The sequence below is a fragment of the Homarus americanus genome, unplaced genomic scaffold (assembly GCF_018991925.1).
Source record: "Homarus americanus isolate GMGI-L3 unplaced genomic scaffold, GMGI_Hamer_2.0 scaffold39675, whole genome shotgun sequence".
NCBI lineage: Eukaryota > Metazoa > Arthropoda > Malacostraca > Decapoda > Nephropidae > Homarus > Homarus americanus.
In genome coordinates this window covers 19521254-19640630 of record NW_024736071.1, presented here as the reverse complement: position 1 = coordinate 19640630, position 119377 = coordinate 19521254, and the positions used below count along the sequence as shown (strand labels likewise).

The 119377-nt window shown below is 40.6% G+C and overlaps 5 protein-coding genes across 9 annotated transcripts; 1 reads left to right on the top strand and 4 right to left on the bottom strand.

Annotated features, from left to right (window-relative positions):
* Positions 1-2108: 2108 nt before the first annotated feature.
* Positions 2109-39572, bottom strand: LOC121871887 (ubiquitin carboxyl-terminal hydrolase 8-like). Of its 4 annotated transcripts, XR_006089976.1 has the most exons (24): positions 39430-39572; positions 36806-36909; positions 35163-35271; positions 33632-33753; positions 33253-33404; positions 28652-28820; positions 27969-28128; positions 26769-26916; positions 24718-25175; positions 24254-24400; positions 23164-23307; positions 22613-22776; positions 22288-22349; positions 21614-21720; positions 21240-21380; positions 17206-17321; positions 15599-15713; positions 14813-14917; positions 13539-13778; positions 11639-11769; positions 11023-11118; positions 9794-10014; positions 6853-6972; positions 2109-3234 (listed from the first exon to the last, which is right to left on the bottom strand). XR_006089976.1 is itself a non-coding variant. In XM_042374479.1 (23 exons), exons 2-22 carry the CDS (start codon positions 36898-36900, stop codon positions 9795-9797), a joined length of 3201 nt encoding a protein of 1066 aa, XP_042230413.1. In that variant the 5' UTR covers positions 36901-36909; positions 39430-39572; the 3' UTR covers positions 2109-6972; position 9794. The 4 variants fall into 4 exon arrangements, 3 of the variants coding, with proteins under 3 accessions (XP_042230413.1, XP_042230414.1, XP_042230415.1); XM_042374479.1 differs by having other exon boundaries at positions 2109-6972; XM_042374480.1 differs by lacking the exon at positions 6853-6972.
* Positions 39573-42265: 2693 nt separating this feature from the next.
* LOC121871886 (iduronate 2-sulfatase-like) lies at positions 42266-50369 on the bottom strand. Of its 2 annotated transcripts, XM_042374477.1 has the most exons (9): positions 50106-50369; positions 49678-49712; positions 49345-49505; positions 48091-48268; positions 47704-47846; positions 46135-46318; positions 45110-45272; positions 44108-44226; positions 42266-43330 (listed from the first exon to the last, which is right to left on the bottom strand). In XM_042374477.1, exons 1-9 carry the CDS (start codon positions 50156-50158, stop codon positions 42417-42419), a joined length of 1950 nt encoding a protein of 649 aa, XP_042230411.1. In that variant the 5' UTR covers positions 50159-50369; the 3' UTR covers positions 42266-42416. The 2 variants fall into 2 exon arrangements, with proteins under 2 accessions (XP_042230411.1, XP_042230412.1); XM_042374478.1 differs by lacking the exon at positions 49678-49712 and having other exon boundaries at positions 50106-50368.
* Positions 50370-64886: 14517 nt separating this feature from the next.
* Positions 64887-65321, bottom strand: LOC121871732. Its single transcript, XM_042374144.1, has 2 exons — positions 65172-65321; positions 64887-65108 (listed from the first exon to the last, which is right to left on the bottom strand). Exons 1-2 carry the CDS (start codon positions 65319-65321, stop codon positions 64887-64889), a joined length of 372 nt encoding a protein of 123 aa, XP_042230078.1.
* A 9652-nt stretch (positions 65322-74973) lies between these two features.
* On the top strand, positions 74974-75915 carry LOC121871731. Its single transcript, XM_042374143.1, has one exon. The coding sequence runs from the start codon at positions 74974-74976 to the stop codon at positions 75913-75915; it is 942 nt and encodes a 313-aa protein (XP_042230077.1).
* Positions 75916-96838: 20923 nt separating this feature from the next.
* On the bottom strand, positions 96839-110839 carry LOC121871730. The gene is made up of 3 exons (XM_042374142.1): positions 110696-110839; positions 106225-106335; positions 96839-96982 (listed from the first exon to the last, which is right to left on the bottom strand). The coding sequence occupies exons 1-3, from the start codon at positions 110837-110839 to the stop codon at positions 96839-96841; spliced, it is 399 nt and encodes a 132-aa protein (XP_042230076.1).
* Positions 110840-119377: the final 8538 nt, after the last annotated feature.

Here is a 119377-nt window from a genome sequence, read left to right as displayed (position 1 = left end):
ATGGAATCAGTTGCATCTACAGTTTATTAAAATAAAATTATAGTATACTTCATTACAGGTCATAGTAACAAAGCCCTCATAAATTACAATGATAAAGTGCTTTTCATTATTTGCTGCAAATCACTTACAATGGCATGATACAATTTCATTATTCTTCATACAGAAATCCAGAGATAACGACAAGTCACCCTTAAAGATAATGCTCCCTACATATTGAATGTACCCCAAGTAGATTTATGGTACAGTACTTTAAGTAGATACAAATCACAACAGGGTACTTTACAGGAAAAATTAAACACTTGTCCATTCAATCTCACAGTTCTTGTTTTCTGCCACACCCTAAAAATGTATATACATACAGTAAAACCTCTATATTAACAGACTATATAGAGAAGAAAGACCTGGTAGATGTGAAATTTCCACCTAATGAGCCATATTGTCCATCATACTGAGGGTCCGTTATGTGCACCGCTCCCACCTAACGGATTATATGGGGAGATAAGTCAACATGTTATATGGGGATTTCACTGTACTGTAGGTCCCACAAATGTACTTTTCTACAACCTCCTGTTTACTTATTGTTACACCTGACTATACTGGTGTACCACTTGATGATCTGCCACACCTTATACAGGGAGTCCCCCGCCTTTTTTTTTACGGGGAATAGCCCACCCAGGCACAGGTCATCGACCCACAACGGGGCTTAGGGGGCGAAAAAAATAAGAGTAAAAAGAAATTAAAAATAGAAAAGAAAATGATTATATTAATTTACACCACGAAGATGTCGGAAAACCAGCTTTTTGAAGTGAGACAGATTGTACGAGTATGGAAACACATAAGAAGGCAGAGCATTCCACAGTTTGGCTGTGTGAGGAAAGAATGATGTACTATAACAGGTTATTCTAGTGCAGTGGTTCCCAAACTTTTTAACATGATGCCTCCTTTTGCTTTTTGCGAAGTCCTCACCCCCCCCCCCTTATATTTTTGTATTTAAAATCTACATAGATTTTATTTTTTATTATAATTATATTTTAGTATTGTTGAGGATCAGATAACTCCTTGCATAGTGACATGTACAAGACGCGTAAGGAGAGAGAGATGAAATGATAGAAAACAGATACGGGTGACTGCTATACTTTGGTTTTGCATGGATGTGTGGAAGATTCTACGCCCTTAACTCATGAGACATAAAGGCAAGCATGAACTTAGCATGCTTCCCAGATCGGCGCTGTAAGCAAATTTTGGCAGATGGCTTCACGCCTCCGCTGTATCCACCTCACGCCCCCCAGTTTGGAAACCACTGTTCTAGTGTGACCGACATCCACAGAGAAACGGGGGACACTGCAGGCAAGACGAGTGTTACGAACCCACGGCCTTGCCAGCGGTACACAGAATGCCAAATCTACCGAACATTGTCCGTTTAAGTGCCTGTAAAAGAGAAAGAGTGAAGCAACATTGCAGCGAAGAGAAAGAGGGAAGAAGGATTATCAACTAAAGGAGGAGAGTTAATAAGACAAAATGCCTTTGATTCTACCCTATCTAACAGTTGGACAGAAGAAGAGCCACCCCAGATATGAGAACAGTACTCCAAGTTAGGACGAATGAATCCCTTATATACTCGAAGCAACTGCTCAGGGGTGAAGTAGCTACAGCATCAGTACAGCATTCCCAGCTTTCGGGAGGCACGTTCTTAAGTCGGATTTGTACGTAAGTAGGAACACATGCTATGTGCATACCGTACTTACAGAACAATGTTTAAAATCCCACTATATCATAGCCTAAGTCCTTATATACATCTTAAATCAATTTAAGACAAAAGAAGAAATAGAATGACAAAATACAGTAAATGAAAGTAAAAATAAGTTATCAGGTAAATAAAATACTGTAAATTTCAAGTTAACCCCGTTCGTATTGGCGGGCATTCTTAAGTCGGACGTCTGTAAGTGGGGGACCCCTGTATGGTAGCTAAAACAAATATCTGTGCAAACTCTGTGGGAAACAATATGAGATCGCGGACGATAAATTTTGGTATATGAGGGCTGTCACTAGTCACACATAAAATTTCAGAGCATATCAACCCCCACCTGCAAGATAGTTGGTTTAGCTACTGTACATATTGAGATTATATTTTTTTTGTCTATCTTCCATTATATCCCAACCCCTATCACTTTATATTCTAAATATAAAGGCACATCCAAATTTACTCACTCTTCATTATGACTATATTCATATCTCCCTGCTGAAAGCTGAACAGCACAGTTCTAAATTAAACTTTATGATGCCATGACATGAGTAGCTATTCCCCCCAAATATCAGAAATAAAAATGAATAAAAAAAAACGGTATTTGCTTGCTAAATTATACTACAGGTATCTACACATAATTACACCAATGTGCATGAATGTGACAACTGTTCCAATTATGCAAAGTAATTATCCCAAAATAGATGAATTTTCCCACAATACAGTAAACCCTTCATATAATGGACTTCGATCTAATGCTCTAACCTTTTACATATACAGTACTGTACAATAATCCATTAAAGAAAGTTTCATATATGACTGACTAGCCCGTCTCATATGGTCCATTAGAAGGAAGTTTCATATATTACACAGGTTCCACTGTGCTGTACTTGCTGCTTTAAGATGTCATCACATGCAGAACTGAAGCTGAAATGTGTTTCTATTAAATTGCACTTACACAAAATAAGGAAAAAATATTGTCTAAGTAAACATATGATACTCAATGATAATACTGAATACCTGTATATAAATGGATGGTGACAAACACACATAAACAGACAACATAATATCATATAGTCCTCTAATTTGAAAGCATATCAGTAAGTAAAATAATTAAGAAAATGTTTCAAAAGTTGCTTGTCTTAACTATCTGCTGTGTGGAAATGGCCAATGACAAACATGTCTTTGCTCTACATGTATCCTCGATAATCACGGGACCCCAAAATCGCTGATCTGGTTTATCATAGTATTCTCAATTGTGACCATGTGTACGCTTATCACTGATTGATCTGGGTTATCACGGAATTGTCATGGGACAGCCGCGGATCTCGAAAGCCAGCAGTAGCAGTGACTGGCAAGAGATGGCAGCACGGCTTGTGGTGCCAGCATTTGTTTCCCCGCTCTGTTTTGGTTGGTGTTTGAAGACAGTTTCCAGCTCCGTACTTGTTTTTGGTGCAATATTTGTAACTTTTACTTACCCTCCACCCTGGTACCTGTGAACAAGAAGAGTGTTAATGTTCCTGATCTGACCAAGCAACGAAGATGTGTGTATTCTCTGGTTGAATGTTCCCGACAAGGATAAGCATGTGCTTGGCAACACACACACACAGTGTGTGTTACCACTTCCTTCCTCCCCACCTTTCTAATCACCTGCATCTTTCTCACTCCATAATTTAAAATTTATGTAACAATGTGGAAGGAATATGACGTTGTTCATTTATACTTGCACTCAATTTTGTGGGTAGACATCAGCTGTTCAGTTGTGTCTGGCAGGGCTGCAGCCAGTGTTAATAAACAAACCGATTGATGTATCATCTCACCATTTACCACAACCTCTCCCTCCACCACCAGCTCTGTGATCACCACCTAAATCATAATCTCAGTGATGGATTTGCTTTACCTTGAGCAAATCAACACAAAATCTACTGCCTCCCACCCACTTCTCACCTTCCTCCCTCCTTCCTACCCACTGCTTCTCACAAACACTCTGCCTTTCACTCATTCTACTATGACTGTCATTTATGATACAATATTGTACAGTACTGTACATAGTTTATTTGTTATTCATTAATTAGTAAAGATATGTTACTAGTATTATATCCTTTAGTGTACCTACACATTTTGGGGGGTATATTTTGGTCAGTTTGGGGATGCGTCTTTGGGGTTGTGGGGCAAAACTAATTTTTCCCTAATGTTAGGCGTTTCAATATGTACGGTTTTGCGTAACACGGTAGTTTTGTGGAACCTAATCCCCGCAATTATCCAGGATACATGTAATATATTGTAGGTTGACAGGGCCTGAAATAATCAAAGAAATTGCAATGAATTACAAACTCTGCTTCAAAATTACTGCTCCAAATTGTAAACATCAACTACTACATGAGGAACACAAAACTGAAGTAGAAGAAGTACCACTATGCCCAAAAACAATACCTATGATGTCTTTCACCAGTATACAGTAAACCTGCATTTAACCATACTACTTGAATCACTGCCATATCTTCACTGGTTCCAAATTTATGGAAATTTCAAGGTTAACAAACTTTAAATGCATTTTTCTCGTTTTTCATTTACGGCGATTGTCCTACTTTGGTTCTGTACTCCTCATATGGGAACAGCATCACTGAAGTTTGTAATTAGTATTTATCTGCATGTAAAAAAAGTTAACATATATATTGAAGCTAAAAAGCTGTGTCTCTTTATAGTATTTACAGGTGAAAACAAGTAATTTAATTTGCAATACAACTCCTCAGAGAGCAATGTTCAGAATTCTCGCTCGTTTTGTCATATTGTATGACTCTTAGAGCATTCAATAACTTTTTGTGGTGAGTGTACAGTACTTCGGAGAAATTGTGGCGATCAGTGTATAAAGCAGTGGTGCAGTCTTGAATCCTAACCTGCTTTTCCTTCCTTGAACCAAAACCTTCTCAATGGCAAATGATGTGGCAGCTTTATAAAGGATGAGACACTCCCAATTTTTAATGAATATCATAAACCTTTGTAATAACTTTAATCTCATAAGCTTTGAAGAGTAATTGTTCAGTATTTCAAATATATCTTTACTGAACTTTTAAATACTGTATACACGGTATAAAAATAATTAAAATTTTTCAATGCTTATGAACTACTCATGTTGATAATCAAATATGGAGGTGACTAGACAAACACTGGGATGATTTCAAACTGTACCACTACAGAGCCTTAAACATACTGTAAGTACCAAAGTAGTGCCACTATCACGGCTGATTTAGTACTGCACTGCTTGTTTTCCAGGAAGTGATTTTAAATCTAGATAGATAGGTGTGATACCTTGATCCATAATACACTGTAACCTACAGAGTAGCACAACTTGCCTTCCACTATATTTCATAACAAACTGCCTTTCTAAATAACTAAAACTTTGAAAATGAATTGAGTAAATTATTAGTAAATTTTAGATACAGGTTTGGACCCCGTTAATCAGGGACCCGATAGTCTGGCAGCTTTGATGGTTCGAGACGCAAAAGTGAATACTTAATCTTTTTGGGAAAAATGGATATGTTCCACAGCTATTAAGTCAACAGTAATGCTATAAAAGTTGTGGTAAAAATCATCACAATTATCACAACCTGTACTCAAATGTACTAAGTTAATTACTAAAATTTTTGTTTAGTACAAACTATGGGAAGTTTATATGTACTACAATTATTCACTATTTCATTATTTTTCAACACGGATTTAACCTTCTCTTTCCTCTTTTCCATTTTGAGGGAACTGAGAATAATATTCTAATGGGCAGAATCAAAACAACACAGAGTGCACAGAGAAAATGTGAAGAAATTGGCATGCAATTTCAGACATCTCTGCCACAATAGCATCCCCCCCCCCCCAAAAAAAATAGAAGAAGTTATTTTGGTGAATTTCTAAAGTGATTAATGTGTTCCATGTCATCAGCCCAATTACCCAAGTTGTTTGAATGATGTTATTAGTGTCATTGGCCTGTCAGCGTGATAATAAAAATAAATCACAATTGTTTTATATGAACCGGTCTCAATCCTAAATACACAATTGATCAATAGGGTATGTACTATAGCTGACACAAAAACAACTCCTCGTAACTAAAGAAGGTTGTATAACAAGGGTGGAAACCTTAAGATTGATTAAGAAGGGAAGTACAATACAGTTTACAGTCTGGCAGTCTGGTATATTAAATATGTGATCGATTCATTTCACTGTGCGGTATAGTAGTCTTGTGTACAGTCCACATAGCTAGTAACAACAAATGTTTATGAATATATTAAGGCCACTGTAATACTACCATACGGTGTACTTTAGATAAAAGAAATATATAATTAACAGGAAAGCAAACTTTTCACTCACTCTAACAGGTGTTTGTCCCTTTTCTGTACTGTACCTTGAATGTACACAGAATCAAAAAACTATCTGTGTACATTTTGCATGAAACAATCTGACTCCACAGAAGATGGATATTATATTGCAAAATGCCAAACAGCGACATTTCCTGTTTTATCCATTGTAAGTATTGTAAGGTATCCTCCTACTTACGATGGGGATAACGTTCCTGAAAACCCATCCCAGGTCGAAATATCGTAAATTGGGATCATTATAACATGGGGTTGAATGGAATACGTTTTCAGCCAGTCTAACACCCACATGAATCACTGAAAATAAAATTCCTACATTAATACTATACCTACAACACAAACAACACTCACCAAATCATTAAGAACAAGCCTAGTCATCATCACGTGTCCCCTTGAAGGTGGAATGGAGACATCACTCAGACTCCAACACAGCTTCACAATATCAAGCTTCACCCCCCAGAGACACGGTTTTTCTGGGTGCCTTGCCCTCCCCAAACATTTTCAAAGTTACACTGCTCACTTCACAGTCACAAAAACAGAGCGAATGATGACAGCAAAAACAATGATACCGACCGACACTGTTCATATCATGTTCACAACAACATAGACAAAGCACTTTACAGTCACAAAAAACATAGCAAAAATTACTTCACAGTCACTGAAACAGAGTACAGTACAATACAATATGAACACTAGTGATGTCCTCTCACTGTAAGGGGGGAAAAAAGAAAAAAGACTGATACTGACCGTTAATCATTGAGCTACACGATCACACCTATGTGTGATCACCATAGAACAAAAGTTGGGACTTTAGTGCACCGAGTGGTCGTGTGGTGGTGGGCGGGTGGACTCCAGCTGACAAGTGCACTGAGAAAAGTATTACATATTCAGCGTTGGTCAGACGATGACCATCGTTTATGAAATTTTTTTTTTATAAAAAAATAGGAAGTGGTCTTAATACATCACCATCGTTAGGGTGAAATATTGTAGATAAGGAGATTAAATTGGGGGATACATGTATTGATCATTAAAGAAATCATTGGACCACAGATATTTTTTGGATCGTGTGTACAGTACAAGCTTATTCCGTACCAGAAGGGAAACAAGTAACCTGAAAAATTAAAGTATATACTACTATATTCGATTGATAAACCATTTATTAATATTAAGACCAAGGCCTATATCACTGAAAAATTATCAAGTGCAAGTTTCCTGGGTATATCATGTCTAATACTCTTCATCGATCATTATCCTTCTGTTTTGAAAGGTAAACAGTCAATCACATAATGATCATAAATATTTAGCATGAAGCAGATTCAACCATCCTCAACAACTACATCACTCTTAATTACTTACAAAAGAAATCTTGAAAAATTATTAATTTAAATTATACTATTTCAGATAAGATAAGAATTATGAGAGCAAAATATTTATGGAGAATAAGAGGAAACATAATGACTACTATTGCACTTTTTCTTTCACTTATCAACTTATACCTAATAAGCTTTTCATCATTTACCTTTTTCAGATAATTTATATATTTGCTGTCTGTCTATTTACAACAACTCACACAACAAATTTTTTTTGAGAACGTGAGTGACAAAGTTTCTTGATATAAGGCCCTAGACAACAAACATCTACATGCATCTCAAATTAAACATGCATTGACCATATAATCAAAGTAACGATCAACTATAAAGAGCCATTCTCCAAATACTAACTGGTTTTGTGACAAACTGCATCTTGTATATAAATCATCACATAATGTTTGTTCAAATGCCACATGATTTTATATATACAGTATTAATGATTACATAATATGTTTCAAGCTACCATTTCATAATACCCGGTACAGTATACACTGTTCACCGGTACAGTATATGTATAAATCCACTCTTCAATTGTTTATTTAAACAGTTATCATTAAGAAGACATTGTATACAGTAAGCTCACACAGTTAAATAACTTTTACTTACAACAAATCAAAGTTAATCGCTTCATCAATTTAGAGAAAATTTGACATTAAATGACTCTGTCAAAGGTAAACACATCAACTGCACCTGATAGACCAGCTTCTCATTCTGGGTAAGTCAGAGAGAATGAATACCACCAAGTGAGCTGTGTACAAAAGGCAGTCTTCACGTCTTATACAGTAAGTCATCATTAAGCGAGGACTTACTGTATTACATGACAATAAATAAGGAGAAATTGGAAATGAGGCAACTGGTTGAGTGATTGTACAAGTGGAGGTGAATCTACTTGTCCCCAGTGACTTTGTGGAGTAAGTTATATGGTGATTGTAGAAGAATAATGATACACTGAAAGCGGTAATAACACTGCAAGTATAAGAGAATAATGAAGTAAGTTAGTGAAATATTGGCAGTAAAAAAAAATATATTTTGTAGCATATTTTAATTATTACTTAAGAAAAAATTATGGTCCTGGTAAAACCGTTTTGATAACTTTGGATTTTCATTCTTAAATTTAATTTTTGTAAATTGAGGACTGTCTGTACTGTAAATGATTGGTTCTTGCTCATGAGTATGGGATTAACCCCTTCACTACAGGGACAAAGCACTTAATATTTCAATTAGTTAATGCCAGATGATTTTATTTGGCACAGAGATGACCCCATACATAAGGGGTTAATTAGTCTTTTATCAGGTCAATGTAGAGAAACTGTGATGAAATTCATGTGGGATCTGTATCCTTAGTGACTCCCAAGGATAGTAAGTGTAGCTACTGGTACCACTTTAAACTTGTGGTACTGTTACACAACTGAAACTGGTTAAGAACCTTGTTTAACTGTGTGAGCAACTGTTTACACCACATGAAACACACAAATTCAAACTACAACTGTCATTTTTCTATGCAAAGTAAAATATATGAAGAAAAAACAACAACTAATAAACATGACAATAAAGCCTTAAAGAGGTGTGAAAATGTTGTATATAATGTATCCAAAAATAGTTATAATTTTAAAGCAAGGAATGTGAGTGATACATGGAAGCACACATCAACATGTTTTCCAACATTTACAAAATTCAATTTGAAAAATATATAAAAATATTATCTTGACGAATGTAGAAACAGTACCATCATTACTAATGTGCATTACCTCTCTAAGATTTTGTTCCTCTCATCTAAGAAATTCCAGATTTACTATACCAGTACAGGGTATATATATTTTGGATGTCTACAGATAACCACAAGGAAAGATGAATTACTCAAAATATTTTGGCAAATATAGTCTACATATATATATATATATATATATATATATATATATATATATATATATATATATATATATATATATATATATATATATATATATATATATATATATATATATATATGTGAAGAAACAACCATTCAGGTGGTCAGTTGATTCCTCCTTGTCAACCTGAGTGCCTCATATATACATACCCAGTGTGTAGTTGTTATGACTGAAGGGTTAATGTTAATTTATACAGTGATTATACATATGGAGGTAAAGGTACAAACAAATATTAACATTTACATGATTGTTTACTCATTATGAAGAAAATAAACAAAACTTCTAAAGTTATTAACTCAAGAGATTTTGTCAGATACTGTATATACAAATTGCTTTTAACATTAAAAACTTAATATCTAATAATATACTCTATATGTACAGGAGATAAACCTTGATGTGAACAAGTACCTCACATGAAGTTGTTGACCTTAACATTCACATTTGTTGCTTCATAAAACAACAAATATGCAGCTGAAGACTTAACGTTGCCTGGTGACAGTTCATAAACCTCGTGATCATCAAACTTATTCCACACTTTGTTGAGAGATGACTTGCAGAAGGCAGTATAGTGACCTCCATCCATGGTGCCATAATGGTTGGATACACCATAGAGCTCAAAGTTTGTATACCTGAAAAACACAATTTTGGAAACAAAATGTTATACTGTACATGCATATTGGCAAATAAAAGGGAGGGAGAAAATGATCGGAAGGAAACAGGGAGAGTGGGAAGGGATACCTTATTCTCTCAGATGAACCTGCTGCACAAACTGTTACAAATGTTTATAGGTTCCTTACTACTGCAAGTATATCAACAGCTTTGTGTTCCTGGATATAGGGATGTTAATGGAATCCTCCTGCTTCCTCAACCACTGACCTCCCAACACTGGTGTTCACTTTACAGTCCCCCAATCATATGGAACTGTAATACCAGAAACATATTTTTGCCAAATTTATGTTTTTTGAAAAAGCAATGCATTAATTGGGGCAAGAAAGCCACAATACACCTACTGAGGCACCAAGCCTACATTTTTCAATTAAAATGGATTTACATTACAGTATATGTTACCTGTATGTTCACTACTCATCCCTAAACTGGTATCACAGCCACTTGCACACTGTGGTTTGCTGGGTGAAGAAGCTTAAATTTTTAAATTAGATTCTGGATACAAAAAAATGTTTTTCATATTTTTTTTTTTTTTTTTTTAGGAAAATACATAATCAATATTAAACCTGAAAAAAGTGTCACTTTGTACCTTTCTGTGGAGTTGTCCTTCAATGGCCTGGTTCACAATAATGATATCATGGCTGACTTTCAAATATTATAACAGTAAAACCTCATCAACTACAATTAATTGGAGCAAAAGGCAGTCCGAGAAGGGCAGTGTCTGACCAAGGCCAAGAATCTATGGGCAATAGTCTGAGATGGAAGGGAAAGTCTGCGTGAAGTACCTCGAGAGATTTCAATACAGAGAACAATGCATAGATACAATTTAACTGGCCAATTTTTTTAGAAAATTACTGAAATATTCACCAGCTGATTACATAGACACAGCGTCCATATCATGTGTTCTGACTCAAGTTATTCTCAAGTTATTAGGGACAATCGACTATACATATTATCGTATACATACATACCGGTTGTTAATGCCACAATGTTTTGTTAGATCCAAATTATCCAGGGGAAAGTCAACAAAGTTCTGCTTTTTCTTCATCAAAACATCATGCTCAAACCTGGAAAAATGTAAAGATCTTATCAGCAGCATAAACATGGATCTATCCCTCCAGTAAGTTTCACTGACAAGAAACAGACTTTCCTCTTAACATACCAATTCCTATCTTATCATGTGTAATGACTACACAATGTGATACAGCTGCATTATTACAGTAACTGTTCAAAATTCCCTCCCTCTGCCCCAATTCAGGCCTTAACACATTGTGTAGAGTGTGTGCATAAAATTACACACAAATCTAAGTGCTGTAGCTAGGAAACTATGCCGATTCCAACATTTTGTCATATAGACGTTGTCTTTGAATTGTCCTAGTAATAAACCCTGCAATTTACTGCATGTATTTGAGAATCACACTGTATACATGTTATACAGTACATAAATTTACAACAAACTGCATACAGTATATGGGTTCATATATGGACTGAGAAGCCACTGGAATGGCAGCCACCAGTCCTCTTTCTGCTTCTCCCACCCACTATCAGAGGGGTGGGTTGGAGATGAAGAGATTACCTAAGGCTTACCTATTGAGATGCAGAATTAATAATGGCGGCAATTTCCATATGTCGAGCTTTCGTATACAGTTTCTTAATTTCTTGCATTTGGAGCACTTGTATTCAATATTTGATTCTTTGTAGTAATGGTGAAGCAAATCCTGCCAAAAAAAGAATATTTTAATGAACTTCTTAATAGGTTTCATACACACATGAAGGACTAAGAAGGCAAGGAAAGGGCCTCAACTCTAAGTACACTTATCCCCCCCATATTCGCAAGGGTTATATTCTTGAAAACCGTTGCCAATCATGAATTTGAAAATACTGAATTGAATACCTTATGTAAAAAAATAGAGTATGGTACCATGGCTACTAAGATTATAAGTTTTGTCATAATATTTGGGCTTAGAAATGATAAATGTTTAAGAGATGGTGTTGATGTTTATATGGATTGTTTTTGTAATGCAAATTAATAAATTTTAAAAAACTAATTGTTTTCATGAATAAATCAAGTCTGAGTATATGTAAATAAACACATAACTTAAATCACTCAGGATACTATAGTCTACCTAAGTAAAAAAAAAATTTTTTTAATATGGAGCAAAGGAATACAACTTACAATACTCTAATGTGGCTTAGAAATAAAGAAAATATCATATAAAACTATAAAATAACAAAATGAAGAGCATAGGTGTGTGGGTGTGGAGAGGTGAACGTATGTGGCCGACTCACCCGCATCTCTCCCTCCAAAGTGACATCACAGCATACACACATACTCTCACACACGTCTCAGTCAGCTGGTTGATTGCTTGGCTGGACTGTGTGGTGTTACCCAGATAATGATTTGATTGTGGAAGGAGCTATTTTTGTGCATAAAATATGTGCTACTGTATTTTATGGTATGTTATGTATCAATTATATTGTTTATCATTGCAATTTTTGTTAACAAGGTGGATATAGCCCTACTGGTGGCAGACATGTGAATTAATGACTTTAGTTGCATTCGGATTATTGGACTAAATTAGAATTTTTACTTAACAAGACCAAAGGGGACAAAGTTCAGATAGTTGGAATTTGGATAAGAGGAATTGTACTGTAGATTAAATAAAATCTATGATATTGGACTTACCATAAAAGTGGAGACGTTCTGCAATCAGTGGCCTGATATGAATGGGGGAGGTTGTTGGGTGTTACCCGGTCAGTACCGTGGAAACCAAATTAACCAGGGGGTGCTGAATATGAATTCTGGTGCCCTAGATACTCTGTAGTGCAATGTACAGCACCTTATACCCAAAATCTTGGGGTGCTCCAGCACCTTCTCTTCCCATGTCCATGTACAGGGGGGTCCCTGACTTATGAATGTCCACCAATATGAGCAGGGTTAAACTTGAAATTTACAATATTTTATTTACCTGATGACTTATTTTTTATGTTTATTTATTGTATTTTGTAATTCTATTTCTTCTTTTGTCTTAAATTAAGCGATTTTAGATGTATATAAGGACTTAGGCTATAATATAGTGGGATTTCAAACAGTGTTCTGACTTACATACAAATCCGACTTTTAATGTCCTCAGGAATGAAACCGGTTCGTAACCCGGTGACCCCCCTGTACTGGGTGGAGTGATGGGGGAGGACGGTGCGGCACATATAAGAGAACTGACTAACCACGGAGTGTGTCTGGGAGATGTGCATCTGCTAATGATTAGTCAAAAAAATTCTAACAGCCTCGCGAATAGGTTGAATTTTGATCGCAAATCTTGAATAAAGGGTCACTAAAAATAATTTGTGAATAAGTGAGCTCACAAATATGGAGTTTGCAAATACAGGGGATAAGTATACTTGCAAGTAATCAGATACTGTGATTAAATGAACCTGTAACAAGTAGCAGTGATTTGAGTTCAACTACTTACAATATAAATCAACTTACCCTCAGTGTACATCTGTTTGATGAAGGGAAAGACAGCGAGAGTATACAAAATGGTTCAAAGGTGAGTGAGCGGTGGCTACAGGTGCCACACACTATACTGGAGCGATGCAGCCCATGAAACAGAGTAGATACAATGGACTGTTCTCGCCGTTTCAGTTCTTCCATAACTTTTTCTGCAGCAACATAGTCAGGAAGGTCATCATGGTTCTGTTCTTTCATAGATGGTTTTTTACCTATAACCTGAAAATAAAAACAAATTATAATATGCTTCTGTAGCAAGGAGAAAAAATTTTCTTCAGGGTATATACATTATACAGTATCTACAGTGCCCAGAAAATTAGCAAGGTGCACAGAATGGTATATTCCAGTAGTCTTTATGGGGTGATACCACAGATCATGGTTGTTAATAATCCACAAGACTGTAAATACAAAACAGAAGAGACCCCATGACTTGTATAATGTATTACACTGGGTTTAAACAATATACGGAGTCACTTTTGTTATGTACAGTCCATGCCACTTATAAACCACACAGACTGGCGGCCTCTACATTCCTAACTGGCACCTTTACTGGGTACACGTTAACATGGGTAAATAACTTAAAAAATATATTTTCTTGTTGTTTCTAAAATTTATCCTTATTAACGTTGACTTTACACCTTGGCTGACCACCGATTAATTGGCTGGTTTGTATGTTTCAGGAGGTGGGGGAGGGATGGACCTAGTAAAGGTGCCAATTACACCTATAAGTGGTATGTATTATGCAAACTGTAGCACCAAGTTTAACATATAGTGATGTATATAGTACAGATGGTCCCTATTTCTGAAGACTTGGCTTACAAAAATTCAAAGTTAAGCAGTAGGAGAAGGATTTGGTCGACTAGTTTCTTTAGAAATCATCTTTAAACATGTGTACAATATGTACAGTACACTACAGGTACTCCTCGACTTACGACAACCCGGACATACGACGGCCATGGTCGTATAAAATATTTTTCAAATAACGTAATTTTTAGTACCGACGTTAGTGATCGCGCTGTGTACTGACAACATTTTTGTAATTCCCTTTAAAATGGCTGGCAAGCATAAAAGTGAGAGTTCTCGTGGTGCTGAGAAGAAAAAGAGACACCCATTTTAGAATTTCTATGTCTTATTTTCGCCTTTTCGACTTATGACCTGGCCATCGGGACGGAACCCCGTCGTAAGTCGAGGAGAGACTGTATATGCCTTTTTAGAAAATCAATATTCATACATAAAATTTGAAAGTAAATCACCTTGTTTATATCTTCATGTACCCAGTCCATTAACTTGATCAGGAACTCATGAGAATCGTGTTGATCATAACCCTGAAATGGTTTATGACAGCGACCCACTGCAGTCTGAAACACAAAACACAAAGGCCATATAGTATTATGATTCTGGGAAGAAAAGCTCCATTCATTAAAACACACACACATGCTTTCTCTGACTCTCCACATCACTGGACTTATCATGAATGCTTTTAAAAAACTTAGCTTTCTCTTCTATATGTTCCAACCTTTACTCCTTTTAATTTCTTATCTTTTATTAAAGTCCTGTGTGTCCTCCAGTTGAATAGTGCTTCCTAATTTGATAACATCCCATACAAACTTATGTCAGCAACACAATGCGCATGTCCATCATTCAGTCTTCTCCCTTTATTCTACTATCATTTTATTCTCCCTCTCCTTACTTTATACACATCTCAATTTCCCTCCTTATTCTACCGAGGCATCAAACACTCATTCCTTGCTCATCACCTAATTCTTTAGTCAAATCAATCTCCCTCTTCTTACTCTTCTGTTGTAACAATGGACTGATTATGATCCCACCATTGAACCATAGTGCTTTTGATCTAGCTACTGCAAATACCAATACTTGTACATGTCACCATTACCCTATCTAATGCCACACACACACACACACACGTGTGTGTGTGTGTGTGTGTGTGTGTGTGTGTGTGTGAGCACCCCTTCACATTTCTTATTCCTAGCTACTTCGTTCCACTGTATTCTACTCTGAAATTTTAAAAGAGAACAAACCTTAAGGTCCCACATGGCAATAGACCGGTACTGTCCACACCACAGGGCCCTGATCACTGCCCCTACTTCCTCTGCTATTTCCCCACGACATTTGCTTTGTGGGTTAATGTCATCACTGTAAATAAATTAAAGAAATATGAGAATATCTACCTAAGGAAAAACGCAGAAATAATTTCTTTTAGATGTCAAACCCATAACCACTAAATGTGACCACTAAGAAAACTGTACATACTGTACAGGTAAATATGCTTATTATCAACATCTGAGGGCTGTTTATAAGTTTATTATCAAAATCTGAGTTGTTTATGTAAGTTCACATAAAGTTTTAAAGAGAAAAAGTGAAAAAACCAAGAGATGTAACAATATTGGTGGTTAAGAATGAGTGTCACAGACCAGGTACTGGATTCAGTAATAATTCCCCCACTCTAGCAACTCTACAATTCCCAGCGACGTGAATGGGATCTGGGTAACTTTTCACTGGTTCTTATAGTAATACCTGTACAAGTTTTCAAAGTCAAACCCAAAGTGGCACCAGATGCCTGTTCACAAAATGGAGGAGGTGGAATGAAGATCTTAAGTGTTGTCTGTCACACTCCTCTATGTGGAGTTTGTTTTGTGGACAAAGAGAGACATATACACACAAACTTATACTGTGCCTCATTGTCTGTGCGTGTGTTGTCTTCCTGAGTTTGATGCCAATTTCTTGAACTCAGAAAAATGGTTTATAATAAAAACCTGAACATCCCCAGCAAGGTGGCCTTGTGGCCTGACCGCCATAGTATTAAACACTCCTTTCCATCAACTCAACAGATGACAGTCAGGTTGTAAGTAAGTTCAGAGACTAATTTCCGTGACTCAGTTTCACCGTGGGAGTGATAACTTTTGTCCTCAACTGTGCAGAGGAATTGTTAAAAAAAAAAAAAAAAATGTGTATACCAGTATGTCAAGTGCAGGGTTTAGTTGTCAAGTGTTATTTATTTTCTTTTATTTACAGAAAACTTTGTTTGGAGTCCAAACAATAATTTCTAAAACTGTCAGATTTTTTTCTCCCATTCTACAGTTAGTAAATTTAGCATATACAGTAAACCCTTACAATACCGGACCAATTCTTGCAAACTGTCCAATATTGGGAGGATTCTGTTAAAGAGAAGTGTGTTAATAGGAGGGTTCACGGTATCCATTACTTTATTAAGAAGCCCATTATTGAGGGGGTTTACTTTGCAGTATCTCAACAAAGTATATGCCATGGTGGGTCCAATGACTTCCAAAATTCTACATGCAACTCGTAATGTCCCTGAGGGTTGGTATGCGTGGCTCCGTGGCATACTGATCTTACTACATTTGGTAACCGAACATCACATTAATTACGCTGAAATAAATACATTGTATTGCTTATGTTAAACTATATACCTGAGTAAATGTATGTCCCAATTTCTATCATCTGTGGTCTCATAATGCTTAACACAGTGTGGACAGATACTTTTCTGAGATACTGTACCTATAATATATGAACCAGTAGAACGGGGATATGATAAGCTGTACAATATTATGATCTGAAAATGAAAAAGTAAAATGAGTGTAGGAATAGCTTAAAAAATTGGACTGACCTGTAGGTGCCTTCAATGAAGTATTTGACGAGTGGTGTGGTATTGTTCAGACACTGTATGATGGAGTTCATATAACATGTGTTTCCCAAATTTTTTAATCCAGTTTTTGCGAGGGGCTGGGTGAGAAAAAAAGAGAGATTTATCATGAAACAATTTTGACAACATTATCTGACCAACCTTTTTATTCTTTTGTATTGGTAACCTTTTTTTCACCCCTTTAAGATATTTCCAGTGTAATATATGTATACAGTACATACACATCTTTCAATTCAACTAAACACATCTTACACAAGTTCTCCTTTTAAGCAACTCCTTTTACTCATCATCCAGACTTTCAGTTCTCTCTTAGAATAACACTGAAATCCAGCATAAAAAAAATGAGAGTCAAGTCTTTTGCCCCCGAAAAATACAGTACAGTACTGTCTACATTACTTCAGAGAAAGACCATTGAACACCTAAGCCCTGAATTTCCATTATGAATCAACATGGTATTAACCTTACAGTATATCAACTATAAATATTTCTATTCATCTGACAAGCCAGATGAATAATCATATATATTCAGTCCAATAAACTATGGACTGAACCTAGACGAGGACGATTGATTGATTGTGGTAATTATATCCCTAGCGACGCAACAGCTTATGACCTTAGGTCATATGCAGCTGAATTAAATTAGAAGGTAAAAACAAATAATGCAAGGTAAAAAACATAATTAATAAATAGCACAGAACTTTCATAAAACCATTTTAATGTTAATAAATAAAACTCAAAACTCTACCCTACCCCCTCCCCCCAGCACCAAAGAGACACGGTGAGACCCGTCTCCTCCCCGGCACTCATAGAGGTGCTTACGACGAAGATCTCTAAGACTGAGGCACAATGATGTGTGACTTAGCTGTGTAATATGAGATGTATGTGTCTTCCCCATATTAAGAGAGTTATAAGTTACATGAGGACAAAAAGTCGTAAGAAGGAAAGTAGTTTCATTACACAATCTCCCAAGTCTCCTCCATATTTTTTCTTATCCTTTTACAACACAAACCTACACATTATCAACATATACACACACACATGCACTTGGCTAGCCCCTCACCTTGTTCATGTATATTGTTTTATTTTTTTCCCCTTCTATTCTCTACATATTTAGACTATGGAAGATTTTATATCCAACCCCATCTGCTCCATGCAGCATTCAGGTTATGTATCCATGTATTATTTTAATCTTTTCCCCTTTAGTGTGAGGTCCATGAAAGGGAAGACAAAATAACAAAGAAAGGAGGGAAAAATAGGAAGGGAGAGTGATGAAAGACAATTGTAGACAGAAACAGTAAAGAATTATGATGACAAGTAGTGAGAGAGAGAACACAGACAATATTCAGTTGAACAATTCTGCCTGGAAGTGATGCACACCAACAACAGGATATGAAGCCTGGTGGAATTCTCATGAATCCATACAACTGGAGACAGATTAAATTAAGAGGTTTACTGGAACATTGAAGGCTGCCAGTTTAATCATACGAGATAATTTTAAAACAGAGCTATGGAGTTACAGAATGATATTAATACTGTAATGCACTACTATACCATATTGTGAAAGTAACGAGTTATTTAAAGAATACACCCATCAGCTCCATAGATGTCATGAATGTAACAATTTTGACACATGCAAATCATCCATCCATACTAAATTATGTGGAAATCAATTGATAACTGGTGAATGAGCCAATTTACACACACACATAAATTCACACACTGCCGAGACAAACAGTTGCAATAAAATGTCAAGATGAGCCTGCACAGCAGAGGCCTTGTAGGTACACTCACTTCAGCAGTTTGAGTGGTCTGTTGAACAGGTTGACCACAGTACAGTCCAGTACATGATCGTCCCCAAGTCATGACCAAGCACTTAAAGCTTGAGTCACTAACTTTTCTCCACAATCCACTTTAATAATTTATTAATAAGATTAACTAATATGATAGTAAGAATCTCAAATTTCAAGGGAGTTTCAGTGAATAGTATATTCTTTTTATTTTCTTAACACAGAGCACTTTATAATTTCACAGCACTTGGCATAATTCATAACACCAGCTTAACAATCTCTTCCTCACAACATAATCACCAATACCAGAGGTTTTGTTTTTCTAATAGAGTATGTGTATACTTCAGGCACACTCACATATATCAGCAACAATTATAATTAAGATAGTTTGTCTAACATTACAGGAAGAGGACTTTAGTAAGGAAGAGAGGGAGTCAATGTTGATCACTCTGCCTCTAGGCTAACACTACTGGAAGGTGTCCATCACTGGTGGACTCACGGCCAACCAACGCTGACTCGGAGGATTATCCCCTAGTTCCTATATTTACACAACTCCTGGGTGAAGCCTGAGTTTACTCATGTGACCAACTGGCCTCTCAACTTGATACTACAGTATACCATTCTGCAATAATAATGGGAAAATAGACACATTTTGCTCTGTGTCTTTAAACTTAAGTAATTTATGAATTGTCCCAAATTTAACAAATGGCAACAATGTAGGAGAGAAAGGTGGGACGATACATCAAGAAAAATATAGAGGAATAGAGAGGGCAGCCTGGGGCCTCTTCTGTCATGGTCACTATCTCAGGGGGAGCTTTTTGGGAGTGAGGTGCCACAGATAGAATGAAAACAAAAGAAAAAAAATTAAACTACAGTCATGGAAAATGATGAATAACAATATGATGTTATGGAAGAATATTTTTGACACGATATTTCAATTTATGCTTCTATACACTATTATGATGTCACTTACATGTTACAAATCAATAAATAACAATACAATCAAATCACAGGTACAGTATTCAGAAAGGGACCATTGGCACATTGTAAGATCAAGCACAGCAATAGTGAGGTCAAGTTAAAGGATATAATGTAGAGAGAGAGAGAGAGAGAGAGAGAGAGAAAGACAGAAGAGAGGAGAGAGAGAGGGATGAAACTTATGATTATTTGATGACTTATATGAGAGAAAATGTACAGCAATGAAATTATTTACTGTACAGTATATACAGAATATCAAGAACTTCCCCAGGTAACATTGACTAGACCAAGACTCCCTTGAAGAGCTTCTGGGGACCAAGGTTAAGTAATACAAGGTCAACATCTTTGTAAGGTTTCCACAAATTCCCGATTTCATTGGTAGACATGTCGACATTTATATTTACTGGAACTTATATTATATTTTGCCCTCACTTTTCTTTGCTGACCTACTAATTAAAAAAAAAAAAAAAAAAAAAAAAAAAAAAACACACACACACATACTACCTCACTAGTCAGGAATCGAACCCTGGACCTCCGACCACATAGTTGGCACGGTCATTCCCCAATTGAGGTTCACAGTGTTTAACAAGCAAGATGAACAGGCTTTGTGTGGTCCTTGTGGCGCAGTGGTAGCAATCCCTGTTCACACGCAGAGGTCCAGGGTTCGATTCCCGACTAGTGAGGTATTGCTTGTATATGGAAGTCTGCAAGCTATATGGACTGATATATATATATATCACCCCCCCCCAGAATATTTGTTGATATTAAGAAATATTCTGAAGTCAATAGTAATTACGTTTTACTATACAAAAATGCCTGAGTATATTTCTGCATTTAAGAAATTTTCTGATAAAACAGTGGGGGTCTGGACTCCCCACCCCAAGGATCTGCCCCTGCAAAATATTCATACCATTATTTTATAAGGTTATCTCCGTTGGTTTACAGTAAAACCTTGACTTAGCGGACTAATGGGGTATAAGTAATGTCCATTAATGCCGGAAGCCTAATGTAATCTTATGTCATGGTAAGATCTTATTTAAACCCAGTACCGTACAACCTACTAAGATCTCAGAAGTTTCAGTGCCAGGTTATTTGATATCAGAGAAGAATAAAAACTCTAACTACTGAGATATAAGAATCCCAACCCAATTAATCATCACATTTTGGCAACTATAACCAATGGAACTGCTACAAAAACAATCAGATATTGAAAATGGCCGGAGCTCAACTTACCACACTTCCATATTTAGGTTCAAAGTTCCTCTGACGAGCAGCATTGATATTCCGTCTCTGTGGGGCCACTAAAGGTTTAAGACCTCGATCAAAGTTGGGCATCACACTCCCGAAACCGGTCTTGTCGTCATCATCTTCCAGCTGAAAATAACAAAGAAAAGATATTGTCAGATCCAAGACAATCTACATGTAAGTAGTAAGTAGTTTACAACTTCACTAATTCATCTTACATATATACATACATACTGTACATATACTGTACTAACATGGTCACAATGTAATTGTTAATCTAGTACAGTACAGTACACACAATTACTATGCATGTGAAAAACTTGGTCACAGAGGAAAAAAATAAGTGATGATGATGATCTTACCTGAGATAGATTGAAAGCAGAATGTGACCGCTTGAGATTGGAGCCACCCCGGACTGGCGATGACCTCGGAGAGCCACGTAACTTGGCTGTGTAAGTCTCACCCGTGCCTGAAGCATATTATTTCAATTAGGTTCATTATACTATAGCACTATGGTCTAACAGTATAAAGCCATTATACTGTACAGTATATCAAAGGAGAGAGTTTCTGAAAGTTTTTCAGAATTTATTTCATCTTCGGAATTTGCTCCTAGCCCGGATAAAATAGGAGAGATTTTCCAGATTTTTCTCAGAAAATGTGCCTGATTTTTAACCTTGGAAACTCGTTCATAGACCCAGAACTGTGAGAATTTGTCCAGAAAAATTCCAAGCCAATTTCAATTCTGGGTAAAATATTAGAGAGTTCCAGCTAATGGAGATATTACTATTCATTTACTGCCCATTTACCCCACACATTCCCCAAAAGCATAGTGTATGTCATGAATCATTTGTCTACGAGTATAGTACTAAACTGTATTCTAGCATTCTTTACATGCATTTATCCTACTTCTTTGAGCATTAAGTAAGATAAATTGACATAATCAGAGAGACAGATTAAGATAAAATGATAAAAGTAAGGCAATATAAAGCTTGCCCTTTTACTTTATGAGACTGGGATTAAGATTTATCATACTCACCCTTTGCTTTATGAGACCGGGACTCTCCATCAATCCGTGATCTGCGCTCCTCAAGCTTCCGCCTGTAATATCATTATTGACACATTTCATAACATAATTGTCTGTGATTGATCGATGAGGTGGAAGGGAAACACAGGAAAAAGTTAAAGAAACTGAGCTCTTTCGTGTGTTTCCCTTCCATCAAATCATAATTATCTGTAATGGGTTCTGATTTAGATGACTTCATGTGTACCAGTTACAAAGCATAATTGCAGTACTGTACATGGAGTTAAAAAAATGCTCTTGAGTGTTTCAGTTATTTAACAAAGATGCTTTACATTCTCACCTTTCTATTTCAGCTTCTCTTGCTTTCTGTTCATTTATTATTTTTTCTTTCTCTGCCTGCTCTTTCAGTTTCATCTCCTTTTCTTTTCTCTCCTTACGCATGCGTTCTACTTGTTCTTGCAAAGCTTTCCTTTTCCCTTCTTGTTTCCGTAGACTTTCTTGTTCCTGAGAAAACATATGATTGCAAACAAAGTTCCTTCTATATCACATCTTCATGTGTGCTTTATAATACTTTATCAGTCCTCAACAAATCTTGATATGGGTCATTTTTCATGAAATTCAAAATCTTTATTAAAAATAAGGGGGAGTGGGAGGGGGCAATATTTTTCTTACAGTAACATTTACAATATATTCAGATTGGTTAAGGATTTTGTAAATTATCTGAACTTTACAACAAAACACCTGTGTCAACATTTAACTGTTGTTTTGCATATTGTGAAATTATTATTTACATTGATACAGTTAAAAAAAATAGTGAGACAATAAAATACTGTATCCATATGGAAAATATTGGATTGGAATAAACTAACTGAACATTTGTAAATATCTCACTTCTTTCTGGAGTTGAGTGTCAGCATCATGGTCTGGCTGTGGCACAGAACTCAGGTTCAGGTTGCTAATCTGACCTGACAATACTTGGTTAACCATCCTCCACAGCTCCTCATTCTGCTTGTGGATCTTGTTGTACCGATCTTCCTGTTTTGTAAAAGAACATGGTGTTAGAGGTGCAGCATAAACAAGCTGTAATAGTTAGTTATAAACTTTATATTAGCATGACATAAACTGTACTATACACTGCTGACTCCTTATTATTATATGTGCTCACAGGATTGTTCCTAAGTGACCTCCATTTTGGGCTGACGAGTTAGGTGGAAATATTCCTTCTCAAAACCCTAAACCATATTTATATAAAAAAATAAAAATAATTAAGTATTAAGTACAGTACATGTAAACAAAAGAACACTTTAAGGTCAATAACAACTGGTAGAAAGAGAAAGTTGCATCAGTGAGCCCGCAAGCATGTACTACAGTACAGCATACTATATACAGTATATTGAAAGGTGAAACAACAAATCAATGCAACATAATAAGCTAGGTTACAGTACTGTACAGTACCATTTGACCCAAATTGTGGACAAAGTGTTTGAGATATTACATGGGGAGTCAGCAAGAATATGGAACAAGATAACCTTAAGAAGTACGGAAAATACTCTCCCTACAGTAATACTTAACCCTTTGAGGATGATGGTTTAACCCTTTAAGGATGGTGATTTAACCCTTTGAGGATGATGATTTAACCCTCCAGGACTCAAAGGGTAAAAAAAATACTGATCAATGCCAGATGAAGGGAAGTTGGCCATTAGGAAGAGTAATAGCCCACTGTATTAGAAACATGGGGATGTTGCAAAAGAGAAAAATAAATAGACAAAGTATTAATGAGAAAACATTATCATGACCAAGACCAAAAAACATGGAGAATTGATGCTCAACTCTTGATGCCAAGAAGCGTAAGGAAAATATATTGAAAGGGTATTAAAAAAAAAAATTGCAAGAGATACAAAACACCAACCAATTTACTTTGTCTTGGTTAAGTGAAAGATTCCATGCTACACTTGTGCTGAAGCCTATATACAGTACTTACCATCTCTGAACTCTTTGCTTGTAACTTGTCTATTTCCTCCTGCAATCTGTCTTCTGTCTTTCGTAACTGAATTCGACTTTGCTCGTCACGTGCCGATTCCCGCTGTGTTGTCATGGCTTCCATTTCTTCAATTTTCTTAAGAGTATCCTAAAGAGGAGAAATATAATGAGTCGCCTAATTCAATCACACATAATAAATGTCAACCCCTTACTTGGTGTATGTATGTTCCTAGGCAACACTTTTTCCCTTTACCCACAAGCCACAAAAAAATTAGTTATATACCTAACATAATTTTAACTAGCAAAATCTTTCTTTATCTCTACCGTAGCCTTATATCAACCTTGACAAACCACATAAAAAACACATGAAAAGTCCAATCTTTACATCACCCTGACAGTAAAAAAATCACATCACTGCAACACTGTTACATACAATAATGACCCAAAGGACTTGAAGTCATTTACCTCTTCAACTTTCATGGACTCCTCCAAAAGCTCCTGTTCCTCTTCCATTTCCACTTTCTTTGTTGCTAGATTTGCTAACAGTTCTCTGGGCTTCAATGATCTGTTGGGTACTGATGGCATGTTGTCCACTTTGGCTGTTGGTTTAATTTTCTGTAGGTCGAGAAGTTTGTTGGAGTCCTTAGTCTCCCAAGTGTTGAGCTTAGAGTCCACTGGTACTTTAATTGGACTCCCTTCTGGTGTCACCGTGTTGTTGTAAACTCTCGAACTATCCAAAATGTTGTTGTTATTATTCTTGTTATCCATAAGTTCCTCTACAACTGTTGGTTTCAATGTCCGGTTGACAGTCGGTACGACAGATGGAATCGTCCGAGTGTCTGCCTGGCTAATCTGTGGCTTTTGAGAAGTTGGGGACGGAGTCATCAGGAAGGCTTCGTCCAAATCAGGATATTCAAAATTAACTGAACGGAAGGAGAAAGAAAACAATTATGTCCTTAAAGCATCACTTATTGTATGACAAATTTGCTTAGTGTGACTGTGTGGTAGTGAGTTAATATCAGCTGTTGAGGAGCGCTTGGCAACATCAGAGCATGTTTCCATTCCTATTCCACTCCATCTCTGTAATTACCCACACCTTTCTGCATTCTCACTCCAATTTTTAAAATGTTATGGAACGTAATGTTGAAGGGATACAACTTTGCTCATTTATACTTATACTTATCACAATCTCCCTAAAAATATTTTTTGTTTCGTGTTTATTCAAGACATCTTCAGGTCATTAGACCCACTAATCCCCCACCCAAGAAAGGGTGATCTGACATTCCATCAGAAGGTCAGTAATATGAGACCACTAATCCCCCACCCTACCTCCACCTGACAATGTATCAGGTCAGGTCACTTACATGAGAACCACTAATCCTCCACAGCTCCATGGGAGTGAAAAATACCAGTCTTTGCCCATATCATATAGATTTATAAATTTTAAATATATATATATTTAACCAAACTTTTAGATAAAATATTCTAGATTATTATAGTAAATAAATGGAGTTTAACTTAATTAGAACTACATTTACGGACTCTGGTAGTTTAGACTCAAGGAAAACTCCCCAGCACCAGAAAACGTTCTGGGGAAGTGGGCTAGTGTCTGTCTGGCAAGATGTCTAGTTTAGACACCCGGAAACTTTTCCTAGTAACCGGAAAAAATTCTGGGGATAAGAAATTTTTCCGGATTTGAGAAAGTCATCTGGCTAGCTGGAAATCTCTCATCCCCGAAAACACTTTGCACCATTTGTTCCGGCTAACGGGGAAATCACTGTATGTATTTATAATCCCATAAAAGAGCAAACTTATATACATTGCCATGATAAATATTTTAGCTATCAAAATTTCTTTAACCACAAATCATTTGCATACACATGACACGTTTGCATGTATTGCACACACGCAGTTACACTCTCATCTATACCTAGATCTTTCATTTGTAAAAAAAAAAATACACATAGTAATATGTATAGACATTGTATATATAGCAGAGGTGTCATTGAGCCTCTCAGACTTACCCACTTCATTGCACACTGTAGGGAGGAGGAGGGCAGGAAACCCAGGCATACCCTCCCTTCTCGACCATTAAAAGGGATTCCATTAGTTATTATCCCATCTTTGACTGACTAAACAGAGATGTAAATTGCTACCATAATTGTAATTATCCAAGCTCAGTGACTCTTCGACTGATGACAACATCAATACAGTACCTACAGGTGTAACATTTTCTTTTAGAATTGAGAGATGTACAGTAGGTAAGGTTGGAAGGGCAGCTGCTCCTGTTACTATATTCAGTGTAGATAATGTTCCACTTTCTATGAGATATAAGATAGTACAGTATAGTGAAATGAGAAGAATTAGGGCATTTGTACATACTATAAGATATCAGCATTGCATTGGTGACAAGAAATGATGCAATGAGCAAGACAACCGGATGCAAATAGGTGTCATAAAAAAAGAAGAAGAATTTATCGGCATTTAAACCAAAAAGAAAACTCCAGACAACTCACGTGACACTGGCTCTTGGGGTTTCATAGTTGCAGAGGTACGACGCTCTGCTCTGGGATTAGTTGTGTGCATGGGATACATGAGCCGCCACATGTCATACCCTCCTTGTAGCACCCATGGACGGCTCTTGTACTGCTTTCCTGGGTCCCACTAACATGTGAGAGTTGAAATTTTACACAAATTAATTAACTGCAGCATCTTTTTTTCTTGGATGATGGAACCAGTACAGTAATGACTAAAATTGTTAGCATTATAATTCTTAGTTATTAATATGGATACAAGTTTTATAATGATTACAGTACAGTATCGTATATCCATTTTAAGGGGAGCGTCTGGTTGAGGTACAAAGGGCCTTAAATATTGGCTGAATGCTTTGACATTCCTGTCACTAATTACGGACAACATGTAGGTCAATTCTAGTTCCCAAACTCCCTTCTCTGCCCCCTTCATTTTTGGCCCTTTTCACCCCTTCCTAAATTTTCAAGGTGATTCTCCTTCGTTATTATTTGCTCCACTGTCTTGTAATTTATATCACATGCCATTTTCTTCAATGGCATGTGATTTTCAAAAAATTTGTAGACCTAAGCCAAAGCGAAAAATAAACTTATCATCCTATCGTACTGAAGGGCGCCATGGATTCTCTAAACGATATAAATTTCAAGACAGTGGAGCAAATAATAATGAAGGAGAAGCACCTTGAAAATTAAGAAAGGGGTGAAAAGGGCCAAAAATGAAGGGGGCAGAGAAGGGAGTTTGGGGACTAGAATTGACCTACATGTTGTCCGTAATTAGTGACAAGAATATCAAAGCATTCGCCAATATTTAAGGCCCCTTGTATCTCAACCAGACGCTCCCCTAAATGACAATGTTAAGAAATAAATCGACTATAATGGACTACAGCAATAGTACTATGAATGGGATACTGTATAAAATGAAACTTTATGGTATTGGTAACTAACTCTTATACAGTACTTCATAACTAAGAAGTGAGCATCCAATCTGGTTTCCTTCAATGCTACCACAACAAAATACAGTACATGGTGCTTGGTGCACAATGAGCTAGTTATTGTTCCATCAAGACCCCATCGTGGTTAATCAGTCTCACATAAGAGTTGTTACTGGCTAAATAGAGGGTATTTTTCCTTTTCTTTTCACAAAACATCACAGAAGAGTCTCAGTACCCCATTAGGTGCAATTCTTACCTTCACCATAGCATCAATAAGTGTCTCGAGTGGTAATGGCAGTGGCGGCTTTTCCGTTTCCCAGTCGACGAGAATTAGATAGTCTACAGTGTGCCGCTGTGTTACCCAAAGACTGCATGCTGACTCTTCTAGTTCACTTCCAATTCTTCCTGCTGTTAAACTGTAGGAAATAAAAGCAATAAAAGAACTATCCAAGTAAAATAGTATTTACATTTTATACAATGTGAAATTTCCCTTTATAAAGAGGAACTATACACACTTCCTGCTATATATACTGTACCTGTGTGTATAAATATAAATAAATAAATATTATATATATATATATATATATATATATATATATATATATATATATATATATATATATATATATATATATATATATATATATATATATATATATATATATATATATATATATATATATATATAATTTTTTTTGCAGAACAACCTTGGTGGACATGAAATCTTATTGGGGGTAGATAACCTACACCCCTTAATTGTGTTATGTATCAAATTTTGTCCTTGAGGTGAGGAAAAATTGAGGGAGATTGGCACTCTTTAGGGAACAGCCACTTAAAGTCAAGGTCTCCTGTTTAGTTATGTTCCTCGACAAACTTCTTTAGAATTGGTAATCCTGTTAGGATACTGTACAAGGTCAAGCAATAGTTTCCTACACTAACCCTGGATTTAGTATTTCTTCTGGTACATTAATAATATTTGGTAAGACCATCTGTGATTCTGAGAAGTCTTCCTTAGATCTTGCATCCAATATCATATATGTGGAGCACCTTTCCTTCATCAGGGAGTAAAGTTTCTCACATGATATACATCCACCATCTTCCGTCAAACCTAGAAATAGAAAATACAATCTTTAATTTTAAATTTGCTAATACAGTATACGTACCTATTTTATCCATTAAATTTACAGAGTTTAGGAGAAAATTTACAAGCATTTGTGAATTAATTTGGAAGTGTGTTCTTGGAGAAGTGATAGTGAATTGCAAACAAAGTGTAATGACAACATGTAGAGACTGGAGTAATAACGTTAACCTAAATGAAAAAAAAAAGAGGACGTGGATAGTTTCAGAAGCCTGAGAATGGATGTGTTAGCATATGAAATAATGAATTGAACCACAGACTGACAGAAGGAAGAATATAAGAGGTGGATGGGGAAATGTATGAAAAGACTTGTAACAAAGGAGTCAAAGATGGGTAAGTGCTGAGCCAACTTCAATACAGTATATGGGAGTGAAGCATGAACTTTGTATGTAAGAGGAAAAAGTGAAATAAAAGAAACCAAATTACATGACAGAAAGCAACATGTGGGGTTAAGTGAATAAGAAATACAGAAATTTGGAGATGTGGAAGAGAAAGAGGTGTTCAGCAGAGCAGATCAGAGTATCATCATCAATGGTATATGGTCATTCTCCACGTCTGCGAAGGTCAGTTACAATTACAGTACTGTACAGTTGCGGAAGAATATTCTGCCCCACATCGCTTTGGCCAGTAGAGACATCCGGCAACTCTCTGAGTGGTGAACAGGGCACATATCAAACCCATATGAATGAACCAGTCTCAAACCCTAGTGTGGGCGGCATTTGGATGAAACCAGTTGCTCAAAAATATTTTGTTTGTTATCCATCACTATTTTAATCAACTAACATTATCATAACTATATGTTTGTCACATAATGAATGCTTGCCTTCATATAACATTAGAAAGGCTAATAAAAACAGCATAAATTGACTGAAAATATAATACAGTAGATAATTTTACAGCTCTGTTATTATCACACCTCATACAGGTGCCCCGTGACGGTCACCTGCACCAATAATATTGGCCTGCACTACAGTAAATATGGAACAGATGCTGGAAGAAACCAGAATCAGTTACACATATTATAAAAAATATGTTTACCCAAGAACATATTATCAGTAATGCCAGTGGATGTAGCATTCACCCATGCTAGCGTATGCGCATAATAGACAGACAGCGGTGTCATGCTTAGGCTGGTTGACATGCCATGATGTTATCATCAGTCCTAAGAAATATCAGCAAACTGATCTGCGACTTATGGTCACTATCATTAATCCCATTGAGAAGTTATTGTTACGTAAGCCTAACATGCTCCCGTGACTGTTATCTGTGTTACCTAGCAGCTGTAGTAATTCATTACTGTATTTTTTTTAGGATTTCTTGAGCCTCACGTTACATTAAACAACTATGACTAGTAATATGGGTCAGGAAATAGTGTCCTCTGTATGGCATATGGATCCTGTAGGGCTGAGGTTCTCAAACTTTTTTTTCAACCAAGGACCCCTTATATACCATGACACATACAAATATTGTCAATAATCAAAGAATAAATCAGAGTCTAAAGCATTTGTTCATTTCAATCCAAATCCAAAATATCCTGCGAATTGGAATGGCCAAATCTCTCACAAACGTTAAATGCACTATTTCTCAAAAACTTTTCGCAGACCCCAGTTTGAGAATCACTGCTGCAGGGAGCCGGTGTTCAAAACACTTTATTTGAATAGCACTGATTCTCACACCAAGAGGATGTGAAGCGTAATTGTGGCTGTGGTCCCGTGGTTGCCTCAGTCTGTCCAGAACCGAGCCTTGAATGGATCGTCGGGAGGCCAAGGTTCCTCTATGAGGAAGAATCGTTGGTATGAGAAACGGTGGCTTTTCCAACACGGATATAGCAAGAGAACTTGGAATTGACTGGAAAACCGTTTATCGGTGGCTGAAAAGGTGGGATGAAGAGGAAAATCTGGTAGATCGGCATAGATCAGGCGCCCCTAGAAAGACAACTCCATCTCAAGATCAAATGATACATCAAGCTGCAGATCATAACCCATTTAAGAATGCAGTTGTCATACAACAAGACATTCAACATAATGTGACACCAAGGACTGTACGAAAGAGGCTCGATGAGGAAGGAATACTTCACCGAACACCAGCAACAAAGGAACAGCTAACGGAGAGACACCGTCAAAATGAGCTAAGATTTGCCCTGGAGCACGAGAATGAAGGACTTGACTTTTTGGGACGTGTCTTAAATAATACAGTTAATACATCTGTGGATATAATTTTAATGGATTATTACATGCTCCACATATGAATAAATATAATGCATGTTGTTATTCCCAAATCAGGTACAAGTATGACTGAGAAAATATCTTTGAGTGGCGAGAAGCGGTCAGGTCACGACCAACATGTGGGGCTGGGTATACCTCTACCGTGTTGGAAAGCTGACAGAAATAGAAGGCAGGTTTACAGTAGGGAAGTACATAGACATCTTGGAGGCTGTAATGCTGCCATCTGTTAGAACATATGCTCTTCCCTATCTAGAGAAAGTTCTCTTCATGCACGACAACTATCCAATACACACAGCCAGGGTAGTAACTTGCTGGTTTCAAGATCAAAGAAATATGGATCTTTTCGTCTGGCCACGTAAATCTTGCGATCTGAACCCAATTGAAAATTTTTGGGTGAACATCGACAATGTGTGGGAGCCAGAGCAAGAGAGAACCTCTCGCCAGTTACTACAACATGAGTAAAGAGAATGGGTGGTGCTCCGAAGGAAACCTGAACTTATTTACAGGCATGTGGCGTGAGTTCCTGAACGACTGCAAGAGGTAATTGCCAGCACTGGAGGATGGGCGGGTCACTAGTATGGTTATTTTGGTAAATTGGGTTGTATTCAATATATATGACTATTTTGGATGGGTTAGGTGACCCAAATAGGTGGGTTGTATTAAAATTGTTGTATAAATTCATTTATGCATGATACAATTGGTTTTTGTTGGACAGGTTAAATATACGAGACAAGAATTTGAGTTTTTTATTATAACCTTCACTTATTTAGTCCCTTGAAATAATAATTAACATCAAAGCACAAATTGTATAAATTAACACCACTTGGGTAAATAAACAACGTAAGAGTCGTTATCAGGTTCTCCACAAACTTATCACACCATATAATATTATAAACAACAGCAATGACGACGTTTTCTCTAATTAAAAAAATATGAGACCTCACGAATAATATTTTTATGAATCAGAGGTGAAATTAAGGCATTAATTATATAAATATTTGATGCAACTGGTTTCATCCTAACGCTGCCCACACTAGAGTTTGAGACTGGTTCATTCATATGGAATTGAAACGTACCATGTTTACTACTCAGAGAGAGTTGCCGGATGTCTCCACTGGCCAAAGCCATGTGGGGCAGAATATTCTTCCACAACTGTACCTGATGGCATCTGTTAGGTAAAACCAGAATGGGATGTTACTCAGAGCACCACCATTATCCTAGGGCACCAGCCCAGAAAACGCAGTAGAGACCAGGGGATAGGACCAGCTTCAATGATATGAAAATATTGAGAAAATATGAAAAGAAAGATTGGTGGTGGGTATTATTGAGAGGTGGACTGCAGTAAGGTAAGGGTAATACCATGAGCAAGATGAGAGGTCAGGGGCAGATCCAGGGGGTCCAGACCCCATCCCTCTTCATCAGAAAATTCCAATACTGTTTCTTTAATGCAGTATTGTACTTACCTAGTCATTTTTGTATAGTAAAAAGCAATTACTATTGACCTAATATCTCTTAATAACAAGAGCACATGGCCTCAAAATGACCATGATATCGGTCAGTTTAAAAAAAAAAAAAATATCCCCGAGGAGGAGACCTACAGTCCCCCCCAAAAACCCCAGCTGGGTGGGCTCACTTTGCTTGCTATGTTTCCTCACGCACAACTTGTTGGACCCCCCACCCCCCTTTGATATTCCTGAATCTGCCCATGGAGGATGAGGTAAAGGACACACTGAAGGTGTAGGGATTGACACCCATGAAGAAGTAATGAGTGTGTGAATGAACCTGAAAGCATAATCACCAACACTGACTTATCACACTCTCACACTCATTAACTGCTTAAATGCAGGTAATTTCTAACTTGTTTAAAGTTATAAAATAACTTCCTGTTTTTCTCATTAACAGTGCTTTATCTTGAATTATATCAACAACAGTTTAGCAAGACCTAAAGTCATATCACAAAATTTGTAAATCAATGTTTCTGTGATTTTCATCTCTTGACATTACACTAACTGCAGATACATTTACCTGGTAGTACATTTTTATTTTTTCATTCCTTAAGGTTCTTTTCTGATGTGGAACAAGATGACCAGAATGAAAATAAATGAAGTATTGTAGTACAGTTAAAACTATACACAATAGATTGTTTGTGTTAAGGCATGAACTTTGTAGCACCATACCATTGGTTACTGCTGGGGTGATGGTGGTTGTCTTGGCTCTTGCTGCAGCTTTCTTTGCCTGTTTTTCTCTTTCAGCTTGTTCAAGTTTCTCTAATGCTCTTTTATCTTGCTCTAACTTCTCTGCCTTTATTGCATCACTTGTAAATCCATATCTACAACAAATTGTTAAAAAAAGAGAGGGTGAATACTATGCCCTTATTTTTAAACAATAAACTTACAATATACTGTAAAAGGTTTATAAAAAAGTGACTAAATCTTGCTCAGCCTTTCTCATTTTCTCCAATTTAATGGTAAAATATAACAAATAGGAGAGGAATAAGAGAAAACTAATATACTGTACTGTACTAGATTCTTTAATGTAAAGCAATATGAATCAAACCTGCGATCAAGACTCTTTTGTAATTCTTCTGCTCTGTTAATAACCTTGGCAGTCATCTTAGGATCCAGAAGGGCATCATAGTACTTTTTATTCTTCTTATAATCAGCATGTTTCTGTATTGTCTGAAAAAGTAATACACTAAATTAGGTTCACATATATATATATACTGAAGAGGACTGCAAATTCAAATATAGAATGCTCATTTTTTTTGCTCTGTGTGCTACTGTGGGATTTCAGTGTTATGGTATACAGGTATGTGATATTATATATACAGTATTCTTCAAATATACACAGTACAATATATACAATGTCAACCTCAGACATACAGGTATCCCTCACTATCCAAATGAGTTAGGTTCCTTGAAAACCATTTGGTTATTGAATTTTTGGATAACGAATAACATAATAAAGTATGGTACACTGTACTGTAATGGGAAAAATAGGGTTCAGTTCCTGAACAACAAAAGCCCAATATTATTCATATGTTCGCCGCAAACATAGAGAAGCTCGGGAAGCAGCCATCCCCGTTTATGGGAAAGGGTCACGGAAAAGGGACGTGATCGCTACACGTACCATCATCGGGTATGACTTTGCTTGGGAGATTGGTATCCCCGCCTCCCCTGAGCACCCTTGTCCACTACCTCCTAAGAGGTTCCCACACAAAACGCTACTGTGACGCCCGCTGGACCACCACTCCACGACCCCCTGACGGAGACACGATGATCCTCCCCATACTGGCCAGATATTATGTAAATAATATTGATGATGTGTTGAAGGAAAATCCTTCCTTCCTTAGGTTTTAGTAAGCACCTTTATAATATTTATATATACTTGTGACACTTGCCAGATGCTTCTGGTTTTATTGTACAGGGGTACCTAGTGACAACACAGGGATCCCGGTTCCTATATCAAGAAATAAAATATTGAAATTGAATTGAATTATTATTCATAAACAAATTAATTGGTTCCCAACCAATGAAACCCCCAATTTTTTTTTACATTTTTGCAACAACACTTACTGTGTTTTGGTTTATTTTTGTGATTTACACAATTATTGAATCATTAATTAAGGTGTTGTAGCTAAAAAAAAAATAATAAAAAAAAATAAAAAAATTACATCCTGTACAGTAGGGGTAGCAGAGGAAACACTATTATGCTTGGATGCCATTGCGTACAGATTCATGAAAGGACAGTACAAATACGTACAGACGGATAAAGAACGATCACAACACTTCACTTCTACCGAACACTAAGCAAATGGAATGTACGATTTGAAGAATTTTTGATCCGGCCATTTTATGCATAAGCAAATATTGCTTTCGGATAGTAAGAAAGAGGTACAGTATATGAATAGAATTTTTGTTCAACAATGGATACCTGTATTATCCCACTATATATATACAGGTACAGATAAAGTAGAAAAGAAACTCTTGCAGTACCACCTAAAACAATCTTTACATCTACCAATATATTACTGAAGAATAGAAGGCTTGCATACACTTGTTGACATATAAATGAATATGATACTAACCAGCACAATAGAGAAGTATCTCATATAAAGGATGTAGGCTTTCTCTTCATCTTTAATTTTATCTACAGACTGTGCTTCCTTAAGAACTCTTTGGGCAGTATTCACTAATCTGAAAATAATAAAATACAATGAAAGCTGAGGAGTTACATAAAAAAAACACACACACGGTGACTGTTCCTGACAGAACTTTTCCCTTAAGTCGGATTTGTACATAAGTCAGAACACATGCTATGTGCATACTGTACTTACAGAACAATGTTTAAAATCCCATTATATCCTAGCCTAAGTCCTTATATACATCTAAAAATCACTTAATTTCAGACAAAGGAAGAAATAGAATGACAAAATACAGTAAATGAAAGTAAAAAATAAGTCATCAGGTATATAAAATACAGTACCGTACTGTAAATTTCAAGTTCGTATCAGCGTTCGTTCGTAAATCAGACGTTCTTAAGTCAGGGACCCCCTGTAGCTTTCTTCTTACTTATTACTCATTGATTTCATTGTATGTCATATGTATAAAAAAGTGCAATAAAAAATAATACTGTACTGCACTAGTTATGATGTCTCATTACAGTGATGATAACCTACAGACTACTGTACTGTACTGTACTCCATTGAAGGTTGAGAATAATATGGCATTGTCCCCTTTTCTTGTGCAGTTTTATTACCAAATTGTAAAATATATTCCATGTATTTTAATAGGAACCGTCTAGTTATCGTATTGGAAACATTTACATTTCATTATGCAATAAGATGTTTAGTGGGCCTCCATTTTTTTTTAAAGCAAATATTTTTTAAACACTTACCGGTACAGTCATAAAAAAAAAAGTGATTGAAGCAATGTACATTTTGAGGTCCACAATAGTTTAATCAAGAATTAAAACCAATATTAATAAAATTTTAAATCTGATTTAATAAAATTACTGTACAGTAGACCCTTGCCATTCGCGAGGGATAGGTTCCAAGAAATGGTGCGAAGTGGCAAAACCGCGAAATGCAACTTATACTACCTCAGTGCACTACTGTATACCTATACCAAACACCTGACCAGCCGTGGCAGCACTCATCCCCTCTTTTAACTTATCTAATAATAAAACTTTCTTTGTCAGGGTCATCATTGACTTCTGCCTTTAACATTTCACTCCACTAGCATCATTAGCACTGACACTAGGCAGCCTATTAGGGGCCACTTCACACAGAAACACTAAAGTCTTGAGAATACAACACGAGATGCTGCATGGGGTGACTCGTTGTGCTGCGGGAAAAGGCTTACAAGCTAGCCACCATCTGCTTACCGCAAATCATAGAAATTGCGAATGGCAAGGGTCTACTGTACTTGTAATAGCTTATGTTTTGAATAGTGTGCAAGGCATCACTCATTTGTACCCATGTTGTGTTTACAATTGGTCAGGATGGCACCAAAACCACCTGTTGAGATTGCTGTTCCTCTACAATAAAGGAGATACTGTTTTTGGTGGCTGATTTCCCCACATTTATTGAGGTCCAAGATACAACAGTGCTGGTAGATGAAAATTATGACAGACACTTGTAAAAATGGTAATTTCTATTTAAGAGTAGTAGCTAGTTATGGTGAGCAAGATGATTCCTGTACAAGATAAATAGGTAACTTAGCTACTCACAACTTGGGTGAAGCTCTGGGAATTTCATGGACTTGATTGTTAAGTTCCTTGAGGGACTTTGCTAAGTAGAGACGATGAAGTCCTGATTCTCCCATTTCGTTTCACTGGAAAGCAAAATTGAACTTGAGTTTTCTGTTAGATTTATTACTAAGTTTATTCAGTGTGTGCTCTTGCTACTGGTTCAATACTAGTAAGAAAACAACACAAAAAAGCAGTTATATCTATTAACCTAAAAACACCTATCATTTTTGAGATAGCCCTCCACTACCAAAAGAGTAATTTCCAACAAAAATCAATATCAAAATCGAATAAAACACATCAAAGGCCATCGGAAAAACATATTGCTCAACTCAAAAACCAACCCAACCTGACCTGACCTAACCTAACCTAAAATGAATACCTTGACACTGGAAGTAATAGGAGTGACCCTGAGAATGCTAGTAACATAAACAATGGACTTAAATTTTTATTTATGAAGTGGGTATTTTGCCGTGACCGGCTAAGTTCCTACTAACGCTATTCTACTGTAAGTGCACTCTGATTGTCTAAGTACTTTCTGTTTAATATGACAGGGGGGACCGCCCCCCGACTAGGAAGTTAGGTAAGGTTAGGTATGTTTCTTTGGTTGGTTAGGTCAGGTTCTATTTGGTTCTAGTAAATATGGCCACTTTTATAATGATAAGAACATGTGGAAAAAAATTAATAAAATTGAACAAATCCTTCTGGTTAGGTATGCTTATAGCTACACAATGATCAATTTATTGCAAAATAAATGCCAAATGCCGCCAGTCACAGTCAAATATAATTCTTGCGTTGTTCGCCGGTAATGGACGATTAGCCGACCAGAGCACACTCACAGTAAAATAGCATTAGTAGGAAATTAGCCGGTCACAGCAAAATATCCACTGCCAAAATTGGGTATCATTTTACTTTCGGACATAGCATGCCCCAAAGTTATAAACTACTGAAACATTTAGATCTCCCTATTCTGAGCATTTTGAAACCCATTTATTAGTTGGAAATGCATAGGATAGGTTAAGTTAGGTTTGACGACTCGTTTTCGTGTTTTCCCCCACCCAAAACCCCAATTTTCTAGGCTCTCCCCCTTTATCGATGGGGGAGGAAGAGGGGGGAGGAGGAGGGGGGGGGGGACAAATACGAGCAATTTCCGCCCAAAATGAAGGTCATTCGTTTAAAACACACCAAAATACACTCAAAAAACATATTGGTCAACCCCAAGGGACTCATGTCCTAAAATAAAAATTTACCCAAAATTTTAAGGTAAACAAAGTAAGGGCACCCCATATCTCGCTTACTATTCAATTACAACAAGTAAAAGTAGGGTTCACAAGATAGTTCTCCACGTCCAGGGTGCATACAGTGACATCCGTAGATCCCTCTTCTAGACTATTACTAATATTTTTTCTTCCTCTCTCTTTTTCATCAAACAAGACTGATTGGTATGTAGATATGTTTCAATCAGTAACAATCATCATAAATTTGGCTAATATGAAGGACTTCACAGCCGCTTTCCCCCATCTCAGTAACGGGTCCGACTAATTACCCAAATGTAGCCGCAATGAAGTCAAATAATGGTCCTACATGAATAAATCGGACTGCCAATCACTTCTTGACTAGTATTTGGTGTCACAAAGTAAAAAAAAATTGGAAAACGTAATTTAATCTGAGTTAATAGATCGAGTGCATGTACCTAACCTAACCTAACACAACTCAGATTAAATTAAGTTCACCAATTTTTTGTGACTTTATGACAACCAGATTTACGCTTGTAGGACCATCATTTGACTTCATTGCGACTACATTTGGGTAATTACTCGCTCCCTCAGTACATGCACGCGATCTATTAACTCAAATTAAAGTAAGTTTTCCAATTTTTTGTGACTTTGTGACACCAAATACAAGTCAAGAAGTGATTGGCAGTCCGATTTATTCATGTAGGACCATTATTTGACTTCATTGCGGCTACATTTGGGTAATTAGTCAGACCGTCAGTAACAGTAAGTTCGCCCAAGGCAGGTGTTAAGTTAAGTTGTCAGGTTAGGTTAAGTTAGGATAGGTTTGGTTATGTTAAGTTATGGTAACTTAACTTGAACTTCTAAATAAACACTTTTAACACATTTACGATAACTACGAGTGACCACTAGAAAACACAGTGAAATTGAGGCATTTTTAAATTCGCTTTCCATGAAAAATCAGCGGCTGTGAAGCCATAAATAATTCCCATATATTTTACTACAGAATATAAATGAAACCCATGAATATCCCATCGATGTTTCCTAAACCAATGACCAATAAGCAAGTTACAATTTAGAGTAAAGACTTACACTAACCTCAAGGTCTTGGGTTGAGAGGGAATGGCTGTTACCTATAAACCCACACCTACAGTATTTACACCACTATACATAAGATGGACCAAACACCAATTGAACAAACAGACTGGACTAATAAAAGTTAACAAGATATACATACAGTATATATACGAGTATGCAGAGAAGCCCCAAAAGCTCACAGGTCATCTTACCTAAATTAACATATGTCTTATTATGGTCATATACTCAAAAATATATTCCAACAACCAGTTTTTATGACCAATCTGCTCTTACTTTGACGGTGTTGTTGTCCCTTGTCCAGCAGTAGGTCATAAGATGTAACAAATAGGATTATGTACTGTGTTAGTGAGTCACGTCAGAGGCAGGAAATACAACGCTTGGACACCTTCCTTCACCTCCTCATTCTCTAACAGAAAACGATGATTTTTTTAATTTTCTGGCTTAACTCTTATATTTTTAAATATTCACTGGTATTAATATTAACTGTGATATTTTATGTATTATTCAAGTCGCGTCTTTAATTTTAAAATGGAGCAACTCGTAATTACTGTACAGCCTTTTGGGGAGACAGACTGAATATTTTGATAGGAGAGAGTGATAAATTATAGATTAGAACAAGGCTCGTTATCTATGCTCTTTTTTTATAGTTAATAATTAATTAGTACAGACCAGGAGACTATTTTCTCAAGAAGGGGACGGAGAGATGGCCCATTAAGGACTTGATAATTACCGTTTTGTATATGTACTGTGCCTTACAACTTCCATCATACACATTATTCCCATATAAAAATTTATTTTCCTAAAAATAATAAGTAAAATATTGTCGCCAACAGATGTTCACATTGATCGTTTCTACTAAATGTTCAGCACTGTAAAGCTACAAGATAACACCTGGAAAAGGTCTTGTAATGGAATCTGACCTAATATGGAGCAGTAGAGGGAAGCCATATATTGGTTGGAAAGAAAACCTGAGGAATTTTGTCACATTTTGTTAGGAGGAATTAAACTTGTGTGTACGCTTTCTTAAGGCGACGCAGTAGAGTACTAGTAGTTATGTAAAAGAAAAAAACATACATTGACACATTCTAATTTTCCATAAACATTAGTACTGTACAATATTATCTAAGTCTTCGAAATAAGAAAATCGAATGTTTGAGTCATTGCCCAAAAAGATGTTCGATTATTTGTTGAATTTGAAGTAGCCTTTGTGTTTCTGTGCTCTGACAGGCTAGAGAATAAGAAAAGTTAGTTCATACAAGTGAGCAAACCAACCCACTCATGTATAGATATGGGGCTCATATGGTTATCAGCGGCCAGTTCATATGTACACTCACGCGCCATAGTTTCGATGCACCCTCTACCCCTACTCCTGCTACTTGGGATAGAAAACAATCAAAACACCTAGTTTACAAACATTATACTGTAATGCCAAATTATGCTTTGGCATTACAGTGTAATCCAGGGACATGGGCAGACTCTTGCCCAGAAGGGCCCAATGTCCATGAACACATTTCTGTTTGAAGATTTTCTGCTGAATATAAAGAAAAGGGGTACTCATGGGCCTCTCCTTGGTTTACATATGGGCCCCATTACAGTCATACATAAGGACCCTGCAAAAGAAATTGCTGGGCCCCATATAAATCTGCCCAGATGGGACCCAAACAGTTCTTGGGTGCAAACATCTGTGGGTCCCATATTGAGTACAATATGGGGACCATCTGGGCCCCTTTTCGGAATGTTGTTTCGGAAAGTATTCATATCGTATCGTCCAAAGGAGGGTTACCAGACTGGTGGCTTCACTTGAACACCTCAGGTACCCAGAGAGATTAGAACGACCTGAAGTTGCCTAGCTTATACTATTGGCGAGCAAGGGGTGATTACAGACAATACTGTAGTAATACTGATGACAATGCATGTGTGTTTGATCGAGGTGTCATGTTGTTAATATATCTACAACTTTATACTGTACATTACAAAAATAAGGTGATAAACAAGTACTGTACATGCATATTATATTTCTATTATAATTTTCATCTAAATATTCTCCCTGCAGGTGTTCTAATCTATATATTGATACCCAGACAGGATGACACTACTCCACCTCACTTTTGAAGAGCATTATGTGGGATGGAATACCTACATATTTGAATAATCTCCTTTTATGTCCTGGTGATCTACTTACCTGATTTATCTTCTCACAATAATCCAAGAACTTCATTTTTTTTTGTATACACACAGACCCAGGTACAGTTCACATTTGGTTTTGGTTAATGATGCTTCTTCGTCACATTGAGATATGTGATATGCCTACTTACTATATGCACAACCTAGATGCATCCTTTTGCATTTCATAACCTTGACTCTTTAACAACTCTTGAAGTCAATAGAGATCATTCTCTAATGCTTGTCCAATTTCTTTATACTATGAACAGGTTCCAAAAACTGTATTGTGCCAACATTGAACCCAATATGACCCCTTAATTCAGCCAGCTGAAATTTTTAGTTTTTGCCTCAATTCAACTTCCCTAAAAATCTTTTGATTATATTTCACATTTTGTGTTTCTAGTTTAGGTGTGTGTCCTAGAAATTAGTGACAGTGACTGTTTTTTGTCAAATTATTAGATCAGCTTGTGACATTTCTAAGTTAAAAGATCGTCCTCTGTGCTGGATGCTCCCAGTGCCATAGTGTTCATTTAGAAAATTTCTATACATTCTATAGGACACACAGGGTCTTGCTACATTGCATTTCAGCTAAAAATGGAGTATTGTACCAGGGACCTGGAACCCTCAGTTTCTGAAAGCCCAGCTGATGGTTGAACAAAAGGCAAGTAAAACAAGCAGTAGTAAGTTGAGTGTACAGTACCGTACACTTGCCCCATGCTATATCATAAAAAAAAAAAATAGGGAGGGAGGGGGGGGCAGGCAAACCAATTAGTCACTAATATGACCAAATTTCAGATTCTTAGTGCACAAGGTGCCCAAGATATAACCTGGAAAAGCAAGAAAACAAGCGAATGAGGCAACCAATGGGTACCCCGCTAACGTGCTTCATACTGCACCTGGAGATAGAATATGGGGGAGGGAACCATGTATAAGAACTACCAAGTCAAATATTAATACAAATTTATTCTTTTATTAGAAGTTGAATAGAAAACTCTTATTCACAGTGTTCTTTCCAAAAGGAACATGATAAATAGTAGTATTGTAGTATACAGTATTATACAATATGAAATATGAAAGTAAAAATAGAAACAATCTTCTTAATGTACTAGATGAGAAGCAAACTGTAGACCTTTCCTAATTTTTTTCTGTAACTGCTGCTTTATAAATCTATATGCCTTTTTTCTACAGATATTGTGATCCTCCTGATCATCCACAAAATGATCATACAGCTCTTCAGCAACAACATGACTCCAGTCTGGCTTAAATGTAATATTATTGAAATTTAGCCAGGCAGTGTATCGGTATCTATTTGTCCTCATAGAATATCCCATAATTGTTGTGTCACGCATAGGAGGTTGGTCACTGTCAGGGTGAAGGGTGGGTTCAGGTCCTGGTCGAGGATACTGACTAAATACTGCCTTTTTTACCTGTATGTCATATGGGATATGAGAGGTGATCCTGTTAGTTCTGGATGTTTTCTGTTTCTTTAATAGTCTTTTTAGGTCATTGCCCTCAGATGCGATGGACACATCATCATCCCATAGTAAATTCAATATAGGAGCTAAGCTAGATCCTTGTGTGCAAACTCTAACATCCTTAGATTCCTCTGGGCAGGATGAGAGAGCTGGCAATCCCGCTAAATCAACCAATGTAGGAAATAAATCCACTAGTTCAACCAGTCCTTCATAGGAATTGAATGTTTTATTTGCATGAATTCTTGTCCAGCTATTTCTCTTTGGTTTTACCTCTAATTTTCTCTTTTTATTGGGTTTAGTTTTATATATGTTATTTTTTACAGTATCTTCAAGTGATATTTTATTTTGCAGAGATGATGACCAATTTTTCTTAAAAGAGTATTTTTTAAATGTGTAAAAATTTCTTAAAATATCATTATAACCTTGAAATACATTATCTTTTTGAGAACTCCATTTGGTTACTATGAATGGTACTCTTGTTGCAACTTCAAAATTACTAAACTTTGACCACTCCTGATGTTCACCAAGTGACCACCCTGAAAAAATATTTTGTTTAGATTAGTGAAAAAATAATAAATTAGGTTTTCTTAGCAGGCAACAACATTAAGGTAAAGAAAGTGTTACTAAGAAAAATGGGAATATCATTACTGTACTTACCATTAAGAAGGAAAAAAGAGGAGTGATACTAAGTGACTCAAACTCAACCCTTGTTTCCATAAACTCTCTCCAACTTGTGTGTCTTTAAAACCAAATACAAGAAGTGTAGTATGTACTGTATCCTAAGAAAGAGGGGTAACTTACCTTACTCTTCATTTGGATTCCCTATCACATTAGTCTTCTTGCCTATGATATGGTAGATACCCTGACACAGGAGATCTGCAGTCTTCTTATATCAAAGATGTATCAAATCTCTCCCATAAATGCATCAATAACAGGTGGAATACTGCTAACTTTAGTGAAATTAAAGCATGCATTCAGGAAGAAGGCCGAAGCTTTGAATATGTACTGTAAAATCCATATCAGATTGTATATGATTGTAAATAAATTGTACTGGCAATAATGGATATTTCATTTATATTCTGTAGATTTTATCACATTCCAACTCAAACTGTCATATGTTATAACTCCAAAACTATGGGGTATTGACACTATGGTCATGAAGTCGTTTATCCTTATATATATCTCAGGAACACACCGAAAGAATTACGAAACGTATTTCCTAAGCATCCTACATATAAAGGGTGTTAGTGTGGGTGGGCATATTCTAGGTAAAATTCCCAAAGTATGAATATTTAACAAAACAGCATACTAACCATGGTCTCCAATAAGAGCAATAAGAGTGTCAGGAAACAGACTAGTTACAGTTGAGAGAAGATCTCCAATCAGAGCATCAGTGTACGTTATAGCAGCATAATATCCTTGCCGAATATATCTGAAAGGAAGATATAATTAAAAAATAATAATAAATAAATACTGATTGCTTCATTTTCGTCACAATACTTTACATCCATTCAGAAGAATCTAAACTCACAGAATCCTTAATGACAATAACAAACAATTTATTTAAAGAAAAAAAAAATATATACAGCGGTATCTTCTAGTAAAGGAATTGAAAAGCCTGTAAATATTTTAAGATAAGCAGTGCACAGACTGTCTAACCATTATTTGGTTGAAGTTGAGAATACAGTAATAGGTAAAGGAAGGTTCATGGTAAAAGAGACTTAGCAGTGAGGTAGATGGACATCCATGAGCCACTTTTCTATGACTAATTCTCTTGTTCATGAACATCAACTAAATTTTACACATTAAAATGGACACAATCACTCCTCATAAATTTTGTCACACCTGGAGAAACACATATTATGTGCTTGTCTGTCACTAATGACAACAAAGGTTTATACTGTAGTTGTTAACTTGATTTTGGTGCTGTATGGTTCATCTGAAACTACTTTCCATGCCCTTGTTTCATTATAGTATCCTCAATTTTAAATCTGTTCACGAATCAATTTATTTCATAGTTCAGTTGGCAAAAGGTTCACCTCACAAGCTTTAGTCATAGGTTTAATTCCCACCCCTATTGGGTGCACTCGTTGATGGTAGAACCCGTCAGTAAACTAACATCCTGCCAAGGGTGTGGGGTAACCCATTATCTATTGAATGATAAGAATCAAAGTACCTGTTCAGCCACATTACAAATTGGCTGGAAAATAAGTTTGTACTGTATGTAATAAAGATATCTTCTACTCCCTTTGCTATATCTGTAGTGTACTAACTCTTGTTCCCAACTGTATTTCATTTGGAAGTTTAATATTAACCTTGCATAATAGTCTGGAAGAGGTCCATATGGGAAAGAGACATTTAGTGCAGCAATATCTTCACGATATCTGAGGTCATTCCAAGGATTCCAAGCAACGCTGGGTAGACCGTGTGGATATCGACTGTTAGGGGCAAGTGGAATACTCCCAATTGGGTATGCATCTGGAAAAAAAAAGTGATTTCAAATTTCTTTCATCTATTTAAGAGAATTCATTAGTTTACAGAATATGTAAACTCACTTTTGTCTCAAAATGAAATAATGTAATGAAATAATGTGACGAGGATACATCTGGCATCATCTAGATATTTGAGGGTGTGACAGTTGACAAAACTGAAACCTGGTAGGAATGTTCTCCTACATAAAATATATAATGCACTTACATGAGCTGACAATGGCCATCTGTTATGGTTTGACAAAAGTGAAACAAAATACAAACTTCTCTTAATATTTGGTATCCTTATTCTACATAGATGACATTTCTCTTCAACTAAAAAAGTTACTTACTACTGTATATACATAAACAAATTTATCCTACACGACTGTGCTATTAATACATGATGAGCTTAAAGTTCTGTTATTTCAATAACATCTCATGCTAAAATATTTCCATTTACTCTGATCATATTTTACAAATTTCACGTAAATGGTTACCAGTAACTCACAACTAACACTCATATCTATTAAGTTTTATTTAGCTCCAAACCACTGTGATAAAGTACAACTCCAAACTCAACACTATATCCAAAGGTCTATAAAGTTTCATTTAAGATGTGGAACATTTGATATTGCACAATTTTAAAATGATCTCGGTTACCCCACGATTTATAACTCTTTCCCAACCATTTTAGGGGAGAGGGTAAGAGGTAATGCAAGATAAAGACTGTCAAGGTAGCCTCTCTCTTACAACAAACACAGGACTGTACAGTAACTACTCGTCTGGTCAGTGTGAGGTGGCAGGTGACGAGAACAAAAGTTACTACATTTTACGATTAAATATTAAAGTGAGACATTATTACAATTCACCTAAAAACTGCCAAGGGAATTTAAGAGGAATGTGAGGCTTATGGTAACCAACAGCCAAGAAGAAAGGTTGTTTTGAACCCTTGTCTGGTCTGGCCTTCTCTTGTGCTGCCCATCTTTTAAGCCACACAGTTGCAAATTCTGTAGTTTCTATATCTGGTAAGCTTCCACCAGGTTGTTTTTCTACCTGAAATACAAAAAAATTATAGTATCCAGTAGTGCATGCATCTTTGAACATCACATTATAGCAAAGCCAAGGCTCTATATATATATATATATATATATATATATATATATATATATATATATATATATATATATATATATATATATATATATATATATATATATATATATATATATATATATATATATATATATATATATATATATATATATATATATATATATATATATATATATATATATATATACTAGTATATATATATATATATATATATATATATATATATATATATATATATATATATATATATATATATATATATATACAGTATATATATATACAAATAAATAAGTAAATAAATAAACAATTTTTTTTCCATTAGTACTGTAAATCAAAACAGGATAATTTTTTTTCTCGTAACTTTGAATTTTCATTAACTGGATCTTTGTAAATTGGGGGCTGTCTGTACAGGACTGTAATGTACTGTATATGGACCAAATAAATCAAGTGATTAATGAAAACTGGTTTTAAAGATGAAGTGATCTCCATATGACTATCAATCAATCAGAGTACCATCCTCATATCTGAGGATTGGTGACCACATTCCTCCACTCTTAACATTCTCAGCTGTTTTTACCAATGCTCCAAGGTTTTGTATCTCTCTGAGGACCCAGTTTCTAATTTCATGCATCCATCCCAGTCTCTGAACTTTCTTTGGCACTCCTACCCTTGAATTTGCACATTAATATTTCTGTTATCTTCTCCTCCCTAATTATATGACCAAAGTATCTAATTTTTCTTTTTCTGTACATTTCAAGTACAGACACTCCTGGGGTTACAGAACACTCTGTTTACAAAAATTCAAGGTTACAAAACACATCCCATAAGTCCCATTATAAAATTTTTGGGGTTGCCGAAGAGTTTCTCTTATTAAGGAAGGTAACTAGTACGGCGTAACAACACTACTTGTGGAGGATTATGCATAAAGTGGCTGAGTGGATCTCCTTGTGAGACACCATCTGTGATTCAGTACACATTTACCCTATGGAAGGGTCATTTTCTGTCTAAAGAAAATTCGGCTTACAGATAGGGTTCAGGAACGGAACCTTTCCATAAACCGAGGAGTGTCTGTATTTCTCTTGGAAATTTTGATAATCTTAGTAGTATTTCTTCATTCGTTTTCCTGTCAGTCTAGCTTATTTTTAGCATATGCCTCTAACACCAACCTCTTTCTGGTGTCTGGTGGAAGTGCCCACGCTTCTGATCCTTGCCAGATAAAGTCTTTCGGCAGCCTTTTTCTCAAATTGAAGTTAAAGTCCATTTTCATTATGTCTTTTAGATTATTAAATGCTAAACAGTATCAAATGCAGCAGAAAATGCCATACCTGTACAGGACAGTAGATGTTGGTGTGCAGTTGACCATCAGATCCCATACATACAGGATCCTGCTTGTGGGCTTGAGTGGGTGGATGGTACGCTGCTTCCGACCAACTGTAAGGTTGATCATCACTATGGTTACTCACTATACCTGAAAATAAATAGTTGTTTAAATCTTTATCTGCCTCATCTTACTAGCAAACCCAATGGCACCCATAAAGGGTAACTTACTAAAGGTTAAATTATGATATCTTTAACCCCAAAAATATATATATACAGTTCAGTGTATGTGTTTTTTCTCTTTGATATCAGACATCTAGTTAGGAAATAGTGTTGGTAAGTAACGGTGAAGCAATCACATAATATATAATGATAATATTAAGAAAAACACACACCAGGGTGAAAAATCTTCCCAGCAGACACTGTGTGGTAGCCATGTTCCTTAAAGTACTGAGGAAGAGTTGTAAAATTGCCAGCATGCTCCCTCCAGTAGAAGTGGACGTCATACAATCTGGTGGTGTCTGGGCGTCTTGAAGTTAAAAAAGATGTACGACTTGGGCCACACAGCGCTTGCTAGAAGTGAGAAAATATGAATGAAACTTATAACAACTTGCTAAACTTCTTATGATCCTACACTGCGCCATACCACTGGTTTATTCCCATTCAGTCTACAGTACAGTACAGTTAAATGGTAAAATAAAACTTTTCAACCATACTGTACAGTAGCAGGAGAAAATTTTACCTCCCAATAAAAGTCCAAGAAGACTTTACATCTGTTGTTAAAAAAAATATAGGTATGTACTAGTTACAAATACAGGGGGTCCTCAATATAAGTAGTTAATAGGGACCAGAAAAAAGCCACTGGTAATGAAACCACATATAAAGGGAATTAATTTCCATAAGAATTAATAGGAATAGGGTCTAACCGGGACCATCACCTTGTAAGTGACACTGACAAAGTTTAATTTGGTATCTTTTATCAGTAATATATATACCTTAGAAACATTTGTTAAACATTTGATTACACATTATTTTATGAAATTATTTAATTTTACAACTTATTTAGGTATTTAAAGTCGTTTGGGGTTGGTGTGTTGATGTGGGGCATGCTACCTAACCATGCACTCACACTCATTTCAGTGAAAGTGGTTCATATAGACATGCTCACCACTTTTCTTATGACTTATAGCTTCTAATTTCATATTCATCCCATAGCTACTACACTTCCTTTTAGCCACTACACCACCTTGCTTCAGTTTGGAACTGATAGCTACAAAATTAGTCCACCAATGTCACCAAAGACTCAACAAAGTTGATAATTAAAGTTCTTGGAGCACTTCAAAAAAATGCCTGTGGGCACAGGCAACTGGCACTGAGCATGCATAGCGTGGGTGAGAAGGATGACCTTAAGAGAATGGGAGGTGGGTGGGAATTCCAATCATTCAAACACTTGTGCTCCCAAAGATTGACGGATTTCAGCCATAGAATCCTCTTAACTGTGGGGACTTTTTATGTGGAGGTCCGCAATTATTTGACCACTTAAGTGCAAAAACACTTATAATGAAAACACTTATAACGAGGACCCCCTGCACTATTATCAAATTTATGTGTTATACGTATAGGTAGCGTATGTACTATGTCAGACTTACTTGAGCAAAGGCACGTGTCAAGATTGTTCCATGAAGTGCAAGAGAATCGATGTTTGGTGTGAGGGCCAGGGAGTCCCCATAACACCCTAAGGCTGGCCTTAAATCATCTACAACAATCAGGAGAACATTTGGGTGACCAAAACCACCGAAGACACTGTTCACTGAAAAATTAGAGCAAAAGTATTTAAAAAGTTTAATAGTTATTGTTCAATCCATCAGAAAACATACAGTAGTATCAACTTCAATTTCGTATAGTGGCAACAAACGAAAATAATAAGTGTAAGTCCACAAAGTACAGTTTTACTACAATTCACCTTAGGGTACAGTACCTACCCATCAATGTTGTGGAATTGTTGAAGATGTTGCCACTGGTCAACCATGTAAGGGTTGGGAAGGTTAGATTAATTTGGGGGCGAAAATTTATACAATTACAAAAAAACTGAATTCCCAAATTGTGCAGTTCTGAAAATGCACAAACCATACCACATTCCCCTGGCTATGATATTGTAGGTTTGTAATATCATCAAGGACTACGTTAACAGTTTTCATTGTAACACTGTTATCAAAAAGCCTCACAATAATACAGAAAACTGGGTAGGTAACGTAAATACTTTTTCACTTATGAAACGGTGTAATCAAGAGCAGTACTGGGCTTCAAAATAGCCCTTGACAAAATTATCAAGAACAATGAAGGGATCTTACACAGGCCACTTCCCTAGGCATGTAGTAAATAAAGTAAATTGCCTTACTGTAATTCATACCTACGAATAAAACTATGGCCAGAACTAGTTGTCTCATCCTGAAGACGTCCCATCTCCCAAAATTGGTCATAACTTGAGCTACGACGTCTTTTTTTTCGCTGACTCAATACGCAAAACAATATTGGCCCATGGGCACGTCCATGAGTGATGCCGTATGGTCACACATTACCCGGGATGCTAGAAGTAAGCTTTGGTGCTCACCCCCTGGTGGAGGCAGACGACTGACACACTACAGTCAACATAACACGGCCTGTAACGTCACTACACAAGCACCCCGAGCACTTACTCAGTTTTTAGGTGTTTATCACAAATTAAAAACAGAATTAATATAAATTTCCATTGCTTTCCGAAAGATAAAGAACCGAGGGTAAATTTTCTGAATAACACCCAACTCACGCATAACAATACTAATGGCTCTACCACTTACCTTGTGCAATTCTAAGCAACCTTTCTTCTATAAACATCCGTCGGAAATTACTCGTTGTCGAAATATGTATTTTTTAAAGTAACTGAGCAAAAATGTCTGCCGACAACGCCAAATCCACTGTTCTCTACGATAAATAAGGTCTATATTATACGTTGAGCACTTTGGAGGAGACTTTGGCAAAACACAGTGCTTACGGAGAAAATCTAAAGCCCTGTCGTTATTCTCATAGAACTGAGAAATGACAGCAAGGCTCAGCAAAATAGTTCTAGTCGCAGGGTGCACACAGAGACATGGCTGGCCAAAGACTGACTTTTCAAAATCAAACCTCAGCTTACCAGGCAGACAGACACGCTTGCTTCGATACCCCGGTTTCATACTCTCATTGGTTTCATAGTCGGATGGGAAACTGGATCTTTACTTTTTACTTTTATCCTCTTCACCAAAAGATCGGCTTGTTAGCCGCTTGGGCGATCGGTCACGTCTCTGTTACACACTGTTGGCATGTACTGGGCATGCACCAGCTCCTGAATGTACCTGAACCCGCTCCAGTGTTGGTCAAGTCTTGTCTTGAAAGAGCTCACACTCGGTGCAGTCACAAACACAACACTTTCTGGTAGATTGTAGATTGTCCCAAGAGTTCACAACTCTCACTCCGAAAAAGTTTGTCCTCACAGTTTTCTGGACTTTCTGTCAATTTGGAACAACTACCTGCAACACGTTAGTGTTCGTAAACCTAAATGTTGTCATGTTACCTTAGAGTGCATTAGGCAGAGTTAGGGATTAGGCAGAGTTAGGGATTAGGCAGGGTTAAGGTTTAGGCAGGGTTAGGGATTGGGAAGGGTTAGGGATTAGGAAGGGTTAAGGATTAAGAAGAGTAAGAGATTAGGTTGGGTTAGGGATAAAGAAGGGTTGGGGATTAGGCTGGGTTAGGGATTAGGCAGTGTTAGGGATTGGGCTGGATTAGGGATTAGGAAGGGTTGGGGATTAAGCTGGGTTAACGATTTAGGCTGGGCGGGATTGGTGCAGATTTGATCTCCCCCCCCCCCACACACACACACATGTTAGGGCAGGTTTTAGTACAGGTATTAGGGAAGGTATTATTACAGATGTTAGGACAGGTGTTAAGGCAAGTGTTTGTACAGGTGTTAGGGAAGGCAGGTGTTAGTACAGGTGTCAGGACAGGTGTTAAAGTAAGTGTTTGTACAGGTGTTAAGGCAGGTGTTAGTACAGTAGGGCTCACTGCAGAGGTCCAATCTTACAATAGGTATTATATATACAGGTAATTTCGACAGTGACACAAATAGTGAACTACACGAAGCCAGACGCTGTTTTTTTTTGCAAATTTTTCAGTAATTTTAGTAAGGAATCTGTAACTGATAATAATTCATGTAATAGTATATAAGTTTTAAGTATTTATCCATGAAGTAAGTAAAAATTATGTGATTTTTAATTGTTTAAGGAATACAGTAGATATTTATTTTATTTGTAGTGTTTAAGTAATATAGTGGTACCCCTATTTACGCGGTCAATTGAACCCACAGGGTACCGCGTAAAGTGAACAACAGAACATATGGGATTAATTCCAATAGAGACTGGCCCGACCCCCAAACTCCACTTTTTGACGACACAAAACTATGTTGTAGTAAAAATATTATCTTAACTTTATGATGGTATGCTACCCAGGTAATTTCGACAATGACAAATAGTAGACTACACGAAGCCGAAGACAGCTGTTTTTTTTTTTTTGCAAATTTTTCAGTAATTTTATTAAGAATTATATATATATATATATATATATATATATATATATATATATATATATATATATATATATATATATATATATAATATATACAGTGTAGTCTGCATTTACGCGGCCAATTGAACCCGTGGAGGCCCGCGTAAAACAAGAAACACATAAATGAAATAACAGAACATATGGGATTAATTGAAATAGAGACTGGGCCGACCCCCAAACTCCACTTTTTGCCGACACAATACGTAGGTTGTAGTAAAAATAGTATCTTAACTTTATGATGGCATGTACACACATAATATATAAGAGAAATATCAATAAGAGAATAATATACTGTACCAGGTAAAAGAAAAATCAAGGTTTAACAGTTATGCTAGGTTAGAAAAAATCAAGGCTTAACACTTACATTAGGTTAAGTTAGGTTAGAAAAATCAAGGTTTAACACTTACGTTAGGTTAGGTTTAACACTTTCGTTAGTAGAAGAGATGGGTCGGCATACGTTGATGGGGGCTGGTTCCGAGGCAGAGGGCAGATTACTGGCCCTCAGGTGAATCACCATCACTATCGACCACATTTGTCAGGGCCTCCCTGACAAATCCCTCAAAGTCAACATCACTGTCACTATCACTGGCTTAGGCTGGCTGTGGTGTGTTGCGGGCAAAGAAGTCCGTGATGTTACGCTGACGGCTAGTGTTGATGTGTTCGTGATACATCTTGATGTACAGCTCCATAGTCTGCAAAAGCTGGTTATTGAAGACTTCATAGCGGTGATAATCAGGGTCGTTGGAAAGTAGAGCTTGAATTTCTATGCAAACTCGATGGCATCCTTTACATTACCCTGTGTTAACTTATGTCCTTCTCGGGCTACCGCACCACCTGCATCTTCACTGACGTCATCTTCTTCCAACATCTCGTCAGCAGTCACCTCAGGATCCCTGATCACCTCCATAATGTATTTGTTGGTGGTCTCGGAGAAGCCTGCAGCTGTAACACTCTGTGCAGCTTCTCTTGCAAGGTCCACTGCAACAGACTAAATCTCACCAGTCACAGGTTGACTGCCCTCCTACCTGAGATACCTTGCAACACATGCCGCCACGCGTGACGAATCGTTGCCACAGACAGCTGCCCCCATGCCTCCACCAAGAAATCAATATCTTTCTTGACGTTTTGACATTGAATTTCTTCCAAAACTGTTTGACGCGAACTTCTTGCTCCGCCAACTCTTCTTCCTCGTCCTCGTCGTTCTCGCTATCAGTGTCACCCAGGTTACGCAACTCATCCTTGGTGTTGGTACAGTCGTTCAGGAGCTTAAACTTCTTTGCAGAGAATGCAGCCTTAACGTTTCATATCAATCCATGAGCTGGATAAACGATGTAGTGTTGGGAGGAAGTAAGACCACTTTTACGTTGGGGTGACGATCCAACAGTAGGGGCGAGTGTCCTGGTGCGTTGTCAAGGAGCAACAAAATGTTGAATGAAACATTTTGTTGCTCGCAGAATTTCTTGACGTCGGGAACGAAAGTCGTCAAACCAGGAGAGGGACAGAGCAGTGAACATCCACGCCTTACGTGCGGTTAGCCAGTGGACATTTAGCTTGGTCATGTCCATGTTCTTGTAAGTGTGCGGCTTGCGGGCTGTGTGGATCACCGATAACTTGAGCTTACAGGTACCGGTGGCAGTGGTGGTAAACAAAATGGTGATGTGCTCCTTCTGCAATTTCCGGCCCCGACACTTGCTGGCAGACTTGACAACGAATGTCTTGGTAGGTAGCTTTTTCCAAAACAGACCGGATTCATCCATGTTGAACACCTGGTCGTCGGTGTACTGCCCTTCCTCCATAACGTCACGTAAGAATGGAGGAAAATCACTCGCCGCAACACGGTCAGCACTTGCTCCTTCACCAACAATGTTAATGTTGGTGATCTTTTTCCTCTTCTTAAACCCTTGCAGCCACCCAGAGGAAGCAGTGAAGGGTTTTGGCTCTACAATTCCCATCTTATGTGCCACTGCTACGTACAGTTCACGTGTGTACTCCTGAACTGATTGCATGTCCACCGCCATGTTCCGTCTTGCCTGACGAATCAAGTAGCTCACCAGCCGTGACTTGTGACATCAGCCTTTGAAAGGTAGCAGGGGCATTGCAAAGCCCGAAAGGCATAATATTAAATTTATAGGTTGTAGCGTACTGTAATGTGGCCAGTAGACAATTCTCTTTAGATGTCTATTTTCTCTTTGTATGGCCACACAAACGTACGTACATGTAGATATCTCACACTCAGGAATGAGGTAGAATAGAAACTCACGATGTGTTGGGGATTTAGAATATAGTTAAAAGTCTACCCAGATCCCAACAGGAAAAAACAAAAAAAACAAAGACAATCGGACTATAAAAGGGTAGACAAAGGATGCGAGTTTTCGTTGTGTATAATAAAGTACCATAAATCCCTTAACAAAATATTCAGCTTATAAATTACCCTTAACCAAACTTAACCTAAACATTAACAGTATATACATAATAATACAACATAAACCATTTTGAAGCAAGTGGACGTGGGGGAGGCAATACAAGATACAAGTACTTAAGTGAGGAGCTGAGATGGCTGACGAGTAAGGCTGAGTATTGTAGAAGACGGTAGGTAGTCACTGTCCGTAGGTTTAGAGGATAGATGATCCTGTGGTCACTTCCCAGAGCCAAGTCCTCTCTCCTCGAATTGGAGCTGACAAAGAAGACTTTGAGGAGGTGACGCAACAACCAGGATATGGAGAAAGGAAACCCCGGAGTGTTAACTAAGACGAGTCATACTCGTGTCTCGTCCCTAGATGGCGTTGCTCGTGGTGCTGGGTAGGTAGATCAGGACAATAGATGGCGTGGTTCGTAGTGCTGGGTGGAGGGGTTCGTAACACACCCCCCCTCCAAAGACCTCCGTAGCGCGGGCGCGAAGGAGGTGATCACCTAGTGCGTCTGGAGAGTAGCTGCTGCATTTCCACTGGAGCTCGGGATAAGGAGTCTGCAATCAGGTTGTCCACCCCTTTATGTGCCGGACTTGTAGATTATAGGGCTGGGTAAGGAGGCCCAGCGGAGGATTCGCTGGTTGGAGGTCTTGTTGGTTTGGATGAACGTGAGTGGGTTATGAACAGTGAAGACTAGAAAGTTTGTTTTGTGGGCAAGACCTGGGTAACATTCAAACTACTGTTGCCAACACAGAGCCAGTTCTCTGTAATTAGGAGTAGTTGGTCTGATGTTTTTTCAACATGAGGAGTAATATATGCCACAGGGTGAAGAACATCAGTGGTTAGATGGGTTGTAGGAGCTGGCCCCCCCTCCGACACCACCTGGCGTCATTTGCTGGGCGGCGAGGTGTAGTCAGGAGGTGGACTACAGGCTTGGAGGCAATAGAGGGCTTTGGTGATTGGAAAGACTGGTCGCACCTCTGGTTCCAGATGTAAGGGACCGCAGAACTGGTAAGGTCTGTGAGGGGTCCGGCCACGCTGGAGAAGTTACTGCAGAACCGACGGTAGTAGCCGCACATCCCAGGAAGCGCACGAGTTCCTTCCTCGTCCTTGGAGTGGGGAAGGACAAGATGGCTCTAACGTTTGCGTCCTTGGGTCTCACCATACCATGCCCAACGATATGTCCCAGGTAAGTCACTGATGCCCGGCCAAAAGCAGATTTAGCCAGGTTATGAAATTGAATCCGGTCTCTTGCAGTCGTGCAAGCATTATCCTCCCAAACGCACCAGATGTTCGTCGCTGTCCGACACCACCACCAGGTCATCCAGGTAGGCGAACGTCCCACCTGGAGTCTGGATGGTGGTTACATTCGGCCCTCTGGAATGTGGCGGAGCATAGAAAAGCCAGCGCCATAACCAAATATTAGAAAAAGACCAAATGGGTTTATAAATGCCGAGATTATTTTGCCCTATCCGTGAGTCCCACTTGGTAATATCCTTTCAATAGGTCCACGGTATGATAAATTTGGCACAGCCTATGCTGTCTATTATCTTCAATCAAAAGGTAAAGGGTAGGAGTCTGAGACAGTGACCTGGTTCACTTTACGATAATCGGTACAGAAACGAAGAGTGCCATCGGGTTTTGGAATGAGAAGGCAAGGTGAAGCCCAGGGGGAAGTACTAGGCTCAGCTAAGTTATGTTTTAACAAAAAATCTACCTCCTTTTTCATAATCTCTCTTTTTTGTGGATTTAGTCGATATGCTGATTGCCTAATGGGTTGTACATCATCTGAGATTAGCTTAATATCATGTTTAAGTATATTGCAAAACCCTGGGAGGTCTGACGTGACTTTAGGAAATGTTGATAATAACTTAGTGAGATCTTTTGCTTGAGATGGATTCAAAACAGAAAAACACTCATCCAAGTTGTTGAGTATGTGACTGTTAGTAGGGTTTTCTTTAGGTAGAGGGAAGTCTAAATTCTCCAATAGGTCCATGTCATCTGTCTCCGGCTCCAGCCCTGACAAAACCGTATGCAATACAGGTTGGCTTATATCCTCTGGGATGTCTTCCTCTGACTGCCTGGAATGGTAAAGTTTCATGAGATTAATGTGAACAAGTTGTGAATCTTTTCTGCGATCAGGAGTATGGACTATATAATTGAGAGGAGATAGTTTATTAGCATTGATTTGAAAGTTTTGATGGAACCGTTCCAAGCAACCTTGGGACGGTGGGTGGTAAGCCGAAGATGTACAATGGTCCACACTGAGGTCTTTCATCACCTGTTTGAACAAAGATGGATCAGATTGTTGGGCTGTAATGAGCTCATCCTTACTTATGGTCTTATTGTACAGATCTTCTGTGGGTAGGAAGATATTAGAGGTGGTTTTAGACGAAGAGGGCCCATTTCGCACACTCTGTGACCGGGTGACAGCACAAGATGGGAAAAGATGAGGAATAGTTTCTTTAAGGTCAGTGGTGGAGTTGACAGGTAAAAAGGGAGAGTCGACTCTCTTTTATGTTAGAAACCACTAGATCTCCCTACCAAGTTGTGCAATAATAAATGAATGCCGCACACACAGGCATTGGGTCTTTCCTTATATTGTTGCACTTCCCAGTAATCAAGGGACATTGGAGGTGCACTTTAGCTAAAGGATAGGAAAAATGGGATGAAGATCTGAAATTAGAACACTCTCATTTGTAAATGCGGTAGATATATCAGGAATGACGTTAAATAGGAGGATAGATTGTGCTGCGCCCGTATCACGTAGTATACGAACAGGGAAAGAACGAGACCCCTCTATGATTGAAATTTTGCCCTCATAGGTGAATGAAGAGAAGAGATCCTAATGGGGCCCTTCCACATTGGTGGTTGCTATTGGTTTGAATTTGGGATCCAGGGAACTACTTTTAGCAGTTCGACACTTTGGGTGTTTACAAGTCTGGATCGTATGGCCTGGTTTTTACAGTAAGAACAATAAAACTTGGTTGCATCAGGGAGGGGTAGGTGTGGAACCTTTCGACCTACCACTCACGTCCCCAAAGTTATCATCAGAGGAGGACCTAACATGCCGGAAAGTACCACGTTCCCTACGGCACAGTGACTCCACCAGCAAGGCTGACGCATCAGCCAGCTCAGCCGCACGTCCTAAATTAACCTCTCCACGCTCCTCCACATGCTTCAAGATGTGAAATGGTATCTTGCTCTTCCACTCCTCCAGGACTACCAAGTTTAACAAATCCTGAGGTGGCCATTAAGAAAACCTAGATAAATTAATTAATGGTCAAAAGATAAGATAAGTGGATTACCCTAGAAAATATCACGGCAGTGGATAACCAGAAAGTCCCAGAAACTACCCACGTTATACCTAGGGAAATTACACTTATGAATATTGTTCTTCTGATAAGATCCTTAAATAAGGATAAGAGACTTGAAAGAGGAAGGGCGTATTACGGCATTAATATAAAGATCCGGATTAACAACCCTTAGATACTTGAAACAGGAAGGGCGTATTACGGCATTAATATAAAGATCCGGATTAACAACCCTTAGATACTTGAAACAGGAAGGGTGTATTACGGCATTAATATAAAGATCCGGATTAACAACCCTTGAGTAAACAGGAAGGCATATGCCACGACAATATAAGGATCCGATTAACCCCGAGTAACAGGAAGGGTGTATTACGGCATTAATATTAAGATTCCGATTAACAACCTCAGATACTTGAAAGAGGAAGGGCGATATGGCATTTATTTAAGGATCCGGATTAACAACCCTGAGTAAACAGGAACTTCCAGCGTATTACGCATTAATATAAAGATCCGGATTAACAACCCTAGGATACTTGAAACAGGAAGGGCGATATGGCATTTATATAAGGATCCGATGAACAACCTCAGATACTTGAACAGGAAGGGCGTATTACGGCATTAATATTAAGATCCGGATTAACAGAGACTTGAAAGAGGAAGGGCGTATTACGGTATTAATATAAAGATCCGGATTAACAACCCTTGGATACTTGAAACAGGAAGGGTGTATTATGGCATTTATATAAAGATCCGGATTAACAACCCTTGAGTAAACAGGAGGGGCGTATTACGGCATTAATATAAAGATCCGGATTAACAACCCTTAGATACTTAAAACAGGAAGGGCGTATTACTGCATTTATATAAAGATCCGGATTAACAACCCTTGAGTAAACAGGAAGGGCGTATTACGGCATTAATATAAAGATCCGGATTAACAACCCTTAGATACTTGAAACAGGAAGGGCGTATTACGGCATTTATATAAAGATCCAGATTAACAACCCTTAGATACTTGAAACAGGAAGGGCGTATTACGGCATTTATATAAAGATCCGGATTAACAACCCTTGAGTAAACAGGAAGGGCGTATTACGGCATTAATATTAAGATCCGGATTAACAACCGAGTTACTTGATTATTGACCCCGAATGAGATTATGAGAAGAACAATAATTGAGGCTTTATAATTATGGGGTCCTGGTAGAGTGGGGCATCCCAAGATATCACTTCACCCTAAACTAGTGACTATGGAACAGCCTACTCTAGAGTGAGGGTACGGCATTAAACAGATCCGGATTCTTCCCTACACTCGATAAGACTTACTACACGACTGCCACGTGTAATAACAAGTAAGCCTTATGACACTTGGAACCTAATATCCTACGTCTGTCACTCTTACTGTACGATAATACCAATATATGCACACACATATGAAGGAAACTTTAAACCACCGTAAAGCAATTGTGAACAGAAGTGACTGGGAGGAATAATTAACAAGGAGTAGAAAGGGGGGAAGGAATATGGCACTTAATGTTGTGTCCTGTCAAGGTCGCCATTTGTTACGAGTTGGGGATTTAGAATATAGTTAAAAGTCTACCCAGATCCCAACAGGAAACAAAAAAACAAAAACAAAGACAATCGGACTATAAAAGGGTAGACAAAGGATGAGAGTTATTGTTGTGTATAATAAAGTACCATAAATTCCTTAACAAAATATTCAGCTTTCTATAATTTACCCTTAACCATACTTAACCTAAACATTAACAGTATATACATATTTATACAACATACAATAATTTTGAAGCAAGGTGGAGGCGGGGAGGCAATATAAGATTACAAATACTTAAGTGCGGAGCTGAGATGGCTGACGAGTAAGGTTGAGTATTGTAGAAGACGGTAGGTAGTCACTGTGCCGTAGGTTTCCAGGATAGGTGATCCTGTGGTCACTTCCAAGAGTGAACTCCACTCTCATCGAACTGGAGCTGACGAAGAAGACTTGAGGAGGTGACGCAACAACCAGGATATGGAGAAGGGAAACCCCGGAGTGGTAACTAAGAGTAGTCATAATCGGGTTACGTCCCTAGATGGCGTTGCTCGTGGTGCTGGGTAGGTAGATCAGGACAATAGATGGTGTGGTTCGTAGTGCTGGGTAGGTAGATCATGACAATTGGTGGCGTGGTTCGTAACAATATACTACACAACCAGGCCAATTGGCCGTGACTTGTGACATCAGCCTTTGAAAGGTAGCAGGGGCATTGCAAAGCCCGAAAGGCATAACATTAAATTTATAGGTTGTAGCGTACTGTAATGTGGCCAGTAGACAATTCTCTTTAGATGTCTATTTTCTCTTTGTATGGCCACACAAATGTACGTACATGTAGATATCTCACACTCAGGAATGAGGTAGAATAGAAACTCACGATGTGTTTTCTGTATATATATTGTTGTACAGAGCAGTGCTAAGGAGTTACTAGGTGAGGAGTAGCTTGCTCAGAGTTCCTGTAGGGCGAGGAGCTCTCTGAGGAAGCTGGGTGGTGAGGTGCTGGAGAGAGATCTTGCTGGTCCTGTAGGTCAGAGTAGAATGGTCTCCCTGGCCAGCCATGGCCGTATTTATACAATTTACGAGGATCAAGATTTGGGGTGGGCGTTGCAAGAGGGCCAATCACAGAGGAGGAGGCCAGGCACACCCGGCACTCTGGTCCTAGCGTTGCTACGTGTGCGTCCGCACTGGAGACTAGGTCTACCGGCACCGCTGGCTGTAAGCTGATTGGCTGGTAGGCGCGCGGGAGCTCAGTCGTCCCTTGTAGGGGATGGAGTCCACTACAATACTCCCCTTCCCCTCCGGGCGCGGCGGGAGGCTGGAGGTTGACAGGGTTGTGTCCCACAAGGGACACATAACGGGCAGGTATACGTACCACTCACCACTACGGGTGACGACTCCGTCTAGTGACACAAAACCTGTGGGAGAATCAGGGGGAGGAGGATTTTGGATTAGAGGAGGTTGTACAGGCAATGGTTGTTGTGGTCCTGTCACAGCAGGGGCAACGTCACTGGCTGGGTAGATTGGGTCATGGGCAGGGGCCATGGCAGCAACAGGGTCCACGACAACAGCAGGGTGCAGGACAGGAGGAGTGAGTACCTGAGGGTGGAAAGGGGGTGCCCAGAAATGTTGTGGGCAGGGTCTGGCTGGGTTGACTGGGTCAGGAGGCGGGGTCACATCAGGAGGAGGGTCCATGACAGCAACAGGGTCGATGACGGCAGCAGGGTCCACGTCAGGAGGAGGGTACATAACAGCATTGGGGTCCACGTCGGTAGCAGGGTCCACGTCAGGAGGAGGGTCCACAACAGGAGCAATAGGAACCTGAGGGTGGAAATAGGGTGCCCAGAAATGTCGTGGGCGGGGTCTGGCTGGGTCAGGAGGATGGTCCATGACAGCAACAGGGTCCACGACGGCAGCAGGGTCCATGACAGCAGCAGGGTCCACGTCAGGAGGAGGGTCCACGACAGGAGCAGTAGGTACCTGAGGGTGGAAATAGGGTGCCTAGAAATGTTGTGGGTGGAGTATTGCTGCAGGTGGTAACTGCGGGTAGACTGGTGCAGGTGTAGTTCGCGCAGGTGGTAACTGTGGGTAGACTGGTGCAGGTGTAGTTCGCGCAGGTGGTAACTGCGGGTAGACTGGTGCAGGTGTAGTTCATGGGGGGTGCTGCTGGGCTGGGGACCCAACGGGTAAGGTGGCCGGTTTGACTCGGTCTATGCTGACGGTGTCATGTCTGCCATTCAGGATAATCATCAGGAACTTCGCTGAACGGGGAACAACCTGGAAGGGTCCATCGTAGGGGCGTTGTAGAGGGTTGTGGTGAGCATCATGCATCATGCCTGAAGAAAACATACTCGGCAGTGAGTAGTGCAGGAGAGATGTGTTGAGGGCGCCGAGGAGGCTGGCGTGGAGAAGTGGCTCTGAATGCAGAAACTGCTTGTCGCAGTTTTTGGAGTAAGTCGTGATGAACGGCAGGAGTGGGTTGGCGGAGGTCAGGAGGGAGTGAGAAATCTCCGGGTAGGCGAAGGGGCTCGCCTAGTGTGATATCTGCTGGGCTACAGTCCATGTCCTCCTTGTGTGATGCACGGATGCCGAGGAGCACTAAAGGCAACGCATCCTCCCAGCTGTAAGGGTCGTGCTGTGCCTTGAGTGCGTTCTTGAGCTGCCGGTGAAACCGCTCTACCATGCCGTTGGATTGAGGGTAGTATGCGGTAGTGCGTTGTCTAGAAGTACCGAGGAACTGTAGGAGGTCCTGCCAGAGTTGTGACTCAAACTGGGCTCCTCGGTCAGTGATGACGGTTGCAGGGGGGCCGAAACGGGAAACCCAACCGGACATGAAGGCGCGGACGGCAGACTCTGCTGTAGCATTGGGCATGGGAATAGCTTCTGTCCACCTGGTGAAACGGTCGATGCAGGTGAAGATGTAGGTGCTACCGTAGGATGATGGAAGCGGTCCCACGATGTCGAGGTGTACTACTTGGAAACGTCCTGTGGGAATAGGGAAGGTTTCTAAGGGGGCCCGTATGTGACGATGTATTTTGGAGGACTGGCAGGCCACGCACTGGGCAGCCCATTACTTAGTATCAGACTTGATGCCGGGCCAGACGACACGTTGCGTGAGGAGGCGCTGGGAGGCCTGCACACCTGGGTGGCTGAGACCATGGATGCGGTCAAAAACAGCGCGGCGGTGGACGTGAGGCACGAATGGTCTAGGCTGCCCACAGGATACGTCGCACCACAATTTTATGTTCGTGCCAGGAACAGGGAGTTCTTGGAGTGTGAGGCCTGAGGGGGATGTCTTGTATGCTGCCAGGTCTTCATCGTTCTCTTGAGCCGCGGCGAGCTGCCCATAATCAATGGGTGGAGATGAGGGAAGAATGTTGGATATACAATGAGAGAGGGCGTCGGCGATCTTGTTGTGGCTGCCTTTAATGTGTTGGACATCGCTGGAGAACTCCGAGATGTAAGCCAAGTGGCGCAGGACACGAGGTGTATGTGACTGGGAAGCTGAAGCAAAGGCGTGGACGAGGGGCTTGTGATCAGTGAAGACGGTGAACTGACGGGCCTCAAGGAAGTGCTGGAAATGTTTGACAGCCAGGTATATGGCCAGGAGTTCTCGATCAAAGGCGCTGTACTTGAGGTGTGGTGGTTGAAGCTGTTGTGAGAAGAAGGCAATGGGCATGAGAATTCCGTTGATCTCCTGCTATAAGACAGTGCCCACTGCAGTAGAAGAAGCGTCTGTTGTGAGAGTGGTCCGGGCGTTAGGTGCGGGGTGGGCCAGGAGGGTGAGGCGTGTGATGTGCTGTTTCATAGTGGTGAATGCCGTAACAGCCTCTTGAGTCCACACGAGAGGCTTGTGAGACTTCTTTGGGAGTCCCTTGAGAAGGTCGTAGAGGGGGACTAGGACGGTGGCAGCTTTGTCAATGAAGCGGTGGTAGTAGTTGACTAAACCCAGGAATTCTCGGAGTTTCTTCGCCGTTTCAGGTTTGGGGAACTCCCTAATCGCAGTTATCTTCTGTGGTAGGGGTTGTATGCCACTGGGCGAGACTCTGTGACCAAGGAAATCGATGGCGGAGGCTCCAAAGACGCACTTAGCAGGATGAACTTTCATGTTGTTGTTCTGCAGGCGTTGGAGAAGGAGTTGTAGGTGGTGGTGGTGCTCAGCAGGCGTCGAAGATGCGACGAGGATATCGTCAATGTAGACGGTGACAAAATTGAGGTCGCGAAGCATATGGTCCATGTACCTCTGGAAAGTCTGTGCTGCATTGCGTAGGCCAAAACTCTTGAAAGTATACTCGAAGAGTCCGAACGGAGTGGTGATGGCTGTCTTCTGGGTATCCGCAGGTGCTACTGGGATCTGGTGGAAGGCACGCTCCAAGTCGATCTTCGAGAAGATAGTCTTGCCATGAAGTTTGTGGTGGAAGTCCTGGACATGCGGAATAGGGTACCTGTCAGGTTTGGTGACGAGGTTCAGGGCTCTGTAGTCGCCACACACCCTCCACTCGCCGGGTGTTTGGTTAGGAACCATGTGAAGAGGCGATGCCCAGGGACTCTTTGAAGGTCGAATGATGCCGTCTTGCAGTAGTTTATTGAATTCTGCTTTGGCAGTGTTCAGGAGCTCAGGGCGCAGGCGGCGAGGGCGTGAGAAGACTGGTGGTCCTTCGGTTTCGATGTGGTGGAAAATTCCCGACGTAGGTGGTGGGGGTAGAGAAACTCGGGGTGAGAAAAGCTCCTTGAATTCGTCGAGCAGGGAGGAGAACTCGTTGGAAGGCGCGAGACAGGTGATAGTGTCGGTGTGTTTGGCACGAGAACCCTGGATCTTGCGTGCTGTAGGCTCATGGATGAGGCATAGATGGCTTGGGTCGACGCCGAGCTTGTGGAAGGTAAGGAAGTCGAAGCCAAGAATGGGTTGAGACACGTCTGCGATCACGAATAACCAACGCATAGTCTTGGGCAGACCGAGGTCTAAGGCGAGGGTGCGTACACAGTAGGAGGCGATGGGGGTACCGTTGGCAGCGAACAGGTCATAAGAGGGTTGCTTTGACGTGTATTGTAGTGAGGGAGGAATAATGCTGACCGATGAACCTGTGTCGACGAGGAATTTCGTGCCGGAGGTGCGGTCGGTGATGTGCAGTAGTGAGACGCCTAAAGGAACAGGGGCTGAGTCGTCTACCAATCCTCGTTGTTGCCGTTTCCCGGGTAGGTGCAGTGGGGCTCACAGTGTTGAGCATTGGCGCCGAAACGTCTGTGATACCAGCATAGGGTAGATCCGTTGTACTGGGGGCTGGCGGCGGTTTACGGGGCAGGAAATGCGCGTCGGGGATTGTAGGGCGTGGTGCGTGAGCCAGGAACAGGCCCAGTAGCAGGCGTGGGATTGTAGGGCGCAGTGCATGAGCCAGGAGCAGGCCCAGCAGCAGGCATGGGATTGTAGGGCGTGGTGCGTGAGTCAGGAACAGGCCCAGCAGCAGGCCTGGAGAAGGAGAACTGTTCAATGGTGTCCATCCTGCGGTTCAAAGTCTGCAACAGGTCCTTTATGTCTTGTGAGGTATTGCTCGGCTGATGGTTGATGACCCGGCTTACAAGTTCTGGGGTAAGTACTGGTGTGGTCGTTGGGTTGTTCGCAGCAGCGAGACCTGCAGTAGCGCAATCACTGAATATCCTGTCTGCCGAGGGTGCGTAGAGTTCTGGTGTCGCAGAGTAATCTACTGCAGACTGGGTGACGCGCACCATTGTGGGGAGCTTCTGTGCATGAAGTTGGCGCAGGATAGAGTCGGGGAGTCTGTCTGTGTGACGGGAGTTCAGCCGACACATCTCCTCCCAGAGACGTCCTGGGGTTGAGTTTCCGAGGGAGATAGAGGATAGGTCTTGCAGGAGATTGGGGCTGGTCTGTTGATAACGCGTCCTCAAGGCATCCCGCAGGTTAGCGAATTTGTTGACAACTGGAGGGTTGGCAATGGTCTGTGAGACCTGCGTGGCGACTTCCGTGGGCAAGGCACAGAGCAGGGCGCCGTACTTTTGCTCGTCAGTTGCTTGTGAGCCGACGAGGGCTGCTTCCACAAGTTCCACATGAACTAACCAGTCCTCGACGTTGTGGTTGAAAGGTGGTAGATAGATCGGTCCGTCCATTCTTGCGGAAGTGAGTCAAACCTGTTAGGGAAGGATGAGGGATGGGAGCTTGTTCCGATCCCCTTCCGTGTTCACAATCTCCAGGGAGGGAGGTGAACAGTTGCAGGGGGGACTTCGGGACGAATACACTTTTTAGGGTGCAGGTCCTTAGGCCAGAACTAAAAAAACAAAAGAAAAATAGGAGAGTAGGCAAAAAGAGCTCAAACCACGTTTGGAATCTGGCCAACATAAAAAAAAATTCTCATGGTTCTGGATCAAAACAGTCTGATTCTAGTGTAATTGTATGTGCTGAACTCAATTATGACATTCGTATAGCTGTATCAGGCTCAGTTTTCCAGAACCAGCATATCTATATATTTAGTGTACCATGCTATTCATACAGTAATTTATATGCTCATTGGCTCCACTTATGCAATTATTTTTTCCAGATTTGTGCTTTTTTGTTTGTTTCAGTTTGCTGATTCATGATATTGCATATCTACACCTGCATGATTTGTAATTACTCTGAAATTAACAAAACATGGAACGTCGCAAGTGTGTGAACGGTGCTGACAGTTTTTGCTACATATGTGGTGCCTTCACTCCTGGTAGCCTCAAGAAACCAATCACAAAAGCTGTTCGACTGAACTACAAAAGTTACTTTAAATGTCATTTGGGTGACCAAGACAAGAAATGGGCACCTCATGTAGCCTGTAAGTCTTGTGTTAACCACCTGAGCGAGTGGATGTGTGGTAAACGAAGTTCAGGAATGCCGTTTGCTGTACCAATGATATGGCGTGAACCTAAAGACCACAGTAGTGACTGCTACTTCTGTCTCACAAATATTAAGGGAATAAAAATCAAGACACGAGGCAAGGTACAGTACCCCAATATTGCTTCTGCAATCCGACCAGTACCGCACAATGCTGAACTTCCAGTCCCAAATCCACCGACTGAATAAGAATTGAGTGATTCCGATTCTATGTCTACCTCAATGGAAAACGACTTCCAGGATGACTCTGAAAATACCAGGCCTAAACTATTTACTCAAGAAGCGCTTCATGATCTCATCAGGGACCTAAACTTGTCAAAAGAAAAGGCTGAAGTTTTGGGATCAGACTAAAGCAGCGTAACCTGCTAGAAGATGGAGTGCATATCACTACAGCGCGTTACCGACATAGACAGCTGTCTGCATTTTTCAAGATGGCAATCAACCTTTGTTATTGCGAGGACGCAGTATCTCTCATGCAACAACTCTGCAAGTCTGAAACATACAAGACAGAGGATTGGAGGCTGTTTATAGACTCAGGAAAAGACTCTCTGAAAGCTGTTCTTTTACACAATGGCAATCGGCTTCCATCTGTCCCAATAGCACATGCAACAAAAATGACTGAGAGCTATGAAACAATGAAAATTCTGTTGGCCGCTATAGAGTATGAGAAACACCAGTGGAAGATATGTGGCGATCTCAAAGTCATCAGTTTACTACTGGGCCTTCAGAGTGGCTACACAAAGCACATGTGCTTTTTGTGCTTGTGGAACAGCAGAGCTGATGCACAGCACTATGTGAGAAAGGATTGGCCGACAAGACCAAGAGATGCGCCTGGAAGGTTTAACTGTGCTCACAATCCGCTTGTAGATCCAGAAAAGATATTTTTGCCTCCACTGCATCTAAAGCTCGGTTTGGCTAAAAATTTCATCAAAGCTATGGATCAATTCGGTGCTGGGACTCTATACTTATCTCAGAAACTAGGTGGTGTGGTTTCCGAAGCCAAGTTGAAAGCAGGTGTCTTGAATGGACCACAAATTCGTATACTAGTTAATGATAGCGAATTCACCAAAACATTGAACCCACTGGAGAAAAAAGCATGGGAATCATTTGTCAATGTGTCAAAGAATTTTCTTGGAAACTATAGTGCTGACAACTACAAAGAAATCGTAACAACCATGCTTCAGAATTATCATGCATTGGGAGCAAGGATGTCCTTGAAATTGCATTTTTTCCACTCTCATATTGAATTTTTCCCAGGTAACCTTGGAGACGTTAGTGATGAACACGGCGAAAGATTTCATCAAGATATCGCCATAATGGAGAGCAGATATCAGGGACAATTGAGTCCTAACATGATGGGCGACTATTGCTGGACACTGCAACGAGAAGAGAGCAAGCTGTACAAGAGAAAGAGTAAAGTTCAGAAGCACTTTTAGAACTTCATATTTTGTCATTATAAAGGATTTGAACTTATGTTTTTTGGTACAATTTTTTATGAGCTTATCTGTGATAGGTTTAAAATTGTATCTTGCATGACGCGATAATGTTACTATATTTACTATTTTTTTTATTCTTTAAGAAAGTAGGTCTGATGGTAGAATGAAACATCCAATTAATATTCATTAATATGAAATTAGTCATGAAAGCACAGTCACATGAGATAATCTCATCTTTTGCACGACACGTGATGGAATATTAAATATTTGTACCTATTGATTTTTTTATAAAACCTGGTCTGATAGAACAAAACAAATATCAGATTCGAATTCAGCAATATGAAATTAGTTGTGTGAGCATGATCTCATATGTGAACCATTTTGGCTGTTGACCAGTGATATCGCACAATAGTTGCTCTCCAGCTGTGATGTGGGTCACTCACATCGCCAGTGGGGAGAACAGACTAATGCATTATAAACCTTACGGTTGTGAGATGTGAAGTAGCAGGTAGGGCGGTTGGCCCGGGCTGGCAGCAAGCAGCGATCCTCACAGCTCCGGTAGTAAGCAGCAGCAGAGGGAGTGTGGTGTTCACAGCTCCGGTAGTGAGGCAGCAGCAGCAGAGGGAGTGTGGTGTTCACAGCTCCTCCGCGCCAGCCGTGCGGCTGCCGCTCCCGCCAGCGACCTTGGCGTCCCTCAAGCCGCGTGCCCTCACTCTGGGCACCCTCACCACCCAGCTCTCTCTACTCAATGCTTATTACCATGCTACATACCCAGCAACAAGCTGCATTGTACATCCAATACAATATGTATACAGTGAGCACATTGTGAGTTTCCTTTCTCCATCCCATCCTGAGTGTGAACCAATATCTCGTACCCCCACAAGGTCTTACCTAATGTCACAAAACTGGAGATGTCTTTAACACAACGGGTCAATGGTACTTGCCAAAACCCTCGAAGGCAATCAATCTTAGAGAGGAACTTGGCGTTCCCGATTGCTTTGATGCAGTCGTCGGCTCTTGGTAGAGGGAATGCTGTCCTTGCTGGTGACGGAGTTGACCTTGCGGAAGTTGATGCAGAATCGAAGAGTGCCATCCTTCGGTACTAGAGTGACTGGTGAGCACCACTCACATGGCAGTGGTACAGCCAGGCCTGTCTTGGAAGGCAAGAGGATGTTGTTGGATGACGGCCAGCACGTCAGCTCTCTGGTGTCCCGGTGGACGCTGTAGCTTCTCCTGCAACTCCACGGAGTTGGACTGCCAAACCCTGACTGATGACAGGGCGAGCGGACTTGCCCCTTCTTTTTCCTCGTCTTTCTCACCGTCTACCAAGAAAGTGTCAACGGCACACACGAGAACTGGATCATCAGCAACAAATGGGGGCGCTGGGCGTGTGTGGTACAGCTTGATGGTGTTGACGTGACATAAGTGCTGTAGTCGCCGCCTGTCAGGGGTAGAGATAATATAATTCGTGGGGCTTACCTTCTTCACCACTCTATATGGCCCACTGAACTTCACATGGAGCGGCTGTCCATGTCTCAGCAAGAGAATGAGTACTTGATTTCCTATCTGGAACTCTCTGTGTCTGGCACACTTGTCGTACCATGTCTTGGTCTTGGACGGCGACTGCTGTAAGTGGTCTGCGGCAAGGCTCCAACATCTTAGAAGCTTCTCTCTAACATCTCTTACTAAACTTAATACGCTTATGTTCTCTTCACTACTACCTAACAATGAACTATTCCCAACTCTGTTAGGGCTTCCTTGAAAACTTTTCCTACAAAATATGAAGCACCGTCCGTTTGAACACGGTACGGCAACCCAAAGTGACTAAATAGGTCAAGCAAACATTTAACAAGGGCCTTAGCAGTAACTTTCCTAAGAGGTACAGCATGCAATTACCTAGTGGAGGTATCAATGACTGTAAATAAATATTCAAACCCACTAGAAGTTTTTAGGCAGAGGGCCTACAATATCACACTGTACTGTTGTAAAGGGCTCAGGTACGTGAGGTACTCTTACAAGTGGAAAAGGTGGAATAGCCTGATTGGCTTTGCCTACCATTTGACAAAAATGACAATACTTACAATATTTAGTGATATCTCTCCTCATACCTGGCCAATAGAACTTTCTGGCCAGCCTGTTGAACGTCTTTCGGACACCTTGATGTCCAGAAAAGCGACCGTCATGGGCCAGAGCTAGAACATGTTGTCTGTAAGTGTGTGGGAGAACTATTTGAGTGATAGACGCCCAGTCCGCGTCTTCCTCTGACATAGTCGGTGGGAGCCAGCGGCGGCACAAAACACTGTCTTGACTGAAATATCTCATGGTAGGGCCTGAATCATTGGCAGATATCGGACACCCGGTCAAACAAGAGCCGTAATGAATCGTCTTGCTCTTGCGCAGCTATTAAAGCAACTCTCCCGGTCACAACATTAACTGCGGAAGAAATGTCTTGGGAAGCAATTGGGTTAGCAAACAGTCCATCTAAGGAAAGTGAATCGTCTACATCAGGAGCTACATTATGATCATTAGTCATTGACATAAAACGAGTCACAGCACACAAAGAGAAAACACCGGGCATATCATCTTCAAGCTGTTGCAGCAAATCGTTACCGAGTATCATACTCTAGCAACAAGGAGACTTGACACGTACTAAAACAGGCAGCTCGTGCACACCGGCTACGTTTAGCTATACCTGAAAAACCAAAGGAGCTGCACCTTTACCCCAAAGGGAGCCCAAAACGACGTTTTGTCAGTCTTCCTCGCCGCAACAACACCCTCGTTGATGAGAGTTTGGAGACAACCCGAGTCTCTCAAAATAGTGACTGGTGTTTCGACACCATCAACTTCTACCGTGCCTTGTGACAAAATGGGACGAAAGGTACCAACGTCTGGGTCCTTCGCAAAATTGAGTACTCATTGTAAGTGTTAAGATTAGACTAATTACATAGCCATGATTATTATGTAAATATATATTGGATTAAACATTTATGTAGGAGTGCCTATGTATGACTTATTTGAAATACTAAATGAATTGTATTTAACAGGTTTGACCGAATTATAATGTTTGTGTACAACGTCAGAAGTCTTATTCAACCTTTAACCGCCAGGACGGCGGTTACAGTCAAACATGATTGTCTACTGTGTAGCGGTGTGTTAGCTTGAATCGACGCGCGGGCAGCAGAGTAACCAAGGTCAACTCAACACAACCCACTGGAGGGATGCGCGTGAGTGTGTGCATGCACGCACGTGTGTTCCCAGTGCCACCGAGTACAGTGCAACACCCGTAGATTTATAGCGGCGATAATATTTAAACCTTTCTGTTATTGAAGAAAATAATGTTGTCAGAGTGAGCTCAGTCACTCTTAGTGTAGCTTGGCTCACCAACACGCGTCACTCGAGGGACGAGTGCGTGCGTGTGGGTGTGTATATGTGCGTATCCAGTGGCGAGAAGTGCAGTGCAACGTCCGTATACTTCTCGCATCGATAATAGTTAAACCTTGTTAGTCCAGAAACTAGTCTTGTCTGGGTGATCTTCATCACTCCCAGTGTAGTGCATATGAGAATGAAAAAAACATGTCATTATTGTTGTCTGACGTAAGTGCAGAACACAATTAGCAGTCATAGTTAACTTAAGTGATATTGCTTTGTAAATAACCCAAATATCAATGTAAAGTTTGTAATGATATCAGGTGCGAGTGTAAGACGAGGCACACGAACGTGCCCTGATAAATGAGTACAAGTCAAGGCACACGAACGTGCCATGATAATTTTAGTGAGACAAGGCACACGAACGTGCCCTGATTTAAGAGTGGTGGAAACGAACGCAATTCAAATTACCTGAATAAGCAAGATGTCGGAGATTGGGTATATTGATGACATGGAAGGAGAGTCGGACCTAGATGGAAGCAAACATTTTGACCTAATGACAATGGATCCGCCCACCGAGGTACAATCAGAGAGTGGTGAAACAGGAAATGAGCTTGCAATACCAGGAGATCCATGGGAAGGTCACAGTAGGGAATTGGAGTATCAACAAGCAGTGGCCAGAGCTGAGGCAGCGTCGGATGAAGTAAACCGAGCCCTGCGAGAGCTTAAGGCAGGGTGGATGAAAACGATGCACACTGGAATGGTGGCGGGTCAAGAGACATCAGCACTAACTCGAAGAAGTGACAGCTCACAGCCTTCGACAGAGAACTCCAGCAATTATGAGAAACCAATAGTACGGGAAGAAACTCAGCGACAGACATTGGTCAGTGTCGAGAAAATGGCATCGTCTTTACCGCCAATGCTTGCAAACAAAGCGCCTCAAGTCACAATTATGCATCCACAGGAAGAATCAGGGAAGGGTGAAAAAATAAGAGAGTTAGTGGCTACTATGCGCATGCAGCAAGCCACCCTCCCCAAGTTTAAAGGACAAGGTCGAGCGGAGTTTTGGACCTTTATGCATGCCTTCCATCGATACATGACAAATGCGGCCGTGCCAGAGAAGTACAAGTACCAACTGCTCATGGATGCTTGTGAAGAAGAGTTACATCAAGCAATCATGGGATGCGACTATCTAGAGCCAGACCGAGCCTACAACAAGGCAATCAAGATCCTGGAGGCAAGGTTTGGAGATTAGTATGCATATGCGGACCAGCTGGTGAAAAGGCTCATAGACGCTCGCTCAGTGGGGGCGTTCGACGACGAAGGGCTGCGAAAACTGGCATCTCAGCTATGGGGTGCAGTAAGCCATCTGGAGAATCTGAACTTGATGTCTGAACTTGAATCAAGGCAGACCTTCAGAACGCTGGTGATTAAGCTTCCCCCCAAATTGAGGGAACGCTGTGTGGATGATGTACGGAATTATCAGAAGTCGACAGGACACAGAACGGGGCTGGTGAAATGGTTAGCGCTATATTTGGAGGAGAAAGCGGTGACGATGGATGACATGGCTCTGCTATCAAGCGAGGACAGTCAAGAAGGAAGTAAGAAAAGACCAGAAGGATCATCATCAAGCAAACGTGCCGTGGGCCTAGTGACTATCAGTGAAGCGAAAAGCAATGGAGGAGAAACAAGCGGAAAAGGCTCATGCCCAGTGTGTTCCAGAGCACATGGATTAGCAGGATGCGACAAATTCCGGAGCATGTCAGTGAGGGAGAGGTTAGAGAGGGTAAAAAGATTACGTTGCTGTTTCTTGTGTCTGAGAGTGGGCCACCTTGTTGCTGAGTGTTGGTCACGCTTCAAGTGTGGCACTGATGGGTGCAAAGAGAAGCATTCTAGAATGTTGCATCAAGAACAAAGGGAGGCACTTACTGCAAGTGTGTCAAACACAAGCAAGGGTGGCGTAAAGCGAAATTTTCAAGGTCTCGTGAAACAGGAGTCAATGGCAGGCACCTCTGATGGTGGCATGGCCCAGAAAGCCAACGACAGTTCGTACATGGCTGTAAAAATAGGCCATGTCTATGCTACAGGGACAAAGAACGGCCATGAAAACCCATACAGCTGCGAAAGCGGCATCTGACTATCGACGAAAAATGCCAAGATTGTACTGCCCATAGTGAGTGTGAAGATTCGGGGAAAGGACTCACACCAACGAAATCACATCAGAACTTTAGCTCTCTTGGACTCGGGCAGCGACAGGTCGTATTGCACCAAAGATCTGGCACAGAAACTAAGGGTGAAATGGACACCTACCCTGGTAACCATGGGTACACTTGCCCAAGAGGTGATACTCGAGTCAGCGGAGGTAGATCTAGAAGTGGTTGGCGCAGGCATGAAACGAGGCAGAACCATACTTATGCCGAAAGTACTCATTATACAAAATTTCCCCACAATGCTGCACAACTCCGTAGCGAACACAAGTGATATCTCAAGGTGGACCCATCTGCGAGGTGTGGAATTACCAGAATTGCAGAGCAACAGCATAGAAATTCTGATAGGACAAGATGTGCCACAGGTCCTGGTACCCTTGGAGGTCAGAGCAGGAAGGGATGGAATGTCATTTCGCCATAAAAACTCGACTGGGTTGGACAGTAAATGGACCGGTGGGGCACCAAGACGCACAAGGAGTTTGCATGTCAGGATGCCTGATGACCGAAACTGTCGTGAGTCCTGAAACCCGTCTGGAAAGACACGTTAAGCTTTTTTGGGAGCTGGAAAGTGGGGACACAGGAGCCTTGCAGTCAGCAGCTCATTCACTTGAGGACAAAAGAGTGTTGAGGCTATGGTCAGAGACAGGCATCAAAACTAATGGTCATTACCAATTTCCCATACCGTTCCGTAATGAGAACACGGAACTCCCAAACAACAAGGCCATGGAGGAGCGTCGACTAGATGGGCTTCGAAGGAGACTATCCAAGGACGCACGGCTGCGACAAGGATACGTAGAGGAAATAAATAAACTGCTTGCTGAAGGATATGCTGAATCAGTGCCTAAGTGCCAGTTGGAGTCAGATACTGGACTGGTCTGGTATCTACCTCATCACCCGGTGTTGAACCCAAATAAGCCAAACAAAGTACGCATAGTTTTTGACTGTGCAGCCAAACACAAAAGGACATCGCTGAACAACCAGGTATTACAAGGTCCAGACTTCAACAACAAATTACTTGGAGTCCTGTTTAGGTTTCGCCAAGGAACTACAGCCATCATGGCAGATGTGGAGGCTATGTACCATCAAATCCATGTAGCGCCAGAACATCGAGATGCGTTAAGATTCCTCTGGTGGGAGAATGGGGACCTGAGTAGAGAGCCAGTAACTTAAAGGATGAAGGTGCACATCTTTGGTGGGGTGTGGAGCCCTTCATGTGCAACTTACGCTCTCCGGCGCACATTTCAAGACCACAGATCCGAGTTTCCCGATATGGTGGCGCAAGCAGAAGTCAACTTCTATGTTGACGACCTGCTCATGTCGCTGGACTCATCAAATGAAGCATCAATGTTAGCGTGTCAGCTTCGAAGACTGTTGGCATGTGGGGATTTCGGTTAACTAAGTGGGCCAGTAATCACAAAGGAGTGTTGGCTACCATTCCACCAGAGGAGAGGCAAAATGCACTTAAGGAAATTGATCTGAGGCAAGACAAATTGCCAATGGAGCGAGCCCTGGGGGTTAGGTGGCTCCTGGAAGGTGATCATCTCGCCATCAAGGTGCAACCAAACTCAAGGCCAGCGACCAGGAGAGGAGTACTAAGTCTGGTCACTTCTATTTATGACCCACTGGGGTTCGTGGCCCCATTCATCGTCAGGGCTAAAATATTATTTCAGTGTGAATGCAGGCATCGATTAGGGTGGGACGAACCTTTGTCGGCTGTTAATCACACGACCTGGAGCACCTGGCTAGGAGAACTGGCCCACCTAGAGAAATTAAGTGAGCCCAGATGCCTGAAAACAGCATGTGCTAAAGAAATCATCTCAGCACAGTTGCACACATTCTGCGATGCATCGCAGGCTGCTTACAGTGCGGTGACCTATCTGAGAATGGTAGACTCTGGCGGAAGTATCCAGTGCTCTTTCGTGTACGAACGGGCCAAGCTGGCCCCACTCAAGCAACTGACAATACCGAGGCTGGAACTTTGTGCAGCTGTCCTGGCAGTGAATGCTGATCGAACGATTCGCCGAGAAATGACCATGACCATACATGAATCTTATTTTTGGACGGATAGCATGCTAGTCTTGCAGTATATCACCAATTCAAGCAGACAATTTCAAACGTTTGTAGCCAACAGGATAGCAGTCATACAAGAGCTGTCAAGAACTGACCAGTGGAGACATGTCGGCACATCGCTGAACCCAGCAGATGATGCAACTAGGGGATTACCTGTCCTGGACCTGGTTGCAGGATCTCGGTGGATGCGAGGTCCTGACTTTCTATTCAGTGTTGAAGAATGGTGGCCAAAGGGAAAGGAACTGCCAGCAGTTCTGAACGACTGTAGTTGCTCTGGCAGTGAGCGAGCAGTCAAAGTGGTCCCTCGCCAAACTGTGGCTCAGGTACTCATCATGGTACCGCTTGGTGAAAGGGGTGGCATGGATTAAAAGGTTCATTTGGTGGCTTGGATCCAGCACAAGGACCGCAGACCTGCGCCTCAAACTGAAGAGGCTAAGCACTGAGGAACTACAGTCGGCTGAGCAGACAATTATAAGAATGGTGCAGAAAGAGGCTTATGAGAAAGAAATCCAAACTGTCATAGAGGGTGAGCTGCCAAAGGACAATAAGCTATATAAACTGGAACCTTACTTGGACGAGCGAACGTTGCTCAGATCAAAGGGAAGAATTAAAGGAACCCTTCTTGGGCGAAGTGGTGAGGAGCCAATCTTGCTGCCTAGAGACCACCACATCACCGAAATCATAGTGCGGGAGATGCACGAAGAGAGAGCTGGACATGCCGGACGAGAACACACGATGGCGTGTGTGAGGCAAAGGTATTGGATTTCCCAGGGCAGATGCTTGCTTGATAGAGTCATACGACACTGTGTAGTGTGCCGACGGAACAACTGGAGAAGTCAGCATCAAAGGCAAGCTGACTTACCAATAGATCGTGTCACTCCTGGAAAGGCTCCATTTGCTTACACTGGAACAGACTGTTTTGGCCCATTCATTGTCAAGGTAGGGAGGAACAGGTCAAGCACTGGGGATGTCTGTTTACATGTCTAACTATTAGGGCTGTTCATCTAGAAGTCTTGGCCTCATTAGACGCAGATGCCTTCCTCAACGCAATAACAAGGTTCTCACGACACAGAGGTACACCAGAGCGTATTAGGTCGGATAATGGGACAAACATGGTACGGGCAGCCAAAGAGCTCAAACTTGCAGATCAATTTTGGAAGCGCTGGCTGACGGAGTACCTCCCTCAACTCAGAACTCGACAAGTGCATTTCAGACCACGGTGCAACTTTCGCCCTGGTGACCTAATCATTATAGCAGAAGCAAATAGTCCACGCAACAAATGTCACCTTGGTCGAGTGATGGAAGTCAAGGCTGGCGAGGATGGACTTGTACGACAGGCAGTGGTTAAGACGACGACGTCCACAATGCTGTGACCTGTGACAAAATTATGCTTGTTGGAGGGAGCAATGGAAAGGGCTGACGGAGTCGGGCAGGAGAATGAATTAGGTATCCACACATGAAGACAGTGATGTCCAAACGTCAAAGGACCGAGATGTCCTAAGGAGCTGATAAGTATTGATAGCCTGAGGGCAGCATGGTCACAAGAACGTGAAAAAAAAATTAAAGTTGAATACCAACAGCCTGAGGGCAGCATAGTCACATAAACGTGACAAAATTAAAGTTGAATACCACCAGCCTGAGGGCAGCATGGTCACAAGAACGTGACAAAGCATTAAGTATCAAAGGCCTGACTTGGTTTTGAGCGTGAACGCTCAATGGAGTGGGTGTTACCGCAAGCAGCAATGAGTAGGATGACACATAAACAAACACTAAGTCATGTCATGTTTATTGGGTGTGCCTGCCCGTATACAGTATGTAGAGTACGAAGATGGTGGAGATGAGAGGCCCAGAAGGAGGTTGGAGTGTGTGAAGGGAGTTTGTTTATGTATAATTATAATCACCTGACTCAGCCATAGCTGACCAGCCAGGGGGCCAGGCTATCGGGCGGGCATTTCAGTATAGCTACCCATATCTTAGAGGCAACACCTAACCTGGCTTCTCTCTAGACTTTCAACACGTAAGTTTGACTAGTACTTATTGTGTACACAGGTAGACTGTGTCCATTGCATCATTTATCAGTGTGACAATATAGAAATATGGCAAATTGAGTACTCATTGTAAGTGTTAAGATTAGACTAATTACATAGCCATGATTGTTATGTAAATATATATTGGATTAAACATTTATGTAGGAGTGCCTATGTATGACTTATTTGAAATACTAAATGAATTGTATTCAACAGGTTTGACCGAATTATAAGGTTCGTGTACAACATCAGAAGTCTGATTCAACCTTTAACCGCCCGGACGGCGGTTACAAAAAAATTAAATACATAAATAAATAAATAATATATAATATAAATATATAATATATAATATTATATATATATAAATATATATATATATATATATATATATATATATATATATATATATATATATATATATATATATATATATATATATATATATATATATATATATATATATATATATATATATATATATATACATATATATAGTGTGTAATATTCAGAAATTTCAGAGTAATTTCAAATGCCGCGCCATTGGCGATACTGAGCTTTCAAGGTCGTCTGAGGGAAGAGAGCGCTCCCCGCACATAGTGAGAGGTTGTGGAACTAGGCCTATATGATATTAAATATAATTTGCCGAATTAATAATGATGCGATTCATGAAGTTAAGGGACTATTATTGAATTTGGAATTATTATAGATCGTTTATCAGTCTGAATAATGTTACGGGTGTCCCAAGGAGTTATTAGTTAGGCGGAAAATATGTCACGTAGGCCTAAGCTAGCGCCTTGGAGAGACGCGACGCTGGCTGGTCCTCAGTCACGTGAAAGCGATTGGACCTACAGGACATCCCTGCGCGTCCGTCCACAGAAATAGTCACGTGGTCTAGTCACCTGTGCTGCGCTATTGCAGTATAACAAGTAAGTCTCATTCAATCTCAGACAGGGTTTAGATAGGGCAGTGATAAAGTAACTAGAGCTAACAGTGAGTTCATTTCAGGGTTTCCGCCAGAACCCACTTGACTGCGAGAGATTGACTGCCGTTTGAGACTGCCGTTGATGATTGAGGGTGGCGATTGTCGCCATTGGACCGATCAGTGTAGGCCTGTCACTGTTTAGCGGGGTATCAAAGGATCTCTTGAGGGAATCTAGCCGTCTGGGTGCCCAGCTGATGACGGGACGATCGTTGGGGTCATCAGCTCTCCTCTACCTCGGCTCACAATACCACATGTTTCAAGCAGCTTAGTGAAACCCTCTTGCTAACGGGAAGCTAAAGCTTCTCTCAACTGTACAAGGTCTGATTGGCTCACTCCCTTCCGCTTTATGGATGTACCGGGGGGGGTTAAAGTGAAGCTAGCTGAGTGATACAGGGTCGCACACTGGGGCCAAGAGTCAGTGGAGTTTAGAGGTACACTTTCCAAGGTGGAGAAAGGCTGATTTGGGCCTTCAACTACGGGTGCCTGTTGGTTGTGCCTTAAACGACTACGGAGTGCAGGTGGAATCTGTGTGTGTGTTAGGTTGGGGAGCATGGTTCACGGGTATTGGACTAAGTAACGTCTTTATAATAGTGACAATATTTTTGTGTGTAGTTAATACTATTTTTTCAGTTACTAATGTATGCTGTGTGCATTTAAAATTTCTTTATAGTTTCAATCTCAGATATAACCTTTGTTCCCCAGAGTAGTGTTTAAGTTAGGTTAGGAGGTGTGCATCTGTTGGTGTAACATAATTATATTGAGTGCCCTTAAGGCCTATTCATTGTAGAGTTAATAATTTCTTATTTTTAATACCATTTCCTTAGTGACTGATATTATTTTGTTGAAAGCCCTTAAGGCCTATTCATTGTAGAGTATTTAATTTCTTATTTTTTAATACCATTTCCTCAGTGACTGATATTATTTTGTTGAAAACCCTTAAGGCCTGCATCTGTTGGTGTAACATAATTATAATGAGTGCCCTTTAGGCCTATTCATGGTGGAATTAATAATTTCTTATTTTTATACCACTTCCGCAGTGGTGGATATTATTCTGTGAAAGCCCTTAAGGCCTGTTTCATGTGTGCAAGCAACATTTCTTAATACTTCAAATTTATTGTTGTCTGAGTTTCTAATAATTTCTATATCATGTATAACTTTTATTCCCCAGAGTAGTGTTTTAAGTTCAAGTTAAGAGGTGGGCATATTGGTGTACCATTATTTGATTGTGTTCGTAGTGTTGGAGGGAATATAAGTGTCTAAATTTTACGGTGTGTCTCATTCATCCCAGTCACAGACGCTATCCTTCCACGGGTCACGGACAATTCATTTTGTTAGAAAATTTAAGTGTTCTTCTGCTGGTTCGGGATTTTTCTCAAAGGGGCGCTTCCACTGCCATTACCATCTAACAATCTTTAATAAACCCCAAGTCAAGTGAGAAATTAAAGTCCAGTAAATTCCGACCGGTTATATATATATATATATATATATATATATATATATATATATATATATATATATATACATATGTATACATACATACATACATACATACACACATACATACACACACACACACATACACATACATACATACACACATACACACATACACACACATACATACATACATACATTATACATACATACATGCATTACATATATATATATATATATATATATATATATATATATATATTATATATATATATATATATATATATATATATATATATTATATATATATATATATATATTATTGTAAGATTGTACCATCGTACGATATGTTTTCCCATGTTGAGATGGGGGCTTGTCTTTGGCAGCGCCCGGTTGCCAGTCACCAGCTGACGCTGTTAGAATAAAGTCTACAAAGAACGTGCTCTATGACTCAAACCTCTCACATGGCGCAGTGAGTAGGATATGTCGGGGCCTGACACGCCATTACAGCCCTGACAAGAACGCTGACATGGCCCCTACACGTCCACGATTCTTGACGCCCTCAAGGGGACGCCAGGGCTTCTCTACACCGGCGGGGAACACCACGCGCGCCCAGCAGCAGGCCATGAGTGCATTGATGGCTCAGATGGCGTCTCTAGTTGCTGGCGGTGGTCATGCTTCTATGCCGGTCATGAAGCCCTCAGCAGCTGTCGCACCAGAGAAGTGTGAGGCAGAAATGCCAGCAGCTGCGTTTAGGACATGGAGGCGGTCCATGGAGTCATGGGTGCTGTTGAACGGGTGGTCACAACTGGTGGCCACACTCCACATTCGCCTGAACTGCGTCCCTGCACTCCAAAGGGTGATTGACTCGAGATATCCCAGCGGTCAGTGGGAGCAGCTCTCGCCCAAAGAAGCCCTGGACGCCATCAGTGGAATGGTTCTTCAATCTTCAAACCAAGCTGTGAAATGGAACAAGTTTTTCAACAGCAAAGAAGGTGATGGAGCCCTTCTGTGAGCTCCTCAAGAAGCCAGTGGGCAAGCAGGTGTATTGGGACGACCAGCTGCGGCTCAAGTTTTGCCAGGCCCAGGACACCATCTGTCAGTTGGCCAGAGACGGCTTGGTGTACTACGACAAATCCAGGCCTTCGGCAGCTGTCACTGATTGGAGCAGGGAGGGCATCGGCTTCGTCGTCCTGCAACAATACTGTGCCTGTGCCTCTCCAGAGACGCCCTTCTGCTGCAGAGGAGGGTGGCGGTTGGCTCTGTGTGGTAGCCGACATCTGAGCACGGCCGAGGCCGGATATGCTGCAGTAGAAGGGGAGGCCCTGGCTGTGGTGTGGTGCCTGCGCAAGGCCAGGCTGTTCCTCCTTGGCTGCCCGAACCTCATTCTGGTGATGGACCACCGCCCCTTAGTTGGCTTGCTAGGCGACAGAGCCCTCACGGATGTGGCGAATCCGCGCTTGTTCAGGCTCAAGGAGAAGACCCTGCAGTACCGATTCACGGTCAAATACTTGCCAGGGAAGCGGAACTGTGCAGCTGACACCCTATCCCGCTTCCCCTCCCTCAGGGCGGCGCCTGATGCGGAGGACATGGACCAAGAGGAGGACCTGTGCGCTGCAGTGTGTGCAATCACAATCGCAGCACTGGATCAGGATGGGTGCATCACTATGGACGAAGACACAGTGTGCAAAGCGGCTGCGGACGACCCAGTGTACCAGATTCTAGTGTCGAGGGTGCTGGCGGGCGACTGGCACCCCCACAAGTCGCAGGAGGTGGCCTGTCTGCGCCCATACTTCTCGGTGAAGGACAGGTTGGCTGTGGTCAGGGGTTTGGTCACCTACACCTTTGACCAGGGCTGCGTGCGCCTTGTCATCCCCGACTCCCTCCGCCACCGGGTCGCCGTTAACCTGCATGTGGGGCACCAGGGCCTCGACTCAATGCTCAGGCGGGCCCGGCAGTCTGTCTATTGGCCTGGCATGGAGGGTGACCTGCAGTATCATCGGTCCCGGTGTGCTGCTTGCGAGACCCACGCCCCTTCCCAGCCTCCGGAGTCGTTGGTTCTGACCCCAGCGCCAGACTATCCCTTTCAACAAGTGGTGGCCGATTTGTTCCACCTGCAGGGCCACACGTACCTAGCATATGCTGCCCGACTGACAGGTTGGCTGGAGATCGCCCACTTCCCCAACGAGGCCACCTCTGGAAAAATCATCGCCAGTCTGCGGGCCTACTTCACGAGGTGAGGGGTACCTGAGCAGATCTCCACGGAAGGAGGTACCAACCTTGCCAGCCTTGAGATGACAGATTTCCTCAAGTCATGGGGGGTCGAGGTGCGCCTCTCGTCGGCCCACTTCCCCCAGTCCAATGGCAGGGCAGAGGCTGGGGTCAAGGCTGCCAAGAGGCTCCTCAGGGATAACATTGGGCCCGGGGGTAGCCTGGACTGCGATAGGACATCCCAGGCCCTCCTCCAGTACCTGAACACGCCTCTGCGGGGGGTGAACAAGTCGCCCGCCCAACTTGCCACCGGCCGCCAGCTCCGTGACGGAGTTCCCGTGGCCAGACAACACTATAAGGTGGACCAGCATTGGCGGCGGGCACTTCGTATGAGGGAGGTATGCTTGGCCGAAACCCAGGATGGGGTCCTGTCGTGGAGGGAGGTATCCCGCCAGCTGGCTCCCCTAGTCGTGGGCACGCAGGTGCGTGTGCAGGATGCAGCTACCAAGCTCTGGGACAGGACAGGCATAGTGGTGGAAGCCCGCCCTCACAGGCAGTATGCCGTCAGGTTGAGTGGCAGTGGCAGGGTGTCATCCGCAACAGACGCCACCTGCGAAACGGCTCCACACCTGTGCCTACTACTCCGGTGGTGCACCAAGCTGTGCCTCCTGGCCCCCCTTCTGCTGTGCCCTCCGTACCCGCGCCCTCCTTCGCACCCACGGCCCCTCCCCAGTCAAGCGCGGCCAGGCCCAGGAGAGGCCGTAAGCCTCCGGGCTGGTTGACGGACTACGTGGTGTAGTGTATGTGATGTAAAATCAGTTTAGAGGTTTTTGTTTTTGTTTTTTCCTTTGTTTGACTGGTTTTTCCTGCATTATTGTTGTTTTTATCCATGCATTGTTTTCCTTTTGTTAGTTCAAATGTGCATTGTCATTTCCTTTTAACTTGGGGGGGAGATGTAAGATTGTACCATCGTACGATATGTTTTCCCATGTTGAGATGGGGGCTTGTCTTTGGCAGCGCCTGGTTGCCAGTCACCAGCTGACGCTGTTAGAATAAAGTCTACAAAGAACGTGGTCTATGACTCAAACCTCTCACAATTATATATACAGTTGTACCCCCGATTTACGCGGTCAATTGAACCCATAGGGTACAGCGGAAAGTGAAATCTGCGTAAAGTGAACAAAAGAACATATAGGATTAATTCCAATAGACTGGCCCGACCCCCAAACTCCACTTTTTGACGACACGCAACTATGTTGTAGTAAAAATATTATCTTAACTTTATGATGGTATGCACACACAATTAATATAGAAGAGGTTAGGTTAGGAAAACTAAAGGTTAAGTTAGGAAAAATAAAGGTTAGGTTAGGAAAAAAAAAGGTTGGGTGTAACACTTACGTTAGTAGAAGAGATGGGTCGGCATACGGGGATGGAGGCTGGTTCTGAGGCAGAGAGCAGATTACTGGCCCTCAGGTAAATCACCATTACTAGGTGAATCACCATCACTATCAGTCATAGTTGTCAGGGTCTCCCTGACAAATCCCTCAAAGTCACTTTCACTGTCACTATCACTGGCTCTGGCTGGCTGTGGTGGGTTGCGGGCGAAGAACTCGGTTATGCTTTTTTGACGGCTAGTGTTGATGTTGTCTTGATACACCTTGATGTACGGCTCCATAGCCTGCACCAGTCAGGTATGGAAGACTTCATAGCGGTCATCGTCAGGGTCGTTGGAAAGGAAGAGCTTTAATTTCTCTGCACACTCGATGGCACCCTTAATATTACTATGCGTTAATTTGTGTTCTTCTGGGATTGACGCACCACCTTCCTCTTCACTGACGTGATCATCTTCCAACATCTCATCGGCAGTCATTTCAGGATCTCTGATCACCTCCAGGATGTCTTCGTTGGTGGTCTCGGAGAAGCCTTCAGCTGTAATACTGTGCGCAGCTTCTCTTGCAAGGTCCAATGCCACTGTCACAGACTGAACCTCACCAGTCACAGGTTGACTCCGCCTCTCACCTGGTATGCCATGCAACACATGCCTTCATGCGTGACGAATCGTAGCTATTGACAGCTGATCCCATGCCTCCACCAAGAAGTCTACAGCTTGTTTGACATTAAATTTTTTCCAAAACTGTTTGACGAGAACTTCTTGAGTCACCACCTCTTGTTCCTTGTCCTCGTCGCTTTTGCTCTCGCTATCGGTGTCACCCAGCTTACGCAACTCATCCTTGGTGTTGGTACAGTCGTTCAGGCGTTTGAATTTCTTTGCCGCGTATGCAGCTTTCACATTGCAGATCAACTCCTGGTCCATGGGCTGGATTAATGACGTAGTGTTGGAAGGAAGGAAGACCACTTTTACGTTGGGGTGACGATCCATAAGTAGGGGCGAGTGTCCTGGTGAGTTGTCAAGGAGAAAAAAAATCTTGAATGAAACATTTTGTTGGTCGCAGAATTTCTTCACGTCGGGAATGAAACAGTCATCAAACCAGGAGAGAGACAGAGCAGAGAACATCCACGCCTTGCGTGCGGTCAGCTAGTGGACATTAATCTTGCTCATGTCCACGTTCTTGTAGGCGTGCGGCTTGCGGGCTGTGTGAATCACCGATAACTTGGTTTATAGGTACCGGAGGTATTGGTGGTAAAGAGGACGGTGATGCGCTCCTTCTGCAACTTCCGACACCGAATCTTGCTGGCAGACTGGACAACAAAGGTCTTGGTAGGCAGCTTTTTCCAAAATAGGCCAGATTCGTTCATGTTGAACTCCTGGTCATCAGTGTACTGCCCTTCCTCCATAACCTCACGTAAGAACGGAGGAAAATCTCTAGCCGCCACACAGTCAGCACTCGCTTCTTCACCACCAATGTTGATGTTGGTGATATTGTTCCTCTTCTTAAACCTATGCAGCCAACCAGAGGAAGCATTGAAGGGTTTGGGCTCTGCAATTCCCATCTTACGTGACACTGCTGCGTACAGTTCATGTGCCTACTCTTGAACGGATCGCGTGTCCACCGCCATGTTGCATCGCGCCTGACGAATCAAGTAACTCACCAGCAAATTTTCCACCTTTAGCAGCACCTTGTTCTGGCAATAATTGATCATTGAAGCACCTGCAGACTTTGTGATTCTCATGTGCTCTTTGATCTTGGCTGCATCCTTCTTAATAGTACGAATCGTAGATTCGTTGGCTCCATGCTGACACGCGAGATCAGCTTGACGTGTTCCTTTCTCCAAATCTTGAATTATCTGGTATTTCACTTCGTAGCTTAGGGAACGTCGTATCTTCTTTGGCTTAGGGCGGCTGGGTCCAGGAAAGGAAAGGTTTCTCTCTGATGGCGGTGGTCCGGCGGAAGCCATTTCACAGAACAATGGATGCACGTATACACGGTGTGGCCTGGAGGGATGAAACTACCGCGGTTAGGTCAAGTGTCGTCTTTCCTCCCTCCCTCCCGCGGGTGAACACGTCATATTACTTTAAACCAATCACAGCTAGCAGCGGAGGGAGGTAAGGATGCATGGCCAATCACAGTCCGATACGTCATATGACATCACTGATAACGCAACAGAGACATGCACTGCGCAACCTTACTGCGCGGCTTGCCCAGGCGGGAGCAGGCGGGAGAGTTTGGCCTTAATAGCTGCTGAAAGCAGACACTCTTGCCAGAGTATGGGTAGATGTATGAAAAAGCTTGGCGAATTGCCAGAAATGAGAACAGAAAAGTGAATAAAATGCAGTGCAATGTATGTATGTGTATATATATATATATATATATATATATATATATATATATATATATATATATATATATATATATATATATATATATATATATATATATATATATATATATATATAGTATAACTTAACGCGTTTCGCTTTAGCGTGATTTCAATGAGATACGCTCCTCGCCACAGCCGAACTTTCACTTAACACGGGTTTTTTTCCACGTATACGCCAAGAGTGTCCAGTCGAGACGCTATTTTTATATTCGACCGCCAATCCCGCCTGCGCCTGTTTTGCTCATAAAATTCATACAAATTACCGCCAGAATATAATTTACATTGCTGGAATTCTTAATATGATGATCATTTTGAATATAAACATCATAGATTTTGCATTAGATACAAATTTTAGATATAATGTTTACTCTGAGTAAATATGTTATTCTTTGTAAATATATGACATTTGTATTCAAAATATTCCTGGTCTTACAAGGAATCCAGCAATGTCAATTATATTATCCTAACTTTAGTTTGAGGTATTATTTATTACTAAAAAGGTAAATATTCTGGTTTTCCCACATCTGGTAGGGAGGGTTGTGGGAGGGAGGACCGACCGACCATATGTTACTGGTGTGAAGAATATTTTTTTTATTAACTGAAGATATTTGTTTTAGCTCATAAAATTCATACAAATTATCGTCAGAATATAATTTGCATTGCTGAATTCTTACAATTTGATGATCATTTTGAATATAAACATCATAGATTTTGCATTAGACATACATATTTTAGATATAATGTTTACTCTGAGTAAATATGTTATCTTTTGTGCAAAATATATGACATTTATATTCAAAATATTCCTGAGTTTAACAAGGAATCCAGCAATGTCAATTATATTATCCTAACTTTAATCTGAGGTATTATTTAATACTAAATGTTAAAATTTTTTTCACCCAACATCTCTTGAAGGATGATTGGTGGGGAAGGGTTGGGACGGACCGACCACCTGGCGCGGTTGGAAGAGGGGAGGCAAGGTGGGGTACTTTGATTGACAGATAGTGTCGTGAAGAATATTTTTTTTTTACTAACCTTAGATATTTGTTTTAGCTCATAAAATTCATACAAATTACCCGGCCAGAATATAATTTACATTGCTGGAATTTCTTACTTGATGATCATTTTGAATATAAGCATCATAGATTTTGCATTAGACATACAAAGTTTAGATATAATGTTTCACTGAGTAAATATGTTATCTTTTGTGCAAAATATATGACATTTAAATTCAAAATATTCCTGGTCTTATGAGGAATCCAGCAATGTCAATTATATTATCCTAACTTTAGTTTGAGGTATTTATTAAAATTTAGTGTTTTCCCCAAAACTCAGAGAGGGAAGATGGCAGTGTAGTGTGAGAAGAAGGGTTGGGGTTGAGTCCATTATTTGAATGGACATTAACTTGGCCACTGTATTTCTCTATTTCTCTTAAGTATTAATTGTGCATGCATTCATCATAAAATTAAGATGTTATTTTTACTAGAACATAGGTATTGTGTCTGAAAAGTAGAGTTTGGGGATCCGCCAGTCTCTTGTAATTAATCCCATATGTTCTGTTGTTCATTTAACGCAGTTTTCACTTAACATACCCCTGTGGGTTTCAATGACTAGTAAGGGGTACTACTTATGTATGTATATATATATATATATATATATATATATATATATATATATATATTATATATATATATATATATATATATATATATATATATATATATATATATATATATATATCTATATATATCTATATTCTATCTTTATCTATATCATATATATATATATATATATATATATATATATATATATATATATATATATATATATATATATATATATATATATATACAGTATTACCTCTACTAGCGTAGCTAGGGGCGGGGGCGATCAGCCCCTGGGCGGCACTTTGGGGCGGCACTTTTGGGTCTGCTCATCACCATATCTGCAGCTACTGGAGACGTTAATCCATCCTTGTATCGGCGGCAAGTTAACTTTGTCGTGTCTGACCTAACACCTGACCCACATCATCGCCACGTCATGAGCTACACCTTGCTATGCGCCCCGCCACACACACAACCTGTAACCTGTTGAGGATTAAGGAAACAACTTCAAACAAGTACGCCAGTGAGCTCATGTGGTGTGGGTCAGGTGTTAGGTCAGACACGACGAGGATTAACTTAACGCCGATACAAAGGGAAGGATTAACGTCTCCAGTAGCTGCAAAACCATGCAGTCTCGGTATATCAGTTCATGTACAGCCGACCAATCCACCAGTTACAAGCAATTCACTTCAGTTCTGCACAAGTCTCCATCGTGACAAGACGAGGGAAGCTAGACGACTTTTAAGTTCTCTGTGTTTTCGATCCAGTTACTTACTTCGTTGGAAGACATAATACTATAAGGTAAGAAATATTAAAGTATTGGTTAAAAAAAATTGATGTGACTTTTGCTGCGGTACTGAGATTAAATATTAAGATTTTGTTTCACAGCATTGCGATTTTATACTAAGACACTATCCTCAATGGGGTACAAACAAAAGCCCCCTGACAAAAGCTACCCAGACGAAAGACCCAGACAAAGCCCCTACTTTGATCGGGGTGGCTTTTGTCTGACAAATAAAAGGGCTTTCAAAGTTACGGACATAATTAAATAGTTGAGGGTAAAATATACTGTTCTTCTCTGTGGTTAATTATTGGTTAGGTTAGGTTTAGTTGGGTTAGGTTAGGTTGTAGGTTAGGTTAGGTTAGGTTAGGAAAGTTGTAGTTTTCATTTCAGAAATAAAGATGGTCCTAATTTTTACACTTTTTTACTTTTATCCTATCCTATATGTCGTTTTTGCTTTTGTTTTAACTGTTACTTATAAAGTTTAAGTATGTTTGGTGTGTATTTAAAGCATACTATATTTGAGTATGGAAAGTACAGTAATATTATAATGGTACACAAACTATTTAAAATATATATATATATATATATATATATATATATATATATATATATATATATATATATATATATATATATATATATATATATATATATATATATATATATATATATATATATATATATATATATATATATATTTTATATATATATATATATATATATATATATGAGTGAGTCACTGTGCAATATGTATTTTTTGCGGGGGCAGTAACCTCGGGCGCTCGGCGTGCACACACCTAGCTAGCCACTGGACTATACACAACTATGTTGTAGTAAAATATTATCTTAACTTTATGATGGTATGCACACACAATTAATACACACAATTAATAATTAAGAGAAATATCAATATATTAGGGTTTTTTAACACTTACATTAGTAGAAAAATTGCCAGACGGGATGGGCGGTTGGTTCCGAGGCAGAGGGCAAATTATTGGCCCTCACCTGTGTCACTTGTATCAATCGGATCACTATCCACCACAGAGGCTTGCAGGCCCTTTGTCAAACTCCCAAAGTCCATTTAAGTCCATATCCTCACCATAATATCACTATCACTGACTTGGGCCAGCTGTGGTGGGTGAGGGTGAAGAACTGGTAATGTTTTGATGACTGGGCGATTTTGGCACCATGTTGCAGGTTTACACAACATGGCGGAGGTTTGGATCAAAAATGGCGCTGCTCGCCAGCCGCTCTAGCGGGGCACACGATCGTGAACATGAGCATTCTGGGTTCCGCAGGGTATCGCAGAACGCGAATGTGGGACTGTAGTGAGGGTTAATCTGTGTGTGTGTATATATATATATATATATATATATATATATATATATATATATATATATATATATATATATACACACACACACACACACCACACACACACAGTGGTCCCTCGGTTAACGAGCGAATCGGTTAACGAGATTTTGGTTAACGAGTTACCTTCCATAAGATTCTTAACTTCGGTTAACGAGCAATCCCTCGATTAACGAGTTTCTTACGAGCCGACCTCAACATGTTTTCGCTTGCATTTGGAGGTCCACCAGCTATAGTATTAGTCCGCCAATACAGTAATCGGTTCTAGGGCTTAAATTCCTTACTATTTTAGTAAATATCAAGAAGTTTATACTATTCAATAATTTTAAAAGTTTAATATTAAATTTTTTAGTCATTTTAAAAATTATTGAACATAATTGAAGTAAAGGAAACTAGTTTTATGCGTGCCAAATAGCCTGTCAACACACCAAACAGGCGTCAGTGTCTGTGTCTTTTCAGTGGAGATAACATCTTGCTTGAGACTCTCTTCAACTAAACGATTTTTTTCTGTGTTTCCAAGCAAATTATTGGTCAATTTGAAATTTGTTTTACATATTGACAATATATAATGCTGTGCAGTGTTGATTTAAAGAAATAATCTTGAATTACACCAAGAGAACTAAAATTTTATGGGTGAAATGGCGCCATGGGGCGACTTCTCTTCCACCCCAATGCCTTCTCTTCTCCCTTCTCCTCCACCCCCATTCTAATTCCCATCATCATCATCAACCAGGAGCCTTCTACATACACACCTCAAAGTAAGTGTACTTTACTACCTTTTTTGTTGATTTTAGGCAATTTTCGGTGAGCTGGAACCAATTACCCAAAATCCCATTGAAACCATGGTTTCAGTTAACGAGTTTTTCGGTTAACGAGCATTCTTCTAGAACGGATTGTGCTCATTAACCGAGGGACCACTGTATATGTACATATACACTCTTACTCTTAAATCACTACAGGTTGACAACCCTTTATCCGAAATTCCGAAAACTGAAAAGCTCTGAAAACAGATTTTTTTTTTGAGCATTTTTTTTTTTTTACGGGTATTAGCCCACTAGGGCACAGGTCACTGACCCACATCGGGGCCTGGGGGGCGAAAATGTAATACAGTTAACCCTCACTTTACGCGGTCCCGCATTCCGCGTTTCCACGTTAACGCGGTGCCTTGCCAGAACCTCACGTGCTCACATTACGCGGTACGTGAACCCCATTACGCGGAGTGTGTCCGGCGCGACGCTATTTTTAGATTCGCCCCACCCGCCACCCTGCCTGCCTGCCTCTCCCTCCTCCTCCCTCCGCTTGGGCAAGCGGCGCGGTAAGGTTGCGCAGTGTGTGTCTTTGTTGCGTTATCACTGACGTCATATGACGTATCAGACCTGTGATTGGCCATGCATCCCTACCCCCCTCTGCTGCTAGCTGTAATTGGCTTAAAGTATTATGACGTGTCCACCCGGGGGAGGGAGGGAGGGAGGAAAGACGACGCTTGACCTAGCCGCGGCAGTTTCATCCCTCAAGGCCACTCCGTGTAAACGCGCATCCATTGTTCCGTAAAATGGCTTCCGCCGGACCACCACCCCCAGAGAGAAACCTTTCCTTACCTGGACCCAGCGGCACTAAACCAAAGAAGACACGACGTTCCTTAAGCTACGAGGTGAAGTATAGCATCATCCAAGAGTTGGAGAAAGGAACAAGGCAGGTTGATTTGGCGCGCCAGCATGGCGTGAACGAATCTACGATCCGGACTATAAAGAAGGATTCAGCCAAGATAAAGGAGCACATGAAGATCACAAAGTCTACAGGTGCTTCTATGATCAAGTATTTTCACAACCAGGTGCTTCTCAAGACAGAAAAATTACTTGTGAGGTACTTGGTGCGTCAGGCGCGACGGAACATGGCGGTCGACACGCGCTCTGTTAAGGACTACGCACGTGAACTGTACATGGCAGTGGCACGAAAGATGGGAACTTCAGAGCCCAAACCCTTTAATGCTTCCTCTGGGTGGTTACAGAGGTTTAAGATCCGGAACAAGATCACCAATATAAACATTGGTGGTGAAGAAGCGAGTGCTGATCGTGCTGCGGCTCGGGAATTTCCTCCGTTTTTACGTGAGATTATGGAGGAAGGACAGTACAGTGACGACCAGGTGTTTAACATGGACGAATCTGGTCTTTTCTGGAAAAAGCTACCTTCCAAGTCCTTCGTTGTGAAGAATGCCAGCAGGATTCGGGGCCGGAAAATGCAGAAGGAACGCATCACCGTCCTGTTTACCACCAATGCCTCCGGTACCTGTAAGCTCAAGTTATCGGTGATCCACACAGCCCGCAAGCCGCACGCCTACAAGAGCATGGACATGACCAAGCTAAATGTCCACTGGCTGACCGCACGTAAGGCATGGATGTTCTCTACACTGTCCCTCTCCTGGTTTGATGACTGTTTTGTTCCCGATGTAAAGAAATTCTGTGAGCGACAGAATGTCCCATTTAATATTTTGTTGCTGCTGGACAACGCACCAGGACACTCGCCCCTACTGTTAGATCGTCACCCCAACGTAAAAGTGGTCTTCCTTCCTCCCAACACTACGTCTTTAATCCAGCCCATGGACCAGGAGTTGATTTGCAATGTGAAAGCTGCATTCTCAACAAAAAAATTCCAGCTCCTGAACGACTACACCAACACCAGGGAAGAGTTGCGTAACCTGAGTGACACCACCACCGATAGCAAGAGCGAAGAAGATGAGGATCAACAGTTAGAACAGCAAAAAATACTCTTCAAACAATTCTGGAGAGTATTTAACATCAAGAAAGCTGTGGACTTCTTGGTGGAGTCATGGGATCAGCTGTCTATTGCTACAATTCGTCACGCATGGAGACATGTGTTGCATGGAATACCAGGTGAGAGGAGGAGTCAATCTGTGACTGGTGAGGTTCAGAATGTTGCAGTAGCAGTGGACCTTGCCAGAGAAGCTGCGCAGACTGTTACAGTTCCAGGCTTCTCCGAGACCACCAACGACGACATCCTGGAGGTGATCAGAGATCCTGAAGTGACTGCCGACGAGATGTTGGAAGAAGAACACGTCAGTGAAGAGGAGGAAGAAGGTGCGTCAGTCTCCGAAGAACACAATTTAAGTCATAGTGATATTAAGGGTGCCATGGAGTGTGCAGAGAAGATGAAGTCCTTCCTTTCCCGCGACAATGACGATGACCGCTATGAAGTCTTCCATACCCGGCTGGTGCAGGCTATGGAGCCGTACATCAAGGTGTATCACGACAACATCAACGCCAGCCGTCAGCAAAGCATAATAGATTTCTTCGCCCGCAACCCACCACAGCCAGCCCAAGCCAGTGATAGTGGCAGTGAAGATGACTTTGAGGGATTTGTCAGGGAAGCCCTGACAACTGTAAGTGACAGTGATGGTGATTCACCTAGTAATGGTGATTCACCTGAGGGCCAGTAATCTGCCCTCTCCCTCGGAACCAGCCTCCATCCCCGTATGCCGACCCATCTCTTCTACTACCGTGAGTGTTACACCTAATTTTTAGTTTTCTAACCTAACCTTTATTTTTCCTATGTTAACCTTTATCTTTCCTAACCTAACCTCTTCTATATTACTTGTTTTTTCATACCATCATAAAGTTAAGATAAAATTTTTAACAAAACATAGTTGTGTGTCGTCAAAAAGTGGAGTTTGGGAAACGGCCCGGACTCCATTTCAATTAATCCCATATGTTATGTTATTCACTTTACGCGGGACCCTCCGGGTTACATTAACCGCGTAAAGTGAGGGTTAACTGTAGTAATAATAATTATTGTTATTTTTAATATTATTATAATAATAATAATAATACAGCGACCCCTCCGTTAACGAACTCAATCCGTTGCAGAAGGTCGTTCGTTAACCGAAACCATTGTTTCAATGGGTTTTTGGGTAATTGGTTCCAGCTCAACGAAAATTTCCTAAATTCAACAAAAATGGAAGAAAAGTTCACTTACTTTGAGGTGTGTATGTAGAAGGCTCCAGGATGATGATGATGATGGGATTTAGAATGGGGGTGGAGGAGAAGGAAGAAGAGAAGGCATTGGGGTGGAAGAGAAGTCACCCCATGGCGCCATTTCACCCATAAAATTTTAGCTCTCTTGATGTAATTCAAGATTATTTTCTTTAAATCAACACTGCACTGCATTATATATTGTCAATATGTAAAATATATTTCAAAATGACCAATAATTTGCTTGGAAACACAGAAAAAAAGCGTTTAGTTGAAGAGAGTCTCAAGCAAGATGTTACCTCCAGTGAAAACAGAGAGAGACTAACACCTGTTTGCTGTGTTAAGAGGCTGGATGCCGCGCATTAAACTAGTCACTTTACCTTCAATTATGTTCAATAATTGTTAAAATGACTAAAAAATTGAATATTAAACTTTTAAAATTATTGAATAGTATAAACTTCTTGATATTTACTCAAATAGTAAGGAATTTAACCCCTAGAACTGATTAATGTATTGGCGGACTGATACTAAAGCTGGTTGCCCGGTCAGTGCAAGCGAAAACATGTTGAGGTCGGTTCGTAAGAACTTCGTTAACCGAATATTTTTTCGTTAACCGAATTGAAGATCCTTATGGAAGGCAGTTCGTTAATCGAAATTATGTTAACCGAGGTGTTCGTTAAACGAGGGGTCACTGTAATTATAATAATAATAATAGTAATACAGTATTATTAATAATAATAATAATAATAATAATAATAATAGTAATACAGTATTAATAATAATAATAATACAGTCAACCCTCACTTTACGCGGTTAATGTAACCCACAGGGTACCGGAAAGTGAGAAACGCGTAAAGTGAATAACATAACATATGGGATTAAATGAAATAGAGACCAGCTGACCCCCAAACTCCACTTTTTCCAACACAATACCTATGTTCTAGTAAAAATAACATCTTAATTTTATGATGGTACATGCACACAATTAATACTTAAGAGAAATAGAGAAATACAGTCGCCAAGTTAATGTCCATTCAAATAATGGACACGACTCCCTCCCCCTCTTCTCACACTACACTGCTGGCTCTTCCCTCTGAGAAATTTTTGGGGGAAAACCAGGTATAGTAATAAATAATACCTCAAACTAAAGTTAGGATAATATAATTGACATTGCTGGATTCCTTGTAAGACCTGGAATATTTTGAATATAAATGCCATATATTTTTCACAAAAGATAACATATTTACTCAGAGCAATCATTACATCTAAAATTTGTATGTCTAATGCAAAATCTATGATGTTTATATTCAAAATGATCATCAAATTGTAAGAATTCCAGCAATGTAAATTATATTCTGGCCGGGTAATTTGTATGAATTTTATGAGCTAAAACAAATATCTTCAGTTAATAAAAAAAAAATAAATATTCTTCACGACACTATCTGTCAATCAAAGTACCCCACCTTGCCTCCCCCCTCTTCCAACCGGGCGGTCAGTCCCAACCCTCCCCCCCACCAACCCTCCCTTCAAGAGAAAGAGTGGGTGAAAAAACTAGATTTTAACATTTAGTATTAAATAATACCTCAGATTAAAGTTAGGATAATATAATTGACATTGCTGGATTCCTTGTAAGACCAGGAATATTTTGAATATAAATATCATATAATTTGCACAAAAGATAACATATGTACTCAAGAGTAAACATTATATCTAAAATTTGTATGTCTAATGCAAAATCTATGATGTTTATATTCAAAATGATCATCAAATTGTAAGAATTCCAGCAATGTAAATTATATTCTGGCCGGATAATTTGTATGAATTTTATGAGCTAAATAAAAAAAATTATACTTCACCCGTGTAAAGGGGTACACCCACCACGGAATGTGAGCATCCTGGGTTCTGGCAGGGCACCGCGTAAATGTAGAAACGCGGAATGTGGGACCGCGTAAAGTGAGGGTTGACTGTATTAATAATAATAGTAATATTAATAATAATAATAACAATGATATTAATAATAATAATAATATTAATAATAATAATAAAATTAACAATAATAATAATAACAATAATACTGTAATAATAAAATAATAATAATAATAAAGAAATACAAGAATGAAAAAAGATCAAAATTGACCTCGACCTAGGAATTATTATTATTATTATAATTATTATTATATTTTAGCCCCCAGGCCCCAATGTGAGTCAGTGACCTGTGCCCAGATGGTCTGATCCCTGTAAAAAAAAAAAAAACAACCATTCCAAACGAAATCCTCCGAAAACCGAAATGCATCTGGTCCCAAGGATTTCGGATAAGGGATTGTCAACCATCTAACCTTGATATATCTCTGCACTGCACACTGACAAGCAAGAAAATAAAGCAGACATATAAAACAAGCATAATAAGCACTAAATAAGCAATGTAAAGCATATATTGCGACTGTTCTTTACCTGTGTTAAGGATGGTAATGGTCGAGGGTGGTAAATTCAAGTCTTTACCACTCTTATTATGCCTTATCAGAGACTTTATCACCCCCATCAAGTTGCCCAGCACAAGAGGAACTATCACTGGGGTGTTTAGGCATGATTGAGTAATTCACTAAGTCAGAAATAACGAAGAAACACGAAGTCAGAGACACATACTACATGTAAACAAGAGCAAAGATGGTGGGAATGAGTCATAGGCAGTGTACAGAGCCCTCTGGTGGCAAGAATTTGATCAGAGGCAGTGCACAGAGCCCTCTGATGGTAAGAAATTGCACCACACCAGCTCTCCTTATTGTCGGGTCTCCGGGGTATCAATGAAACTTGTGGGGTATTTCCCCTATATGAAATCGTCAGTTATGCAAATTGGTGGTCAATGGAACGTTGGTTATCAGGGTTCACCTGTATTGTATAAGCAAACCATTGATTTTTATTAAGATTTCATTAAATTACTTAAAACGTCTGAATCATTTTACCTATTTTACCCGGCAGAAATCATCTGGAACTGTGTTTTAACATCATAATAAAAAACAAAATAAAAATTTAATGTTTAAGATATGAACAAAATTATGAAACAAATCAAAAGTCTATTAAAAACTAAATTAATATTTCCTAATACTATACATCATCAACTACTTTCTACATACCCAATTTTAATTGTGGATCCAACTTTTATAATTGGTTTATTACATTCAATATCTTGAGTAACACTGAGGTTGTTCTTCTCCTCCTGGTACTGATCAACAGCATCATTTAACAGAGTTTGTAGTTCCTGGAGATAACACAAAAAGTAAACATTAATTGAGGAGGTTTCAATACAGTACTATTAAGCCTCTTAGTATATACTCACTGCATTAGTTTATTAAAAAAAAAATAAATAAAAAAAAAAAATAAATAAATAAAAAAAAAAAAAGCTTTCAGGTTAAAGTAAATAAAACAGATCGACAAAATGCCATGTAATGTAACTAAAAGGGTTGTATAGGGTCAAGAAATCAGTCCCAGATGAAGGGAACACCTTATGAACATGAGGAAAAATGTCCATGGTGAAGGAACAGCACATATTTCATGTTAGAGCACATGCTTTAACCAAAAACTACAATTGCAAATTAATGCCTTGAAGCCCCCAACCTCCCTGTGTTTGATGCAAACACAGTAGAAGTCCAAAAATCCGGACTGCTTGGGGATTGGGTCGGTCCGGATTTTCGGATTTTCCGGATTCTCAGGCAGTACTTTTAAAATTCAAATTTAAGGAGGAATAAAGAAGAGATGAACAGATACATTTTGATAGTTATTCATTAGCAAATATAGCATGCTTCATTTATCAAAACGAGCAGTTTTAAAGAAAAAGCTGTGAATTCTAGAATTTTATTCTTTGCCTTTTTTATATCATAAATTGTAGACTTTCCAATGTTGTATGTTTCCATTAGAACAGTACTGCTCACACCACGTTCTATTTTAAATATTTAAAGTTTGTCACTCAATTTCAACGTGTTCTTTCTCTTCACACAACGAAGTTTATCTACTTAAGGAGCCATTATTATGGGCTCTGTAAATGGAAAGAGTAGGACTCAAAATTACATACGTTGTCACAGTTTGATTGCTTGTTTTAAAGTGGCGACCGCGTGGTCGCTTGTTGTCGCTGTGCAGCTGTGGCGCTCACGCATGTGCACATACACACAAAAGCCAGCTTAAAAAAAAAAAAAAAAAAGAAGTGAGTTTTCGAAAATTCCGGATTCTCGGGTGGTCCTGATTTCTGGCATCCGGATTTTTGGACTTTTACTGCAAATGGAACCCGACTGGGAAGCTTTCTATGATACTGAAAATTTTCCACAAGACCACTCTTCAGTTGAGTGAAAGAATAAACAGCTTCAGAGATAATCACTCAAATCAGGTTTCTTCAAATGTTTATACAGTAGAACGTCGATTTAAAGCGATTCAATTTAAGATTATTGATTTAAAGCGACACCCACAATTAAGGACAATGCTTTAATTTAAAGCGAATCTTTCCGATTTTGTGCGAGTCAATCTGGCGCATCATGTTTAACATTTTGCGCCTAATGTTTCTCTGGGCACGTTACACTGTCCTAAGGGCAAAGCTGTACTGTACATGTACCCAAAATAATGTACTAAATGATAACTAAAATTTTTGTCTAGTGCAAACTATAGTATGTTTAATTCAAATTAATCACTATCTTAAGAATTCCAGCAATGTAAATTATATTCTCCCTGGTCACTTCTGTGACATTTTATAAGCAAAAAACATAAACTTAAGCTAAATGACATAAATAAACAAATAAATACTTCACTAGACCTTCTGTGCTAAATGTCAAACATGTCACTGTCACTCCCCCCCCCCCCTCTTCCCAGCCGGGGTTTGGTGCTTTAGGCTTAAGTTTTTATCTTATATAATATCACAGACAAAAGTTAGAATATAATTTGTATTGCTGGAATCCTTGCAAGACAGCAAATAATTTGAATATAAACGTCATATATTTTGCACAAGAGATAAAAAAATTTGCTCTGTAATAAAATTCTTAAATTAGAACTAAAATTTGTATGTCTAATGCAAGCTATAGCATGTTTATATTCAAATTAATCACTATCTTATAAGAATTCCAATACAATAATGCTAATTATATTCTCCCATGTCAGTTGTGACATTTTATATGAGAAAAACTTAAAAGTCACTCTTAAGGACAGATAAATAAATCTTGCCATCCTGTCAAACATATCACCTCACCTCCCTCTCCCATCTTCCCAGCTAGTAAACAGACCATTTCACATCCCTTAATTTTAGCTGTGTTGATTTAAGAGTGTTTCTTTTAACATAATACTACAAAAAACAATGTTTTGTGTATTCTAGGAGATGGGCTGAGGTGCTCATCTACTACAGTATAATGCTAAAATGGATTAAGATTTGAAAATATATGTTGTTATTTTTTCAAACTAAGTACAATGCGTCCGTATGTAAAATAGTACAGTATAGTAGTAAGATTACTACTGTCTGTACTTTAGCTATGTCTTTGTTTCTTGGTTCTGTAACTGTGGTTTTAAAAACTTAAAACTGCTTATATCATTAGATTCATATACAGTTGAGTCTTCATTTACGCGGTCAATTGAACCCGCGGAGTGCGGCGTAAAACGAGAAACGCGTAAATGAAATAACAGAACATATGGGATTAATTGAAATAGAGACTGGGCCGACCCCCAAACTCCACTTTTTCCGACACAATACGTACCTTGTAGTCAAAATAACATCTTAATTTTATGATGGTATGCACACACAATTAATATTAAGAGAAATATCAATAATATTAGGTTTTTTAACACTTACATTAGTAGAAAAGATGGCTGGGCACACGGGGATGGGGGGTTGGTTCCGAGGCAGAGGGCAGATTATTGGCTCTCACCTGTATCACTTGTATCACTATCCACCACAGAGGCTTGCAGGGCCTCTTTGTCAAACCCCTCAAAGTCCATATAAGTCCATATCCTCACTATCACTGACTTGGGCCGGCTGTGGTGGGTGGAGGGTGAAGAACTCGGTAATGTTTTGATGACTGGGCGACCTTGTGTGCACCCTGCCCGCGCCGCTTCCCACGTAAATGACCAAATTTGCCGCTAAATCAAGCATTTCAATTCTGGCAAGGCACCGCGTAAATGACAAAACGCGTAAACCAAAACCGCGTAAATCCAGACTCCACTGTACTGTGAATGCACTGAAAAACTGGAATCTTGATAGTTTCATATTCAGTTATATCAGAAGCAGAAATTCATACTTAGTCATAGCTACTGTAGAAATTGGGAAGAATTTTGCCATTTGTATATTGTACTGTATATCTGAGTGGCTTGGCACTGCCTGTGCATTTTTTTCAATTTCAAATTAAATTTACTGAGGAAATAAAACATTTTCAAATGATTTTTACATTCTGCAAAGGAGATCCATGAGTCTTACTGCACACCCCAAGTGCTCAAAAGATGTACAGTATATTTTACATTCCGAATAAATTTAAGGTTTCTGTTGAATCAGCCAATCTTACCTCATTAAGCTTGCTTGTTATTTCTATATAATTTTTATTTTTACTCATATATAGGTATTAGTATCGGTATTGGCAAAATATCAGCCATTTCAAAATATCGGAGAATCGATATCGGCTAAAATGTTGGTTTTGGTACATTCTAGATATAAACTATTTATTTATAAGCCAGTTAGAAGTACCTTCATACAGTTTTGTCTACTCTGAAGTTATCAGTTGCCAGTTTGTATTTTGAGTTACTTTTTTTGACAAAGAAATCTCAGAAATTTCATAGATGCATTGAGGTACCATATGTGAATGTTTAAATTAATCAATTGTAATCAATCATTGAAAGTGCAAAACGTCAATGATTGTTGGCACTGTCTACTCAGGCATTTACTGTTAATAAGTACTAATTCCAAGTCATCTTTTTGTGATGCTACTTGCAATAGAACACTGTGTATATGATTCAGGTTAATAACTCTGTAAATACCTAGTACAGTAAACCCTTGTTATTCGTGGGGATTAGGTTCCAAGGAATGTCGCAAATAGGCAAAACCACATATAGCAACTTATACTACCTTGGTGCACTACTGTATACCTATACCAAACAACTGACCAGCCATGGCAGCACTCATCCCCTCTTTTAACTTATCTTATTATAAAACTTTGTCAGGGTCATCATGGACTTATGCCCTTTAAATTTCACTCTACTAGCATCACTAGCACTGACACTAGGCAGTCTTTGAAGGGCCATTTCACACAGAAACCATTAAGTTTTGAGAGTACAACACGAGATGCTGCATCACAACCAATGGTTTAGCGCGAACAGAGGGAGAGGAGATGCTGCGGGTGCGTGGGGTGACTCGTTGCACTGCGGGAAAAGGCTCCCAAGCTAGCCACCATAGCCCCCACTGCTTATCTGAACGGTTTAAAGAAAATCAGTTGCTGTTATGTTATTACTGCACTCAACAACTAAAGTCATAAAATGTATAACAAGGTTATTAAAAGAATATTACATCAACAATAAAAAAAATATGAAATAGAATTCTCTAGGTTTGAAAATCACACTTAAGTCTGGTTGTCAACAATTGTTTTCACCGAGATGATTGTTATTTACTGTAAAGTGTTAATTGCAAGCAACTTAGTTAAATTCAAAAGTAATGAAACTCGTTATTTACCAATTACACTTTTCAAATTAGATTATTTCCACCAATTACATTTCAGGAAGCAATCATTCTGACAAATTCTAAAATAGATATGCTAGGTCTCACCATTTCCTTATGTGTCATGGAAGCCACACATCCACAACAATGCTAAAGCTGCCTCCCGAAAGCTGGGAATGCTGTACAGATGCCGTAGTTACTTCACTCCTGAGCAGTTGCTTCAAGTTTATAAAGGATTCATTCGTCCTAACTTGGAGTACTGCTCTCATATCTGGGGTGGCTCTTCTTTTGTCCAACTATTAGACAGGGTGAAATCAAAGGCAAGGCCATGGGCTCATAACACTCATCTTGCCCGCGGTGCCCACTGTTTCTCTGTGGATGCTGGTCACACTAGAATAACCCGTTATACTACACCCTTCTTTCCTCACACAGCCAAACTGTGTAATGGTTTGCCTTCTGCTGTTTCCATACTCATACAATGTCTCACTTCAAAAAGCTGGTTTTCCGGCATCTTCGTGGTGTAGATTAATAAAGGTAGATTCTTTTTCTTTTCTATTTTTAATTTCCCTTTACCCTTACTTTTTCGCCCCCGAGCCAGATCAATTGGTGCAGAGCACTTCCGGGAATGAGAGATTTCTAGGTAATGAGACAACTCTCAAAGCCGGGAAAAAAATCCCTCATCCCAGGAATTTTCCGGGCAACGTAAAACAATTTAATGAAAGTTCCAGAATGATGCATTATTTCATCTCTCAAAGCCGGAAAAAATCCCTCATCCCCGGAATTTTCCATGGAACGGAAAATGTTTATCGGAAGTTCCAGAAATTGCACATTACACAATCTCTCGAAGCTGGAAAAATATCCACCATCCCCGGAATTATCCGTGGACCAAAAAATTTTTCTCAGAATTTCGCGAAAATGCCCGATTTTCATCTCAAACCCGGAATAAAAAAAACCATCACCGGAATTTTCTGGGTACCGGGAAAATTTTCTCAAGAGCTTTTCCAGAAAATGTGCCCCTTGGAAAATTGTTCCCAAAGCCGGAAATTTTGGGGAAAATTCCAGCTCTAGGAATAAGTTCCGAGAAAATTTCAATTCCGGCTATGACAGAGTTCGGGGTTTGAGGGATTCTGGCTAACGGAACTATTACTACAGTACAGTAGACCCTTGACATTCACGAGTTTGCAATTCACAATTTCGATTAAATTTGCGGTAAGTAGATGGTGGTTACGGTGGCTAACTTACAAGCCTTTTCCCGCAGCACAATGAGTCACTCCCACATAGCATCTCGTGTTGAACTCTCAAAACTTTAGCGTTTCTGTGTGAAATGGCCCCTAAAAGACTGCCTAGTGATGCTTGGAGTGAAATGTAAAAGGCAGAAGTTAGTGATGACCTTGACAAAGAAAATTTTATTATTTGATATGTTAAAAGAGGGATGAGTGCTGCCACGGCTGGTCAGTTGTTTGGCATAGGTATACAGTAGTGCACTAAGGTAGAATAAGTTGCTATTCGCGGTTTTGCCAATTCGCGCCATTTCTTGGAACCTATCCCTCACAAATGGCAAGGATTTACTGTACTATAATGATAAAAATAAGAACAAATAAGTGTAGAAGTATAGTGTATGTGGAAGACTAATAAGAACAAATAAGTGTAGGCGTATAGTATATGTGGAAGACAAGTGTTTATCTGGGAGCAGCTGGCAGAGGGCAGGGTGGGTGGGTACTCCCTCCCCCTCTCTCCCAAGATTTAGGTTCATTTGGTACCAGTTTGATAAAATATTATCCGAAAAGAATCCGCTTTCCTGAAAAAAGAATCCCACAGTGAACACAATGAGTCATTTTTTTACAAAGGGCAAACAGCTGATTGGCTTACCACAATGTGTCTTCAACACTTAGTAAATTAGTACAATACAGTAGTTTATTTATCACCACTTAATAAATACTACAGTATTACCCCGCCTAACGCGGTTTCACTTAACGCGTTTTATCATATACGCGGTGCCTCGCCAGAGCTGAACTTTCACTTAACACGGATTTTTTCCACATATACGCGGTGAGTGTCCGGCTCGAGACGCTATTTTTAGATTTGCCCCACCCTGCCTGACTGCCTGTTTTAGCTCATAAAATTCATACAAATTACCCGGCCAGAATATAATTTACATTGCTGGAATTCTTATAATTTGGTGATCATTTTGAATATAAACATCATATTTTTGCATTAGACATACAAATTTTAGATAAAAATTTTTCTCAAATTAACTATGTTATCTTTTGTGCAAAATATATGACATTTATATTCAAAATATTCCTGGTCTTACAAGGAATCCAGCAATGTCAATTATATTATCCTAACTTTAGTTTGAGGTATTATTTATTAAAATTTAGTGGTTATCCCACACATCTCCTTGGGACGGTTGGTGGGGGGTGGGGGGGAGGGAGGGACCGACCGACCATCTGTTACCCTGTGAAGAATTATTTTTTTTTTTATTAACTGAAGATATTTGTTTTAGCTCATAAAATTCATACAAATTATCCGGTCTGAATATAATTTACATTGCTGGAATTCTTATAATTTGATGATCATTTTGAATATAAACATCATATTTTTGCATTAGACATACAAATTTTAGATAAAAATTTTTCTCAAATTAACTATGTTATCTTTTGTGCAAAATATATGACATTTATATTCAAAATATTCCTGGTCTTACAAGGAATCCAGCAATGTCAATTATATTATCCTAACTTTAATCTGAGGTATTATTTAATACTAAATGTTAAAAACCCTGGAAGGGAGGATTGGTGGGGGGTGGGGGGGAGGGTTGGGACTGACCGCGCGGTTGGAAGAGGGGGGGAGGCAAGGTGGGGTACTTTGATTGACAGATAGTGTTGTGAAGATTATTATTTTTTTTATTAACTGAAGATATTTGTTTTAGCTCATAAAATTCATACAAATTACCCGGTCAGAATATAATTTACATTGCTGGAATTCTTATAATTTGGTGATCATTTTGAATATAAACATCATATATTTTTCATTAAACATACAAATTTTAGATAAAAATTTTTCTCTAGGTAACTATGTTATCTTTTGTGCAAAATATATGACATTTATATTCAAAATATTCCTGGTCTTACAAGGAATCCAGCAATGTCAATTGTATTATCCTAACTTTAGTTTGAGGTATTATTTATTAAAATTTAGTGGTTTTCCCCCAAAAATTTCTCTGAGAGGGAAGAGCCAGTGAGTGTAGTGTGAGAGAGGGAGGGAGTTGAGTCCATTATTTGAATGGACATTAACTTGGCGACTGTATTTCTCTTAAGTATTAATTGTGTGCATGTACCATCATAAAATTAAGATGTTATTTTTACTACAACATAGGTATGTGCCTTCAAAAAGTGGAGTTTGGGGGTCAGGCCGGTTTCTATTGGAATTAATCCCATATGTTCTGTTGTTCACTTAACGCGGATTTCACTTAACGCGGGACCCTCTGGGTTCAATTGACCGCGTTAAGTGGGGTACAACTGTACTGTAGTTTATTTATAATTACTTAATAAATAATATTATAGTGTTTAATATTGTGTATCTGCATATACCCTGGTTTAATCATTAATCATTTGTCTATGTGTACAAGTAGCCAAATTGAGCCATCATGTAACACTTAAAGGTAGTAAATAGCTTTGTTAGGAAGGCATCTTCATATCAAATATTACATAGTGCGTTAGTGTGACCCCTGTTGTAAGCTGATCTGCTGAAAAAACTCACACGAATGCATCTTGAGTAAATAACTTTCTGACACAACTTAACCTTTTATTTTCAAGTCATATTACAGCATACAGTAATGTATTTTTCTCTATTACTTTATATATTATTTTAATCATGATAAACCATAAGAGGCCAGTTATATGAGAATATAATACTGAATAAATAAATAAATAAATAAACTTGATGAATGTGAAAATACTGGATCAGCCCCAGCCTGCTTACATACTCAAGTTTCTTAGCTCTCAGTAGGCCTATAGCAAATCTGATTAGACCACTGTACAGTACGTATTCAGTAAGTGTGGTTCCTTTCATAAGATATATTTATTAATGTTCCCCATTTCTTAAAAAAGAAAAAAAATTGCATTTCTGGTGACCAGAGCACCTCAATCTGAAAAAACAAATTCCAATATACAGTATTGAAGTCCGATTTATTGAGGTTTTACTGTACCTGCTTCCAATTTCTTCTTATTATTCAGCTTTTTTTACATCTTCAATGCTTCTTCATTCACATCATTTACAGTACTTACCAAACCTTCATAATGGGCTCCTAAGCTTTATAATGGTGCACAAAAGGTTATGCCACACAATTCCATATTTCTCACATGCCTTACACCATTTACTATGACTTACTGACTTATTACTACTGTACATACATTGATTCATTTATTTGCTTGATGTGCATCAATATTGCAATGATCAGCATCACCTTCAAATACAGGGGGTCCTGGGTTACGAACAGGTTCCGTTCCTGAGGACGTTCTTAAGTCAGATTTGTATGCAAGTCGGAACACACACTATATAATAGCCTAAGCCCTTATATACATCTAAAAATCACTTAATTTAAAACAAAAGAAGAAATAGGATGACAAAATACAGTACAGGAAAGTAAAAAAATAATTCATCAGGTAAATAAAATTACGTAAATTTCAAGTTTAACCCCGTTCGTATCGGCAGGCATTCATAAGTCGGGGACCCCTGTAGATATAAAAATTCAACTGTTATTTCATGAAGATTTTTGTTAAAATTTCTGAAATTATGAATAATGTACTGAGATAAATCAATGCTCTTACCTTCCAATGAGAATAGTTCATCCATTTGGCCGTTCTAGAGGGACCAGAGGGTGTGTCAATCACACATCTAACTGGTCTTATCTCCACAACCAAGAGCTTTGATGGATAGATCTGTAAATAAAAACAAGATACTGTACTAATAAAATGAGAAACTGTTCCCCTAATCTCATTAATCCCTTGCGTATGGGGTTGTCACCGAGATGAATAAAATCATCCCTGTTGTGAAGAGGATGAACCATAGCATTTAGAGGCTACAAAAGGAGCTTATTTCCTCCACCACATACTGAACTTGGATTCCTTATTTCCAAAAGAATTGGGTCTCTGAAGGATATGTACAGTACTCTATGGCATCATTCAAAACAGATAGATCACTAAAAACAATACCACTGGTAACTCCATTTTCACCAACTCACTACTGTCCCTGCCACTTCTATTCTTTGACACCAAGGATATGGCTGGGTTTTTGAGCATTATTTGACCTCACTAGTTACTTAGAAACATGTTAAATAAGCACATAAATAAGAGCTTCCAACTGTTGTATACAAGACAACTTTTTCCTTACCTCTTGAAACCTGCAAGTCAAATACAAGAATTGCAACTTTACAAAAACATTCTACAAAAGATAAATGTCTTCTTTTGAGAATATCCCAAAACAGGTGGAGGAATTGTATTTCTCATAATATAGTTTTCCTGGTTCTTGTTAGGAGTAAGCATGCTCCATCCACCTGACAACACCATTTGCACTTCAACTGCAGAGAAACACTTCCCAGCGACCTTCCATAGCCACCTTATCTAACCTAATATAAATTAACCTACCAAACCTAACCTAATACAGTATAATAAATACTAATTCCATCCTTCAAGTAGTTTAGGTAGGTTTGGTTGGTTCATCATATCTACAACAAATCATGTAGACAGTATAATGGAAATAGTCGATATGGTATCACTGGGAGCTAGTGCATCAGCAAAGATTCATGCTCAGGAAAAAAAAGAACACATAGTACAGTACAGAAAACTTATCACTTAATCAACACGGGGTTTAGGTTAAGGAAAACCCTGTGAAGACCCAAAACTACAATGTTCACCTACAGGAAGCCAAAATTGACAAAACAAAAAATTTAAAACACTCCCATAACACATTTACTTCTCACATATGGTCTTCATTTTTCTCATTTTATAATTTGATATTATATTTTCCATATTTCTAAGCCACATTTGAGTATTGCAATGGTTTTTTCGCAACTTTTATAGTTTCATTACAAGTAACAATAAGTAAAGCCAAGGCGCCTCGTCTGGGCTGGCGAGTCGGTCACATAATTAATACCACACACACACACACTGTACCACAGGTTAGGTTAGGCTAGGTTAGGCCTACTTTTCAAGGTGTGACAAAACACTTTTCTTTACTGTATATTATTTATATGCATGTCTAGATTATGTATGATTGCATTTGTATGCAGTTCTATTGTGAAACTTAAATTTGCATAGTTGTTAGGTTTGGTTAGGTCTAGAGGGTAAATTTGGATTTACGATCAGTCTTCTGGAACCTAACCTGATTGTAAGTAAGGACTGCCCTTATTTATAATTTTAACCCAACTTAACCTTAGTTGATAAGAAAAACAAGCAGCAGAAGCAATGTTAGATAACCTCACCAACCTAACCAAAGAAACCTACCTAACTTTACCAACTTCCTGGCCGGCATTTCAGTCATCCAAGGAAACTTAAGAATTTAACTAGTGGAACCAGTAGTTTAGACAAGTCCCTCGCAAATTATTCAAGTTACATTAAGTTGGTTACGTTAGATATCCAATCTATATTTTTCCAATGTTTTTTTATGTGTTTTGAACTTTTGAACGATTTGGACCTTCATATCTGTCGGAAACCACTTGTTTTTGCGATTTCGTATTATTGCAGTTTCGGCCAATAAATGGACGACTATTTTAACCATCGCCAACCTTTAGATCTCCCTATTTGAAGTATTTCTGGTCAATATTTAGAAAATTACACCAGGCAACAGAATATTGAGTCATATATGGGGAGACAAATGAAAAATAAATAAAAATAATTTACTCTACGTTTCCGTCGGAAATTTTTTAGTTTTCGAGTACAGTACAAGTAAAATGTAATGTACAATATTTGGCCAATCAGCATGAGTGTTGACATGACGTCATAGTCGTGCACACCAATTAGCGGGAGTGCTGATGTGACATAATACGCGTGCGCTAATCAGCTTTCGCGGCCAGTTGGAAGATGGCGTCTGTATGAGGTGGATGTACATTGCCTGGCTGCCACATTATTCAGTGCATTTTGGACAATGAAGCAGCAGCTATTGTCATTTTTAGGGCTCACGGTGTTTTTTTTCATCCATAAAGTGTCCGAGATGTAATTCAGTGTCAGTAACGTGTAGATACCCATGGTAAAAGATGGACACTGACGAAGACGCCACTTCCTCATTCAAGTTGCATCACTCTATCTTCCTATATCTCTTACTTAAGGTAAGTTTCTTGCACACTAGGGGTTAGGTTGTCAGATAGGTTAGGTAAGATAGGTTAGGTAGGTTGGGTGAGGTTAAGTTAGGTAAGGTAAGGTAAGGTAAGGTAAGGTAAGGGTAAGGTAAGGATAAGGTAAGGTAAGGTAGGACAGGTTAGGATGTGGCCTGTTAGGTTAGGTCAGGTAACCTAACCTAACACAAAAAAAAAATAAAAAATTATTTGCCCGAGATAAAAGTCAGAATCGGTATTATTTTACTCTGAAAGTTATAAACTACTGAAACATTTAGATCTCCCTATTCTGAGCATTTTGAACCCCGTATACAGCTGGCAGAAATGGATAATAGCGGCGCAATTTAATTTAATTTATTTTAGTAGTTTTCAGTCTTTGTTATGAGATGTTAACGGCGCATTACGCAATAATGACTGACGTCATCCAGTCGTGACCAATGATGTATCGATATCACGCGTTTTTTTCGATCAATCACATTTGATTTTTTTTCAAAGGAAGCAGCCTGGGTAATTTCATTGACCAGTCTCACAATGGCTGTGGTAGAAGTTGGTTGTCATTTGTGCCCCTACGATTATTTTAAGTTTATTGCCGAGTTTTACGAGAGAGACGATCATTCTATCCAATTTTTACGTATCCCTGGTCCTTCCACTTCTAACTAAGGTATTGTAATTTCGGACATAAGAACATAAGAATGGAGGAAACTGCAGAGGGCCTATTGGCCCATACTGGGCAGTCCCGTTTACACCCAACCCCTATTGCTCATATAAGCATCCAACCTATGTTTGAAGCTATTCAGCGTATTCGAGTTAATGATGATATTTGGTAACTTGTTCCATTCATCCACAACTCTGTGTCCAAACCAGTGTTTACCTATTTCCCGCCTAAATCTAAATTTGTCTAATTTAAAACCATTGTTACGAGTTCGCTCCTGGTTGGATAGTTTGAGTACCTTTGTAATGTCCCCTTTGTTTAGCCCTGCCTTCCACTTATACACCTCTATCAGGTCGCCCCTCGCTCTACGTCTCTCGAGGGAGTGCAAATTAAGATGCTTTAACCTGTCTCTATACTCAAGGTTCCTAATGCCCGGGATTAGTCTTGTCATTCTCCTCTGAATTCTTTCCAAGGATTCTATATCCATTCTGTAATACGGTGACCAGAACTGAACTGCGTAATCCAGGTGTGGTCTCACAAGAGCAAGATACAGTTTTAGGATGACCTCGCTAGTCTTGTAACTAACACTCCTTTGTATGAACCCAAGTACTTTATTAGCCTTGTTACAAGCAAAAACACATTGTTTACTTGGCTTAAGGTTCCTACTTATCATTACTCCTAAATCTCTCTCACAGTCGGATTTCTCTATGGCATCGTTGTTCATCTGGTATCTGGTTTCCCTGTTTACATCTCCTATACTGAGTACTTTACAAAAAAGAGCAATTTCCGCCAAAAATGAAGGTCAGATTCGTTTAAAACACACCAAAATACACTGGAAAAAAAATTGGTCAACCCCTAGGGACTCATGTCCTAAAGTAAAAATTTACCTCAGAATCTTCTAAAACAGCAAGAAAACTAGCGAACAAATTTATTTTTCATGTAAAAAAATTGATGGGTAGTAAAAGAAAAATGACCTAAACATCAAAACAAATAATGAGTCAGCGGGTCACTCATCAATATTAACCAAGAAATGTCTTTGAATTGTCTAAACTATCGGAAAATACCAGTTTTTAATTATCAAATCGATTATGGACTGTAAGGAAAATAATACCCCTCTTCCCTTTGCATTATCAATACTATACTTGGAATGATGTGCGCCATAATCTTCTTGGCTACTGAGCTAAGGTCAAGGGGCTGGATACAATGTTAGGTGGGAAGAAAACACACACGGCAGTACTGTTCCACATTAACCTCAATTGATCTACAACAGGATTCCACAAAAACTTATAACCTCATAGAATTAGTAAAGAAAGAGTACCTTAAGGTAGTCGATGTGTCTCACAGACATCATGAAAACGTCGGCTAAAGTACCGCTGTAAAGAGACAATCTTTCGCTATTGTCATTTTGAACTGTTTGTGTTTTGACTGTATCAACGTCCGCCACGTCCTCACACATCCACATTTTAATTACTTTTTAACTTGACATAAAAACCTCTTTCACATTAATCTCTCGTACTTAAGCTGTCAGGGTTTTTTTTCACTGGTGTATTTACGTTCTCAGTGTCACAGCAATTTTGTTGCGACCTTCATTTTTATTGCTTATTCTATCATTAAAAAAGAAGGGATTTTTCTCTAATTATCATTTATCATTTCCTGTACAGTGAATATATCTTTGACAGTGATACCGGAAAACCAGAAATAAAGTTGTCATCATTGTGTTATCCAGTGTGAGGGTTGCCCGGGAAATACATTTCCCCAAAACTAGTGCAAGAAAACTGTTGCTAGTTTAGCGGACAGTTTTGGTTTCATGTTGCTCAATAATTGATGCTTGACGTTGTAGTGTAACGGGCCGAGTTTTCTTACTTGTCAAAGAAATAATGCATCAGTTGTCTTATGAAGTAATGAGTAATAGTTGTTGAATGGTATAAGTACTTGGAGTTGTTTAATGGTATAATAAGTATTTGGACGTGGTGAATGAGGTAATAAGTTCTTGAAGTGTTTGATGACTTAATAAGTTAATTGTGGTTCTGTTTTGTCTGAGTGAATCTAAGATGCATCTTCTCCACTCACTGTGTTAATAAATATTGAATTAGTAATCTACGAGTATCACCACTCTACTCCGTCTAAACATTGGCTCCCAGAAAATAATACTTACTCACGTGCCTATACATCTACCACACTACCCAAAACCCTTCCATGAGTTATGTTATATAATCAAAAGTCTGGGTGGTGGCAGCTACCCTGTGTAAGTATGAAAAGAGTTGTACTAAGAGTAACATGGTTCCCCAGACTCTTCCGGCGTCAGACACCACTGATTCTGCAAGGACAAGACATCGATCAAGTACGCACCTACAGGTACCTTGGTCTACCTGTGCGAGCCACTACCAGAGCCACGACCTCCGCTGTCGCCGCCCACGTCATCTCCCAGTGCCGCCAACGAACAAGGCCCCTCCAGTCCCTCACTCACGGCCTCAAAGGAGCCTCTGTCAGGGTCCTACGTCTCATGTACATTGCCATCGTCAGAGCTGTCATAGATTATGCCTCTCCTGTCCTTGTAGTTGCCTTCCAGCGCGAGAAACAAAGCATAGAGAAAATCCAAAACAGAGCGATGAGACTCATACTCGGCTGCCCTATGACCACCGGAATAGAAGTCATGCAGCGCGAACTAATCCTGCTTCCCGTCTGCGATCGAATTACTGCTCTCAATGCCATCCTTGGTGTTAAACTTCTTCGCAGTGAGCAACCGACTCCCCTGTTGCGCTCACTGAACTCACATCTTAACACCCTCCTGCGCCGGCCTGTCCCCATTACTTTCCCCCCTCCCTCTCAACTCTGGCCTGTCCACACTGCTGCTGACATCCTGCGTTATCACCTCTACACCCCCTCGACCTCTCTCCCTCCCGAGTACACTGTGGGGTTTTTGGGATGTTTGGTGTTCACTCAGGATGGGATGGAGAAAGGAAACTCACAATGTGCTCTCATGTATACATGTTGTATTGGATGTACAATGCAGCTTGGTGCTGGGAAGGCAGCATGGTTACAAGCGTGATGTAGAGAGAGCTGGTTGGTGAGGGTGCTCAGAGGAGGACAGCTTGTGGGTCGCCATGCTCGCCGGCGGGAGCGAGGACCGCCAGGCAGGCGGAGGAGGAGCGAGGGCCGCCAGGCAGCGGCGGAGGAGGAGGTGTTGCTGGCTGGTTGGTGTAGGAGAAAAAAGGCAGGTCACCACGAGGTCAGGTCTTAAATAGCGGGGGTAGGCGTGGCTTAGTAGTTGACCCCCGCTCCGTGATGTATGGCGGCGCTGGTTGACCCAGACCACGAGGGGAATTGGTGGGGTCGACTACTCAGCGACAAACAGCGTTTGTAGGGGAGAATTCCACTACAACACTCATCCGCCTCTACCACCGTGGACCTCCCCGTGTGTTGATGTTGTCGTCCACACCTTCCCTGCTCGTAAATCCACCCAACTGAGGTATATGCTCAAACTTAACTGCCTGGAGCAGATTAATGATGTCGCTTCCTCTCTAAAGACCTCCCACCCTCCTATCCTGGTCTACTGTGATGGGTCTGTTACCACGCTGGGCAGCGCTGGGGCAGCTGCGTGGATTCCTGAGCGCCAGGCCTGCAGGAAAATCAGGGTCCACGACTGGGCCTCCTCCACTGATGCTGAAAGCATAGCCATCCTCGCGGGCATTCATGAGGGGGCGACCTATGCTCGCACTGAACGCCGGAACCTCCTTATAATCAGTGACAGCACTTCTGCGCTAGCGAGGCTCAAATTACCCTCCCCCTCCTCCCCTGCCGCCCAACACACCCTAGCCGCCGTTGCCGGGCTAGAACAAACTGATGACATCCATGTCAAGTTTCTTTGGATCCCGTCACATGTAGGAAAAACTGCCTGTGACACTGTTGATCGGCTTGCCAAAGAAGCTACACAAGAAAAAGATATTGAAGCCACTCTCGCCCTCTCCCTGAATCATCTCAAATCTCGCATACACGCCACACAACGAGAGGCATTCAACGAAAATTGGATACACCTGAAACAACGGGGTAGCATCACACTATGCCACTATGACGCTGTAACCGGTGACGACAACCGCCACTACAAAGAATATCAATCCCTGACTCGATCTCAACAGCTTATATACATGAGACTGCGCCTAGGGTACAGGTACCTATGGGAGTAAATTGGCAACCCTGAGCCTCACCGCACTGTTTGTAAACTTTGTGGCCAACCCGACTCTCACACCCTCTCTCACTACATCCTCACTTGCCCTATGACCTCCTCCTATAGGTCCCCAGCCGTTACCAACACCTCTTCCCTCCCAGACTAGATATCCCTCCTCCTAGTCACAGGCCTGGCATTTGACATTATTAGGGACCTGCCACTCTTTGCCATAAACAAATAAAATGTACCGGGAACTTTCCCCCCACACACATTCTCTCACTTTATGTAACTTGACAAAACCTATGACCCTTCAGGCTTTTACGCCCTTAATGTACGAGTCATAAAGGCAAGTATGAACTTTTCATACTTCCCTGTTGGGCGCTGTAAACGCTTCTGCGCTTCACCTTGCACAGGATGTAAGGGGGTGCCCAATAAACTAGCCCCCTCGGGGGCAATTCTGAATCTGAAATCTTCCCCAGACTAACCCATGTATAAGGATAGACATAAAACAAAGTATCCTTCCGAAAGGTAAGAACATTGAAACTGAGAATATAATATATATGAAAGGAAATGAAAAGAAAGAACATTGACTTGGAAAACATAAGCAGAGAAGCATAAGAAGTTCCTCATCGACACAGGTTCATCGGTCAGCCTCATCCCTCCCTCACTACAAGACAAGTCAAAGCAACCCTCTTATGATCTGTTCGCTGCCAACGATACCCCCATCGCCTCCTACGGCGTACGCACCCTCGCCTTAGACCTCGGTCTGCCCAAGACTCTGCATTGGTTATTCGTGATAGCAGACGTGTCTCAACCCATCCTTGGTTTCGACTTCTTCACCTTCCACAAGCTCGGCGTCAAACCAAGTCATCTATGCCTCATCCATGAGCCTACAGCACGCAAGATCCAGGGTTCTCGTGCCAGACACACCGACACTATCACCTGTCTTGCGCCTTCTAACGGGTTCTCCTCCCTGCTCGACGAATTCAAGGAGCTTTTCTCACCCCGAGTCTCTCTACCCCCACCACCTACATCGGGAATTTTCCACCACATCGAAACCAAAGGACCACCAGTCTTTTCACGCCCTCGCCGCCTGCGCCCTGAGCTCCTGAACACAGCCAAAGTAGAATTCAACAAACTACTGCAAGACAACATCATTCGCCCTTCAAGGAGTCCCTGGGCATCGCCTCTTCACATGGTTCCTAAACACCCGGCGAGTGGAGGGTGTGTGGCGACTACAGAGCCCTGAATCTCGTCACCAAACCTGACAGGTACCCTATTCCGCATGTCCAGGACTTTCACCACAAACTTCATGGCAAGACTATCTTCTCGAAGATCGACTTGGAGCGTGCCTTCCACCAGATCCCAGTAGCGCCTGCAGATACCCAGAAGACAGCCATCACCACTCCGTTTGCACTCTTCGAGTACACTTTCATAAGTTTTGGCCTAAGCAATGCAGCACAGACTTCCAGAGGTACATGGACCATATGCTTCGCGACCTCGATTTTGTCACCGTCTACATTGACGACATCCTCGTCGCATCTTCGACGCCTGCCGAGCACCGCCACCACCTACAACTCCTTCTCCAACGCCTGCAGAACAACAACATGAAAGTTCATCCTGCTAAGTGCGTCTTTGGAACCTCGGCCATCGATTTCCTCGGTCACAGAGTCTCGCCCAATGGCATACAACCCCTACCACAGAAGATAACTGCAATTAGGGAGTTCCCCAAACCTGAAACGGCGAAGAAACTCCGAGAGTTCCTGGGTTTAGTCAACTACTACCACCGCTTCATTGACAAAGCTGCCACCGTCCTAGCCCCCCTACACGACCTTCTCAAGGGACGCCCAAAGAAGTCTCACAAGCCTCTCGTGTGGACTCAAGAGGCTGCTACGGCATTCACCACTATCAAACAGCACATTACACGCCTCACCCTCCTGGCCCACCCCGCACCTGACGCCCGGACCACTCTCACAACAGACGCTTCTTCTACTGCAGTGGGCGCCGTCTTACAGCAGGAGATCAACGGAATTCTCACGCCCGCTGCTTTCTTCTCACAACGGCTTCAACCACCACAACTCAAGTACAGCGCCTTTGATCGAGAACTCCTGGCCATATACCTGGCTGTCAAACATTTCCAGCACTTCGTCGAGGCCCGTCAGTTCACCATCTTCACTGATCACAAGCCCCTCGTCCACGCCTTCGCTTCAGCTTCCCAGTCACATACACCTCGTGTCCTGCGCCACTTGGCTTACATCTCGGAGTTCTCCAGCGACGTCCAACACATTAAAGGCAGCCACAACGAGATCGCCGACGCCCTCTCTCGTTGTATATCCACCATTCTTCCCTCATCTCCACCCATTGATTATGGGCAGCTAGCCGCGGCTCAAGAGAACGACGAAGACCTGGCAGCATACAAGATAATCCCCCTCAGGCCTCACACTCCAAGAACTCCCTGTTCCTGGCACAAAGATAAAATTGTGGTGCGACGTATCCTGTGGGCAGCCTAGACTGTTCGTGCCTCACGTCCACCGCCGCGCTGTTTTCGACCGCATCCATGGTCTCAGCCACCCGGGTGTGCGGGCCTCCCAGCGCCTCCTCACGCAACGTGTCGTCTGGCCCGGCATCAAGTCTGATACTAAGAAATGGGCTGCCCAGTGCCTGGCCTGCCAGTCCTCCAAAATACATCGTCACATACGGGCCCCCTTACAAACCTTCCCTATTCCCAAAGGACGTTTTCAAGTAGTACACCTCGACATCGTGGGACCTCTTCCATCATCCTACGGTAGCACCTACATCTTCACCTGCATCGACCGTTTCACCAGGTGGACAGAAGCAATTCCCATGCCCAATGCTACAGCAGAAACTACTGTCCGCGCCTTCATGTCCGGTTGGGTTTCCCGCTTTGGCCCCCCCGCAACAGTAATCACTGACCGAGGAGTCCAGTTTGAGTCACAACTCTGGCAACAACCTCCTCTGCCTGCCTGGTGGTCCTCCCTCCCGCCGGCGAGCATGGCGACCCACAAGCTGGTCCTCCTCTGAGCATCCTCACCAACAAGCTCTCTCTACATCACGCTTGTAACCATGCTGCCTTCCCAGCACCAAGCTGCATTGTACATCAAATACAACATGTATACAGAGAGCACATTGTGAGTTTCCTTTCTCCATCCCATCCTGAGTGTGAACACAAACATCCCATACCCCACAAATGGTGACCCCGGAGATTCGCACTCACACAGGATGGAGGAGAAACTGATCACTCTCCCAGTCTTCAAGCAACATGGAAGACTGGCTTATCCACCCAGAAGCAGCTCTCATCGGCTCTACAGCTACTGTCTCTACACCGCAGGTTAGACACCCTAGAGCAGCTCTGCTACTCTAAGCAGACAGTCGCTCCTCTTCCGACCCCAGCACACCCGTCCTGCCTCAGACGCCGACCCCGGCGCAGCAGTAACCCCTGCTGCCCCTGATGCGGCCTCTTTTCCTGAGTGCGGACCCACACACCCCTCTTTTCTCCTTCAGGTACTCCCTGCTAATGTCCTGCACCCTGCTGCTGTCGTGGACCCAGCTGCTGTCACGAGCTCTCATCCGCTTCTGCTGACGCAGCCCCTGCTCCTGACCCAGGCCCACACACCCCAGCAGGCGCATCTGACGACTCTGTACCTGCCGTGAGGGAAGCACAACATTCATCGCTTCCACACACCCTTTTTCTCCCTCTCTTCTCCCACAGATAGTGTGTATATAGACAGTTGTATCCAGCGACCGGCTCATCCACGCCATCGCCGTTGTCTCACATGAGGCATGCACCGCCCGTTCTGCCTCACATGTACTATGCAACCCTGCAGACAACAAGTCTCCTACACCGCCTGGAGGGAAGGGGGAGTATTGTTGTGGATTTCTCCCCTACAAACGCTGTTTGTCGCTGAGTAGCCGACCCCACGAATTCCCCAGTGTATGCCTCGTGGTCTAGGTCAACCAGCGCCGCCATACATCACGGAGCGGGGGTCAACTACTAAGCCACGCCTACCCCCCGCTATTTAAGACCTGACCTGGTGGTGACCTATCTCTCTTTTCTACCTACACCAACCAGCCAGCAACACCTCCTCCGCCTGCCTTGTGGTCCTCGCTCCCGCCGGCGAGCATGGCGACCCACAAGCTGGTCCTCCTCTGAGCATCCTCACCAACCAGCTCTCTCTACATCACCCTTGTAACCATGCTGCCTTCCCAGCACCAAGCTGCATTGTACATCCAATACAACATGTATATAGAGAGCACATTGTGAGTTTCCTTTCTCCATCCCATCCTGAGTGTGAACCAAATATCCTGAACCCCACACTGTATACATGTTGTATTGGATGTACAATGCAGCTTGGTGCTGGGAAGGCAGCATGGTTACAAGGGTGATGTAGAGAGAGCTGGTTGGTGAGGATGCTCAGAGGAGGACAGCTTGTGGGTCGCCACGCTCGCCGGCGGGAGCGAGGGCCGCCAGGCAGCGGCGGAGGAGGAGGAGGTGTTGCTTGCTGGTTGGTGTAGGTAGAAAAGAGAGATAGGTCACCACGAGGTCAGGTCTTAAATAGCGGAGGTAGGCGTGGTTTAGTAGTTGACCCCCGCTCCGTGGGCGGCGCTGGTTGACCTAGACAACGAAGCATACACTGGGGAATTCGCGGGGTCGGCTACTCAGCGACAAACAGCGTTTGTAGGGGAGAAATCCACTACACACTCACCCTCTCCGCCCTCTTCCACCTCTACGAACATCTAGGGCACGATGACGACGAAGAACAAACACTTCCTAATGGACAGTCCAAGAGAGTAAGGAGAGCAAGAAGAGGAGGAAAAGGAAGAAAAGATCAACTTCAAGCTAACAAGAATACCAAGATTGAAGACCAAAACCAAGATATTTCTTTGCCCAACCCGACACGCTCACCCGATTCTGGGACCTGCCGCGTCCAGATTAGTGGCTGCTACCTCCAACTTAAACCCAAAATAACGCAAGCGGTGTTTAGCCACTGCACCTTTCCTCTCCTTCTCAAATTCACTTCAATCCTCCCTTTATCCTTCCCCTGAACCTCTTTCCCCCCTGTCACTAGCCTTTGTTCAGTTCAGTTTGTGTAAGACAGATTCAACCTGGAGCCCAGCAACACGCTACACCTCCTCTAACGAAGTTCCTGCACAGCAATTCCTCAACCACGCAGCAACTTCCCAGCACCAGACTGTTTTGCATAAAACATATTTTATAAAAGAAAACCACCATTAAGAATTTCCTTTCTCTAACCCAGCTTGAGTGCGAGACAACATTACGAAACCCTACAACGTAATGGAGATATCTATTTTGTGGAAACGTTAATACAAATACTCTGACACCTTTTCATTGTTTTTTACTTTAAAGTTTAAACTATATATGTATGTGTGACTCGTATTTGAAAGATTATGCATTGATTATGTAATAAATATATACGATTCCCTTAACATTAATTGGCTAACTTATTCGAAACTGGCACTTGTTAGATAATTAAATGTCAGGGGTGCAGAAACAGCGGGAATCCCCAAACTTCTCTACGAGTTTTGTACAGTATACTGTAGTTGGTAGACTTAACTTTCGAGATTTGTAATTATTTTCGAATTCCAAGACTAAGTTTAAATAACTTGTGTCCACCTTTATATATAATTACTCTTCCTTTATAATTTATAATAACTACTTGCATGTAGTACAGCGTAAGGACGGAATTATATTATATCACTCAAAAGGCGACAAAAATACTTAAGCTCTCACCCCATTCCACTTTGAACAACATATCGTTAAAATTTATTTACCTAATAAAATGTGTCCCTTTCCAC

Coding starts and splice junctions, on each gene's coding strand:
- LOC121871887 (XM_042374479.1), bottom strand. CDS start 36,900: ATGGGAGAATCAGGACTTCATCGTCTCTACTTAGCAAAGTCCCTCAAG. Junction 21,721..22,287: donor CCGGTCTCATAAAGCAAAGG/GTGAGTATGATA, acceptor AATATGCTTCAG/GCACGGGTGAGACTTACACA. Junction 14,918..15,598: donor TTGCCATGTGGGACCTTAAG/GTTTGTTCTCTT, acceptor TTTGTGTTTCAG/ACTGCAGTGGGTCGCTGTCA.
- LOC121871886 (XM_042374477.1), bottom strand. CDS start 50,158: ATGGGACGTCTTCAGGATGAGACAACTAGTTCTGGCCATAGTTTTATT. Junction 49,713..50,105: donor GGCCATAGTTTTATTCGTAG/GTATGAATTACA, acceptor ATGGTTGACCAG/TGGCAACATCTTCAACAATT. Junction 48,269..49,344: donor TGACACGTGCCTTTGCTCAA/GTAAGTCTGACA, acceptor TCTCACTTCTAG/CAAGCGCTGTGTGGCCCAAG.
- LOC121871730 (XM_042374142.1), bottom strand. CDS start 110,839: ATGTGGATGTGTGAGGACGTGGCGGACGTTGATACAGTCAAAACACAA. Junction 106,336..110,695: donor GACACATCGACTACCTTAAG/GTACTCTTTCTT, acceptor TTTTATTTACAG/ATCTATCCATCAAAGCTCTT. Junction 96,983..106,224: donor TGAACTATTCTCATTGGAAG/GTAAGAGCATTG, acceptor TGTTATCTCCAG/GAACTACAAACTCTGTTAAA.
- LOC121871731 (XM_042374143.1), top strand. CDS start 74,974: ATGGAGCGAGCCCTGGGGGTTAGGTGGCTCCTGGAAGGTGATCATCTC.
- LOC121871732 (XM_042374144.1), bottom strand. CDS start 65,321: ATGGTGCGCGTCACCCAGTCTGCAGTAGATTACTCTGCGACACCAGAA. Junction 65,109..65,171: donor CAGTACTTACCCCAGAACTT/GTAAGCCGGGTC, acceptor GACCTGTTGCAG/ACTTTGAACCGCAGGATGGA.